We start from the raw sequence: 123,767 nt of genomic DNA, 5'->3' as shown, positions 1-123,767 counted from the left end.
GTGACCTGGAGGGGACTCCTCGCTGTGCGGTTGGACCAGGTAGCCAGACCGTTCCAGGAGCCTTCCCCAGGAGGTGGCCAGGCAAGTGAAATGGATCCAAGGGCAGTAGGGGAGGAAGGCACCTGGGGTAAGCCGTGGTGGTGGCTGCCCATTAGGTCAACCAGACCACCTAGCAAACTGCTCTTACTTTCCTTGAAGTGCCTTGGGAACAGGTCGCCTGGGCAACCACAGCTACAAACCCTACCCCACTCTGGGGCTTCAGAGTTAGCAAATAAAAAATAGAGGATAGTCAGTTAAATCTGAATTTCAGATAAACAATGAATACTTATTTTAGTGTACATATGTCCTACCCAACCCAGGCCCTGACGGGAGGGCATCCAGAGGCCACGGTCTTTTCTATGTCGGCAGCACAGCTTTGGGAACTACTTGCTCCATCTGTCCACCCCCTAGGGCTGCGGACTTTTAGAGCCTGGCTGCTCAAAGAGAGGTCTGGGGGAGCTTGCTGGAAATGCAGATTCTCAGGTTCCCCCCTGCACCACTCAATCCAAATCTGCACTTTAACCAGATCCCTGGGAGATCTGTGTGCACTCGGGACTTGGAGAGGCTTGCTTTACTCAATGACTAGAGAGATTTCAGTTTATTACTATACTACATGTTTATTGTAGACAGATAGTAAAATGCAGAGCAGTGCAAAAACAAAATCACCAAAGGTTATCATTTTGATGTATTTCCTTCCTGTCTTTTTGTAAAAACATTGAGCTAAAATTCACATACAATAAAATTCACCACTTTAACCATTTTGAGTGTACAATTCAGTGACTTTTACTTCATTGAATCATCACCACTAATTCCAGAACATTTTTGTTACCTGAATGGAAACTCAGTACCATCATGCAGAGTCTCCCTATTCACCCCTTTCTCCCATCCCTGCTAACTATCCATCTGCTTTTTCTATCTCCCTGGATTTGCCTTTTCTTGTCATTTCACATAAATAGAATCATATGATACTTGTCCTTCTATATCCTGCTTCTTTCACTTGGCATCACATTTTCAAGGGTCATCCATGTATCAGTGCTTCATTCCTTTCTGGGTTGAGTAATATTCCATTGTATGGATAGACCACAGTTTGTTTACCCATTCCTCAGTTGATGGACATCTGGATTGTTTCCTTCCCTTCTCTTCTCTTCTCTCCTCTCCTCTCCTCTCCTCTCCTCTCCTCTCCTCTTCTCTTCTCTTCTCCTCTTCTCTTTTTCTTTTTCTTTCTTTCTTTTCTTTCTTTTTCTTTCTTTCTTTCTTTCTTTCTTTCTTTCTTTCTTTCTTTCTTTCTTTCTTGTCTACTATGTATATATGGGGCAAGTTTTTCTTTACACATGACTTTGGTACTTTCGGGTATATACCTAGGAGTGGAGTGGCTGGGTCATATGGTCATTCAATGGTTAACTTTCCAAGGAACTACCTGTTTTCCACAGTGGCTGTACAATTTTATACTCCCACCAGCAAAGGAAGGAATTTCAATTTCTCCACCTCCTCACCAATGCTCATTATGCCCCTACCCTGCAAAAAGCCATCCTAGTGAGTGTGCAGTGGTATCTCATTGTGGTTTGCATTTCCCTAACAATAAATGATTGTTGAACCTCTTGTGTGCCTGTTGATTATTTGCATGTCTTTATTGGAGAGATATTTATCCAAATCCTTTGCCCATTTTAATTAGATTATATTCTTATTGTTGAGCCATAAGACTTGTTTATATATTCTGGACAATACTTATAGGATATATATGATTTACAAATATTTTCCCTCATTCTTTAGGTCATTTTTTCACCTTTTTGAGAATATCCTATGATGCACTAAAGTTTTTTTTTTTTTTTTTGAAATTTTGGTGAAATTCGGTTTATTTTTTCTTTTGTTGTTTGTTCTTTGGCGTCCTGTCTAAGAAATCATTACCAAATCCAAGGTCATAAAGATTTATTGTTAATTTTTCTACAGTTTATAGCTCCAGGTCCTACATGTGGGTCTTTGACCTATTTTGAGTTAATTTTTGTATGTGGTGTGAGGTAAAGGTCCAACTTCATTCTTTTGCATGCAGATACTTAGTTTTCCAAGCACTATTATTTGAAAAGATTATTCCTTCCCCATTGAATGATCTTGGTGTTCTTGTTGAAAATCAATTGACAGTGGATGCATGGGTTTATTTTTGGACTCTTAATTTTATTCCATTACTCTATATACCTATCCTTATGCCAGTACCCCACTGTTTTGGTTGTGTAGTTTTTTAGAAGTTTTGAAATTGGGAAGTATGGGTTCTCCAATTTTTTCTTCCCTTTCAAGATTTTTTTTTAAAGATTTTATTTATTTAGGGATCCCTGGGTGGCGCAGCGGTTTGGCGCCTGCCTTTGGCCCAGGGCGCGATCCTGGAGACCTGGGATCGAATCCCACGTCGGGCTCCCTGCATGGAGCCTGCTTCTCCCTCTGCCTGTGTCTCTGCCTCTCTCTCTCTCTCTCTGTGTGACTATCATAAATAAATAAAAATTTAAAAAAATTATTAAAAAAAAGATTTTATTTATTCATAGAAACACACACAGAGAGAAGCAGAGACACAGGCAGAGGGAGAAGAAGCAGGCTCCATGCAGAGAGCCCGACATGGGACTGGATCCAGGGTCTCCAGGATCATGCCCTGGGCTGCAGGCGGCGCTAAACTGCTGTGCCACCGGGGCTGCCCTCAAGATTGTTTTGACTATATATGGTCCCTTATAATTCCCTATGAATTTGAGGATCAACTTGCTCATTTCTGCAAAAAAGGCAGTTGGAATTTTGATAGAAATTACATTGAGTCTGTAGATCATTCTGTTTTCTTTACAATATTGTTTCTTAACAATCCATGAACACAAGGTGTCTTTTCATTTACTCAGGCCTGTTTTAATTTCTTTCAACAATGTTTTGTAGTTTTGGGGGTACAAGTCTTATAACCCTTTTTATTTTTTTTTATTTTATTTTTTTTCTTATAACCCTTTTTAAATTTTATTCCTAAATATTTTATTTTTGGTAATGTAAATGAGATTACTTTTCTAAATTTCATTTTCAGATTATTCATTGCTAGTGTGTAGAAATACAACTGATTTTTGCATATTGATCTTATATTTTGAAACTTTGCTGAATTCATTTATTAGCGATGATGGTTTCTGTGTGGGTTCTTTAGGATTTTCTATACATGATTTCACTGTCTACAAATATAGTTTTTACTAGTTTCCTTCCAATCTGGATGCCTTTTATTTACTTTCCGCTACGGCTAAAACTTCCAGTAAAATGTTGAATACAAGTGGCAAGACCAGAGGAGCCTGAGTGGCTCAGTGGTTGAGCATCTGCCTTTGGCTCAGAGTGTGATCCCGGTGTCCGGGATTGAATCCCGCATCGGGCTCCCTGTGAGGAACCTGCTTTTCCCTCTGCCTATGTTTCTGCCTCTCTCTCTGTGTGAGTCTCTCATGAATAAACAATCTAGAAAGAAAGAAAGAAAGAAAGAAAGAAAGAAAGAAAGAAAGAAAGAGAGAGAAAGAGGCAAGACCAGATATCTTTATATTGTTTCTGATCTTTATATATATATATATATTTTTTTTTTAATTGTTTCTGATCTTAGGAGTAAAGCTTTCAATCTTTCACCATTGAGTATGACATTAACTATGGATTTTCTTTTTTTTTAAGATTTTATTTATTTATTTTTAAAGATTTATTTATTTATTTACTCATGAGAGACACACAGAGAGAGGCAGAGACACAGGTAGAGGGAGAAGCAGGCTCCATGCAGGGAGCCCAGTGTGGAACTCAATCCCAGGATCCAGGACCACACCCTGAGCCAAAGCTAGACCCTCAACTGGTGAGCCATCCAGGCGTCCCAGATTTTATTTATTTTTATTTGAGAGAGTGAGCAAGAGAGAGAATGAGCGTCCGTGGGGGGGAGAGACAGAAGGAGAGAGAGAAGCAAAATACCCTGCTGAGCAGGGAGCCTGATGCAGGACTTGATCCCAGGACCCCAAGATCATGACCTGAGCTGAAGCCAGGTGCTTAACCTACTGAGCCACCCAGGTGCCCCAGCTGTGGATTTTCATATATCTCCCTTATCAAGCTAAGGAAGTTTCCTTCTAGTTCTACTTTTATAAGTGTTTTTATCATGCAAGAGTGTTAGGTGGGCTTTTTCCCAACTTTTTTTATTGTGGTAAAATATACGTAACATAAATTTAACCATTGCTAAGTGTACAGTTCAGTGGTATTAAATGTATTCATGATGTTGTACAACCATCACCACCTCCTATCTCCATAGCACTTTCATCTTCTAAGACTGAAGCTCTATATATGTTAAACAATAACTCCCACCTTCACCTCCTCCAGTCCCTGGTAATCATCATTCTACTTTTTTGTCTGTATGATTTTGGCTACTCTAAGTATCTCATGTAAGTGGAGTCATACAGCATTTGTCTTTTTTTGACTGGCTTATTTCACTTAGCACAATATTTCCAAGGCTCATCAATAAGGTTGTTGGTATAGATAATTTTATAAAATTATTTTTCTGCATCAGTTGGGATGGTGATGTGATTCTTTTCTTCCATTCCATTAATATTGTATATCACATTGGTTAATTTTCATGTGTTGAACCACCTTTGCATTCTTGGGATAAATTCCACTTGCCCATGCAGTATGATCATTTTAATATGTTGTGGGGATTCAAATTTCTCAGTAATCCATTGAGAATGTTTGCATCTATATTCATAAATATTGCTCTATAGATTTCTTTCCTTATGATGTCTCCATCTGGCTTTAATATCAAGGTAATCCTGGCATCATGGAGTGAATTAGGAAGCACACTATTTTTTGGAAGAATTTTTTTCTTTTTTTTTTTTTTAATTTTTTTTTTTTAATTTTTATTTATTTATGATAGTCACAGAGAGAGAGAGAGAGGCAGAGACACAGGCAGAGGGAGAAGCAGGCTCCATGCACCGGAAGCCCGACGTGGGATTCGATCCCGGGTCTCCAGGATCGTGCCCTGGGCCAAAGGCAGGCGCCAAACCGCTGCGCCACCCAGGGATCCCGAAGAATTTTTTTCTTAAAGATTTTATTTATTTATTCATGAGAGAGAGAAAAAGAGAGGCAGAGACACAGGCAATGGGAAAAGCAGGCTCCATGCAGGGAGCCTGATGCGGGACTTGATCCTGAGACTGCAGGATCATGCCCTGGGCCAAGGGCAGGCGCTAAATCAAAAACAGGATCCCCTGTTTTTTGGAAGAATTTGAGAAAAATTGGTATTAATTCTTTAAATGTTTGAGAGAATTTACCAATGAAGCCATCTGGTTCTAGCCTTTTCTTTACTGGGATTTTTTTACTTATTTAATCTCTCTCTCTCTCTCTTTAAAGATTTTATCTATTTATTCATGAGAAATACAGAGAGAGGAGCAGAGGGAGAAGCAGGCTTCCTCCTCGAGGAAGCCCGATGCGGGACTGCATCCCCAGACCCGGATCACATCGTGAGCCAAGAGCAGTCACTCAACCACTGAGCCACCCAGGCATCCTGCTTATATAATCTCTTGTTATGGGTCTATTCAGCTTTCTTTTCTTTCTTTTTAAAAATAATTTTATTTATTTATTCATGAGAGACACTGAGACAGAGAGGCAGAGACAGAGACAGAGACATAGGCAGAGGGAGAAGCAGGCTCCATGCAGAGAGCCTAACATGGGACTTGATCCTGGGACCCAGGATCATACCCTGAGCTGAAGGCAAATGTTCTGTTTCTTCTTGAGTCAGTCTTAGTCATTTGTGTGTTTCTAGGAAATTTTCTTTTCATCTAGGTTATCTGGTGTGTTGATTTACAATTATTCATCATATTCTTTTGTAATCCTTTTTGTATCTTGTAATGTTGATAGTGATGCCCTACTTTCATCCTAATTTTAGTAATTTGAGTCTTTTATCTCTTTCTCTCTCTCTCTTTTTATTGTTCTAACTAAAAATGCATCAATTTTATTACTCTTTTCAGGACACCTGGGTCCTGAAAAGACGCCAGGACCCAGATTTATAATTATTGTAGTTGTCCTTTAAAGCATATAAAAGGGGCACCTGGATGACTCAGTGGTTGAGCATCTGCCTTCGGCTCAGGTCATGATCAGGGTCCTGGGATTGGGTCCTGCATCAGGCTCCCTGCAGGGAGCCTGCTTCTCCCTGTGCCTATGTCTCTATGCCTCTCTTTGTGTGTCTTTTGTGAATAAACAAAAATCTTTAAAAAATAAATAAATCATATAAGAAAAAATATGTTCTAAAAATACATAATTACTGACTTTAATCTACCTATATGCCTGTTATCAATGTTCATTTCTTCATGTGGATTTGAGATACTTATTTAATGCCCTTTCATAGTAGCCTGAAGGACTCTCTTTAACATTTCTTGTCAGGACAGTCTACTAGTGACAAACTGTCCTAGTTTTCACTAATCTGGAAATATCTTGGTTTTTCCTTAACTCTTGAAGGATAGTTTTGTGAGATATAAAATTTCTGTTTGCCTGTTTTTTCCTTTCAGACTTTCCAATATATTATTCCCTTGCATTCTGGCCTCCAAGGTTTCTGATGAGAAATCAGCTGTTAATCATAGTGAGGTTGTCTAGAACATGAGTAGTCACTTTACCTGCTTTAAGGATTCTCTTTTTGTTTTTGGCCTTTTGCAGTTTGATTATGTCTTGGCATGGATCTCTTTGATTTATCTTAGTATATGTGCTGCCGAAGCGAGCACTCTTTGAGTTTATCTTACTTGAAGTTAATTAAGCTTCCTGAATGTGTAGGTTATGTCTTGTACCAAGTGTTTAGCCATTTATCTCCAAATATTCTTCCTTATCTCTCTCCCACCTCTCCTGTTGGACTTCCTATGCATATGTTAGTATGCATGATGGTGTCTTACACATCTCTTAGGTTCTGTTCATTTTCCTTCATCCTTTTATTCTTTCTGCTCCACAGACGGGGTAAGCTCAATTGACTTACCTTCAAGTATGCTGGCCCTTTCTTCTGCTTGCTCAGATCTGCTTTTGAACTGCTCTACTGAAATTTTCATTTCAATGAATTCTCTTCAAATCCAGAAGTTTTGTTTCTGTGTTATAGCTTCTGTCTTCTTATTGACAGTCTCTGTCTGGTGAGATCATGTTTTCCTTTAGTTCTTTGCACATGGTTTCCTTTAGGTCTCTGAGTATATTTTATTTTATTTTATTTTATTTTATTTTATTTTATTTTATTTTATTTTATTTTATTTTTTTTATTTATTTATGATAGTCACAGAGAGAGAGAGAGAGGCAGAGACACAGGCGGAGGGAGAAGCAGGCTCCATGCACCGGGAGCCTGATGTGGGATTCGATCCCGGGTCTCCAGGATCGCGCCCTGGGCCAAAGGCAGGCGCCAAACCGCTGCGCCACCCAGGGATCCCTCTGAGTATATTTTAAATAGTTGATTTATTTTTTTAAAGATTTTATTTATTTATTCATGAGAGACAGAGACAGAGACACAGGTAGAGGGAAAAGCAGGCTCCATGCAGGGAGCCTGATGTGGAACTCGATCCCGGGACTCCAGAATCACGCTCTGGGCCGAAGGCAGACGCTCAACCACTGAGCTACCCAGGTGTCCCTAAAATACTTGATTTTAAGTCCTTGTCTACCATATCCAATATCCAATATCTATGCTCCCTCAAGGACAGTTTTCTCCCATGTATATAGGCCATGCTCCCTTTGCATGCATCATAATTTTTTTTTCTAAACTAGACATTTTTAGTATTAAAATGCAACAACTCTGGGAATAGGATTTCCTACCATGCTAGTACTTGTTGCTGCTGTTGTTGAATTGTTTGTTAGTTTAGTGACTTTTCAGGAACTAATTTTGTAAAGCCTATTTTTTGTAGTGTGTGGCCACTGAAGTCTCTGTTACATTAGCTTGGTGCTCTGCTAGTCATTTGACTGAGATTTCCTTAAATGCCTAGAACAGCAACAACGAAAACCTCCCAGTCTTCGCAGATGAGCTCTGTATGTGTGTTGGGAAATTCCTTCAACGCTTATGCAATTTACAACTCTGCTTTAGCTCTCATTTCCTGCTTGCACAGAGCCTGATCACCAGCTAGAGATAAGATCTTAGGGCCTTCTCAGATCTTTTCTGAGCATGTACCCATCCCTGAGCATGCATGTGGACCTCTACTCCCAGGAGTATGTAGGAAATTTTCAAAGTTCTTTTCCCTAATCCATTTCACCTCCCAGCTTTTCTTCCTAAGGTTTTTTTTTTTTTTTTTTTAATTATTATTCATTTGTTGTTTTCTCCAAATGTCGTCCCTTGTCCTAGATGGTAGCAGCTAATACAATTGCCTTTATGTATTTTCAACAAATGCCCCCTTGGTAGCCACATCAGCCCTGTGAGAGTTCTAAATTAGGCAAAATAAAGGCAAGCCCTTTGAGCTAGACATCAGAGGGCCATTAGACAGGTAAAAACAAACAACTACAATGCTTTCAGTAGCAGGTCTGTCTAGAAACTTATACCATAAACATTGTCTTCAAGGAACTGGGAGATGGAGAAGATAAGTGAAATTATAATGAAGTTTTCTTACTGAGATTCAGTGGTTTCACTTGATTGATGTAAACTTTGAGTTGTTTCCAGAGTTCTGATAAAGCTGATTCTGACAGTTTTTTTTTAAAGATTTTATTTATTTATTCATGAGAGACACCCACACACAGAGGGGAGACATAGGCTGAGGGAGAAATAGGCTCCCTGCAAGGAGCCCAATGTGGGACTCGATCCCAGTTCTTGGGATCACACCCTGGGCCAAAGGCAGACGTCCAAACACTGAGCCACCCAGGCGTCCCTGATTCTGAAAGTTTTGCCAGTTTATTAGCTGTGTTTGTGACAAGATGGACTCTTGAAGTTCCCTACTCCATTTTCACTGACATCCCCAATATTTTTGCATAGTATTTTTCATGTAAAAATAATTATTTGATAATTGAATTTTGCATTTATTTAAAAAAAATTTTTTTAAGTGGGGCTTGATTCACAATCCTAAGATCAAGACCTGAGCTGAGATCAAGAGTTAGATGCTTAACCAACTGAGCCACTCAGGCACCCCCACAATGATTTGATATTAAAAAAATTGTATGTTGTTTTTTTTATCTGTTGTTATACCATAAAATGTTTTATTTATCTGTATTATTCTTCATATAAATATCCATTTTAGTAGTTCATTCAGCAAATATTTATTGGGTACCACTTACCTGGTGGTCACTTTTCCAGGGACTGAGTATACAGCAATGAGTGAAATAAGGCCCTGCTCTCATGGAGCTTGCATTGGAGTAGGGAGAGAAATGAATGGCATATAAATATTCATTGTTACTGCCGTTTAATGTTCCATCATAAGGACGTAACTATGATAGGATGAAAAATGGCCCCCCAAAGATATCAGATCCTAATCCTAGAAACCTAGAAACCTGTAGATGTTACCTTATATGGAAACATGACACTTGTAGCTGCGATTAAGTTAAGGATCTTGAGGTATGTGGATATTATCCTAGATTATCAGAGTGGGCCCCAAGTTCAATCACATGCCTGCATATAAGAGGGAGGAAGAAGGAGATTTGACATGGACAGAAGAAGAAAAGACAATGTGACAATGGAAGCAGAAATCATAGTGAAGCTAAGGCTGCCATAAGCTGCCCCAAACTGGAAGAAGCAAGGAATAGAGTCTCCCCTAGAGCCTCCAGAAGGAACCTGGACCTATGAACATCTTCTTTTTTTTTTTTTAAGATTGTATTTATTTATTTGAGAGAGACAGAGAATGCCGTGATTCTGGAGCATGCACAGCAACGGGGAGGGACACAGAGAGAAGCAGATTCTCCACTGAGCAGGGAGCCCAGTGATGTGGGACTTGATCCCAGGACCCTGAGATCATGACCTGAGCAGAAGGCAGATGCTTAACCCACTGATCCACCCAGGTGCCTTGGACCTATCAACTACTACTACTACTACTTCTTCTTCTTCTTCTTCTTCTTGTTCTTCTTGTTCTTCTTCTTCTTGTTCTTCTTCTTCTTTTTAAATATTTTATTTATTTATTCATGAGAGACACACACACACACAGAGGTAGAGACAGGCAGAGGGAGAAGCAGGCTCCATGCAGGGAGCTGGATGTGGGACTTGATCCCAGGGGCCCCAGGATCACACCCTGAGCCAAAAGCAGATGCTCAACCGCTGAGCCACCCAGGCGTCCCTACTAACTTCTTGGTTTGGGCACGTGATAGTAATTTTGGACTTTGGGCACCCAAAATGGTATGAAATAAGTTTCTGTTGCTTAAAGCCATCTAGTTTGTAGTAATTAGTTACAGTTACCATAGCAAACTAACACAAATTTTGGAACCAAGAGTGATGTGCTGCTGTAACAAACACCTTAAAATATGGATATGGCTTTGGAATTGGATAAAGGGTAGATGCTAGAAGAATTTTGAGAAGCACAAGAGAAGTACTTGTACATGATGAACTTGGATTTTAGCTGAGGTAATTTCCAAGCAAACTGTTAAAGTTGTGCCCTGGTTTCTTCTTGCTGATCATCATAAAATGGGAGAGGAGAAAGATATACCAGGGAAAGAACTGTTACACCAAAAGGAACCAAGATGATGATGGGGGAAATTTGCAGCCTCTCCAGATTGTGAAATATACTAAAATTAGCTGATTTATGTTAGAAAAATGTGCTCTGGAGAGAAGGCCATGGGTGTGGTTGAAATAGCCTTTTGCTGGTGTTGAGGATATTAGGTGTGTGACTCATGGATCCACTCAACCATCTCAGCAGAAGCCAGCAATAGGGATAGAATTATCCAGGGAAGATCTGTGGAGGACTCTCTTGTTTAATGATGTGAATCTATGTGACATACAGAGGAGACCTAACAGGGTTTCCAAAGTTATATCTCTCAGCAGAAACACGGCCATCTTGATTGGAAAGGGACAGAGACAGAATGGAATGAAGGAAAGCTGTTGGACTACCACAATTCTAGAGGCAAGAAATCGGTTTATAAAACAACTCAACTTCAGATACGTGCCTACTGTTAAGGAAAAGGAAGCATGGGATGCCTGGGTGGCTCAGTGGTTGAGTGTCTGCCTTTGGCCCAGGGTGTGATCCTGGAGTCCCGGAATTGAGTCCCACATCAGGCTCCCTGCATGGAGCCTGCTTCTCCCTGGCCTGTGTCTCTGCCTCTCTATGTGTCTTTCATGAATAAATAATTTTTAAAAAAGCAAAAGGAAGCATGACAAAAGGGAATAGCCTCAGGCCCAGAGGGCAGAGCCTTGGACCTGGAAGTCAGAACTACAGATGCAGAGGCTGAAACTGTGGGCGATAGAGGATTAGTCCCAGACCTTGAAAAGTAGAGGAATTTGTCCTGTTGGATTTTGAAATTGGGACTAGCGATCCCTTTCTTTCTTCTATCCTCTCTCTTTTGGAGTAGAAATATCTATAACTGTTACCCTATGCCTATCCCACCATTACGTTTGGGGAACACATAACTTATTAGTTCTACAGTTCCGGAGATGGAAGGAATTTTTTCCCCAGCAAGGATCATATCCACAGTCTTATCATGCTTGGTTTAAATTATGAGATATGGGGTTTTGAGCTGATTATATTTAGGTGAGATTATGGGCTTGAGTTCATATTATAATGGGTTAAGACTTCTGGAGATGTCAGGATGGGGTGAATGTATTTTTTGAGTGTGACAAACTGATGGCCGACTGTAGAAAACTGAAAAAGAAAATGTCCCCCCATATCAAATTCTAATCCCTGATCTTCTATAAATCCTGTGAATCCTGCCTTTTATAAAAACAGGGTCTTTGCAAATGTGATTAAGTATCTTGAGGGCAGCCCTGGTGGCTCAGCAGTTTAGCCTACAGCCCAGGGCCTGATCCTGGAGACCTGGGATCGAGTCCCATGTCAGGCTCCCTGCATGGAGCCTGCTTCTTCCTCTGCCCGTGTCTCTGCCTCTCTCTCTCCTCTCTGTGTATTCTCATGAATAAATAAATAAAATATTAAAAAAAAAGAAGTTAAGTACCTTGACATGTGGAGATTATCCTGGATTTTCAAGTGGGCTGTAAATACAATTACAAGTGTCCTTATTAGAGGGAGTTAGAGGGAGATTTGTCACAAACAAAAGAGGAGAAGGCAATGTGAAGATAATGGAGAAGTGGTATGGCTACAAGCCAAGGAATACCAGCTACCACCAGATACCAGAAGAGGCAAGGAACAAACTCTCCCCTTGAGCCTCCAGAGGGAGCATGGACCAACTGACATCTTCATTTAGGTCCTCGTTTTGGACTTCTGGCCTCCAGAATGGTGGGAAAACAAATTTCTGTTGTTTTAAGACTCCTAGTTTATGGTAATTTGATACGGTTTCCATAGGAAACTAATACAATAATAACAATGCATTTATCCAATCCTTGCTCATTAGACATTTGGATTATTTGGATTGCTATTTTTTTAAGGTTTTATTTATTTATTTATTTATTAGAGAGAGAGAGAGAGCGCATGAGCAGGGGGAGGAAGAGGGAGAATCAGACTCCCTCTGTCATGGGGCTCCATCCCAGGATGGAGCTGGAGGCAGACATTTAACCGACTGAATCACTCAGGTGTTCCTGGATTTCTATTATGAACAGTTTTGTACATGTTCTCTGGTGCAAGTGTGCTAGACTTGCTCTAGCACATATACCTGGAAGTGGAATTGCTTGGTCATAGTATATGCAAATATTTGATTCTACAAGGTAATGCCAAATTGTTTACCAAAGTGGCTACAAATTTACACTTTTACCAACACTATAGTTCCTGGGGATACACATTTTTGTTCATCACTTGGTATTATCAGATTTCTTTCTTCTTTCTTTCTTTCTTTCTTTCTTTCTTTCTTTCTTCTTTCTTTCTTTCTTTTTCTTTCTTTCTTTCTTTTTTTTTTTTTTTTTGTTATCGGCTTTTGCTGTGAGCTACAAACCTTACCTAGCCAGAAACCTTCATATTTAGGATGGTAGGAAAGACATTCCTCATTTAGGCAAGTAGAATGCTATTTCAATTCTTTTCTTCTGAAAATTTTTTAGAATCTTCTACTACCATATCCACCATTTCCACCATCAGATCCATAACCACCACCATAGGGACTGCCCAAGCTTCTTTCACCAAATTGGCCCCTTCAATTTGGTCCATAATTTTATTTCTGTTGTCCACTATAATTTCCAAAATCATTATAGTTTCCACCACCACCATAGTATCACTTCCAAATTTTCCTCCTTCACTGTAACCATCATATCCTCCATCACTACTACCATATCTACTTCCTTGGTTTCTATATCCAGGTCCACCACCGTTATAGCCTCCTCTACTATTCTAACCAGGACCACCACCATAGTTAGCATGGCCACTCCAAATCCATTATATCCACCATCACCTTCTCCATAACTACCTCTGCTGCCACCACTGCCACCACCATAGCCTCCTCTTCCACCAAAGTTTCCACCATGGCCAAAATTACCACCACCTCCAAAGTTTCCTCCATGACCCATGAGGTTACCAGATCCACCTCTATGACCTCTTTGTGATACAACAAACTGCATTTCTTGTTTAGAAAGGGCCTTGGGATCCCTAGGTGGCGCAGCGGTTTAGCGCCTGCCTTTGGCCCAGGGCGCGATCCTGGAGACCCGGGATCGAATCCCACGTCGGGCTCCCGGTGCATGGAGCCTGCTTCTCCCTCTGCCTGTGTCTCTGCCTCTCTCTCTCTCTCTCTCTCTGTGACTATCATAAATAAATAAAAATTAAAAAAAAAAAAAGAAAGGGCCTTTTTCACTTCACAACTATACCCATTAATAGTGTGGTGTTTCTGAACAACAATTTTTATCAACTGTATCATGATTATCAAAAGTTACAAAATTAAATCCTCTCTTTTTTCTACTCTGCCTGTCTTCCATAACTTCTATGGTTTCAATCTTGCCATACTTTTCAAAGTAGTCTCTCAAATTATAATCTTCTATATCTTCTTTAATACCACCAACAGAAATTTTTCTGATAGTGTGAGATAGGGTTCCAATTATTTTATCCACATAGGCTTGATCAGGTATTAAATGGTCCCTTCCTTTCCCCACTGATCAGCAAGACTGTATCTGAATATCAGAGCTCCAGCTATGTGTGGGTCTTTTTCTGGATTCTCTATTTGATTTTGTCAATCTACTTAGGTTCATTCATTAGCTAATATCATACTGTTTTTATTACTACAATTTTATTAGTCCTGATAGCTGAGGAGTAAGCAACTGCCTCATTCCCCTTCAGGGATGTCTTAGATATTTTTACTCTTCTATGTGAATTTTATTTTATTTTTTTAAGATTTTATTTATTTATTCATGAGAGACATACACAGAGAGAGAGCGACACAGGCAGAGGGAGAAGCAGGTCCCATGCAGGGAACCAGATGTGGGACTTGATCCTGGGACTCCAGGATCACTCCCTGAGCTGAAGGCAGATGCTCAACCGCTGGACCACTCAGGTGTCCCTCCATGTAAATTTTAAAATCAGCATGTCAGTCCCTTCAATAAATGGTGCTGGGAAAATTGGACAGCCACACACAGAAGAATGAAACTGGACATTTTCTTACACTGTACACTAAAACTCAAAATGGATGAAGGACCTAAATGTGAGAAAGGAAACCATCAAAATCCTGGAGGAGAACGCAGGCAGCAACCTCTTCAACCTTGGCCACAGCAACTTCTTGCTAGACACATCTCCAAAGGCAAGGGAAACAAAAGCAAACATGAACTACTGGGACTTCATCAAGATAAAAAGTTCCTGCACAGCAAAGGAAACAGTCACAACTAAAAGGCAATATACAGAATGGGAGAAGATATTTGTAAATGACATATCAGATAAAGGGCTAGTATCCAAGATCTATAAAGAACTTACCAAACTCAACACCCAAAGAACAAATAATCTAGTCAAGAAATGGGCAGAAGACATGAACAGACATTTCTCCAAAGAAGACCTACACATGGCCAACAGGCACATGAAAATATGCTCTACAGCACCTGGCATCAAGGGAATACAAATCAAAACCACAATGAGCTACCATCTCACACCAGTCAGAATGGCTAAAATTAACAAGACAGGAAACAACAACTATTGACAGGATTGTGGAGAAAGGGGAACCCTCTTGCACTGTTGGTGGGAATGCAAGCTGGCTCAGCCACTCTGGAGAACAGTGTGGAGGTTCCTCAAGAAGTTAAAGATATAGGGCAGCCCGAATGGCTCAGCGGTTTAAGCGCCGCCTTCAGGCCAGGGCCGGATCCTGGAGACCTGAAATAGAGTCCCATGTCGGGCTCCCTGCGTGAATAAATAAATAAATAAACAAATAAATAAATAAATAAAATCTTAAAAAAAAAAAAAGAAGTTAAAGATATAGCTACCCTATGGCCCAGCAATTGTACTACTGGTATTGACCCCAAAGATACAAATGTAGTGAAATGCTGGGACACTTGCACCCCAATATTCATAGTAACTATGTCCACAATAGCCAAACTGTGGAAATAGCCTCGATGTCCATTGACTGATGAATGGATAAAAAAGATGTGGTCTACATACACAGTGAAATATTACTCAGCCATCAGAAAAGATGAATACTTACCGTTTACATTGACGTGGATGAATCTGGAGGGTGTTATGCCGGGGGAAATAAGTCAACCAGGGAAAGACGCTTGTCATATGGTTTCCCTCATATGTGGAATATAAGAAACAGTGCAGAGGATAATAGGTTAAGGGAGGGAACCCTGAATGGGAAGTCATCAGAGAGGGAGAAAAACCATGAGAGACTCTTGACTATAGGAAACAAACTGAGGGTTGCTGGAAGGGAGTGGGTGAAGGGATGTAATTGGGTGGTAGGCATTAAGGAGGGCATGTGATGTGTTGAGTACTAGGTATTATATACAACTGATGAATTATTGAACACTATATCAGAAACTGTGTACTATCGATTGCCTAATTGAATTTAAATTAAAAAAAATAAAAGCAACACGTCATATTTAAGAAAATCCCTATTAGAATTTTTTTTAAAGATTTTATTTATTTATTCATGAGAGAGAGAGAGAGAGAAAGAGAGAGGCAGAGACACAGGCAGAGGGAGAAGCCGGACGTGGGGCTCGATCCCAGGTCTTCAGGGTCAGGCCCTGGGCTGAAGGCGGCACTAAACCGCTGAGCCACCCGGGCTGCCCCCTATTAGAATTTTGATTGCAATTGCATTGAAGCCATAGATCAAATTGGAGAAAATTTACATTTTTGTGAAATATCTAATTTTATAATTTGCATCATTTTGATATTTTTATTATTTAAATAATTTAGGTTATATAATAATTCTAGATTATATAATAATTGTATAATATACATACTATAGTGATTATAATTTTAAATTTATATCCAAAATTAAAATTTTCTCTATAATAAATATTCCACATATTTTATTAGATTTATTAGGGGATCCCGCTCAGCGGTTTAGTGCCTGCATTTGGCCCAGGGCGCGACTGTGGAGTCCCGGAATCGAGTCCCGCGTCGGGCTACCATGGAGCCTGCTTCTCCCTCCTCCTATGTCTCTGCCTCTCTCTCTCTTATGAATAAAAAAACAATTTTAAAAAAGATTTATTATAGGTGCTATCATTTATTACTATAATAAATAATGTATTTTTAAAAAATTCTAATTTGCTAACTTTTACCAGTGTACAGAACTGCAAATAATTTTTTTTTGCAAATAATTTTATATTGATATTATGGCCAACCTTTTTGCCAAGTTGTCTTATTATAATAATTTATCTGTGGAATCCTTAGGATTTAAAATGTAGATAATCATCTGTGAAAAAGAACAATTCTGGTTTTTCTTTTCCAAATTTTATGTCTTAAATTTCTTTTTCTATTCTTACTGAACTGGCTACAATCATCAATACAGTGTAGGATAGAAGCAAGGATAGCAGCCATGCTGTCTTAGTCCTGATTTCAAAATAATGTTTCTAGGGATCTCTGGGTGGCTCAGCGGTTTGGAGCCTGCCTTTGGCCCAGGGTGCGATCCTGGAGTCCCGGGATCAAGACCTGCGTTGGGCTCCCGGCATGGAGCCTGCTTCTCCCTCCTCTTGTGTCTCTGCCTCTCTCTCTCTCTCTATGTCTACCATAAAATAAATAAATAAATCTTTTAAAAAAATAATGTTTCTAGCATTTCACCATTAAGAATGACATTTGCTGTGGGGTTTTGGTGGGTACTATATCAGTTTAGCGAAATTCCCTTTTATTCTCAGATTTCTAAGTATTTTTTATGTATTTATGTATTTATTTATTTATCTTAAAGAATTTATTTATTTATTCATGAGAGACATAGAGGAATGAATACAGGCAGAGGGAGAAGCAGGCTCCATGCAGGGAACCCGATGTGGGACTCGATCCAGGGACTCCAGGATCACGCCCAGGGCTGAAGGGAGAGCCAAATCGGTGAGCCACCCAGGGATCCCCTCTAAGTATTTTTTAAAAATAAATTATGTCTGGGCAGCCCGGGGGGCTCAGTGGTTTAGCGCCGCCTTCAGCCCAGGGTGTGATTCTGGAGACCCAGGATGGAGTCCAGTGTCGGGCTCCCTGCATGGAGCCTGCTTCTCCTTCTGCCTGTGTCTCTGCCTCTCTCTCTGTGTCTCTCATGAATAAATAAATAAAATCTTAAAATAAAAATTATGTCTTATCCATGAATATCTTCTCAGCACCTGGTCCAGGTGCTCATTACATGTTGCTTGAATAAACGAATGAATGAAGGCACGAACATGTTTATTGCGCTGTTTTTTTTTCTCATTGATTTTTGTGAATTCTTTACATATTAAAGATGTCAACACTTTGCCATTTGCTGGAGATATTTTCCCTAGGCTTTTTGCCTTTTAATTTTGGTTATTTTTTGGTGGAAGGAGGATGATGGAGAAGTTTTGAATTTTAATGTCAACAGATCTATTGATTTTTTCTTTTGAGGTCTCTTCAAATGCATCTAAGTTTAGAAACCCTTTACCTCTCTGGATATTTGATAAGTGTTCATTTCTATTTTCTATGCACACTGTTGTCAATTTAATCTTCTCTTAGCAGGGTTTTGATCACGTCACCCTTCTGCTCAAAAATGTTTAACTGTCTCCTTGGAGCCTTTGGAATAAAGTCCAAACTCTTTAACTAGGCCACTAATTCTCTTCATGATTCATCCCGAGCATGCCTGTCCAATCTTTTCTCTAGTGTTCCCCAAATCAGCTTAAGCTCCAGCCAAAGCGAAGCATTTGCTTCTGTTTCTGTGTCCTGCTCTGTCCCTGCTTTGTTTCTCGTGTCCCTCGGCATAGAATGCCCATCCTCCATTCTATATATTTAAATCCTGCTTAGTCTTCAAGCTCTCTTTTCTAAAAAAACAAAAACAAAAACAAAAACAAAAAAACAGCCTCACCTTACCCTTTGAGAGGGTGAATGGTGAAGGGATAATAACACGAGCTTTTGGGGTCAGACAGTGTGGATTAAAATCCTAATTCCAAAAAAAAAAAAAAATAAAAAAAAAAATAAAATCCTAATTCCTTACTTGTTCCCTGTTGCCAAATCCCTTCCCCTTTTCCTAGTCTTCATTCTTTCATCATTAAAATAGGAACAGAAAGGAATGAAGGACCATCACATCAGGTGGTTTGAGAGTGAACTAAATGGATCAAAGGTAGAGATCCTAGCACAGGAGTGCCTGGCTAGCTCAGTCAGAGGAGCATGTGAGTCTTAGTTATGAGTTTGAGCCCCATGATAGGTGTACAGATTACTAAAAAAAAAAAAAAGTAAACTTATAGATCCTACCTCCATTTTCTGCCTCATCCCGTCATTTTGGAAGGGAGTCACCAGCTGTGAGGTAAGGACAGACCCACCCTCCTCTAGTTCATATCTGACTCTGAAGGTTTGGCTGGCTAAACCTTGGGTGGGTAAAATATCCTCCTCAGGACCTGGGAATGGCCAAACAGGTTCCACCTCAAGGAATCCAGCCCAGGCCCCCAGGCACCTTGATGAGACTCCTACAACCTTCTGGGCTCAAAGGAATCCCCTCCCTCCTTTCTTCACATGAGCTCCAAGGGCTTTATTTCTAGGAAATATTTAAGTCTCCCAAGGGCTCCACTGGAACCTTCCACTCCTTGCCTTCAGCAGCCACAATATAGTGGTGGGTCAAGTAGAGCAAAGACAATCCAATTTTAATGTGGGTAAACTGAGGCTTCAACTCTCTTCCAAATAGTTGGTTCTAGTACTCATGTGTCTTCTCAACTTTAGTCAAGGGGCTCTGGGAGGCCTGAGCGGCTATGTTGGGGAATCTGGGAGAGCTCTAGCCCTAGAGTCAGAGATGGTGCCAGAATCCTGGCTCTTGGGGTCTCCACCTCTTGTCCACAAGTAGGTTAATGCTCTCAGAGGCTGGCAGTGAGCTTAGCGTTTGTGCATTCTCTTTGTGAACATGGACTACTCAACTTACATAGGTTATTTTGTCTATGTCTTCTGCGGAAGAGCAAGGATGGTAATTCACTGGCTGGGGTGCATGTGTCCCTGGGGCTGGAGGTGAGGGTAGGAACAGCCTGAATAATTAGAAAAGTGAGCTTAGGATCTGGAGCCCTGGATTCTAGCCCAGCTCTGCACCCATCATGCTGCTTCACTGAGGGTGATCTCCTACTCCCTCTGGACCCCAAGAGTTCTATCTGTGAAACGGAGATGGTAGGAGATGAACCCATTTCTGTTACAGAATCTTAGCAATCTCAATGACGTTCTCAAAGTGCTGTCCTGGGCCCTGCCCCTCCCTGAGCCCAGACTGTCTACAGAGCCTGACTTCACCAACTTGCCCTCACCAGATCTCTGACACCATTTGTCTGCCTGTACCCTGTCCTGTTCTCCCAGGAGCCTGAGCCTGACTCCAGCTCTCCACCACACTGGGGGCTGGGTGGCCAGTGGCCTCCCTCAGGCCCGGGGTGGGCTGGGAGTCCGGGTGGGGAGTGGGGAGGTGGGCTCCAGACTCACCTTTGACCTCTAGAGTCTCCTTCCCTCCCCCTGGAGCCAGCATCCTCTCTCTCCCCTCTTGAAACCTGAGCTCAGGGATCCTGGGAGGGCTGTAGTTGCAAAACATTCCATCCAGTTGTCCAAACATTCTGCACAGCTGGCAGAGGGAGGGGCGGCCAGAGCCAGCCCCCAGGGAGCCCCTGTGCTGTTGCTTTCAGGGGGCTGTGGAGTCTGCCGAGGGTCCCGCAGGAGTTCAAGGGGCTGAGTTGGTAAAGGCAGAGCCCCCAACGGGCACACTCCTGGGCTCGCCCCCGCCTCGGTCCCCAGTGCACGCCCCGGCGGGAGGATGCTGGTCTGCCTGGCCAGGTACTGCGGCTGCGGCGGCGGCCTCGTGAGCATCCTCGTGACTGAGACCGCCTGGGTGGGGGAAGGGCAGCGGGAATGCCGATGAGGTAGCAAGCCCGGGAAGTGACTTCAGTGACTTCTTCGAGCCGCTTTTACTGGCAAGCAGTCCCAGGCCTGACTGTCTCTTGGCTCTGACTCACAGGTGACCCCGGGAGGACGGGGCTTGGGTCTCTTCTGGCTCTGAGTTTTTTAAGTCACAGCCGCTGCCAAAGCCCTACTAGCTCCCGGTGAAGTTCTGGCTCTGCCTAAATGTCCAGAAAGTAGCATTTTTTTTCTAGACACTCCCCAGGACAACTCTGACTCAGTTTCCTCTCCACTCCACCCCCCAGGGGCGGGCTGGTGCTTGGCAGTGGGGAACTAGCTTTCATATGCTTTGTGAGCAGCTGGGCTGAGCTCCTTCCCCTCCTGCCAGATCGTGGGGTGATGGGGAGACCCTCCCCTCTTTCATACTTCCTGTTTTCCATCAGTTGTTTCCAGGTGGGGTGGTTGCCCTGCAGAGGAAGGTGGGGGCATGGCAAGAGAATTTCGCAGGGTATCAGTGAGGAGCAAAAACAGGAAGGGGGTGGGAGCCGGCCATGAAAAATTCTCTGCCAGGAAAGGCAAGGCCAGCATCTGGTTTGCATTAGGCTGAGAGCTTGGAAGCCCGAAGCCTGAGTAGGAGATATTGTTATCCGCAGGGTAAGGCTGGCGGGGGTGTGACTGCTCTGCAGGAACTGGCAGCTTCTCCCCACTCGGGAGGTCAGAGGCTGACAGGAAAGAAGAGGGAAAGGGAGGGAGAAAGCCAGAGAACACTCATGTCAAGCGTGGCAGACCCTTCCCCGGTACAACTTCACTGAAGACAGTTGGTCCCCTTTTACAGATGAGGAAACTGAGTCCCAGGGAGGTGAAGGGACTTGCCTCAGGTCACACAGCCATAGACCAGCAGAGCTAGGACGAGTTTTCAAGCCAAATGAAGCAGGGTGGAACGTTCAAACCATCCCGGTGGACTGATGCTAACCGTGTCCCAGATAAGGGGGTGCTGAGGATTTGGGGGTCAGTGTGGGCCAGCCTCTGCCCACAGGGTCACTCAGTTCTTGTGGGGGTGTCAAATAGGTCTACTCCATCATGACGCAGGTGGATATGTGCCTGAGGGCTTCACCCCTGTGCTATGGGGGGAAAACAGTCCTCAGGGGAGAAGGCTTCCTGGTGAAGGGGTGGTATAAACAAAAAAGATTTATCTGCAGGGGGTAGGACATGCACAGAGGGCCTTGTGTGAGGAAAGGCGTGGTGTAGGGCATGTCTAGGCAGTGGCAGCTGGCCTGGTGTGCCTCAGAGGGTGAGATTTCCTTATTATAGTTGGGAAACTGAGTCACAGAGAGAGTGACATGCCCGAAGTCTGGAGTGGGGTTGAATCCAGCCCATGTGACACCGGGCCTGTGTTCTTAACTGCTACACTGAATTGTGCCTTTTTATTGGTGGTTACAAGCTTTAAGGGGTTATTGAGGCCAAGGACGGGGCCTGGAGCAGGCAGAGGTGCTCACCCAAAGCCACACAACCAGCTAGTGATAGTGTCTGTGCTGGATCTTTCCAACTGGCCAACCTGGCCAGGCAGGGGACAGGCAGCTCCTCCTTCGGGCCTCGTGGAAGCTGGGGGTCTCGGGCATGTGGAAGAAAGCTCCCACAACCCCTCAGGGAGTCTCACCTTCCCAGGCAGAAGGGCCCCAGCACCTTCTGCTGCCCGCTGAGCCATAGGAGTTAATAATTATGGGGCTTCAGGAGATAGAGGCTTACTGGGAGGGGCCTTTCTCCCAGACTGCTGCTCCTCAGAGATAGCAAAGGTTAGCGTGAGGCTCTGCGCAGGGTCGGGGAGAAGGCTTCTGCCACCTGCCTGCCTGGCGGTCTCCAGAGGGACCCTCGGGCTGACCCCGGCATGGATGACCCCAAGGAGCACAGCAGGTGCCCTGCCCGAGGATCATGCCCCGTGTTCCTGGCACTGAGCTCAGGGGCTGTCCACTACGCCCCATCGGTTCTGGGCCCCGCACCAGAGGGTAACTTGGAAGAGGAGCCCTGGGACACAGACAGGTGAGCCAGTGACCTGGGGCACAGAGGAGGGGTTGGCAGGCGGGAGTCTTGCCACTCTGGAAGCCAGGCTTGGGACAGGGGACAGACAGAGAACTCTGAGGAATTTCATGAGCCTCCTACAAGGTCAGTGTTGAGGAGTGACCCTGATTGTCTAACTTGGTGTGGTACAGACACAGAGTCTGAGGATGAGAGATGGCAAGACAAATACCCTGAGTCATACGGTTAGCTGAGGAGAGACTGAAGTCAGAATTGGGGCCCGGGTCATCCAGGCTGGCAGTTTCCTGTTCCTCATCTGCCTCCAGCCAAGGCTCTGTGGTCAAGGCTGTCAGGTGGGGAGGCGGAATATGGGGAGGGTGGAGTAGGACCATGGTTTGAGGCCTTGACCTTTTACTTCTCCCTCCCCACCTGTTGGCCAGGCCCCTAGGAAGCTTCGCTTTTTGCCTGACAGCATACTGCTGCAGCTTCAAGTGAGTTCTCTAGTTTCTGGGCTATTTAGAAAATTAGTGTAAGGAGGGGTCACAGCCTCACCGCCCCTGGCTGTGTGACATGGGGTGAGTTCCTGAACTTCTCTGAGCCCATCCTTCTCAGCTGAGTAGAGCTCACTGGGCTGTGGGAGGAGCTAGTGAGGCCTGGGAATTGAAGGTCACTGGATGTATAGATGATGTGATATTTTTAGGTAGTAACTGGGATGACAGCATTCCCAGAGTGGTGACCCCACATTTGCCCTTGGAGGTCTCACTTAAGGGCCTCCCACAGCCCACTGGCCCTCCCCTGTCCTGCTAAGGACTCTTCCTCTGGGGCCTTCGCCTGGGCTGACACCCCCTCCATGCCTTATCTCCCACCAGTCTGGGTTACCATGACTTGGACCAATCTTATCTCCTGTCCCGGCTTGTGAAGTCTTGGAGGGTGAGGGCCCTGTCCTGAGCTCCTTTTCTTCTCCCCTTCCCCTAAATAATGAAATGAGCAAGGGCCAGGAAGATAGCTGTTGCTCAAGACTTAGATGGTATAGGATTCAAGTCAAACACAATGACATCTGCTTTGGGCCAGACCCTGGACTAAGCTGGGATAGGTAGAGAGCCCCACTGCACTGAGGAGATGGCCCCTGCCCTTGGGAAACCACAGTCTGAGAAACAATTGCCCTGTGGAGTGAAGGGCATTGGAGGTCTGGGCAGAATGAGTCTGGTAAGTCAGAAGGGATGTCACAGTGGGCTGCTCAGGTTGCTGGCACCTTGTGCAGTGAGTGAGTTAGCAAAGCATGAAATCCATCTAGCCTGTCCTCCACTCACCAAGTCCTACACCTTGGCATGGGCTATGCTCATCTAGGAAGGCAGTACCATCTTACATTTTTGACAAAGACACGTGCACTTAGTAGAGTGTGTCCAGGGTGGCCCTGGAAGTGGAAGCCCTTGTGAGTGTCTCCCACCCCCACCTCCTTAGCACATTGGAACCCCAGGATGACAAGGCATGTGTCTGTGCAGTTTCCCTTTGCGTCCCCAGGCTTTTTATGGTCCATAGTTTGTGCTCCGGAGGGATGGATGAACGGATGACCAAACCAACAAAAAAAGGATGAGTGAAACAAATGTGTGTCCCCAGTGAAGACCTGACAAATTCAAGCCTGGGGTCCCAGCTCTGTGGACCTGGAAGAGTCATGTCCTGAGTTCTGGTAGCATCTGGAAGGGGCGCACCTTCTTTCTCCTGGCCTCCTAGGCCTCTCTAGACACAGAGGGTGGGAGCCACGCTCCCTGGCAGAAGATAAAAGGAGCTATACTCATTGGATCCAGCCCCCCGCTGAAGATGAGGCCAGTAGTCCAGGCTCAGGACCGGTGACAGAAGGATGGAGGGACAGGAAGACAAGTGGTCTGGGATGCAGGGAAAGGTCTTGCAGAGGACCTAAGGCCAGACCGCTGTGCGCTGTGCCTGGTGGGGGTGCATCCCCCCCACCCCCAGATGCTGGGCAAAGGCAGGAAAGGGATGGGCAGGGAGTGTTCAGAATGGGAGGGGTGGGGGTGAGGAAGGGCTGGGCTTGAGGCTGAAGACTTCCGCCAGAGGTGCGTCCATCCCCGGGGCGATAAGCACAGGGGGCCCAGGAAAACCGCTCTGGGGATGGCCCGTTCCCCGCCGTTCCGGAGCCAGCGCACGGGAGGGCAGCGCGGTGGCACGGAGGGTGGCGGCCCGCTGCCGAAGGCCGTGGCCGAGGTCTCGAGCAGCCGGGCGCGGGGGCGGCGGGGGCCGGGGCGACCCCGGGCGGGGCCGCAGGACGCGCCGCCGCGGGCTCCTCCCCGCTCCGGCCGCCACCCGTCCCGGGGCGCGCGGCCGGCGGAGGGCGGGGCCGGGCACGTGTCCTCGGGCCGCCCCCCCGGCCACGTGACCCGCCGGTCGGGGACAGGGCGCCGGGGGCCGCGGGCGGGCCTGACGGGCGGCGGGCTGGGGTCCGGCCGGGGCGGCGGCGCCGGGAGCTGCGGCGGCGCCGGGATGTGGAGCGGGTAGGAACGCGGGCTCGCGGCTCCGGGCTCGGGCTGCGGCGGCCTCGGGGGCGTGCGGCGCGGGCACGCGCGGGCCAACTGGCGTGGAGGTGGGGGACGCCCCGGGAGCGGGGGACCGGAGCGGGGGACCGGGCGGCGGGCGGCGCGGCTCCCCGCGCATCTGGAGCGCAAGCGAGAGGCAGACGCGGAGGGAGAGTGGCAAGGCGGAGTGAGTCTGGGGTACGCACCTGGAGGAGGGGCCTGCGAGCGCGGAGGAACCCCTGGGAAGCCGTGCAATTGGGGAAGGGAGCGGACCCTGTCCAGGGCTCTGGCAAGCTGCTGAACTTCCATCTGGGGCTCCTGGCTCCGGCCTGGCACCGAGCTGGGGGGCAGTACTTCGCTGCGGTCTGAAGGAGGGCACAGCCCTGGGTCCCAGCGCAGCGGCCCCGGTCCCCATGACTGTTTGATTGGCCCTCAGGGGTCATCCCAGTACCCGGCCAACCTGGTGTGGGCCCCCTGCCCTGTACATGCAGAAGGTTGTGGTCTTCTCTGGGACTCCAGCAAGCACTTCCTCTTCCCCAGTGGCCTGGAAAGGCCAGGTCCTGGAAGATGTGGCCAGAGTGGGGTGGGTGGTATTCCTGTGAGTTACTGGGTCAGCTGGGTGAGTAGGGGGTCCCAGGACAGGGCTATTTCCCAACCAGAGCTGGGGAGTCTGGAGGGGGGGGCAGATGCACTGGCAGGCTGGAGAGGCTTCTGATGCAGGTGAGGCCCACATGACTCCATGGCCCCTGGCAAAGCCTCCGCTGAGATGCTAGGGAGTAGTGGGGCTTTGTCCCCAGCAGGGGGTGCCCAGAGAAAGGGCCCCTAGTAGGGGTGAGGTGTGGAGAGGCCTTAAAGGGTGAAAGGTGAAGCAGAGCCTGTGTTGTTTGGAGAAGTTCTACACCCCCCCCCCCTTGCACCCCCTTCCCCTCAAGAAGACTGAGTTCAGGGAGAAAGTGGTTGTGTGGGACCTGGTGGGGTTAGCACAATCCTGTGTGGGGCTAACTGTGCTTGAGGGGCAGTGCCATCTGGAAGAAACTTCTGACTCCATGTGCTGGAGGCACCCAAGCAAAACAGTCACTGAGTTGCTACGTGATCTTGAGAGTATGGCTTCACTTCTCTGGGTCTCTAGGTGAAATGAGAGGGTTGTGGGGTGTGGGGCAGGGGCTGACCCATGCCCAGAGTGCCCCTCCCTGGAGGTACCCAGGTCAGGGCCAGACAGACAGGACTGGGAGTCATCAGTAGATAGATGCTCTCTTTAAGGACAATGTCAAAAAGACTTGAGGTCCTGGAGAAGTTCCCCCCCCTCCCCAGTCCAACCTCCCTGTCCTATTCCCAAGAGCCTTCTGGATAAACCAGGCTGCCAAGCTGACCCCTACGTGATCCTCAGTATAACTCATTTAATTTTTTAAAAAAAGACTTATTTGAGAGACACAGATAAGGAGATAGCACAAGTGGGGGGAGGGGCAGAGGGAGAGGGAGAAGCAGGCTCCCTGCTGAACAGGGAGCCTGATGTGGGGCTCAGTCCCAGGTCCCTGGGATCATGACCTGAGCCAAAGGCAGGCGCTTAACTGACTGAGCCACCCAGGCGCCCTATAACTCACTTCTTGCCTATATGTTTAGACCTCCAGGGCCTAGTCAGGTACAGAGCACCTAGTAGGTGATTTATAAATGCAGATGGAAAGCATGAGGGGTGGAGGAGGAGCTGGACACCTGAGAGTGAGAGGTAGAGTTTGGGGGTTACCTTGAGCACTGCATTTTAATGGACCCCCGCTCAGGTATTGGAGGCAGGGACTGAAGGATCAGAGGCCAAGCTGCCAGGATCCACTGGGGGCCTAGTGTCCTAGGAGCTCATCTAGACCCCAGCAAGAGCCAGAAAGGACCCTGCTTGGGTTCACACTTGTCCATGTAGGTCTAACTGAGCTGCTTGGGCTTGCAGCCCCTACAGGCTCAGGATAGTCTGGTAGGTGTATATCTGGACCTTTCGTTCTAGACTATGAGGAATCTGGCATCAGGGGTCGTTGGCCCTGGCTGAGCTATATCAGTGTCTCTAGGGCTTCTTTCCTCATCTGTAGGTGAGGGATGGTTGCTGTTAATGGCTGGGTCCTGGTGCAGTGGACCCAGGGCTGCTCCCCTAGAGTGAGTGACAGTGACAGGACTCTGTAGGAGCCCAGGTGGGCCCTCTTTTCTCAGGACTTCTTGAGCAGGAGCCCTGAATTCTGAACCCACAGGCAGCTCCCCCAAAAGTGGGATGCTCCCCACCCCATTGTTTCCTGTGTCCATAGTCTTGGGTACTAAGCCTGCCCCGGGTAGACAGAGGGGAGAGCAGCCTTGGGTGTCTGCAGCTGACAGTGCTGGGCACTTGGGGCTTGACCAGCAAAGGCCAGAAATTGAGTTCTGCCACTAAGTGGCCACATGACACTGGTGCAAGCCCCCTGGTCTCAGTTTCCCTGTCTGACAGACGGGACTAATCGTACCAATCTCTAGGGAGGGCCAGGCTCTGATGGCCTGCTCAGGAATGAAATGAGATTCCCCACCCTCCCAGAGATGGAGCACTGTGTCTTTGTAGCAGGCAGGATGTTGGGGGAACTCCAAGGCTGCCGACAGGCTGGGTCATCTTGAGGAGGTCAGTTAACTGCTCTGGGTTGTGATTACCCTAAAGGGCTTGGATTTGTGAGCTCCTGCCTGTTGGGCCTAAGTCACAGGGGTCTGTTGGCTCAGACTTTGTCCCAAGTATGGCCTGGGGGCTTCAGGGGCAAGAAGGTGGACCTGCCTGGGGAGCAGCTGTGCACCTTTCCCAGCTGTGTCCTTCTGGAAACCCTCCTTGATCTAACTACCTACCTTGCCCCCTCAGCAGGTGGAGATATATCTCCTGCTGCGCCTTAATCTGTACAGGTGTGGAGCTCAGACCCTCATTAGGATCCTGCCTATCCTAGACTCTCCCCATGTCTGCCCAGGATTTGTGCCCAATAGCGCTGGGGGGGAGGGGTTGGAAGGGGGGAGCAAAAAGATTTAGAATGTGATCAGAAGGGGGCTCGGTGATGTTGCTGCTAGCATCTGTGCAGTCATGCAGATGCGGCAGATTGGGGTTGATGGGGTGCCTAGCATATCATAGGTGCTCACTCTGAGGTGTGAGACTCTTCTAGGGCTGAGCAGGTGGGTGTGAGGCACGTGCTGGATGCCCTGCTCCGCACCAGCACAGAGTGAGCCCCCACCCTCCCAGGCCTTGTGCTGGCTCCCTGTGGAGATGCTGGGCTGGCAGCCCTGAGGTTGTGGTGAGGAGAGTCTGGCTTGGCCTGGTCCACCTGATTTCAGGTGTTCCAGCCTCCCTGCCTTCCCTCCTGAGGCTGTTCCTGACCTCTGCCCTCCTGTTTCATGTTCTACAAGGCACACACCTGTGTCCCCCTTGCTGGAGTTGTCTGGATGCACCTGCCGCCACCCCCTCCCAACCCCTGGGGGTCCTGCTCTGCTTCTGTGTGTGACATATATGACACTGTTGTCCCATACTGGAACCCTCCCTTCCAACCCTGGTGATGGCTGCTCCAGGCTGGCTCTCTGGCCCTAGGCTCCTCTGTTATTCCTCTTCTGGTGCAGGCTCAGACTGCAGCTGCTCCCTCTGGCTGGGTGCCTCCCCTCAACCACCTATAGGACATGCCATTCCCCAGATGCCTCAGCCACCCCTTTTCCTTTCCCTGAAAGCTTCCCTTCCAGTTCCTATTCCCATCCTTGGCACCATCTCATTATGTTAGTTAATTACTGTAGTTTTGTTACCTCCCCCCACCCCGTCACCCTCTCCAGCTCCTGGTCCTGCCACAATACCCCCCTCAGTGTCCCCTCTGCATGCCCCTTCCTAGCCTGGGGCCTGCCTGGCTTATGCAGTAGCCTTGAATGGAACCCCCCGTCCCCACCACCACCGCCACTGTCTCAGGCACTATCTCAAACTTCTCAAATCCCATCTGCATCCTGCCTCACTTCTTCAAAACCACCATTCATCCCCTTTCCCTCCCATCTGGATCCTTCTCTGGGTGATAGGTCACATGATACAAGAAAACTGCGATTCTGGGTTCCGTTCCTACCCTGCCACTCTTTGCTGTGTGTTCCGGTCAGGTCGTCATACCTCTCTGAGCATCAGGTGCCTCACTGTCTAGACCAGGGCTGGGGAGAGCATCTGCCTGCCGTGGCATCATGAGGTTGGGGCACTGGAGTACTTGAGGGTTTGGAGCTGAAGACTTAGCCCCTCTCTGCCCTGTGGCCCCTGGACAGGACAAATCACTTGGCTGTCAGCTTCAGTACCCTCGGGGCTTACTGGAATGCCTGTGGGTGCAGGGGTGTGAGTCTGAACGGGACCCCTGCGCCATGGCACTGCCCTGTAGACCAGCTCACCTTCAGCCATGCTGTCAGCCCCGGGCGGAGGGTGAGTGGTCCTAGGTGCCCTCCCAGCCTCTGTCCCCCAGCTTCAGAGCTGCCCTAACTAGTTCCTTCCTTTTTCTTTATTTTTTTTTAAAGATTTTATTTATTTATTCATGAGAGACACCGAGAGAGGCTGAGACATAGGCAGAGGGAGAAGCAGGCTCCCTGCAGGGAGCCCGATGTGGGACTCCATCCCAGAAGCCCGGGGTCATGACCTGAGCCAAAGGTAGACGCTCAAACATTGAGCCACCCAGGCTCCCATTCTTCCTTTTTCTTTAATGAACCCATTGTGCGCATTAGCACAGGGATCTTTGATTCCAAGAAGTGACCTGGGCCCTGGTCAGAGGGGCAGAAAGACTTCATGGCAGGCAGGTCAGGCTAGATATGGGAAGAGGTAGGTCCGACCTAGTAGCCTCTGGTCAGGCCCTCCTGGCCCAGTGGGGGTTGTTGGGTGACTGGGGACCATAGAATCTGCGGGTCCTCATTCTCATTTGTGCCATTTTTGTGTGCTGGGCCTCCCAGGGCAGGACTGGGGGGGTGAGCATTGCTGCATCCACCCCCCCTTGTGTGTTTCCTGGGGAAGTGACCCACTGGGGCCTTTCCTGTGTAGACTGCTGTGGGCTCTAGGCAGCAGAGCCAGCTTCAAGGTGGGGGATGTTGGATGCTCCCACTTTCCTCTGACCTTGACTCTTATAGTCTCCTGCCCCTAACCTCTCCCAGTGGCCCTGGGTCCTGCTACAGGCCTTCCCTGTAGCGTATCTGAACTCTGGACTCTGTTTGTGTAGGAAGTGGGGGCTGAGAAGGTCCGAGCAGAGGGCCGTGGACCTGGCCTGAGGGGCAGGGAGGGGATGTGGTGCAGAAGAACTTAAGTGGAAGCCCATGCTTGTCTGAGGAGTGAGTTCCCCAGCACCACGGGCATTCCATTCGAGGTTTTCCAGCCCCTGGTCCAGGATGCTGAAGTGTGTGAAGACAGAGGATACTGGCTTGGCTGGACCTATGGGGCTTGGGGTCCCTCGTTCCTCTGAAATTTCTGAGTTGCCTCATGGCCCAGAAGTGCGAGGTGGGGTCCTGCAGATTCCCACTTCCCTCCCAGTACAGGGCAAGCCCATCTTTCCTGAACCCCCAGCCCAGGCATTGAGCAGTTGGTGACTGCCAGGTGGTCCTACTCTACCCACGCTTTCTGCCATTAGGATTTTCAGGTTGGGCTTTTATGCTAGGGATGGGGGCAGAGCCTGTTGTCTCTGGCTGCAAAACTGGGCCCTATCTTTCCCAGAAGTGGGCTGAAGTGAGAGCCTGTTGGGAAAATGATGGGGGACAGTCCAGCCATGACCCCAGCCCCTACCCTCGGGACCAGCAGGAGACTTAGTGTCTTTCACTCTAGTGGGAGGCCCAGACCACACTGGTGGCCCTAGTGGGAGGCACTGAAGGTCTTTTTCTCCTAGGCAGGGGCGTGGGTGATGTCTGGGATGATGTCCTTACAGAGGAAAAGACACCAGGGCTGGGTGTCTAGAACCTGGGATCCTGCCCTGTGTCCCATGCTGTCCCTGCTGGTTACCCCTATCCTTGGCCCACGTTTCTGGCTCATCCTGTTGAAGCATTCAGCTCCTGAGTTGGAGTCTGCTGTCCCTATCAAACCTGCGCAACTAGGGCCATCTATCCTCTCTCACCTGAGGGATTGGTCCTGGTCCCCTGCTGAGCTGGGAGCCTGATGTGATGCAGTGCTGGATCCCAGGACTTGGAGATCATAACCTGAGCCCAAGGCAGACTCTCAGCCATCTGAGCCACACAGGAGGAGCTCCTCCTCCAGATTTTTACTCACGTCCCACAGGTGGGAAGCATCTTCAGAGAACTACAGTGCCATTCATAGAGCTGGTGTGTAAGTACCCAGCTCAGAGCCCAGTGTGGACCTGGCCTTGTCTGCCTCTGGCCTCTGCTCTCAGCCACAGCTCCCCCAGTCTGGCCTGCCCTCCTGGGAGGCAGTTTCTGGGCCTGAGCAGAAGCTGAGAAGTCAGTCGGGCCAGAATTGGGTCAGATTTCCCTGCTGCAGCCAAGAAAGAGTCTCCCGAGTCTGCCTGGGACCAGCAACTCTTGATCTGGAGACAGATGTGCTGATTCCATCCTCAGCCCCCACCTACCAGGCTGGGGATGCTTTGGGTCTAGACCGAAGCCCTGGCTGCCTAGACAAGTTTTGCACCTCTCAGACACTCTGTCCCTCATCTGTAGGACGGGGACAGTCCCATGAATGACATCAAGAGCTATAAATGAAGGACATGAGCAGAGCAGCCAGGTGGCACCTGGCACAGTGTGAGTCCACTGGGTGTAGACCCCAGTCCAGGGCCAGTGTAGCACTACCGCAGCCCCTCCTCGAGCCTCAGGCGCCCCTTGCCAAGGGAGGATCCTCTCCCCCTCCCACCACACACACACGAAGGTGTTAGGAAGCATCCCTGTCTGGATAGACACTGTAGATGGAGAAATAGATGTGTTTCCCCACGTCATCTGTCAGAGCTCTGGGTCCCTGCCGGTCAGGACCCAGCCAAGGAACCATGAGGCCACAGTCTGGGCCCGTTCCAGAGCAGAGGGCAGGCTGGGCTGGGTGTAGGGACAGAGCTACATGAAAGGTTGGAAATGGACTCATTGCTGAGGTCCCTGGGTACCCAGTCCCTTTGTGTTCCCTGGGGGGGAGACTGAGGCTTAGGGGCAGCTTGGTGACTGTCTCAGGGTCCTGCTGACAGGAGGGACTGCTCTCTGGTCTTGCTTTTCACACTTTTCCCTGAGAAAGCCTGAGTCCTGTGACCCCTTGGCCTTGTCTTTCCTTCCCACTATATGGGCCCCCCCGAGCCTCCTCCACTCCCCCCCACCCCCCACCCAGCCCCTCACCCTCACCCTCAGCATAGCCACAATGGCTCCAAAGCTGCTGGCTCAGGAGCCACCAGCTTTTGCTGAGTGAGCAAGTCCAGAGGTGCTGTCTTGGCACAAACCACTGTTGGCTGAGCCCTCTCCCTTCCTGCCTCCCTCCCTCGGCAGGGTCTGTTGCAGAGAGGGAGGGTGGGTGTGGGTGTGTGTGGATGGACAGTGTGGGGGGGGAGGCGGGGACAGAGGCTGCTGGCCGGGGCACCACCCTTAGGGTCTTCCGCTTCAGGGAGAGGAGGGTCCTGAGGCCCAGAGTGGGGTGTTTGAGGTCATGAGGCCAACCGGCGAGCGCCACCTGTGGAGGGCCAGGACCGCGCCCTGTCAGGTTCAGGGCACAGGAAGGCAGTGGGCCCCGTCCGGGCTGTTTGACAGAATCTTCCTGCCCCATCTCCTGGCCCTGGCTACGTCCTCCCTCCCCTCCTGCCCATCCTGAGTGGGGTAGGATTTGCATCAAATCTGCATTAACAATAGCCTAGAAGGCAGTTCCTTTAAGAGCCTTGTGTGTGCCAGGGTTTTGTGCACGTCAGATCTGCTTGGTGACCCTCGAGGTAGAGCCGTGGCAATGGTCCCCCGCCTTGTAGAAATGGAGACCCAACGCATTTCATCATCTGCTGGACGAACACAGACTGAGCACTGGCTGTGTGCCGATCCCAGCCTTAGGCCCTGGGCTGGAGAGGGGGTTGGCACAGATGAAGGAGTCCTGTCCCTGCCCCAAGGAGACCCTGTGTTGGGTCATCCTGCCCTGGTGACAAGCCAGTGGCAGCCTCGCGGGTAGGGTTGCTGTTTTACAGAGGGGCCCGGGGCAGGCTCAGAGTGGCAGGCGTGTTACTCAGGGCTGGTCCTTGGCTCAACGCTGGGGCTCTGAACCCCACCCTGTGTTTGCTCTTTGCCTCACAGCCAGCCCCACCCAGACGAGGGCCACCCGCCGCCCCTTGAAACTGTCCCGGTCTCCTGGAAAGGCTGCAGGGAGTCCCCAAGAGGCCTGGCAGAGAACCCTGTTGGGGAGGAAGCCCAAGGTGAGGAGAGCCCCACGGCTGCCCAGCTGGACGTGTTGCGCCTGCGAAGCTCTTCCATGGAGATCCGTGAGAAGGGCTCAGAGTTCCTGAAGGAGGAGCTGCACAAAGCCCAGAAGGTGGGGCTCTGGGGGTGGTAGGGCACGGGGCCTACCTGGAGGCTCCCTGAGCACCCAGGGAGCCCAGCCTCCCTGTCAGAGCCACCTGCCTGCAAGGACGCTGGGGCTGGGCCTGAGGGAGGCACAGAGGAGAAACCAGTGCTTGTGACTTCTGGAGGATTTTTTAGGAGTCTTGACTTCTCCGAAAGCCCATTCTAGGCAGTTGGGGTTTCAACATCATGCCGCAAGCTAAGTGGGAACTGCGTCGTCAACTGCAGGGCGACAGAGGAAGGGGGGTTGGGGCCCAGGGCCAAGGAAGAGGACCCCCTGGTGGAGCCTGATCAGTGGGCCTGGAGCCCCAGGGGGCTGACAGCCACTCTCCCCAAACCCCCCAGGAGCTGCAGCTGAAGGACGAGGAGTGTGAGCGGCTGTCCAAGGTGCGGGAGCAGCTGGAACAGGAGCTGGAGGAGCTGACGGCCAGCCTGTTTGAGGTACTGTGGCCTGCTGGCTGGGGGACAGGTTGGGGAGCAGGTCTGTGGGGGTGCGCTGGCCCCTCATCACTCACGCAGAGCCTCCCTTCTTCCCAGGAAGCCCACAGAATGGTGCGGGAAGCCAACATGAAGCAGGCAGCGTCAGAAAAGCAGCTGAAGGAGGCGCGGGGCAAGGTGAGGTCCCCACCACTCAGGCCCAGCCAGAGCCCCCATCTGGCCTTCCAGCCCCTCGAGTCAGCTTTAGCTACCTGATCGGACCCTCGCACCCTCGCATGTCCCAGGGTTGTGGGGCAGTGGGGATGGGCAGACCCTGCAGCCTAGGAAAGTGAAGTGGGGGTCTGAGATGCTACAGCTGAAATCCAACTCCCCAGCACTCGGGCAGTATTTCCAGTGCACCAGAGACCTTTCTGGAGCTTACAAGGGCGGGGAGGATCCTGTAGTCCTTACAATCTCTTTCCTGCCTGCCATACTCTCCTTACAAAGCAAAAACTTTGTCTGGACATGTGAGCCAGGGCAGGGAAGTTCTTCCTCTTTTCGGAGTCTGTTTGCACGTCTGTCAAATGTGAGGGCTGGGTAGTTCCTGGCTCCTGGGCCCCTTGGTGGGAGGCCCAGCCACCTCCTGGACAGGTGCCTCCAACAGAGCCCTGGCATACTATGTGACCTCGGGCAGGCCACAGTTCCTCTCCGAGCCTCCTTGCCCTCTCTAAAGTGGAGGTCTCATGCTGTTCCAAGGATGACAGGCCGGGTTACATGCCAGTCACTGCTGGGACAGGTTATCCTGAGCTGGGGTGGCTGGCGGTTGGCAGCCAGGCCCACATTAGGCCTTGACAGCCATCTCATCCTGGCCAGATCGACATGCTGCAGGCGGAGGTGACCGCCTTGAAGACCCTGGTCCTCACATCCACACCAGCCTCTCCCAATCGCGAGCTGCACCCACAGCTGCTGAGCCCCACCAAGGCTGGACCCCGCAAGGGCCACTTGCGACATAAGAGCACCAGCAGCGCCCTTTGCCCCGCCATGTGCCCCACTGCCGGACATCCCCTCACCCCGGACAAGGAGGGCAAAGAGGTGAGGGGTGGCAGGAAAGGGAGACATGGTGTCAGTGTCAGCCAGGCAGGGGGGCCCAGTGGGGAGTCCTGACCCCTCGCTGTGTGACCTGGAGCCTGGCCTGCCATCTCTGGGTCTCTGTGTCCCCTGTCTGGGAAGGCTGGGCAGGTTTTTTGTGATAGGAGGTTTGGCCCTCAGCCTATGAATGTACCGTGTGTACCCCTCCTCCTGTGTACCATGAGGGCCTGGTAACCCCTCCACAACCCTCCAGTAGTAGGTGGTATTCTGTGCACCTGAGACTGGCCTGGGGCCTGGGGACCTGGCCTAGGTGAGGGGGATGGGGAGAGTTCTTCAGGAAGACATATTCCCTGAGCCTAAAGAGGCCACTGCTGGGCCTCTGGGGACAAGCTGCTTGGGCCCTGCATGCCCATAGCCCTGAGGTCCAGGACCGGCTTGTGACATCCCTGGATTTGAAGGTCCTCAGTGCCTCTGGCTGTGGTACCTGGAAAAGCACAGACTTTTGGGGCTGCCTCCCTCCCTGCCTCTGAGCTGGGTACATGGGGTACTTGGTCCAGGCGGGCAGTGGGCTCTGATGTCCTTGGCCGTAGGTCTTTGGGCAAGCAAAGGCACCTGCCAGAGCCTCAGCTTCCTCACATAAGTAGCGCCTCCTGGGGCCATGCAGACCCACAAGACCGGGGTGCTGGTTGCTCAGCTCAGGGCTGCACCCAGTGAACCCCACCAGGGCTGCAGGGGGACCCAGGCTCCTGTGAAGCAAGGCGGCCCCCATCTCTATGCTGCCCCGTGTCTCTGGGGCTTCCAGGGAGAAAGCGCGGGCTAGGCCTCTCCCCCACTTCTGAGTCCTCGGCTTCTAACTGGACACTAACATCTCCTCCCTACTGTCTGTTCTGTCTCTGTGCATCTGTCCGTCTCTCTTTGTCTGCCCCTCCCCCCAGCCTGGGCTGCCCCCCTTCCTCTCCCTGCTCCTCTGCGTGGTCCCCAGCAAAGCTGTTCAACTCACCTATGAGCCGGCCTGGCAGCTCCTGCCTGGGGAGCCACCTACGGCCCCCTCCTCTGCTACCTCTCTCTCCTTTTCCCAACAGGTAATAGCTCTGGAGAGGGGCCGCCCCTCTGCCCCCGCCCAGCCTCATTCTCGCTGCACATGCCCCAGGGCAACCAGCTAGTCATCTGTCCCCAAGGAGGCAGCCTGTGTGTGTTCCTTCTATGTGCGTGGGTCTGTGTGTGCCATGGTACCTGCGTGTGGGGGGTACCTGCAGGGCCGGTCTTCAGCTTTTCCTCCTCCAGGAGGCAGAGAGGTTGTTAGGGACGAGGCCCTGGACCAAAGTCTGTAACCTCATAGAGCCAAGAAGCTAAAAGCACACCTAGATATGAAAGCTTCAGTTCTGAGGCCTTCAGTGCAGAGGGAAGGAAATAGTTCTTCTTCGGAACTCTGCCCCCCTGCTTAGCCACTGGGGACAGACCTGCTGGCAGGCTGGGGCCTGCCCTGCAACCCTCCTGGCCCCTCACCTCATTCAGTTCTGCCTATCCCTGCCATGCTGCCCCCCTGCCCCCCGACCCGGCATCTGACTGCCCCATCAGGCTCACCCTCCCCCACAGGTGGACACAACCCTATTCGCAGAGTTCCAGGCCTGGAGGGAGTCACCCACCCTGGACAAGACCTGCCCCTTCCTCGAGAGGGTGTACCGGGAGGATGTGGGCCCCTGCCTGGACTTCACGATGCAGGAGGTGAGGCAGAGGGCAGCTGGCCCCAGGCCCAGCCCCTCACGGAGGCCAGCCCCTCACTGACCCACCTGCTGCCCTGCTCTGCCGCAGCTCTCAGCACTGGTACGGGCCGCCGTGGAGGACAACACGCTCACCATCGAGCCCGTGGCCTCGCAGACACTGCCTGCAGTGAAGGTGGCTGCAGTCGAGTGTAGCAGCACCAAGTGAGCTTGGCGTCCTTCCTCCTTTCCTGCCCGCCACACCTAGCCTGGTGCTCTGCCAGCTGGGGACTGAGCCTCAGGCCTGCCTCCTGGGGTCCTGGTGTGGGTCCTGCAGGGGGTGTGGCTGGGGACTGAACCTCAGGCCTGCCTCCTGGGGTCCTGATCTTGCAGGGAGTGTGGCTGAGGACTGAGCCTCCTGGTGTGGGTCACCCGTGGGTGAGGGGGCGCACAGGCCTGGCTGGGGAGGATTGCAGAGGCATGCAGGGTGGGGAGGCATCTCTGGCAGAAATTCCTGCCTCTAGTCATAGATCCTCAGGCCTTCCGGGGAGCCCGGGAACTGGAGCCTCCCTCTTCTTGGCTGGCCTGACAGGCATCTCTCTCCTACAGTGGGTTCTGGGCTCCGACTGATGTGTAAGTGATGTCAGCTGCCAGCTCCCCTTGTGCTAATAAATAACCAAACAGCCCTGGCATCTTGTGCTTCCTGCCATTCAGCTGCCATCGAGCAGGACTCACAGCAGAACAAAATAGCCAGGGTGGAGCAAGGGGCAGAGATGGGGAGCACTTTCCTTCGGCAGCCCAGGATTTGACCTGCCAGGGATGCCCCACTGGGGGAGACTTGTCACAGAGGGGAACATTTGAGCTGGGTTTTGAAGGATGGATAGGAGTTTGCCAAGTAGGGAAGGGCCTTTCAGGCAGAGGGAAAAAAATGAATGAAGGTTTGAGAAGCCGGGGTATTAATGGAAACATCACTGGATTTGTGGGCAGAGCAGTAGGGTGGGTAGGGAGATAGGGCTAAGGCTGCAGAGGCTGTTTAGGGCCAGAGTGTAAAGGGCCTTGAATGGGCTTTGGGCTTTGACCCATTAGGCCAGCATTTCACAAAATCATCAATAGATGTTTCCTGAAAAGAGGGCTGCTGAATCCAATCAGAGTCCCAGTGAACCTGGAGACAGCAAGGCACTGATAAGTCCTGCAGCCAGGAGCCTCCTTAACCTTCCTCTGCTCCAGAGTCTCCATAATGGTTTCCTGGGCAGTAGGAAAATGGCAGGGAAAGATGATGGGCTAGATGGGAGCTTTTGAAGGAGCCCCTGGCTGTAATGCAGAGAAGGGGAGAGGCAAGGCAAAGGGCTGGTTGGAGGATCCGAAGGGATTCAAGCAAAAGCCCGTGCTAGCATGACCTTGCCTGAGGACTTGCTAGCCAAGTGGAGGAGAGAGTGGACTCGTTCAGTTGGGGAAGGAGTGACGAAGTCCAAGGGCCCCAGTAAAGTAGGGAGTGTGTTTGGAGGGCCTGCAGAGAGTGGAGCTTTGGTATACCTGGCATGAGGTTGACGGAGCTCTCCTGTCCTCCAGGGGCAGGGTAGGGGGTTGAGGGGTGGGATCCAGCTTAGGTCAGAGGCCTGTCCCAGGGCCCTCCTTGGCCTGGCCCTGGGGTCCTGGGGAAGGTGGGGTCGAGGGAGAGGATGCCAGACTGCACACCTCAGTCTGTTGGCCTCTCCCTCCCTCTGTGCATGCTTGGTGCATGAGCCGGGCAGGCAAGCCGCCCCCCGCCCAGCCTCCATGGCCCCCTCTGCTTTCTTCTAGCACCTGTGCCCTGAGCGGACTGGCTCGTGCCTGTCGCCACCGAATCCGGCTTGGGGACTCTGAGAGCCACTACTACATCTCGCCATCCTCCCGGGCCAGGGTGAGTTATCCAGAAGGAGTGTCACCTGGCTTTTTAGGGGCAACTGGGGCTGGGACGCTGGGCCCTAGGCCTGAGAGCGCAACCTTGACTGCAGAGTAGGGCCTGGGCTCAGAGAGATCTGGAGACTGGCTCAGACCATGTAGCCAAGCCTGGTGAATTAGTTAGTTGGTGCGTAACCAGTTACCATAAACTGAGTGGCTTAGAACAACTCCCATTTATAACTGTGGTCTCCCCAGGGCAGAAGTCAGCCTCGTTTCGCGGGTTCTTCTGCTCAGGGCCTCATGGGCTTGCGGTCAAGGAGCAGGTTGGCCGCGTCCTTCCTTGGAGACGGTGGTCCTCTTCTGAGCTCACACGGCTGTTGGCAGGATTCAGTCCCTGTTGGCTTGCCGAAACCTAATCGTGGGAGTGACATTAGAATTCAGGTTAGGGCAGCCCCGGGGGCTCAGTGGTTTAGTGCCACCTTCAGCCCAGGGCGTGATCCTGGAGTCCCGGGATCTAGTCCCACGTTGGGCTCCCTGCATGGAGACTGCTTCTCCCTCTGCCTGTGTCTCTGCCTCTCTCTCTCTCTCTCTTTCCCCCTCTCTGTCTCTCGTGAATAAATAAATAAATCTTAAAAAAAATAATTCAGGTTAAAGTTCCAGGCTCCTGACTCCCAGCTCAGGCTCTGGCCCCAGGCTTTTGGGAAGGTTCTGGGGCATGTGTGTTAACTCGAACCTGACAGCCAATGGTGGGTGCCACAAGGCTTCCAGGAATCCCAGAGTCCGCCCTCACCTGCCAAGTGGCACAGGTGGGGTCAGTGGCCCTCACTGAGCTGGGGGGTGAGGGGTGATAAGGTGGGGTGGTCTCCGTTCCTCTGTCCCCTGACAAACTGTGAACAGGATTGTGAAGAACCAAAGAGAATGTGTTAGAAGATTGTGAAGCTTGGTGCAAAGGTGACACTGCATGGGGCCCTGTTTGAGGAACCATCTCCCATCCTTGACCTACTAGAATGTTCATTGAAGGGACAGATGGCCCCATTGTTGGGCAGCTTGTATGGTCCTGACAGCTTCTGCAGGGCGTCTGGAATGTTGTCCTGACACATCCCACAGCAGTGAGCCAAGCTCCTGTTTGCAGGTGGGGAGTCTGTGCCTTAGAAAGGAGGGTGTGAGGGATGCTTGGGTGGCTCAGCGGTTGAGCATCTGCCTTCAGCTCAGGTCGTGATCCCGGAGTCCCAGGATCGAGTCCCACATCAGGCTCCCTACATGGAGCCTGCTTCTCCCTCTGCCTCTCTCTCTCTCCATGTCTCTCATGAATAAATAAATAAAATCTTAAAAAAAAAAAAAAAAAAGGAGGGTGTGTGTGGCCTAGACCTGGGGCCTCCCCATTCTGAACTCAGTCTGCCTTCCCTTGCAGCCTCTGCCCCGCACTTCTGTGCCCTGAGCCCTTTCCAATGGTCTCTCTCTGATCCCTACCAGGGCTCAACAGAAGGAGCCGTGCCATTCGGTCCCTGGCAAAATTATATCTAGAACTGTGTTTCTTCCAGGCCTGCTTGTCTCTGCTGGGCAGAGCTGTGATGGGAGATGAGGATGGTGTGAAGTTTTAGAATGTAGTCTCCACCCTAAAGAGACTAAGGAACGTGGCATCCTTAGGGAGAAGAGGTTTCTTTTTAATATTTTTTTCAAAGATTTTATTTATTCATGAGAGACAGAGAGAGAGGCAGAGACACAGGCAGATGGAGAAGCAGGCTCCATGCAGGGAGCCCGATGTGGGACTCGATCCTGGGTCTCCAGGATCATGCCCTGGGCTGACAGCTCCAAACCGCTGAGCCACCCAGGGATCTCTCTGTTTAATATTTTTTTAAAAAGATTTTATTAAAAATAATATAATAAAAAGATTTTATTTATTCATGAGAGAGAGAGACACAGGCAGAGGGAGAAGCAGGCTCCTTGCAGGGAGCCCGGTGTGGAACTCAATCCCAGGACTCCAGGATCACTTCCTGGGCCGAAGGCAGATGCTCAACCCCTGAGCCACCCAGGCGTCCCTAATCTTTTTTTTTTTTTTAAGATTTTTATTTATTTATTCATGAGAGACACAGAGGGGCAGAGACACAGGCAGAGGGAGAAGCAGGCTTCCCATGGGGAACAGTACAGCCCTGGGGAAAGAACTCAACTGCTCGCTGCCACTGCTTGCTCACCAGCCTCCTCTCATGGGGGCCCATGGGCCCTTGGGAAACACCACAGCCTGACACACAAGCTTCTCCTGCCCCACCCTTTGCCCCCCACCCCAGCCCGCTGCAGCCCCTCCTGAGCCACACTGGGTTAGTCCCTTGACTTGGGCACCCCCTCCCCCATGCTTCCCTGCTTTTGTCAGGGCCACCAATGCCCCTGCACCCACTTCATTCTCCTGGCAAGGATTCCTATGTGTTGAGGGCCTCCAGGACTGTTGCCCCCTCACTGTAACTCTGGACCCCGTGGGCTCCCACACACTTGAAGTCTCTCCCCAGAGTGCTGATGTTCAGTCAGTGCTGTCGTGGGCACAGCTGCCAGCTGCCTTCTGCCCTGTCTTACATGGGGTTCCCTAGAAGCTGAGCCGAAGATGAAGATCTCATGCCATTCTTAGGAGGAGGGAGGGAAACAGAATAGGGGGTCGGGTGGGTAAAGGAGGCTGTGGCCTCAGCTGGAGTCTGGCTGCAACCCGCTCCATGGGGGCTCTGGAGCCCAGGGTGGGTTCCACCCTGAGACAAGGGAGCTGGCCTCTTACATGCTGCGTGCCAGCCAATAGGCGGTACGGAGGGATACTGATGAGCCGCCAGTGGCCGGCAGGCTTCTTCAGCAGTGGGAAGAGGCCTGGGCAAGGTACCAGCAGCACCCTCTTTGCAGTAGGAGAGTCTTCATGGAAGGGCCCACATCTGAGCCAATGTGGGGTCCATGGTGCCCAGCACAGGGCCTGGCATGGAGCGGGCCTCCGGCCAGGTTGAGGGCTTCAGGCCTGGGGATCCAGGGCAACCCCAGGGAGCAGCTTCTGATCTCCCTGCCTGTCCTGGCATTCCAGGGAGGCCAGGGCCTTGGGCACCCAGAGCAGGCAGGGCCCTCAGGGCAGGCTGCTTGGTTTCATTTTCCAGCTCAGCCACTTAACCATCTCTGTGGCCCCTGTAATTGTCATCTGGTAGCTCTGTTTCTGGAGTCTGTTTTCCTAATGTGTAAAATGGGAATGATATGCGTGTCTGCCTCCCTGGGTGCATGTGCTGGATCAAATGTTAGTTGTTAGTTGCTATTGTTTTTATTGGGAGTGGTAATAACAGCATTGTCAGTAATTAAATTATTTTAAAGCTTTTTTGTTTTGTTTTCTTAAGATTTTTTATTCATTTGAGGGAGAGAGAAAGAGAGAGCACAAGCGGGGGAGGGGGGCAAGAGGAGAAGCAGACCCCCAACTGAGCAGGCTCTGTCCTGGGACCCTGGCATCATGACCTGAACCATCCAGGTGCCCAATAATCAAATTTTAAAGCCCAGCCCCGTTCAACTCAGGGAGCATTATCTAGCTCTGATGCAACGTGAGGTCTCCCGATCTGCCCTGGCTCTTGGGGGGGACCCTGAGCGTGAGAGCCTGCGGGTCACAGTCTCCCGGCTTCTGCTCACAGATCACCGCAGTGTGCAACTTCTTCACTTATATCCGCTACATCCAGCAGGGCCTGGTGCGGCAGGAAGGTGAGCGCCCCCTGGTGGCCCCTGGGAGGGAGCGGGAGGGCCGTGGCGGTGGGGTCAACTTGGGGCGGGCTGGGGAGGACTCTGCTAGGACTCAGTCCCACTGCCTTCTCCACCCAGAAACTTCTCCAAGACCCCAGGGCCTGTGGGGATTGCTCCCTATGAGTGGCCTGGCCTTGGAAGCCTGCACGATGGGGTGTCCCTTGTGGATCTCCCCACTGGGGGCAGGCTCTTCATGCTGCCACCTCCCACTTCACCCTTGACTAGCAGGCCCTCCATCTACTTGTTGTCCCCTCTACCCCTGTTCTGCAAGGCTCAGCATCCCGCTCCTTTCCCAAACTTGGTTTCCTGCTGAGTCTTCTCCCGATTCAGTTTTGGAGTCAGAGCCTCTCTTTCCTGGCTTGGGGGATCAAGGCCCCAGAGAGGAACTTGGACGCATCCCATGGCTCTGCTGACTGCTTAGGGTCTCTGAGACCCCAGGGAGACAGGGTTGGAAGGCGTTTGTAGCCTGCCAGATGGGTGTCAATGTGCTTGTGCATGTTGGTATTGGGCTGTAGGGGCGATGCCACCTCGGCCACCAGTGTGGGGGTGCATAGTGTGCTCAGCACTCCACAGTTTTGCAAGGCCTCAGTGTGGAGCCTCAGAGAGGTCCAACCATTCGCAAGGTCACCTGTCCTGGGGGACTGGGAAGCCCTGGGTGCCTGCCAACTGCCCTGTCCGAAGCCAGGGGAGAGGTGCCAGGCCATCGGCCTGAGTCCACCATTACTAAGCTATCCGCCTTCTGTCTACCTGCAGTGGAGCCGATGTTTTGGGAGATCACGAGGCTGCGGAAGGAGATGTCACTGGCCAAGCTCGGCTTCTTCCCCCAGGAGGCGTAGGGCATGGCCCAGGCCTGGAGGGGAGCTCTGATCCGTAGCCAACACCTGCCCTAAGCACAGACAGACAGGAAGACAGGGTCCCAGAGCCAGCCCTGAGCCAGAAGCTGAGCAGATGGACAAATGGCCAGGCCACAGAAGCCTTGCTGAGCTGGTACCAAACCTTCAACCCAGGACAGACGACAGGAGCTCATGAACTGACCCTTCTCTCTTCACCAGTGGCCCTGCAGCCACTGGGAGACCTGCAGGGAAGCACTGAAGACCAAGGAGCTTGGGCCCGTACTCGGGCTCAGCCCTCGGGAAGGGAAATGTGCATCTGCACCCCCTTTGCAGGCCTGGGAGCTGCTGCTCACAGGTGCTTTGTTGCTGCCTCATCCTCAGAAGGGGACCACTGAGGACCACGCTGGGTGGCCTGACCTCCAGGGTATCGCCCCCCACCTCAGTTCCCGAGCCCTGGGGCACCAGCACCCCCTGGTGGCCATCCCTCATCCATTCCCGTGGCCTCCCTGTTGGACTGCCTCAATGGGCCCCCCGCTGTGTCCAGTGTCGTCGGGAAATGGGGCTGTCAGAGACTCTCACACCAACCTATATCTGCTTGAGAACCGTCCCCAAACTGTTCTTCAGATGGATCAGGCACTGATCCTTGCACTTGACCCCATCCCCCACCTGAGCCCATGCCCCAGGAAGCTCTGCCCCCACCACCGTTGGAAGGATTAGGATGGGTTTCCCCCAAAGTAAAACTCAGGGCCTCAGGACACCCATGTCTATGTTCAGCTGTGAGTGGCCATTCAGACAATGGGGGTTGAGGCTGCCTTGCCCTGCACACAGGACTGGGGTAGGGTGGGCACGCCCCAGGCCCGCTCCTCACCCCGCACAGCCCATTTAGGACTCAGGTCCAACCTGGACACATCCCTCACCACAGCTGATTTCCTTTGAATGGAATGTAATACGATCTCTATTTAATAAAGGAAGGCTTTGTTAGTAGAGGCTGGGCAGCCACGCGCCTTCACTCCTGCACCCCGGGGCTCGGGCCAAGGCTTGGGCATCTGAGGGAATGAAACCAAATCCTTCCCTAGCCTGACCTCGTGCTTGGGATTAGGCCCAAATCCTGAAGGGATTGCTGGAGGGAGTACCACTTGAGTCGTCCCCAGCCATCTGTGGGGCTGTGGGTTATCGAGGCTGAGCCCGGCTTCCTCTCCGCCACGGGGTGGCCTGCTGTGGGGAAAGCATTGGTGCTGAGGCTGGCTCTCACGCTGTCTCGGGAAAACCTTGAGCACGTCTCCCCTCTGGTCCCCTTGTCTTTAACAAAGAGTTGGAATTCAGAGGCAAATTCTTGAGGCTGCTTGGCGAGTGTAGGACTGAGTGTAGGACAGTGGCAGGATCGGTTGGTGATGTCTGCTGGCAGCAGGGGCAGGGATGTGGGGACTCTGGCTTTCCCAGGCCTGCTCCTAGATGGATTCCTAGCAAGAGCCAATAATCACCAGGTGGACCTGGGGAGGTAGCTTGTGGTTCCAGGTCCCCCCTCCACCTGTAGGGGTATGGGTCCAGGCCCAGGGGTGTCCCGGGAGAAGGGGAGCATAGCAGCTTCTACGTCAGCCTGTGCTGGGACTGGCGAGGAGGTCCCCACTGGCCTGAGGCCTAAGGGCCACCCAGCTGGGAGTCCATCAAGGTCACCCAGCCCAGCCCTCTCGCCCTCTCCAGCCTTTCAGCTCATGGTCTCCTACCTCGCAGATTTCCCTGTCTTTCCCTCCCCAACACTGCCTCTCCTCCTCCTCCCTCTTCATCTGTGACTTGAATCCCCTCCCCCTCCTGGCCCCTCAGATACCCATGGGGCAGGTCCCCTGTTACAGACATCCCCTCATCCCCTTGGGGCAGCTCCTCTGCCCCTGATGCTTGTGCAGGAGCTGGGCAACTCAGCGGGGGGGGGGTGGGGGTGGTGCAGGGTAGAGGGGTACACTACGTGGCAGGTTGTGTCTCCAAGCCGTCTTTGGGTGGGGCCCGGAAGCGCATGAGGGGTGTCAGGGAAGGACAGGTGCAGCTGTGTTACCCGGGGTGATCCTGGCATCCTTGTCTGCATACCTGCCTCTTTCTTACTCTCAGTCTGTCCTGGGTCTGCTGGGGGAGAAAGACAATGAGGGTCTGGGCCTGGAGCTGCCCAGCCCTGCCCCCAGCTCCTGTGGCCCTGGACAAGCCACACCAGGGCCTCAGAGAACCAGGCCAGGGTTCAGAGCCCCGGTAGAGAGTCCCACACCCCAGACTCACTGTGCCTGCCCCTGGGGGTAGGGGGTGGGGATTTCCTGTCAGGACGAGTGGGCCGTGGTGGGAAAATAAGAGTGGAGATACTGGGGTGGGGTGCTTGTGAGGGACCCAGGGCCACACAGTCTGGCCTCAGGACCTCCCAACAGTGGCTAATATCTGAGCACTAATATCTGCCCCAGGGCTGGCTCCATGTCCTTTAAGGGACCCAGTGCACTTAACCCTCAGAGCCATCCGGGGAGGTACTACTATTATCCCACTTTGCAGAGGAATCCCCTGAGGCTGCAAGAAGTCACACAGACAAGGGTGCCCCCAGGATAGGAATGTGTGGGCCCAGCTCCAGAGCCAGCATCCAGGACTCCTTTTACTAAACACCTGTCTTGTGCCTGGTGCTAGATGAGTCCCCTCCCTGTTTTTCAGAGTCTCAGGCAGTAGCAGAATGGGATGTTCATTAGGTTTGTTTCCCCCATTTTTATCTGGTTTCAGCTGCCCCCACGCCCCCGCTCTTCAGGCTGCTGGGGTTGGGGTTGGGGGTGAGGCTTGGGGGAGGGGCTCAGGGCTATGGCTCTTGGAGAGGAGGGTCAGCCATCAGCCAGACAGGAGTTTTTCCCGTAAGTGCATTTTCTAGAGAACTCAGGCCTCTCTTAAGTGCACCTGGCACATGTGGCCACATCTTAAAAGCTAGCTCCAACAATGGCCATTGAGCCTGAGCCTAGCTGCACAGCGGCCTTCCGTGTTCTCCTACTGGGTCACGTTTTACAGCCTTCCACACCTGCCCTGATTTGATGCTGCCCAGACTGTGGAGCTGGGCGACGGGCTCCTCTCTGGGCTTCAGTTTGCTCCTCTGTGAGTTGGGAAGACGACCACATGACCTTGCAGCAGCTCCCCACCCCTTCTTCACTTATTGTGGTAAAAAGAACATACGATTTACCTTCTCCATCCATCCATCCCTTGCTGGGCATTTGGGTTGCTTCCACCTATCTGCTGCTGTGAACAATGCTGCGATGAACACAGGGGTGCAGTTATTTGTTTGAGGCCTTGCTTTCAGTTCCCTTGGATATTAACTGAGAGGTGGGAACGCCAGATGATCTGTGGTCGTTCCATCTTCAATTTTCTGAGGAACCTCCACACCGTCTTCCATAGAAGTGGCACCATTTTATGATCCCACCAACAGGGTACAGGGGTTCCGGTTTCTCCACATCCTCACCAAAGTTTGTTATGTTGGCAGTTTTTAAATAATTTCCATCCTACGAAATACCATATTGGATGCCTGAAACTAATATAACACTATGTTAACTACTTGGAAATTAAATAAAAAAATTTTAAAAGCCAAACAAAAAGTTTCCATCCTAATGGCTGTGAGGTGATACCTCACTGTGGTTTCAATGTGCATTTCTCTCATAATTGGTGGCATTGAGCATCTTTTCAAATGCTCATTGGCTACTTCCAAGCAGCTGGTTCTCACTAAGGGGCATCGGGAGGAGCCCTGTGTACCACAGCGATGCCTTCAGGGAGAGACTTGCGTGGCTGCTTGGGGCACAGCCCCTGTGCAATTCTGTGGCTCCCGGCCCCCCTCAGACGCACCCTTTACAGAAAAGTCATGTCCAGGGCCTAATAACCAAGCCCACAGTGTGTGGTGAGCTTTAAGTCAAAATCGAGTTGCAAAGCTCTGACTTCAGCCCACTTTTTGTCTGCTGTGGAACACATGCCTAGATTATGTGACTGTTCTTTCTGGTTGGCTATAAAGCACCCCGTACCCCCACCCCCCGCCCACCTCCAGACACACAACAGGGCTCCTGCTGCACCTCTTGTCTGAGCCCTGCTGGCCTGCACAAATATTGTTTGGCTCCTTGGCAGTGGCTAGTGGTTCCGTGGGGGTGGAGGGGGGGTGGAGACTTGAGCGCGTCCAACAGGAGGCCTGTGTGCCAGCCAGCTCATGGCCAGGAGAAGCTCTGCAGGGGCTGGGCCAGGGGCCAGCCACTGGTTTGAGGGGCTCCCCTTAAACCTCCAGCACATGATGCCCGCCCTCCCTTGCCTTCTGGTTAGTTCTCCCCTCCCCCTGCCTCAACCCGATGCCTGGCTGGCCCAATGGCAGCTCAGGAATGTCAAGTGGAGCCTCTCCCTTTCAAGTGGTCTGAGAGGCCTGATGCCCTGACAGGGAGGGTGCAGGGATGGGGATAACAGAGTCTCAACTTCTCCCAGACCCCCTGATTTTAGGAGAATTGCACGGTCCACTGGGTTGAAGCCTGGAGTGGTAAAGTCCCCTATGGAAAGCCCCTAGGCCTGCAAAGAAACCCTGTGGGAAGCTGCTGGTTCAGCTCTGAGAAAGAGGGAGTTCAGGCCTTAGAGGAACACAACTGCAGGCAGCCAGGAGAGCTCGACCACCTCTCCCTCCTTGCTGGGATCAAGTGACTGGAGGGGTGGCAACTCCCCAGGCCCTGCCCTTGCTTTACCTCCTGGGGGACCCCGTGCAGGCTTTCATCTGCCTCATCTGTCAGGAGCAGCTGGGGTAAGTGGAGGTTCTAACCTACTCCAGTCCCCCAGCTGCCTTGCACGGGGCTGAGACCAGGTCAGGGTCCAGGGAAGGTGTTAGAGGTCAGCATCTGGATATCCGGGACGGCGGAAGTGAGGGCTGCCCCCTTGTGTGGGGGCAGATCAGTCCAGGAGGTTCAGTTCCTGTAAGAGCCTGCCCCCTCTTATCTTTGTGCTCTCAGAGGCGAACATGGTGGGGGCCCGGGTATCCGCAGTCACCTCCCACCCTCAGCCACCAGCCACACACCTCTGCCTGCCACCACTGCCCACCTCCACCCCCCGCCTCCCAACACACTCTCAGGGAGGGGGTTCAAGGACACAGTGCTCAGGCAGCCCAGGGCCATGGTGACAGCAAGGCCTTATTGTTGTCTTGGCAACTGAATAGAGGTCTCCTGGTACCAAGGAGAACCCAGAGGCCCCTTCAGCGTTTCTTGGCGCCCTGGCCCTGCTGCCCCAGAAATAATGATTTCCTATACACTGTTAACCAAGGTAAAAGGTTAGCATGTCAGAGAAATATACTTAGTGTTTTCAAAGTGCATTCCCTGAAACAGCACATCAGCATCACCTCTCTGCCAACTTGTTCCAAATGCCATTCTCTGCCCCCAGACCAGCTCTCCCGGATCCCACCCTGGAGGGGGTTGGGGGTGAGCGCGACGACGGTCCTGCCTGAACAGGCTTCCAGGGGGTTCCGCGGTGCTCAGGTTTGATACCTGCTGCCCTGCAGCGGAGCCTTGGCCTGATCTCACTGCATGTTGAGTGCCGACGCTGCGCTTTCGGGAACAGGTGTCTTTATCTCGAAAACACACAAAAAGTAGTTTGGGGAACACCTTACGCTCTCAAAAGGACTTGAGTTTATTTAAGGAAAACCGGGGGAGGTCCTGATCCAGCGGAGCAGCCAGCGAATGCGGGCGCCCGGCTCCCGGTTGCAGGGCCCCCACGCCCCGTGCCCCCAGCGGCCGCCCCAGCCCCGAGGGCACAGCCGCCTCGGCCGGGGGCGCCACGGCCCCTCCCCCCGCCCGCCGGGAGCCCGGGCCCCCCGCGTCGCCGCAGCGCCGGGCGGGGAGGGTCCGCGTGGACCCCGCCCCCGCGGGCCCGGAGCGCGGCGCAGCCAATGGAGGCCGAGGCGCGGCGCGGGGAGCGGGGCGGGGCGGGGCGGGGAGCGGGGCGGGGAGCGGGGCGGGCGCGGGGCGGGGCGGGGCGGGGCGGGGCGGCGAGGCGGACCCCGTCAGCGCGGCTCTGCGGGAGGAAAAGTTCCTGCGCCGAGTCGGGCGGGCGCGCGCTCTACGGCGGCCGCGGCGGCAGGGCGGGGCCGCGCCTCGCTCCCGGTGTCTGCGGGGCCTCGCGGACTCGCCGGCCCGGGGTTGCGGCGCTCGCGGCCATGGGCGGCGTCGGGGAGCCCGGCGAGGGGTCCGCACGGCCCGCGGCGCCGCTGCCCACCCTCCGCTGGGAGCAGATCCGCCAGCACAACCTGCCGGGCGACAAGTGGCTGGTCATCGAGCGGCGCGTCTACGACATCAGCCGCTGGGCTCAGCGGCACCCGGGGGGCAGCCGCCTCATTGGCCACCACGGCGCCGAGGACGCCACGGTAAGGGAGCCCCCGGCCGCTGCAGCGCGCTCGCCGGGCCCGACGTGGGCGCTGGGACCCGCAGTCCTTGCCAGGTCTCGCATCCTTGCGACCCTTCGCTGACCTTCGGTCTCCTGGTGCAGGATCCAGAACTGGGATGGACAAGCCAGGGCCGGATACCGGGAAGGAGGCCCCGACCCTGCGTGGAGAACCTGCGCACCAGGCCTGGAGCACTGGGGCCGGGCCGGGCCGGAGCGGGCGCCCGGGAGTGAGGGGCTCCGGGAGGTGGGCGTGCCAGGGCCGGCCAGCCTGCCCCAGGAGCACTCCCTGCGGCCCGGAGCCGCTGCCCTTTGTTCTGGGTCCACCCGACCAGGTTCTTTCGGCTGAGTGTCAGGGGTAGGGCGGGGTCCCCCTGGGGGACAGGCCAGGATGTGCCACCAGAGGCTGCGGGCTGGGCAGCAGAGCTTGGGCAGGGCCCAGACGTCTGTGGCCTTCCCAAGAGCTGCTGTAAACTGCTCTGAGGGGCAGTGACTCACCTCTCCTGGGCTGGCAGCCGGCAGCCGCACGTGGGAGAACTTTGTGAGCCAGGCTGGGTGGGCCTCCTTGGGAAGCACAGCCACCCCAGGAATAGGCTGGCCCTTGGGGACCCTGGCTTCCCCTTCCCAGCCCATGTCTAGGCAGGTCGTGCCAAGAAGGGATATGGCCTGCTCCGCGGGGACTGTCTGGCCATTGTCCAGTGGTAGAGCAGGCTGTCGTGGGGGAGACTCCTTTCTCACCATAGTCCAGCGGTGCCCTATCCCAAGACCAGGAGTTGTGATGCTCTGATCTAAAATTCTAGGTTGACCATGCTGGGTACTAGGAATCTTAAAGGCTCCAGGAGCTGAATCCCTAATTGGCAGAACTTTAAGGAGCAGAAGAATGTGTCCTGCCCCATGAGGCCCAGTGTCCCTGTTTACCAGGGCTGCCGGGTTGGGCAAGCTCCATGGACTCTTTAAGGGGAAAGGTTTCCCTTCCCCACTTGCATCCTAAGAAGCTGAGAGTTTAGTCAGAAGCCTCCTGAGAGGAGCCACGGAGCTGAAGATGACTGTGGGTCACCAATTGTGTGGCCACGCACAGGCCCATATGTGTGTGAGCGCTGTACGCATTTGCGTGCACGGTCGTCCGTGTGTGCGTTTCTGCCGGGGCATGGGGGGTGGCGGTGGTATGAGATCCCACGGCCCTGGCCACTCCTCAAGGATCCTGTGGGTGTGTGCTCCAGCCTCACTGAACTTGAACCTTGGGGCTGAAGGGTGGGATGGATGCAGGAGAGAGGAAGGATGATGCAAGGCATTCTCAATTAGTGGTTCTTTCTCAGTGCCCAGGCCACTGCTGGGGGGGGCCTCCGATGTGGGAACCTCATCGTACAGTTAGCTCTTGACCCTGACACCTCCATCTGACAGTTTTCTCACTGGTTCGTCACCAGTGAGGTCTTTTGCCCATCTCCAAAAAGCAATCTGTCTGCTCCCTGGCTGGGTCCTGGCTCTGCCACCTGAGACTCTGAGTGACCTTGAACAGGTGTTCCTCCCCTGAACCTCAGTTTCTTCATCTGTAAAGTGGAGACAGCTGGGCCGGCTACAGGCAGGACCATGCCTTCGCAGCTCTGTGGCCCCAGGGCTGCCATGTATTCGTTCCTGGCTGGTGTCTGTTGCTGGTTGGGAAGCATGAGTGCACCCTGCAAACCACACAGTGTAGTGGAACAGCCATGGTGTAGCCACCCCCTTGGCTGGATGGCCTTGTCTGTCCATGTCTGTAATGGGCAGGAGTTGCATGCATTACGGCCATGTTAGCTTCCTCAGGGCTCCAAACATTGGGCTGGATGGAGTTGCCAGAAATACCTGTTCCGTTCAGGCTAAATGGGCTATGAGGTGGTTGGGGGGTGAGGGACCCCAACCTTTGTCTCTGATGGGCCCACAGCACAGATGACAGATCAGACCAGCCCAGGGCTCTGTGTGTGTGTATGTGTGTGTGGTTGAGCCTAGGCCCCAGGTACCCCATTCCATGCCCTGGAGTGCAGGTAGGGGTGGGGCAGCTGTCATGCCAGGGCTGTGTTCCTCGGGCCACCTCTCACTAGCCCCAGCCACCCATCAGCTGTTCTCATGTCCAGGCAACAGAAGCCTTCCTGCCAGGAAATTCCCAGAGTTCCTGTGCCATGAAGTCAGCCTGTGGCGATCCTGGGATACAAAGCTGGGTACCCTGGGGAGAGTGCTCTGGGCACTGATCCAAGTTTGCCTAAGAGTCAGAGGCAGCTTGAGACTAGCTAAGGCAGCCAGGGAGGGGCAAGGCCTGGCTGCTGCCGATCAAAAGCATACGGGCACTAGGCCCTGAGAGCCTACTATGTGCCACGCTCCAAATGCAGCAAAGAATTTATGGACGCTCTCTTAATCCTCAGGTTACTCCTATGAGGCAGGTGCTATTAAGTGATTTTCCCACTTTACAGATGGGAAAACTGAGGCTCAAAGAGGTAAGTGACTTGAAATTAAGTGGCCGGTCCAGAGATTTGAACCCATAGGCCATCCTCTTAAGCACATGCTGCCCTGTGACTTAACTGTTTTTTTTTTCCCCATTCATCCATCCTTCAATACTGAACCATTAAACCCATCAGCAGGTATTCAGTGAGCATATCCTATCCACCAAACTCTGTTCTAACCTCTGAAGACATAGCTGTGAACAAAACATGGCAAGGATGAAATTCCTTGGCAAAGAGGGGGATGAGCTGGAACAGAGGCTCCAAGGTGGGAAGGTACTCAAGAGACACCAAGGCTGTCAGTATGGCTGGAGCACACAGTGGGGAGGGGGCAAGCAGTGAGGTCCAGAGGTGACAGGAGCTGGCTCCTGCTGGGCTTCTGTGTCCCTTCTGTGTCCCTTCCAGGGGTCCCTGGAAGCAGGACTTTGGTTTTATTCTAAGGGGATCTTGGAGGGCAGAGCTGGGAAGGAAGCCGGGGGAATCTGATATACATTTAAAGGGACCCCTAATATAGGGGGGAATGCACAGCCCTCCAGGAGAAGGCAGGAGGCCAAGGGGAGAGATGGTGGGGACCCACCGTCTCCCAGGGGAGGTCACTCTGAAGAGCCAGGGCAGAAGGCAGGAGCTGGTGGGGCACAGGTGCACCAGGGGGGAGCATTAGGAGATAGCTTTGGCACAATAACCCATTGAAGGCAGGTATGAGTGCTAGCCCATTTGCAGATGAGGAGACAGGCCGAATGTGGGTGATGTGAAAGAACCTTCTTGGGGCCTTCAGAGGGCAGGCAGGGCCTTCACCCTTGGGCTTGGAGGGTGGGGTTTGTGTTTGGGTAGGAGTTGGGGGAAGGCGGGGCAGATCGGAGGCCCTGGAGGGAGGGTGAGGCCTCAGACAGGGCCCAGCCAGGAACACAGGCCGCAGGGCTCTGGAGCCCACGCTGCTTCCACCCACCACTGGCTGCCTGGAAAGCCCTGCTGCCTAGTGGCACTTCCCATGAGTGTGACCTCCCTGGGCTCTATAGGTGGTTTCCCACCCACTCAGGCCCCTTCCCGGGGTAGTTGCTGTGCAGGCTCCTGCCCTGGGAGAGTGCTGGGCAAGAACACAGTGCAGAGGAGGGATGCTATCACCCCGGCACCTGGCTCCCGGCAGCCCTCTGCTTTTCTTCCTGAGGGCGCCCAAGCCTTGTGGTTTCACATGTAACAGCAGGGAAGAGCCAGAGCTCATGGGGTGAGCCAGAGAGTGATAGTAGAGAAAGGACCCAGCGTCAGAGAACCTGGCTGCTTGGGGTGGGTGGGGAGACTGACATTTGTGAAGCTAAGGGCCCTGAGTGGAGCCCTAATGTGGCTGCCAGCCTGTCCTCAGGTTCACCAGGAGCAGCTTTCCAGCAGGGTCTGTCCTTGTGCTGGCTCGGCTGGTCTGCATGGGGACTTGGATGTGCTGTGGGCAGAGCTGTGTGTCCTTTGACCTTTGTGTCCTTGTGTCCCCATCTATAAAATGGGGACATGCTAGCACTTCCCCACTGGCTCTGATGAGGAATGCAGGCAAGGGATGGGAAGGAGCAGGAGTGCTGGGCATGAGGGCCTGGGAGAAGTGGGGATGGAGGGATTCCTGGGGTGGCTCCTGAAGCTTACCTCTCTGCCTCCTGTTGTCACAGCCCACTGCTGCCTCCTCAACAGAGGCTTATGCAGCACGGACAGACCCAGACCGCCTGAGCCCCCAACAGCCCTGCTCCATTCCCTTCCTGATCTGGAACACTCCCAATTCTTTGGGGAGTGACCAGAAGTTGTCCCCATTCCCCACTGTGTCTCAGTTCCCCAGCCTCAGGCTGGCCAGGGCTTGACCGGCCACTCTCCTGCCTCACACCTGCAGCCTGCACCCCCCCCCCCCCTTCAAGACCACTGTATGTGAGTGAACTCAGGAGAAGAGTGAGTCAGGCCAGCGGGGGCTCTGCCAGAGCTGGATGCCAGCCCCTTCTAAGTGCACTTTTACCTGCACTGACTCAGTCCTCCCCGCAGCCCCAGGAGATGGGCAGCGGTGATTTCTGCTATACTGATGAGGAAATCCAGAATGGAGGGGCATGCGATCGTGTCTGTGGCTCCGCAGTTTGGCTCAGATTCCATCCCCAGCCAGCTGGCTGTAGAGCGCCCCAATCCTGCCCCTTAACTGGCTGCTACTCAGGGCTCACGAGGGGCTGTGGAGCAGGCCAGGAGCCACTCTGGGGGTCGAAGCAGGGCTGGAAGGGCATGGACATCACAGATTTACTTGGGTTTAAATCCCAGCCCTGCCATGACAAACTCCAACTTGGGCCAGTATCTCTACCACTCTGAGGCTTTGTTCCAGTAAAATGGTTTTTAGCCCTTCCTTGTGGGCTGTGGAGGGTTGGCTCTTTTCCACTTATACACACCTGCTGTCCAGCCCCTGCTCTGCCAGATTCGGGACAGCCCTGTGGACACAGCCTGTCACTGCCACCAACAGCTTATGTTTAGGGATACCAGCAGTCTCCCCCAGCTCTGTTCCAAGACCTCAGGAGGGACCTGGAGAGCCACCCTTGATATGTTAGGTGGGGGAGGATCATAGGATGTTTCCAGGTGTGCCCGGTGTAGGTAAGGGTGGAGTCTCCTGCAGGGCCCTGAAACCCTAGCAGCCCAAGAAATGCCAGGACCACCTTTCTGTTCCTCACAGTCCAGTCTCCAAGCAGCCAGGTCCTTGGCTGTGTGGGATGGTGGTCAGGGCCACCCTGCACACCCCCTCCTGCCCCCTGCCTGGAAGACCCACTGCACAGTTTTACAGTCAGAGTGGATTCTGATCCGATCTCCATCAAATGGAGCTGTGTGACCTTTATAATGTGGCTTAACCTCTCTGGATCTTCTTAAACGTGGCCCAGAGAGGATCTGGTCACATGGCCCCAGCAAGTGTTCCAGCAAAGGCTGTCTCCTGGTACATTAGGTTTGGGTGTGAGGCCAGCAGCCCACCTTGTTGGTACTGAGAGCATAAGAAGAACAGGCTGGGGGCATCTGCATGGCTCAGTCAGTTGGGCATCTGACTCTTGGTTTCGGCTCGGGTCATGCCCTTATGGTCATGGCATTGACCCCCGGGTCGGGCTCCACACTCAGTGTGGAGGATGCTTCACATTCTTTCTCCCTCCTCCTCTGCCCTTCCCAGCTTGTGCTTGCGCTCTCTCTCTCTCTCTCTCTCTCTCTCTCTCTCTCTCTCTCTCGGTCTCAAATAAATAAATACAATCTTAAGAAGAACAGACCCAGCAGTGCCCACCTGCTTTCCAAGGCCCTGCCACAGCCCTGCCCATCTCCTCCCATCAGCCAGAGGAGCCTTGTCTTCGAGCTTTGAGATTGTCTCACCGGCCCTTCTGGGACTCCCACTTCCCCTTGTCACACCAGGGGATAGACATGGCTGGAGGTCCCTCAGTGGCCCTCTCCCTCAGTGCATCTCCAGGCCTGACCTGGGTGCATCAGGACCCAGGGAAAGAGTCCGGGCGGCTGGCCTGCTCCTGCTGCTCCTGCAGCTCCTCAGATCAAGGGCATGGCCTTGGAGCATTTGGGGGGGTCTGCTGGGTGCCAGGGTGGCCCCAGAACACACAGAGGATGGGGGAGAAGAAGGACTGGAAGGGGGGGGGGAGGAAATCCTGGTGTTGCAGTCATGTACGCACGTCGGGGGCCTCATGTGCTGCCAGGGGAATTTCAGAGGAAGCCAAATAGAATCAGAGTCCGTGCTCATCAGCCTTCAAAAGGAAGGAAATTTTGCCACTTGCTACCACATGGATGAAGCTTGAGGACATGATGCCGAGTGACAAGTTAGTCACCAAAGGATGAATATGTTTGATTCCTTTTATTAGAGGTCCCTAGAGTAGTTGAATGCATAGAGACAGCAAAGTGGGGAGCTGCGAGGGAGTTGGGGGGAGGAAGTGTTTCACGGGGACAGAGATGAAAAAGTTGTGGAGGTGGATGGTGGTGGTGGTCGCCCAGAAGTGTCAGTACACTTAGTGCTACTTAACTGTCTGCTTGAAAATGGTTAAAAGGGTAAACTAAGAAGAAAAAAAAGTTAATGCTCTGAGTCCATGGAGAGCCAGCAAGGCGCTGGAGGCTTGCCCTCTGCTGCCTGGTCCCAGCAGGAGGACAGGCTTGCTCAAGGTCACAGTGAGTAGGGGCAGCCACCCCAGAGCAGACGGCCCTGCTAGCTCCCCAGGAGGACAGGGCCATGCGTGTCCTCCCTGCCCCCCATGGGGCCAGCCCTCCCTCCACCTCCTCTCCCAAGTCAGGGTCAGCCCAGAGAAGGGGAGATCTGATCAGTGCTCTCCCCTCTTAGGAGCTCAGGGAAGGCCCCAAGTCTCCTTCTCCAGAGCCTAAGGTACTCTGGGGGCCAGAGGGGCTCGCAGTGCTTCCTCCCCACAGGACCACACGGGATGTCCAGTAGCAAGTGTAGGGGCCCAGCTGTCTGTCTGAACGCCCACCAGAAGCTGGAAGGCTCGTTAGCAAGAGAATAATAGGAGCCCCCCTGTTCTCACAGCCTTCTTCAAAGCTGTTTCCTTTGGCAGCCGGCAGCCCCTTCCCCAGGCCCAGGGCACAGCATCACCCACCCCAGTCACTGCTTATTTCTGTACTTCAGGCAGCTGGGTGGCTAGGTAGGGCTCATTCCTTCAGAGAGAGCCTCTGGAAGTTCAGGGATAAAGATCCAGGGAAGAGCTGGGAGCAGTAGCAAGCCCGTGTCCCTAGGATGAGATCAGCACACCCGAGGGAACCCGGTGGCACAGGTCAAGTTTGTTCACATTTCCAAGCTGCGGGGCAGTTTCCCAGCTGGTCCCTGTCCCTAGCGCTTTGTCTGTGGCCCTCTAACCCCTGTGGCCTAGCACCCCACCCCCACCCCCAGCTGTTACAGAGAATCCTGAGAATGTTCGATATTTAATTTGCTTTAAAAAAAAGTGATATTTTCCACTTCTGCCTTTAAAATTAAATGAGTTTAACTGTTTGTGAGTGTCCTCTCAAACCTAAGAACTCAAGTTTCTGTGGCCTTTGATTTTTGGAGAAGGGGCTTTCTGTGCTGGGGAAGGCAGCTGGAGCCCGGCAGGCAAGGCGGCTCCAGGCAGGGCACTCGAGGCCTAGGGAGGACCCAGCTGGGCCACTGGGCAAGGCTGACCCGTGCGGCCCCACGTATGTGACCACTGAATAGTCAGCTGAGTCTCCGCCCACCTGCTCCCTGCCCTTGCGTCAGCGCTCCTCCTGCCTTGTCTCTGCCTGCCGCCTCTGGGTGCTGCTACTGCCGCCTGCCTGTCCACCTGACTGTTGGCTCTCCCTCAGGATGCCTTCCGCGCCTTCCATCAAGACCTCAATTTTGTACGCAAGTTCCTGCAGCCACTGCTGATTGGAGAGCTGGCCCCAGAGGAGCCCAGCCAGGATGGACCCCAGGACGTGAGTGGGGTTCCAGGGTGGAGGCCAAGCCCCCAGTGGAGGGCTGATGGGGTGGGAGGACATTGGCAGCAACAACTCTGTCCCCATTACCCCCAGGGGACCCGGGGCTGGGTCATCCCTTTGCCATCCCTTCCTGGGTAGGCAAAGCAGAGCTGGAGGGAGGGAGACCTGCAGGAGCCCAGGGCCCCCGGGGCTGGCTGGGTCAGCATTTGCTGTGGCAAATGCTGGGCCCAGTCTCCCCATCCACACGGAGGGTTTTGACACACGAGGCTCTAAAAGTTTTCCCTGCTCTGGCTTTTCTGCTTCTCATGTACCACAACACCTTTTGTGGGATGAACCTTTGCCACCAGCCAGCTCCCCAGCTCAGACCCATGTCTGGTATTCTCACCCCTCCATCCTCTGACCGTACCCCTGGGGCCTGGCACAGGGACTGGCTGAGGCATGGGTCACTGTCAGGGGCTCCTGGGGGATCACTGGGGCCTCGATCCTGTAGCCGACCAGCCGTTCCACCGTGGCAGGCACAGCTTGTCAAGGACTTCCGAGCCCTGCGCCAGGCAGCTGAGGACATGGAGCTGTTTGAGGCCAAGCCAGCCTTCTTCGCTCTCCTGCTGGGCCATATCCTGGCCATGGAGGTGCTCGCCTGGCTTATCATCTACCTCTTCGGTCCGGGCTGGGTGCCCAGCACCCTTGCTGCCCTTGTCCTGGCCACCTCGCAGGTAACTCCAGCACTGTTCTGCCACCACCTAAACTGTCCAGTAGACACTGGGGCCTGGCAAATGAGGACACTCTGGACATATTTGCTGAATGAATGAATAAATGAATGAATGAATGAGTAGCAAAGGCCCCATAAGGCATGTAACTCTAGGTCAAGTTGCATTTTATTGTATTGTATTGTATTGTATTATGTTGTATTTTTTTAAAGGTTTTATTCATTCATGAGATACAGAGAGAGGCAGAGATATAGGCAGAGGGAGAAGCAGGTTCCCTGTGGGACTGATGTGGGACTTTGATCCCAGGACCCCAGGATCACGCCCTGAGCCGGAGGCAGACACTCAACCCCTGAGCCACCCAGATGTCCCTTATTTTATTTTTTTTAAATATTTTATTTATTTATTTGAGGAAGAGTGAGAGAGAGAGTATGAGTGCACAAACAGGGGAGGAGCAGAGGGAGAGGGAGAAGCAGGTTCCTGGCTGAGCAGGGAGCCTGACTCGGAGCTTGATCCCAGGACCCTGAGATCATGACCTGAGCTGAAACCAAGAATAGGTCGCTTAACCAACTGAACCACCCAGGTCTCCTGGTCTAGCTGCATTTTAAATGAGCTCCATGACACACTTGCAAGCCCGTAGGCCTCCCAAGACGCAGTTTCCTTATCTGTTAAGGTCCTCAAATGCAGCATTAGCTGTGGGTGAGCCTCGTGTGCTGGGAGGACACCCTGGGGCTCCAGGGCTGGGGCCCCCATGGTTCCCTCCTGCCAGCTCCTGACCCTGCTTCTGTCCACAGGCCCAGTGCTGGTGTCTGCAGCACGACCTAGGCCATACCTCAGTCTTCAGGAAGTCCCAGTGGAACCATGTGGCCCAGCAGTTTGTGATGGGGCAGCTGAAGGTGAGGGTCGTGTGGGCAGTGGGGAGCCAGGGACTGAGTTGGGGGTGTCTCGTTGGGTCTGCCCGTGTCCAGATGCGGAGTCGTTGACCCCGCCTGGTCCCTGCCCTGAGAGCCCCTTGCATCCCCTACAGGGCTTCTCTGCCCACTGGTGGAACTTCCGCCATTTTCAGCACCACGCCAAGCCCAACATCTTCCACAAAGACCCAGATGTGACCGTGGCGCCCGTCTTCCTCCTGGGGGAATCATCCGTTGAGGTGTGTGGGGAGAACATGGACTCTACCCAGCTGGGCCTGAAGCTCCAGGGGGACCTACCTGGCTGGGCCTGCAGCTCCAGGGGGACCATGGCCACTGAGTCCCTCACTGTGGCCCAGGCCTAGGCCCTGACAACGCCCCCTACTCTAACTCCAGACTGAGTCCCTGCCCAAGGGGCGCGCGCCCCTTCCACACTTGCCAGCCTGCTGGAGATGATGGGCCCAATTGCCAGAACTTGGGGTTGCTTTTGCCCCTTGGCTCCTTGGCCCCAGCCAGTCCCCTGACCCTAGCTGGGAGGAAGAGGGCCCGGAGGGCTGCTCTCCTCAGCCCCGGCTGTCTCCACAGTACGGCAAGAAGAAGCGCAGATATTTACCCTATAACCACCAGCACCTGTACTTCTTCCTGAGTGAGTGTCTGTTTGTCCTCCTGGAGGTGGGGGCACAGCTGGACCCCAGACCGTGCCTGAGCCTGTACTGCCTGCCCACCCTAGACAACTTCTAGCACCGGGTAGGGGCAAACTTGTCATACCTCCCTCAGTATGGCATCCCTATATGCCTCTCCCAGCCCCTGCCCTGGTCACCCCACTCGGCAGACTGGGCTGACTCTCCCATGGCCAGAGACAGCCTCAGCCCTGCCGGGGGGGTCTTCAGAATTCCTTCCTATACTCCCATCAGAGCAGTCCCAAGGCCTGGAGCACCCGGGGTAGTCGTTGGGATGGCTCAGGTGAGGATTTAAGGGTGGGGATGTGTGAAGCTGGCTCCAGCCTGCAGAAGGAACACAGAGATGGTCGGGTGAGGGCCAGCCTGGGGAGGCTCAGACACTAAAGGAAGATTGTGGACCAGGCCTTGTGGGTAATGTGGGGTCACCCAACTGGATGGGACCGGCACCGGGTCCCACAGGCATTCCTGGGACACCTGCGCCTGGCTCCCCAATTTCCTGGGCCTCTCCTGCTCGGCACCCCAGCCCCGCTTCTGAGCTCTCTGGTGCCCCCTTGCAGTCGGCCCACCACTGCTCACCCTGGTGAACTTTGAAGTGGAAAATCTGGCATACATGCTGGTGTGCATGCGGTGGACGGTGAGTGGGGGCCCTGCACATGTCTCCCAGGGAATACCGCCATGCTGGCAAGAGGTGGGGCCCAAGGGGACAGCCCTGCCCACGAATGCAAACAGGTGCACATGTGTGAGTGTGCACAGGGTATGCTGGGGGGATCTCTCTGGGAGTGGGGATCCTCTGGGCCAAATCTGCCAGGCATTTGTCTCCCAGGGAGGGGCTCCCGCTTTGCACACTTCTCCAGGACACCTTCACTCCAGAGTCAGCCCCATGAGGCCGGCAGGGCAAGGACCCCATCCCTTTACCTAGTGGAGAAAACTGAGGCCCAGAGAGGTGCAGCAAGCAGAAGGGGTGAATGACCCCGCTCCACCTCCTGGCTCCTCGGGGCCTCTGTCCTCTACCGTCCTCTGCAGGACTTGCTGTGGGCCACCAGCTTCTATTCCCGCTTCTTCTTGTGCTATGTCCCCTTCTACGGTGTTCCTGGGGCACTGCTCCTGTTTGTTGCTGTCAGGTATGGCCAGATTCAGAATGGTGGGGAGTTGGAGGGGTCACACACAGGCAGCAGGGGGCCCCCGACCAGGACCCTCCATCCTCAGGGCCTCCGTGTTCCCATTTGCGGTATGGGGATGGCAGGGCTGCCTCCCTGGGTTGTTGAGGAACACTAGCGGCAGGATCCCAGGGACAGTGGGTCTGGAGGAAGTGGCTTGGTGTACAGGCAGCCCCATGGGCAGCCAGCCTCCTGAGCAGGGCTGCTCTGGGCTCAGCTGGGCAATGGGCCCTGCTTTGCTCAGATTCTTTAAACACCAGTCAGAGGGATCCCTGGGTGGCGCAGCGGTTTAGCGCCTGCCTTTGGCCCAGGGCGCGATCCTGGAGACCCGGGATCGAATCCCACGTCGGGCTCCCGGTGCATGGAGCCTGCTTCTCCCTCTGCCTATGTCTCTGCCTCTCTCTCTCTCTCTCTGTGACTATCATAAATAAATAAAAGTTAACAAAAAAATTAAAAAAAAAAAAAAAACACCAGTCAGGGAGAGGTTACCACATTCCCATGGTGTGGACGAAGAAGCTGAGGCCCAGGTCTGGTCCAGGTGGTGAGCTGGACATGGCAGGGACTGAACCTCTCCTCACAGGGTCCTGGAGAGCCACTGGTTCGTGTGGATCACACAGATGAACCACATCCCCAAGGAGATCGGCCATGAGAAGCACCGGGACTGGGCCAGCTCGCAGGTGAGCAGCAGGGGTGCAGCTGGGCAGGCTCCCAGCTAGAGGGGTTGGGGGCCCTGTAGGGCTAGCAGGCTCAGGGGATGCCATGGGGTCAGGGCCTCCTGGCCGCCTCTCTCACCCGTGCCCCACCCATTCCCGGCAGCTGGCAGCCACCTGCAACGTGGAGCCCTCACTCTTCATTGACTGGTTCAGCGGGCACCTCAACTTCCAGATCGAGCACCAGTGAGTGTGGGCCCTGGAGGCCCGGGGAGGTGATGGGAGGGCGGGGGCTCCCCCAACACCCCCTCCCCTCAGGTGCCAGCACACGCTCTCCCCACCAGCCTCTTCCCCACGATGCCAAGGCACAACTACCGCAGGGTGGCTCCGCTGGTCAAGGCACTGTGCGCCAAGCATGGCCTCAACTACGAAGTGAAGCCCTTCCTCACTGCGTTGGTGGACATCATCGGGTAAGGACCCTCTGCTCATGAGAGCTCCCATCCTGGGCACCTGGCTCTTTGAGCCCACATGGGTCCCTGTCCAAGAGCTGGCATTCAAGGCCTTTTTAATCAACCTTTCTGCCCTCAGCCTATTCCCTCACTCCCTCCCTTCCCAGTGCTCTTCCTGGGCCTGGGCCCTGGCCTGGGAGCTATAGATGCAGCTGTGCCCAAGAGCAAAGCAGGTTGAGATCCCTGTCTTCCTGGAGCCAACATTCTAGGAGGAGAAACAGAAAACAGTTAAAATAAGCAAATTACAAAAAATGTGGGAAGAGAAGATGTGGGAGCAGGCAAAGGGATGGGAGTGCTAGGCAGGACTTGTGATTTTTAATAGGGTGGCAGGGTAGGTGGTATTGAGAAGGTGCCATGTGAGCAGAGACAGGGAGGAGGGGAGAGGACTGGTGATGGAGAGACATGGTGGGGGAGGGGAGAGACTGTCTGGGGCAGGGGAGCAGCAGTGCAAAGGCCATGGGGCAAGCATGTGCTGATGTGAGTGGAGAAGGGACATGCAGGACTCAATTGGATTTGGGAAAGATGTCCTAAGTGAGAATGCACCGACGGGGCTCAGTTTGAAGCAGAAAGAAGCAGAGCAGAGGTTCCTGCAGCTGTGCAGGTGAGGGATGGTGGGGGTGGCCGGGGCCCTAGAGTTCACCTTGGACATGGGGAACTGAGGTCAGATTCTCTTCGCTACCTCTGCGCTTTGCCACATGCTGTTCCCTCTACGGGAGGCCCTTCCTGTACTGGTGTTAGAAGCCCTGCTGCTTCTCCTGCATGGCCCTTCCCAGCCCCATGCTCTGAGCCCCTGTTGGAACACTCGGCACAGAGTTCTTGTGAGTTGTTGATGCTTCTGGATCCTCTGCCTGTCACCTGGCTCTTGGTAGGCTGGCTCCAGGCCTTACAAATGGGTCCCAGGGTCACAGGGCCCAGCAGAAGACGACAGAGGAGAGAGCTGGGTGACAGAGGGACAGGTGCATGCTGACTGCTGTCAGGACTTGGCCTTGGTGTCCCTGACTGCCCCCATGCAAAGTCTAAACTCTATTCCAGTTGATAACGAGAGTGTCCCTCCTCCCGGTTACCCTTCTGCCCACCACTCCCACCCCAGCTGCCTGCCCCAGAGGGAAAGGATACCTAGAGGAATGGGGAAAGTCCACTACATTCACTGTCTTGGGGGGAGGGGGTTACTATTTTGCAGTCAAGACACCCACCCCATTTCTGCCTCCTAGGTCCCTGAAGAAGTCTGGCGACGTCTGGCTGGAAGCCTATCTCCACCAGTGAGGGCAGCACCCAGGGCCTCAGCAGCCACCAAGCTGGCCCAGGCAGGCTTGACACCTCTGCTCTCCCTCTCCTCCCTCTCCTTTGCCTAGGGGCCCTGCCCACCCTTCTGGATCTGCTGTCTTCACCCTCACCTGTCTGCTTGGCAGCCCTAAGGCCATAGCTTTTGGCCAAACAGGAACAGGGCTAGGGGGATGGTACATAAAGCCACACAGCATGGCATGTTTTCCTAGAGCAAAAATTTAGGGAAAACTGTTATTTTTATATAAAAAACAAACCTAAATATATTATGGAGTATAGTACTGAATGTGCAAGAACCTTGGAGCTGGAGTCTGCCCCAGACTTCCTGAGAGGAGTTCAGGTCTGTGGGCCATCAGGGTGCTGGGAGATGGGGTTGGGGGTTGAGTGGTGGCTTTCAGAGGTCCCTCTGTGCCCTGGGTTGGGGAGTTGGCAGCTGCCCTAGGCTCAGATCTCTCTGTGGGCCTGGTTCCTCCCTTCCTGTTCTTTACCCGCTCACCAGCAACCTTGGGCAGTCATGTTGGACTCACCTCACTTTATTCCTCTGCACAGCTGTATAGGGGCTGCTGGTCCAGCAGACCGGGGCTCCAGGTGGAGGGTCACGTCCATAAGTTCCCCTGAGCAGAGGAGGGGAAGCCAGTATGTCCCAGGCCTACACTGGCCTCCTTCAGCAGCTTTGTGATGAGGGGCCTCCTAGGGTCACCTGCCAGCATCATGCTGGTGGGAGTGCAGCTGGACTGTGCTTAGCAGCCCACAAGAGGTGACACCGGGTTTCTCCTACACCTGCTGGGACCAGGTGCTTGCGTGGTTTCAGCAGCTTAAAGAAAATGAAACACAGAGCTAGGATTCCTCTGAAGGCCTCTCTAGAGAAGGAACTGGAGTCTCCCTATCAGCTGCCCGACTGCCCCTCACTTTGTCAGGGGTTTCCTGGGCTGGGTTCTCTTCAGAATCTGGAAGGAGCACAAGTCCCAGAGGCCTTACTCAGTCCTTTCCTGGGACCGCCGGGCCCCACTCTGGCCCCCTCCATGCAGCTTCTATCTGCTCTTCTCTGGTTAGGGAAATGGGGGTGAGGGTCCCACTGCTGCCAGGACTCTAGCTGTGTAACCTTGTGGGAAGTTCAACTTCTCTGAGCGGCAGTATGACCTCCTGGGATGATGGAAGGTAAAAGGGATGCTGTGTGGAAGAGTCTTTGCATAGGGCTTGCCAGTAGGGCTCAAATTAAAAAAAAAATCACGCACAGTCCAACACCCTGGAGCCCCACCTGCTCTGACCTGGGACAAGCCCGTGGCGGTCTCTGACCCTGTTTGCTCTTTGAAAGGTCCTTCTACCTTGAAAGCAAACTCCCTATGTCCAGAGCGGATCTCACATTCAGGGTCCCTCACCTGCTGTTCACTCTGCAGGGAGACCTCTTTCCTGTGGCCCCCTCTGGGAACCCTGCTGAATCTGGGTGCCATGTGGGTTCTGGATGGCATTCCCTCCACCCTGTGCCATCCGTGCATGTCCTGCAGTGGCTCCGACGCACAGGTGCTCATGGGAAATGTTAGCGCCGGCACTTGGGGGTGGCGGGGCCCCCACCGTAGGGAACAATGCGGAGCCTGCGTGGCCACCTCGGGGCCTCCAGAGTATCTGCACCGCTGTGGGCGGGCCACGCTCATGCTGCCCCTGGTGGTGGCCGCGGGCAGTGCGCCCTCCCTCTGTGAATTGGTAGTTGACTAGCCACCTGCTCAGAGGACCCTTGAGGAAGCCCCCTGGCCTCTCAGGTGGCCACCCGATCTCTGCTTAGTGCCTGAAATCCCTCATTGGCGGGTCGTCTTTGCCCTTGTCCCACTCTGTCCCCCATGCTAGAGCCCCTGCGGACAGGTCATCACCCCTCTCCTGAGCTGAGGTCCCCTTCTCAGGAGGTCTTTTACACAGTACAGGAACAAAAACTTAGGGAGTCTGGGCCAGGTTTGTAAAAAGAACGAAAGATCTTGGCGGAGCCTCAAGAAACCCCGTATCCCTTCTTTATGATCTGCACAGTCTTGGGTGCAGAGGAAAAGCAGAACGGGTGGGGTCAGCCAGGACTTGCTGATTTGTCTTTTGGTCAACCAGCATTTACTCTCTGGTGGGCAGCCTGGGCAGATGGAGGGAAAGGAGATTTCCAAGAACCCTGCCTGCAGTGTTGTGGCGGGTCTGGGTGATGAATGAACGAATGTGACAGGATGGGTCCCGGATCTCTCGCAAGTCTTTCCCATGCACCCCTCCCCATGACAGGTGTGGAGCACCTGGCTGCCTCTTCTGCTTGGCCCTTCCCAAGCTCTCGGACCTGTCACTAGTTCTCCTGAATACTTGCTCTCAAAACAGGTGGTTTGGAAGGAAGAACTAAATGCCTTCAAAATTAAAAGAAACATAATTCTGATGGCAGAGGGCAAGTAGGGATGCGGTCTTCAAATGCTACCATGCTTGGTGGTCACTTGTGTATGCTTGGGTGGCCAGTCTGATTAGAAATGTCAAATGTAGCCAAGAGAGCCCCAGAGTTCTGGACCTGGGGCCCTACTTCCCTGCCAGGCCTGTTTCTTCAGAAGTGGTTGTAGGATCCACAGTTTATCATTTCCACGTCAGGTGTCAAGCCAGGGGCTCTTTGAGAAGCTGTATCCTTTCCAGAAGGACACACCTCTCCAGGGACTGTGTGGCTGGGACAGCTGAGAAGTCCCAATAGGCCGGAGGCACTATCTATCTCATGAGCAGTGACTGGTGACTCCCAAGGGCAGCTGGAGCCCAGGGCTGCCACCTCCACCCCTTGTCACCAATGGCCTTTCTCCTCCCAGTGGACCAAGAGGATTTCTGAGTGTCCCACCCGATGCCTAAGGAACTTGCCAGGGCACTGACCACCTCTGGGGCTCCAGGTCCACGCACAGCCCAGACTGCTCTGCCAACCCCTCCTCTGGGCCTGGCACATGTGCATGCCTCCCCCCACCCCAACTGATACTCTTCCATCAGGGCAGCCCCCTCACTATGTGCAGGCTCACGTCTCCTCAAGGACCACCTCCACCATCTCTGCCCCCTCTGCCCAGCTGCTGGGCCTCTCAGGAATGTGGTCTGACATTTGGCATGGTGTGGGGGGATGCCCTGTTCTGGGAAACAGCCCCTCCCTTGAGAGAGTGAAGGAGATGGCCGGGCGGAGTGCTGGGTGAGGAGCAGGGGTCCAGTTGCTGCCACCGAGCGGCCTCTGGCCAGTCCTTTCCCTTCTGGTCCCAGCCTCACCCAGGAATGGAATCTTTGGGTCTTGTGAGCACACAGGACCTCACACTTCAGGGCCTCATGACTTTGGGAGGGGGTGGGGAAACCCAGGATTCCGTATTGGGCAAGAGCCTCCATGGAGTATGGGGAGAGGAGGAACAACAGAGAGCAGGTATGGGTGTCCCCAGCTTCTTGCTGCAAGGGTGATACTTGAGCTTTGCAAAGACAGTGTGGTGGGAAGAAGTCACAAAATTGATCCAAGTGCCCACTAACCTGAGCCAAGATTTAGTGAGTGTCCTCAGCCACAGCATCCACCTAGCTCATTGGGAAACCCCCTAACTCTCCCCCACCCCCCAGGAGTGACTGTCACAGGGAATGAACCCTGGACATACAGCTGGTGGGGTGGTGGGGCCTGTACAGTCCCATCCTGGGGGATGGGGTGCCACACCCAGCCCAGGTAGGAGGTGACAGGCACAAGTCAGAAGGTGGAAGGTGTGTTCTTCACAGTCTTTTAGCCTCGAAGGCCTCTAGTGGGTCTATGGGAAGGACCAGGCCAAGGGCTCTCAGTTGTGGTGACTGACAGCATTACTGCAGTGCCCCCCACCAACCCCACTGTGACTTCGCTCTACAAATGGTGGGGCTGGCCCAGAGAGCCAGGGCAAAGGACTCACCCAAGGCCACTCAGTGGGCCTCTGCCTCCTGGCTCAGGGCACCTTCTGCAGAAGCCGTGCACCCCCTGGGGAGCCACCCACACCATACCTGGGACAGCTGGCTGTCCCTGACGGCTATACTGCGGTCACAGGGAAAGCCAAGAGGGGCCTGAAGATCTGTTGTGGAGCTCTGTCCAGCCCTGCTGGGAGGAGATCCAAGGCCAGATGCTGGCTCTCCTGAGCCTCTTGGCCCTTCCCTGCCTTCCCTGGCATGCCTAGCTTGACCTGCCAGCTGAGCCCGCCCAGAAGCTGGGGAGCGGAGCGGTGTGCAGGCTGCTTGTACAGTGGGAGGCAAACTGTACAAGTGCCCCTTGCACAGCCCTTGGGACTTTTCCCAGGCTTGGATGCCATGGTGTCTCCGCAGGTTGTGGGGGCCACATAAGCCACGGAGCAGGGCACAAGGGCCACACGATGGAAGTGTAGGTCTCCAGGATTTTCCAAAACCCCTCCTGAGGCTCTCTTTGCCCCCAGCACTCTGTGCACAGACCAGAAAATGGGAGGACCAGGAGTCTGGCAGAAGCCAGTTGACTGGTGAGGTTGTGAGCAGACTACTGGTCCCAGGATGAACTGGGGACAGAGATAGCGGGTGTCAGGAAAGTGGCCTGTGCCAGCTCCTTGCTGCCCTCTAGAGACCTGCAAGAAAGCCTCCTGTGGCTCTGGCGGCCATGTCTGGGGGTGGGTTTGTGGGAATGCACTCAGGGAAGTGGAGAGAAGTTCTTTCCTGAGCAGAGGCAGTGGAGGACAGGGGCAGGATGACTGCAGTTGGGGAGAGGACAGCGAAAAGCTTGCTCTACCAACACGGGTCTCCTCCCTGGTGCCCAGGCCTTGGGTGCAAAGCCCCTTCCCTCCATCCCAACACCTGGCCCAGCATTAACAGGCAGGAGGACAAGGTCACCCGCTGATCAAGGAAGTGAGAATAAAATTACTTTTATTTCCAAAAAATGTGGGGGTGGGGAAGCGACATGGTAAAAATTAACATCAGTGCCCTATGGATCCATCTTGTCTCTAGGGAAGGACAGCTCCTGGGGCCTGGGTTCTCAGTGGGAGGGCCTTGGGAACCCATGTTGCCGTGGCAACCCACAGGTGCATCACACTGGATGAGTCCCTCCTGGCTGGCCAGAGCTGGGGGACCACAGCCCTTCCTCCAAAGGCACCCCCCCCTTGAGTTTGTTTCTGCTCCCCTCCCCTGAAGCTAAATACTGGTTAGTGGGTTAGATTTCCGAATGCAGCCCTGGATCCCTCCCTCCCTCTCACTCCCCAGCCCCTGGCCTCCAGCGCCCAACTCCCTGTTGGCAGTTTTCACTTGGCCCTCATCAGATCTCCCTCCTGATCCCCCAGATCCTCAGGGTCACCTCCTCTGGGACTGCCTCCCCTTGTGCCCCCACTGCCCTCCTGACAGCAGTGGCCCCAGTGGGCCCCCCTGCCGACAGTCGGGGCCACTGTGGCCTCAGTGAGTGAGCCCGGCTCAGCCCACCTCAGGTCCCAGAGGGGCAGGTGGTAAGAGGTTGTCACAAGGCCCAGCCCTGCCTCACCACCCCCCCACCCCCCCACCCCCGGTCAGAATGTATCCCTATAACAAAAGGTTAAAAAACCAGAAGACACAAGAGAGCAGAAGATAGTGTGAGCAGGTCCACATTAGCCACCCCACCACGGGGAGGGGCTGTGGGAAGTGCTCCTGCAGCTTGAAGGGCCCAAGGCCACTCGGCCACTTGGCCGCTCAGCCAAGCACCTAGAGATGGTTGGTACTGCCTGGCAGGTAACGGAGCACTTTGGAGAAGGGTCTGATCTCTCCAGAATCTTAGGTCTCCCAGCCCCAACAAACATCTGAATGGGGTTGGGGGTGGGGGGCGGGCAGGGCTGAGCCCTTAGGCCAGCTGAGCCTCTGACCTGGCCATGGCCTCGGCTGAGTCCACCTGCAGGACTGCCCCCTTGGCTCTGAGGTCACAGGCTGTGAAGTGGAGTAGGGAAACGTGGAAGATGATAGGATGGAACAGCACGAGCCCTGGTCAGAGCGTGCTGGGAGGGCGAGGACACTTCCCCTAGGCCCCCAGGGTCTGAGCTGGATGCGCTGCAGCAGAGGGAGCTGGGATCGGGGCCAGGCCCCTGGACACCCGATAAGAAGTGCCAGCAGAGAGGCCCAGAGCCCCAGTCCCGGTGTGGACTGGGAAGGAGACAGGTACATCCTGCACACAGGCTCCCTAAGCCTGGGGACCCAGTGGTGGGGCCTTGTGTGTGGGGGGGGCAGGGGGGGCGGGCTGGCCTCCAGGCCAGGGAGCCTCTCTGCCCAACGAGGACCCCACCCCACCCACGGCCCGCAAGAGCGTCGGAGACCGGGGGGTGTGAGGCCTACAGGCCGGGCACCAGGGGGGCATCACGGGCCATATCTGTGGACCTCTGGTCTGGCAGAAGCTTAGGGGCAGAGGCTGGGAGAAGGCGAGGAAGGGTGTCAGGGAGAGAAGCAAAGGGCAAGCAGAAGGGAAAACGGGAGAAAGACCAAAGATGGGATCTGTACCCCAGCCGCGTGGGCAGCCCACAGAACTACAGCCCACCCCTCCCTGTGACCAGCACTCCCACCTGCTCCCCCTTCCCCGTGGGTGCCCCAGGGGCTACAGCTTCATTTGTGGAGGTAGGCGTCCAGCCACAGCTCCCCAGACTTCTTCAGGGACCTGAGAAGAGGAGGGGACTGTCAGGGCTCAGGCAGGATGAGTGGGGCCGTGGAGGCTGTGCTGCGGTGCTGCAGGGGACCCCGTGAGGAGGGAGGGACTTCACCCAGCCCAGAGCAAAGCCAGGTCATTCCTAATAAGGGAGGTGGCCTGGTGGGGACGCTTGTGCCACAGGGCTGCCCCCTCATGCGGCTGTTGCCCCCTACTGCGGCTGTGGGTCTCCAACACGGGTCGTCCAGCTACAGGCCTCTCAAGGATGTCAAGGGGGCCCCTGGCACTCACGGACCACCCCCCCTTACCTGATGATGTCCTGTAGGGCCCTCAGCAGCGGCTTCTCCTGGTACTTGATGCCATGCTTGGCGCATAGAGACTTCACCAACGGCGCGACCTTGTGCAAGTTGTGCCGGGGCATGGTGGGGAAGAGGCTGGGGACGGCAGGGATACGGTGAGGACACTCCTACCTCCACTTGCAGCCCGCACACACAGCAGTCAGGGCCAGGGAGATCCTGTCCATGGCTCTCCCCGTGTGACCCTCCCCCCACTGCCCCAGGAGGCTGCCACACGGGGGCAGGGGGATGTGTGTGTGGGGAAAGCTGGGCCTCAGTTTCCCTGCCAATAAAAGGATCAATCATCCTACCCTATTAGGCATCCAGGATCAAGGGAGACTGGTGGTGTGAGCTCTTGGTAACTACAAAGCATGGGCCGCACATGAGGGGTGCTTGCCATCAGGGCCATGTGAGCCCCTCCCCGACTGCAGCGGGCTGGCAGCAGAGCCATGCTCTAGGCCTGGGAGAGGTAGCCACATGTGCTGCCCACGCCCAGATGGGGCTGGTGACCTCTTCCCTCCCCCTGTGCCACCCGCCTTTCCAGCCAGCCTTTGCTCACTGGTGCTCGATCTGGAAGTTGAGGTGCCCGCTGAACCAGTCGTTGAAAAAGGACTGCTCCACATTGCAGGTGGCCGCCAGCTGTAGAAGGGAGGGGTGAGAGGCCAGGAGTGGGGGGCGGGGATGAAGAGCTTGGTCTTCCTGTGAGGCCCACCCTCCCTATCATACAGCCCTGCCTCAAGACCTCAGCCTGCCTGGGTTCCCCACCAGTCCCTCCCAGCAGAAGGCTACAGACAGCCCCAAGAAGTCAGTGTGGAACCGGGTCTACCAAGCAGCCAAGAGCTGGAGGCCAGGGAAATCGACCCCCAGGCTCTGTGGGACCCTGGTGACAGCTCTTGCTACCCTCACCTGGCTGCTGAACCAGTCACGGTAGGGCTCACGGTCAATCTCCATGACGATGTGGTTCATCTGTGTGACCCACACAAACCAGTGGCTCTCCAGGAACCTGGAAGAGAACACAGCTCAGCTCGGGAGCCTTGCTCTCCACTGGGCCTGGCCACAGCGGGAACAGATCCTCTCCCCTAGCCCCAAACGGCCTGGGCAGGTGCAGCCCCGACCAAGGTGCCAGGTCGTGAGGCCTAGGGCAGGAAGTGGGGAGCTTGGAGCCCTTCTGCATGGGGCCCTTGTGTCAAAGCCCCATCAAGGCCAAGCTCAGGTACCTGATGAAGTTGAGGAAAAGGAGGGCCCCCAGGATGCCATAGAAAGGGATGTAGGTGATGAAGAACCGAACATAGTAGCTCATGGCCCAGGCCAAGTCCTGCAGAGAGAACGAGGTTAGATATGGGACCACCACCTGCCCCACAGGTGTGCACACAACCCCTCACATGCCCCGCTGGGCCAAGGTGTCCAAGAACCCCCAACAGACCTGGAGGAAGTTGGGCACTGGGCCCACAGGGGCGATGTGATGCTTATGTGCACAGGGCTGATGGGACCAACTTTGTTCCCAGGGGAATGCTGAGTGTTTGAGTGGCAGGAGGGGGCTGGGTGCCTTGCTTCAGGGAAACAGGTCAGGGGCCAGGAGATGTCAGCAAGGAGCAGCCCTTTCTTTCTTTGTTTGTTTAAAAAACTTTTTTAAAAAAAATTTATTTGTTCATGACAAAGAGAGAGGCAGAGACACAGGCAGAGGAAGAAGCAGGCTCCCTGCCAGGAGCCCGATGCGGGACTCCATCCGAGGATCCTGGGATAATGACCTCAGCCAGAGGCAGATGCTTGACTGCTGAGCCAGCCAGGTGCCCCAAGGAGCATCCCTTTCATGGTCCCAGGGATTCTGAAGGTGCATAGACCCCTGAAAACTGCCCTTCAGCCATGTCTTGCCCATCAACACCTGGGATTTCCTTTGTCACAGAGCCGAGGCCAGTGACACCGTCCATCCTCTCCCTAAGGCCCTTGCAGCCACCTCAGACACGCTGATCTTCCTCCCACACTTGGTTCTCCTCCCATCATCCCCTCTCCCTTCCTGCCCCTCACTGGGGTGGCACCAGTATCCCATGCTTGCGGGTCTTCCCTCAGCTGGGCAAGTGCTTCCCTCAGCCACTCCAGCTACTCACACCCTCCACGGCAGCCCCACAAGCAGGCACTCCAGGCAGCAGGTCCCACTCCCTCCACCATCTCACCGCCACCCGAGTCCACATGCCTCCACTGGGCCATAGCAGTGGCCTCCCACTGGTCTCCCGCTTCTCCTCGTGTACCAAGGCCACCTTAGCTCCAGGCAGAACCTGTCTCTGCCATAGAGCTCAGCCGATCGTCACCCAGGGCCTTTGCACTGATTCCTCTCCCCCATCGCTCCTCCTCTCCAGAGTCTCAGCAGGGTAGTGGTCAGAGCACAGGCTCCAGGTTGGCTGTGTTAGTCTCAGCTCCACCACTAGCTCTGTGGCGCTATGGGTGACTTCCTCGGCTATGCCCCCATGGCCTCATCTGTGGGACAGGGAAAGGACCTCCTGCTGAGGCTGTTCATGGGTCAACCATGTATTGCAATGGTGATCACAGCCCCAAAGGATAAGCTCTAAACGACTCTAATCCAGTTCCTTTATACTTTGTCACCGTGGGGATCTTCCTGACCTGGATCATGACACTGCCGTGCTTAAAGCCACCACTCGCTGCCTCCTCCTCTGGGGGATAAAGGAGACAATCCAGCCCCGGGGTAGGGCACATGGGCCCTTCCCAGGCCTGCCCACCGACCTTGCCTCCTCACGCAGCCAGCCAGACCAGGTTCTGTCACTGTAGTGTCATTTCCACCTGGAGGCTCCTTCTCCCCTTGTCTGCTCTGCTTGGCAAACTCCTGCTTAAGTCTATATTCAGTTAAGCTCCCCAAACTCTGTGACTGCTTCCTCTCTAGCCGGGGCTGAGTTGGGTGCTGGGAGCAAAAGGAGGTCCTTCCCTACATCTGGAAGGACAGGCTAATAAAGAGGTCCCTTCAATATCGTATGGAAAGTGACAGAAGCAAGGGGAGTACGGGGGCGGTCCTGACATGATGTTTGGATTTAGGAAGGGCATCCGTCAGGAGCGGGTGTCTGAGCCAGGCTGGGATACCACAGAGGTCAGCCGAGCAAAGAACAGTAGGAGACATTTGCAGAATGACAACAATAATGAAAAAAAAAGGTGGGGCAAGGGAAGACAGTGGCGTGCATTATGGGAGTCAAGTGCAGACCCTGTGTCCCACGCACTCCAGCTCAAGTGCTTGCTGTGGGGGTGGGAGATGTGGCCAGGTCCCATCTGCCTCAGGATGCTGACCCGAGCCTCTTGGGTGGGCAATGGAAAACCAAGGGCTTTACATGTTGGAAGAACACAGTCACATTGGAATATTAAAATAGATCTCTGCCAACTGGAGATGAAGGCATGAGGTAGCCTAGACAGGAAATGATGGAGACCCAAAGCAGAGCCCACGGCCCCAAGGAGGAGATACAGATTCCAGAATGATTTAGGAGGCTGGAGTACTTGCATCTGGGGATTGCTTAGTGGTGAGAAATCCAGGCTGCTCCCCACATGGGTGCCATGAGCTGAGGCAGAGGGGAGTGTTAAGAGGTCTAGGGGAAGGCAGAGGCTGGAGGGTTGGCAGCAGGCCCAAGGCATGACCTGGGATCCAACGAGGGGTCTTTCAGGGGGTGAGAGAAGCAAGCCTTATAAGTTCTGCTCCTACTCTTCATCACGTCCACATTCATTTTTTTGTGTGTGTGTATGGAGTGCAGTAGAAAATGCATGTCGATTAATGGGGTGGGTGCTTTTTTTTTTTTTTTTTTTGTGCAGAGTGACACACGACCACAGGACCACTGGTTTCAGGGGTCGGGTATGAAGCAGAAGCAGGGGAATTGAGAAGCGGAGGAGAACCAGCAGATGTGGGACTTGAAAGATGATGGGGAGAATTCCAGGAGAGAGTGGTTATTGGTGTTGGATGTAGAGAACTTCCAGGGAGGGAAGCTGAGAAGCATCTCCAGGATATATGGTCACTGCCAGTACCACCACCGCGGTAAAAACCTCCCTCCTCAAAGCTCTTACAGTGTATCACCCCCTTTCCTCCACATGACTGGCATCTGGAGCTGGACAAGTCCTCGCCATGGGGGGCCGTGCCATGCATGACAGGATGTTCGGCAGCTTCCCTGGGTGCCCACCAGGTGCCAGATGCCAGGAGCACTCAATCTCCCCTGCGTTGTGATAATCGAAAATGTCTCCAGATATTGCCAACTGGCTCAATAGAAGCTCCTGTTGGCGACGACTGCCCCAAGCCACAGGTGCACTTGGCACTGAAGCTCACTATTACCATAAATCAGAAAAGCACAGTACAGGATGCACCTCTGTGCCACGCAGCTGGGGACCCCTGGGGGTAGGGGCACTGAATCTTGCCTGCCCTGAGTCCCCAGCACCAAGTACTGATTGCAGTCAGCGGTTTCATAAGAGGAGCCCAAGGCTGGAAGACTGTCCTTCCTGCCCAACTTGAAACCTACTGCCCAGCAGGGCAACGGCAGGGCTGCCCAGGATCCCTGCCACCGAGCGGGCCCTGGAAGACCTGAGGGGTCCTATCAAATTTCCCTGGGCCTGCCATCTGATCCCATCCAGGTACATAGTCTTATTCCCTTCCCTACCATCCTTGAGTGCTTGGTCCCTTGGGGAAGCATAGGAAAAAAAAAAAAAAAGGTAAATATTCAGGCAGGAGTCATCTGCCATAAAAGCTGATTAAAATACCCTGGGAGGTACCAGGAAACCCCACGCAGCAGGGCTCAAGTTCCTTTTCAACTGTGGGACTCCTCCCAAGGCCCAGGGAACCCAATGGAAACAGTAATTACCATAGGCAGGAGATCCGGGTTCAAATCCCCACCGCTTAACTGACCCAGAAACTCCGTCCCTCCAGCCCATGTCATTTAACTCATAAACCTACAGGTGGCCGCGCTAGAACACAGTGAGTACTTATGAAATGCTCACTTCTGGAAAAATACTGTGCGGGTGGTACAGGTTCTAACAAGACATGACTGGCAGAGACTTCCAGAGTCCCACTGCCCACTAACCATGCCACTGGCTCCCGAGTCTCAGTCCTGGACATTAGCAGCACTAACAGATACGGCCATTATGCCCACAATTTCAGTGTGCAAGGACAAGGCAAGGCACTTTGAAGCCCTTCCGAGACGATAGAAATATGAGGTATTTGTGGTTGAAGTTGGGGGACAGAACAGGATATGGCTTGGGTTCTTATGCTGGATCCACCCCCTGACGTCACCCTGGGCAAGTCTCAAACTCTCAGAGGCTCGATATTTTCATTTATGAAACTGGGTTGTGAAAAGAAAAGAAAAAAAAAAAAGACCAGCGATACCTAAGTGACCTTCCACTTGGTCTCCAGGGCAGGGGCCCTGTCCCTGTCCCAGTGAACCCTGCTCTGCCACAAGCATACTCTGCCTGCGGTGATGGGTCCCTCCAGGTCATTCTATCAACCTTTTATGCAGAATGACCCGCGCAGATCTATATAAAGCCGGGGACCAGAGAGTGCACCAAAGCCGTATGGCCCCTGTGCACAGTTTGCTTCTCTCTCTCTGGATACAGAATCTGGAGAATTGGTGTGACTGGCTGGACTGTGTCCCCTAAGATGCATATGTTGAAGCCCTAATCCCAGGGCCACATGTGACCTTATTTAGAGATAGGTGTAATTCGCTAAACTGGGGTCAAGAGGGTGGGCCCTAGTTCCCTGCCACTGGCATTCTTAAAGAAAAGGGGAATTTGGACACAGATACAGAGACACAGGCAGGAGACCCAGCCGTCCACTAGCCAAGGCCACTGGCCCAGACCAGGTCCTCCCCTAACAGTCCTCAGAAGGACTTATGCTGAGGGCAACTGGGTGGCTCTGTGGTTGAGTGTCTGCCTTCAGCTCAGAGCGTGATCCTGGGGTCCTGGGATCGGGCTTCCCACAGGGAGCCTGCTTCTCCCTCTGCCTCTCTCCGTGTCTCTCATGAATAAATAAATAAAGTCTTAAAAAAAAAAAAGAAGGACCCATGCCGACAGCATCTCGTCTAGGACTTGTAGCTTCCAGAACTGTGAGCACTGACATCCCTGTTGTGGAACAGAGCAGCTACTCTGTGCTTTGTTGTATGGCCTGAGCAAACAAATACACATGTCCTCTCACCCAGTGCCTGGCTGCTCTCCATTTACCATGTGGAGCGAGGTGTGCGCTGGTTCATGGGGTCTCAGGGCTCCACAGGAGGCAATGGCCAGGGTGGAAGACAGGTGGGCCCAAGGTGGCTCTCATCACATCACCTTCAGGGGCTTTCTGAGGGGGCTCTGCGAAGGCGGTGGCTGCCTACTGACCCCACTGTATGTGTGGTGGTGGGGGATATGTAGGGCTGTGGCCTCCCTGGCTCCTGGCAGCCCCAGAGGAAGTCCTTTCCTGAGTGTGATGAGGCAGCCCCTCTGGGAGGCAGCCGGGCCCACCCACCCCTGCCCCCAAGGGTTCCCAATGGCCCAGGCTAGCTGGACCCCTTGACTCACCACCCAGTCTCTGCGTACGATCATGGTCATGATGATCTGGTACTGGAAGTACACAGGGATGAGCAGCGGTGGCCCGACTGTGGAGAGAGCAGAGGCGCTTAGAGATGTGGGGGGCCCAGCTCTGTAGCTCACAGGCAGAGGCAGCGACCTGTGCCTGAGGAGGGGCTGGAAGCAGATGCCCCCCATCTCCCCACCCAGGGACCCCTGAGTGTGGGGCCCCAGGCCTCTGTGTCCCCTCTGTCCCATGAGCCAGGGGCAGTTTGCTTGGATGACTGCTGCAACCCTTCCTGCTCTACCAAGCTTAGGGGTGATCGTGGGGTCCGAAGGGGTGGCAGGTGTTCCAGGCTGTGGTTGGAGAGTGGCCCCCAGCACTCACTCAGGAAGAAGTATTCATGCTGGTGGTTGTAAGGCAGGTATTTGAGTTTCTTCTTGCCGTACTGAGGAGAGAGAAGAGAGGGTGAGCACCTGGCACCCCTGAGGCTCCAGCCGTCCGCACCCCCTGTCCATTCTGCAATCATTGCTCCTGTCTTGTCAGCCCACACCCTGGTGCCCTGAAGCCTGGGATCTTGTGACTCAGAGCCCACATGAGGGACACTAAATGAATGTTTGTGGAGTGCACGCCAACCAAACGACTCAGATGGGTGTCCACCGAGGAGCTCCTTGGCCAGTCTCCACCCATTTGAGAGTGAGAAAAGCTCCTGGGGCAAGCTGGGGAGCTGCCCAGAGCTTGCAGTAGCCTGAGGAACCCAGATAAGCACCTGGGGAATAGTTAACAGTCACCAGGCTGGGAATATCTACCTCCTGAGGGCCTCTTGCAACTTTCAAAAGTTAATCCTTCTCCCGGGCAGTTATTTTTCAGTCGAGGATGCTGGCAGGCTGCTCCCCCCACCCCCCCACACACAGGGTACCCTGATACCCAAGACAGTCACAGAGTATGGAGCGTAGTGCCGGGGCCTAGACATCCTACTGCACAAAGCTGCTCAGGCCACGCTGAGCACAAGCTGGTGCGGGAAGCCCCTGCCCCACGGGGTCCCTGGATCCCTTTGATGCTAGGTCTCAGCCCTCTGCAGACCAGTCCATCTTGCTCCTTGGGGCCTGAGACCAGAAGATGTTGCTCAGAGAGTGGCTCCTGCTCTTATTCTGTACTGAAAGGCCATGGCGGGGGGGACGGGGGGAGCTTGGAATCTGCCAAGATCACCTGCACAGATCACTCAGCCCTCGTACCCCCAACCCCATTTCGGTACCCAAATCACCAGTTGTTAAGAGGAGCCAATGAGAACACAGGCAGAAATGCCAGGGGCTGGCTGCTGGGACGCAGCCCCTCACTCGCCCTTCCCCGGATCCAGCCCTGTCTGTTCCCACTTATCACACTCAGGAGATGAAAGCACATTATGGATAGAGAGACCCTGGATGTTGACTAAGCCAGTACCCATCTCCAGGGTAACACAGAGAGGGAAAGGACTGCCAGAAATGCAGGGAGGGCCCACGATTCCTGAAAGGAGGAGCCCTGGGTGGGAAGGAAGGCCAGCCTGTCTCTAGGCCTGGCATCTTGGCGCCAGCAGCCACGGTCACAGCACATCTGGCTGAAACACCACTAGAATTGAGCCCTTTGTTCTGCATGGCCTCCTGTGCCTTGGCAGGGGTCTCACTCATCCCCAGAAAGTGTGGCCATTTGCACAAGGACAGTCACCAAGGCCAGGGCTGAGGCTGGCCTTAGAGATGTCCCGGCCAAGGCGGCTTCAGAGGCAGCTATGGAAGATTTCTCAGAGGAGGGAGTGGGGGGGCAGGACTACAGGTGCACCCCTCAGTGGCCAGTTGGGCTGGGCAATGCTGTGGTCCAGGATTCCAGGGAACATGTGGCCTGTAGAACGGGTTCCTGGATCCTGCTCTAACCTCCTCCCAGAAGCCAGGAAACAGGCCCACAGGCCCAACCTCTGTCTGCAGGCTTCTGGGCCCCAAACAGGAGCCCTCCCTGCTGCAGCTCTGTCCACTGATCATCCTAGGAGGTGGCCGTGGGCCCTAAGGGTTAGACTCTTGGGAGGTGAACACTTGGGGTGGCCCAGGCAGGTGGGCAGACCAGACAGTCTTCATAGAAGGACCTAGGGTACTACGGGGTTGGGGAAGGGGGGCACACCAGGTAATTCATTTGAAGTCATATTTCCATAGTAAGCATGCTGTTTTCCTTGATTTATGGTGACCTCTGGGGAGTGACAGATTACATAGGCGACACTCCCCCAGCTGCCCCTAAGCCAACAGGCAGTCCAGGCTCCCATGTGTGCTCCTTTGTTGCTGTAGACTATCATGCAGAAGCTGCTGGGTCCCTGGCCTTTCTCTATCAGACCCTGGGTGTTCCAAGGTTCAAAGGAGGCAGGGCCTCAGGATTCAGAAACAATTCAGTATTTGAGCGAATTTCTTCCCACACACCCTCCTCTGCCTTGCTATGAGCTGAGGATTCCCTCCTTGTCAAGTGGGGGTCTGATGGGCACTTGCCAGGGCGGCTGAGGGACCGGCAGCCGAGGTGGGTAAAATGTTACTTCGGGACTGTGGACAGAACCAGGAACTGTAGTCACAATTCCACGTGTGACTGTGTGTGCTGGCACACATAATCATCACTGCACATCTGTTCCCATCTTGATGACCTTAGATGAAGCAACTGCAAAGCCCTCTCTCAGGGTATGGTTGGCCCACAGTACCAGTTTTCCTCGGAAACCAGAAAGCACACGCACAGTGTAACAATGTGGCTGACTTGTTGGCTCGGCTCTTTGCCAGCATCCAACCACAGAAGTCACAGGTGCGGAGAGGATCAGGGTTCTAGAACATACCAAGCTGGGAGGAGCTACTCCTGGCATCTCAATTCATCAGGAACCTGAAGTGATCCAATAAGCCCAACTCCCGAGGGTCCAGCAGGTGGTGGCCCTGGGCAGTTTCTTGCAGAACCCAGAAGCCCTAGCTTGGACCTGGATGGCCTGGGAGTGGAGCTACCTTTTCCTCAAGCAAGTTATCTCCTGTCCCTTGCCGTGAGCCTTTCCATCTATGAAACGGGCATGAAGATAGCTCCTGCCTCATGGTTAGGCCAAGATTAAGTAATGTGCTGCACGCTGTGCCTGGCACAGCGCTCGATGTGCAGATTCAGTCAGGGTCTGCCCTGTTCGCCACTGGGGGCCACTGGGCCTGGAGGACCCCCTGCATCTCTTCTCCTCCAGGAGAGTCCTCATCATACCCAGGGAAGAGGCTTGGGTGGCAGGGCAGCCATAGAAAGAGAGGGTGCTTTTACTCAGGCCAGGGGGCTTCTTGTGATCTAGAGATGAACATGGAAGCACACGGAGGGCTCCCTTTGATTCATGCCCAAGCAGAGGCTTGGGGGGGGGGGGGGACGGGACGCAAACCAGGGTAGAGAGAGTGGGAGCCCTGCTGGCCCTGGTGGCCTGGTTTCTTGGAGGTCTCTACCCCTTTGGCCAGACTGGGCTGACCCTCCTGTGCTCAGCCTCTTCCCAGACCGCAGGCCAAGCTTGGATTGTAGCACATGCCAGGGCCATGTGCAGGGGACTTTGCAGCTTTGGAACAAAATGTCTGAGGAATGACAAGGGCCTTCCTTGTCTGTTCAGGGTTGGGGGAGGGGAGCTGTCGCCAAGCCCAGTCCCCGCCTCTGGGAACCTGCAAACTCAGAGAGAAATGAACTCCATGGCCAGGCTGGGCATATGCAGAATGGCAAGGCCCCAGTCCGTGGGCCCTGAAAGGACAACCTGAAGCAGGAAGCCTGGAGGCTTGGTGGCAGATAGGCAGTGGGAAAGGGAGAGCATCCTAGATGAGGGGGAAGGCAGGACCTCACGTGGGGAGGCATAAACACTCCTGGCTTCTGAAAAGCCTGCTTCTAGGGCCACAGGGATAATGGCCTCACTGTTCCCCTCTGGGATGTGGCAGGTGACTAAAAGGGAGGGGTAAAGACTGCCCCTGACCTCTATTTAATTCTATACCAGAGGCTCCGGGAACCTCTTCTAACCCAAATCAGAAATAAGAAGGTGGAGTTATGAGAAAAAAAAGTACATTTTCATCACTTTCAAGGGTACAACAGTCTACCCAGGAAATTCAAAAGAATCAACTGAAGGACAACTAGAATCACAGGCCTGAGTGGACACCAGCTGGACATAAGCTAACCATCAAGTATCAACAGCTTCTGGAACACTGGAGAAGCGCCGATCCCAACAACACAAGTAGGAAAGATCCATGCTTGAATTGGAAAGGAAACACCCACAAAACGTGTAAAGAAGATTATAAAGCTTTCCTAAGAGAAAGAAAAAGAAGTTTGAGGAACTGGAGAAAGAGGCCTTACTTCAAGCTGGAAACACAGAGTATGAAGATGGGAACCGTTGCTGCCAGCCAGCGATGGAGGGCAAGGGGTGGATGGAGAGCAGATGGCATCCTGCAGGAGGCTGACCACCCCACCCAGTATATGGCTCAGGGGCACACTCCCCCACCCCAATGGGGGTGCTGGGGAACCTGGCTGCCTCCAGACAAAGGTGAAGGGCAGCCACCAGCCTACCCACACCCCATCTGGCCAAAGTTAAATAATTCAAAAGTGAAGCCACAAAACACTGAGCCCCACACTGGGTGTAAAGATTACTTAAAAATAAAATCTTAAAAAAAAAAAAAGAACTTTTTAAGCATGAAAGAAATTAAAGGAATTTGCAGGAGGAAAAAAAAATGAATACCTTTTGCTACATAAAACAAACAAAATCCTCCCAGAAGTCATAAATAAGACCAAAAGGCAGAGAACTAACTAGGAAAGGGGCTTCAACTGCTAAGATCTGTCTACTTAATTTCTGCATAGCTGTTTGGAGCCAGTTTGTTTATCCTGGCCTGGAGATAAGAGCCTCTGGCCTCCTTGCTCTGGAAGCCAGAGGATGGCCAACACCCCAAGGTGTGGCCATTTGGGGCCAGGGCAGTGTGGGGTGTGGTATGTGGGTCTGGCATGAGCCAATCCTATCAGACCCAAAGTCACCACAGTCCCTTCCAGGGCAGCATGGTCTTGTGGACACCAGGACACAGCTTCACCCAGTAAGCATCTGGCCTTTAACCTGCCATGTGTGTAGGAGAAGAGGATTTCTACAGAGCACTGTGGCCCTGGCTGTGGTCTTTCAAAAGCTATTAGCAACCACACAACCAGATTTCCAAAACCTCCCACCCTAGCACCTGCCCAGCAGCCAACATTCAAGAAGTATTTAGGGAGAGGAGGTGTTAGAATAGACTTCGCTGACCACCAAGCAGAGAGGAAAGAAAGCCTTCCTGCCAGCAGAGCTGGCGAGACTATATTTCTGTTGTTAGGGACGCAGAGAACATCTGGCAGGACAGCCAACACTCTATGACACGAAGCCTCACGGAGAAAAGGAAGCCTTTGTCTTCACTTATCAGAAAACCCAGAGTTAATCAGCTCCGTTATCTGGACACCACTAATCAAAGCTAGCAAACTGCTTCCAAGAAGAAGCAGGCCAGCAGCATGTACTTTGGAAAAGGATATAATCCCTGCCTGGCTAGGGAGGCTCCTCACTTCCAAAGTGCCGAATTTGGGCTACTTTCCTCTGCGTTGACAAGGTCTCAGAAAACCCATGTTTCTGCTCAGATGTTCCCTTGGGTGGAGCTGAGATGGCAAAGACAGGATACAGGCTAAGACTGAAGGAAGAGACTCTCTCGTCATCTTGTTCCAAGCCATGGATGCCAACATTGTCGGGAGCGTAAGAACACTGCTGGTCATCCAAGACTCTGCTCCTTCCTCAGTGTGCTTGCTTGACAAATGCTTACTGAGCCCCTACTCTGTGCCCAGCACTGTGATGCTTAAGAGCTCATAAAAGCAGCAAGGATCTTCTAAACTTTGGTTTCCCTCATCACCATATTTTCAGAAAGCAAAGCACCTGTAGATTTCTTGGTAAATTAAGCATAGAGACTGTCCCATAGGGGCTCTACTTTCTTAAAAAAAAAAAAAAAAAGTGTTAAATGAGCATATCCTTTAAATGCATTGGGGGTGCTTTCATTAAAAAGAAATTGAGAATTAGCAACAATTTTTCCTATCTTATAAAACAGCATGGCTTACATTACAGTATAGAAATACAACAGAGTACTGGACAGACTCAGGCAAAGGCCGATAATGCACTTGGACTCCCAGAAAGAGGTCCATGTTTGGCAAAGTGGCAAGTTGCAGAATAGAATGTCTCTAGGTTTTCATTCTGGCTTTTAAAATGCATATGTGTGTGGGAATAGGCACATAAAAGAAATCTGGAAGGATTTATGTACCATGTTGTCATCAGTGGTCACCTTCAGGGGTGTGATATTGGGCCAAAGGGGGATGATGGAGGTAACAGGAGATTCATTTTGTAATGTTGTATATTTCTGTAATATTTACATGCTTGCAATAGGTAAACTTTATATCGATAATGAAAACTGAGATAACAAAAATAAGGCAGTATGCTAGAGTAGAAGGAAATGACCTAGCTTTCAGATCTGGCGCCTCATCCTAGACTAGCCACTAAAACTCTAGGATCCTGAATATATCCCCTTCTTCTACTGAGCCTCCCTTTGTCACCTCTGGTGAAGCAGGTTGGACCAGACCACACCAAGGTCCCTCTCAGGATCAAGGACTGTGACTCTCCCAATAAGACTTCCTTGAGCTGGTCTTTGGGAATTATGCCTGCCTGCTAAACTGGGACTAGAGTGCCCTGGCCCCCAGGAAGAAACAAGCCAGGAAATGTTCTTCCTCAGCCCATGGGAGAGAGAGAGGCATCGAACGCTGATAAGCAGCTGGTCCATTATTTATATGGGAGGCCATTCCACAGAAATTCCAGCTTGAATAATTCAGAGCATCCAGGAAGGGTTTTCATGCAAACATCAGATGCAGATGTGTTCAGATGACTATCCAACCTATAGAGTTCCTTCCCTGGTTCCTGCTCAAGCCAAACACTTCCCGCGTCAACACTGACCCCTCATCGTACCTCAATGGGCTGCCATTCACCCAGAACGAACACATGCAGCATGTTCACATCTGGATCCTTGTGGAAGATGTTGGGCTTGGCATGATGCTGGAAGTGGCGGTGATTCCACCAGTTGGCAGAGGCACCCTGTGGGGGGAAACAGGGTGAGCAGCATGATTCTCTGGGGGATTGGTTCCTAGCACCACCAATACTCAGAACGAACGTCACCATCACATACGAGGCCTTGGGCCCCCCAGCATCAGAATGAGGACCTGCCAATACTGAGTCTGGAGCGCTGCCAGCCCCTGAGGCCAGGACTCAGGAATGGAGCCAAACCATGCCATCCCTCCAGTCCTGCTTCCCCATCCCCCACAGCAATGGCAGGTGCTTGAGTGCATGGCGGGTGCCTTGGTGGCCCCCCATGCTCTGCAGCACCAGGTGTGAGTCTCCACACCCCTCATTCTCCACCCATCCCCCATGTGCTGTGTTCTTCTCCTCATACAGTAAGAAGAGGTCTCTACTACATGGCTCAGGATTCCACTCCTAGGTGTGTACCCAAGAGAAATGAAACCATGCCACACAAAACTATACACCGATGTTCCCATTATCCAAAATAGCCAATAAGTGGAAACGACCCAACGTCCTTCAGCCAATAAATGGATAAATAAAATGCACTAGATCCAGAGGATGGGATGTTGTCTGGCCATGCCATAGAAATGTATGAAGCATCTGCTACAATGTGGACAAATCTTGAAAAATCATGCTGAATGAACAAAGCCAGACATAAAGGACCGCATATGTGATTCCATTTACATGAAATGTCTGGAATAGAGAATCTAGAGCCAGAAAGATTAGTGGTTGCCTAAGGCTAGGGCTGGGGATGGGTGAGAGGGATGAGGGGGTTGGGAGGTGGTAGCTAGGAGGTGTGAGGTTTATTTTGGGGATGATGAAGATGTTCCCACGTTGATTGTGATGATGGTTGCATAAATCTGTGAACATCCTATAAGCAATTATCAAGAGACAACCCAACAGCCAGACAGGTTTGCTGCATGGAAAGGTGAGGACTCAGTGAGGTCATACCCCGAAGGCCACAGGGAGGGCTTAATAAGCAATGGCTAACGGGAACAGGCATGAGTTTCCAGTGAAAGTTTTCTAACATGAAAATCTAAAAACATGATCCTAGAAGATAAGAGACATTAACTGAGTATTTTTTTCAAGGTCACAAAGTTCTGCCTCACCAACTTAAGCTCTTGACACATGCTGGAGGCATGCCCGTTTCCAAAGATGCCCTGTGGTCCGTAGAAGGAAATGGGACCTTTCTGCTCTTCACTCTCTACTAGTGAACTGGATCAATCAACGTTTTGGCCAAGGGTCTGGCCATCTACAAAAAGGTCTAATTGCTAAAACAAACATTTTACTTGGAAGATACTTTTGGCAAAAACACGGTCTCTGGACACGAAGAGGCATGGGTGGGCACAGCTGCAAGAGACCTAGGAGCAGGTGGGTCTCAAAACCCAACAGAGCAAAAAAAAAAAAAAAAGAAGAAAAAGAAAGAAAGAAAGAAAGAAAGAAAGAAAGAAAGATAAAAGAAAAAAAATTCAGTAAGCGAGGGCTCAGAGGTTGAGGAATTACACGACACATTCATCTTTCCAGCCAGAAGGGACCCCACTCCTAGGAAAGGTCACATGGGAAGTCCTGGGCACAGAGAAAGAAATTGAGGAGAAAGGCATGTCAGAGATAAGCAGATGTTTCAAATACCCCGACCCAGAGTTGGTTGTGGGATGAATAAATGAAGGAAAAAAAAGATGAGCTGTAAATACCTCGGAGATGAGTCGCTGTCTCTGTCTCTCTCTGGACAGATTAGCAACAATATGTTGTTTGATCTTGCTAGTCCTCTGCTGGGATTCTCTTCCATTCTTTGCTAGGCAGAGCCCTACTTACTCTTTTTTTTTTTTTTTTTTAAGATTTTATTTATTTATTCATGAGAGAGAGAGAGAGAGAGGCAGAGACACAGGCAGAGGGAGAAGCAGGCTCCATGCAGGGAGCCCAATGTGGGACTTGATCCTGGGTCTCCAGGATCAGCCCTGGGCTGAGGCGGTGCTAAACCGCTGAGCCACCCGGGCTGCCCCCCACTTACTCTTCACACCCAGAAGCTCTGCCTGCCCCAAGATGATGACCAGCCCTGGGGATGATGAAGCAGTGATCCAGAGGCAAGCCCTTGCCTGGTGAGGGAGAGTAGGGCACCCCAACACGCTGAGATGGGGCCGGGAAAGACAAGCAAACCCGGTGGGGGGCAGGCAGAATGAGCATGAGGGTTGCCTTCATGACAGAGGGAAGGGGCCAGGTGAGGGCCTTGGGGGCCAAGGAAGGGGCAGTGTGGATTGCTTCAGAAGCCAAAGCCCTCTTGGTTAGGCTGGAGACCCAGGATGGGGGTCAATAGTCCTGGGCTGACCCCTATCACCACCTGAGGGAATGGGAAAAACGTGTACCCATCGCTTGAATGGTCACAAAGGCACCAACAAGTTTCCGAATCTACTTTTTGGTTTGTCTCATTTTCAAATGAGAGGATTGCCAAGGTGGATGATTTCTCTCCACTAAGTGACAATCTTAAATAATTGAAAAAAAAAAATTTAATTTCTTTGCCGGGGAGGGGCAGAGGGAGAGAGAGAAAATCTCAAGCAGACTCCTCACCCAACACGGAACCCGAAGTGGGGCTCCATCTCCCGACCCTGAGGTCATGACCTGAGCCGAAACCAAGAATCGGACGCTTAACCGACTAAGCCACTCAGGTGGCCCTTAAATAACTTTGATTAACTTAATCCGAAGTAAAATAATAATAAAATTCTGGTTTGGTGCAAAAAATATACTTTCCCTTAATGTTGGGCCCTTTAATATACCCAACTTTCCAACTTTTATTTTATTTATTTATTTATGATAGTCACAGAGAGAGAGAGAGAGAGAGAGAGGCAGAGACACAGGCAGAGAGAGAAGCAGGCTCCATGCACCGGGAGCCCGACGTGGGATTTTACCCCGGGTCTCCAGGAAGGTGCCCTGGGCCAAAGGCAGGCGCCAAACCGCTGAGCCACCCAGGGATCCCCCAACTTTTAAATACTTCTCAACTGCTTTAATGTTCTGAGGAAAAAGACCAACCATTAAAAAATGAATACATACAAACATGTATATTAGGTCACAAATTCTTCCTTTTGCCTTAGGTTCTTTTTTATTTTTTTATTTATTTTATTTTATTTTTTTTGCCTTAGGTTCTAATATGGCCCAACACAGTTCTGACCTTCGCTCAAAGTTGCTATTTTGTTCACTGTAGTTTTTTTTTTTTTTTTTTTTTTTGGCATGAATTTTGCTTACGAAAAAGAATAGTAAGGGTACCTGGGTATCTTAGTTGGCTAAGCATTTGCCTTTGGCTCAGGTCATGATTTCAGTGTCCTGGGATCAAGCCCTGCATCAGGCTCCCTGCTAAGCCTGCTTCTCTCTCTCCCTCTGTCCACCAACCCCCACTTATGCTTACTCTCTCTCAAATAAATAAATAACATCTTTAAAAAATATATATAAATATTATTCATCGGATTACTGACTCTTTGGTGTCCCCTTAAATTTTGTGCCCTCGGTGAGTGTCTCACTTGCCTCACCCTAGTCCTGGCCCTGGTGCCCTGAGATGACATAACGAAAAGGCTGTCTGTGTCCTGCTTTCCATGTCCAGATGCAGAGTCTAGATGGCACCGGCCCTGCAGTGTACATTTTATCCTAAGTGCAATGCCGAACAATTAAAGGATTTGAAACAGAGGTATGATGGCTCAGAGCTCTTTGTACAAGACTGTCTTCTGGAAGAAATGCCTACTAGAAGTGACGGAAATGAAGGAGAAGGGAAGTCGGAAGGCGGAGAGCCCATGCTGGAATCCTGCAGCAGCTCAGGCTGCCTGTAAGAAGCAGGTCCCAGCATCTCAGGCTTCCAGCACCCTGTTCTCTGCCCCTACCAGCTTGTGCTAACACACTCGAGTTGGCCAGGACACTTGGGGACCTCCCTGCAGCCAGCCCCCTCTTTTTTTCTAGCAAAGGGACCAGAAGAACAGATGGACCTACAAGACTTGTCTGCAGCTGTGTGACTATGGAGTGCCAGGGCAATTTCAGACAAGCTGGGATCCTCCTGGCTCTAGGGCACCCTGAGGTGAGCTGCATGGCCATGCCTCTGGGCTGGACACAGCAAGAAGGATACCACTACACTGAGGGGCTGGCGAGCCATGAGTGCAACCCACGTCCCTGACTTCTTTTTTTAAGATTTTATTTATTTATTCATGAAAGACAGAGAGAGAGGCAGAGACATAGGCAGAGGGAGAAGCAGGCTCCATGCAGGGAGCCCAACGTGGGACTAGATCCTGGGTCTTCAGGATCATATCCTGAGGCGAAGGCAGACGCTCAACCACTGAGCCATCCAGGTGTCCCACATCTCTGACTTCTAATCCCCAAGCCCAAGTATCCTGTCTTCCCATTGTCCCAGAATCCTGACTTCATATACCCACATCCTGCATGGAGACCAGTCCTCTGTCCTGGCATGTCTTCCATGCACTCCAAGGCCTTTAAAACCTAAGGGACATCAGGCAGGATAGGCCCTCGCGGCTCCCACCCAGGATCTGAGAACAGGACACAGCCCACCTTTGTTAAGTGTGTGGTGATAACATGGGTCGGGAGTGAAATGTTACTTTCCATTACTGAGGAGGGTTTTATCCCCCAGAAAAGAGTATATAATGAAACAAAGCGCTCTACTATGTACACCCTCTCCCTTCACCCCTGAATTTCTGGAAAGAAACCAGGTTCTCAGGCCACTTCAGGCTCAGGGCCAGGCAGACCACTATGGAAATGGTTACTAGTTCGGTGCCAGTCCATGCCCAAGCAGATTTGCAGCCGGCAGGCCAAGCGCTCCCCTTGGTCTGGGTCGTGGGGCGATACACTGAACCCAGACAGGTAGCTCTTCCCGAGCCAGGGTGAGGAGGGATGGGATTCCTTAGGACACAGCCTTTCTCAGGAAGCAGCTGGGTGCTGCTGAGAAGGGCTGAGTGGGGGCTAATCTGTTTCAGAATGAGTCCTTGCCGGCAAGGACTCATTTCCAAAACCAAGGAGATAAGCCTATCGGATGAGCACGAGGTCACTGGCAAGTCCAGCCTGTCTTCTCACAAACTTGCCTTTGTGGTACTGCCTCCTGATCTGCAGGGGAGTGAGAGGGGAATTGCTGATTTATCCATGAGCTTTAAACAACTCTGGTCCTTTGGTTCAGCTATTCATTGTGCTACTTGATTAATGTCCTTTCTTTTTAAAAAAGGTTTTATTTATTCATGAGAGACACACAGGGAGAGGCAGAGACATAGGCAGAGGGAGACGCAGGCTCCATGCGGTTACCCCGATGTGGGACTAGATCCAAGGACCCTGGGATCACGACCTCAGCCAAAGGCAGATGCTCAACACTGAGCCCCCCAGGCATCCCAGGATTGATGTCCCTTATCTACAGAGTTCCATGACAATATCTCCCTTTCAGACTAAAAGTAACTTATTATATAAGTATTTAGATAAAGAGTAAACAATGTAATCCACTGAGTCAATACACAAAAGCAGCGCATGCCTGTCCTCATAACTAGTAACGCTGCTTTTGCAGGTCTAATATATATATGGAGACAGGGCTTGGAAGGTCAGAAGAGGGAAGGATTCACCAAGTCCCAGAGCCCAGCGCAGCCCAGGAGGAAGGCGTGGCTCAAGAGTGGACCTGCCTGCCGTTTTGCCCGCGGCCACAGACACTGACCCGAGAGGAGACCTGGCCCTGGGAAAGTGAGACTGTGCTGTGCCAACCGCTAACTGATGGGCAGATGCCCAGGACTATTGGTATTTACCTTTAAGTGGCCAATGATGAACTTGTGGACAACGTGGTTCCACATGGACTTCTTGTAGACAGAGAGGTGGCCATAATCGTGTTGCAGCCATCCAGCTTGGGCCTGGGGAATAAAGATGCTTTCACAGAGCTGGCTTTCCCATGTCCCTGGCCCCTGTGGGCCCAAGGTACTGGGGAGGCGGGGGGGCTGGGGGCTTCAGGTGTCCAGTGAGAACATGACACCTCACCTGAGAGGTAGCAAGGACAAAGGCCGTGATGACGGTTGAAATCCAGCCATTGCCAAAGTAAAAGATGATGAACCAGGCGATGCTCTCCATGACGATGATGTGGGCCAGGAGGAGGAGAAAGAACAGGTGGTCACTCTTGAACAGGTTCATGTCCTCGGCAGTCTTCCTCAGGGCCCGGAAGTCCTCGGTGATCTGGGACTGTTGAGAAGAGTGCAGGGAAGGCGTTGGACCCCTGGTCATTTTGGAGGGGCTGTCGTCTTCTAGCCAGGAGAAGCACCACATCTGTGGTACTGGCCAGGGACTTCATGGCCACGGGGACCACATGTTTGGTCCCAGTTAGGTGGCAAGGAAAGGATTCGACTCAAAAGCTCGTCTTGCATACCATGTTCACACAGCATTATTTGCAAGGCAAAAGGCAGAAACAACCTAAGTATCCACCAATGGATAACTGGCTAAACAGAGTGGGGTCTCTCCACACCATGGAAGACTATTCAGTCTCAAAAGGGAAGGAGATGGTGACATAGAGATAGAGGCAGAGACACAGACAGAGGGACAAGTAGGCTCCTTGCGGGGAGCCCAATGCAGGACTCGACTCCAGGACCCTAGGATCACAACCTGAGGTACCAGGGGATGAACCCTGAAGATGTCACACTCCGTGAAATGAAGCCAGACACAGCAGGACTAATAGTGTGTCATCCCACATAACTGAGCTACCGAGAGCAGGCAAATCACAGACAGAAAGCAGAATAGTGCTTTCCTGGGGCTTCAGGGAGGGGAGAACCTTTAATGGGGAGTTAGGTGTTCAATGGGGACAATTATGACTTGGGGTGATGAAAAAATTCTGGAAGTGGATGGTGGTCAAGATCACCTAACAATGTGAATGTGCTCCAAAGCCATTGAATTGTACATTTAAAACTGGTTAAAATGGTAAAATTTATGGTATGGATATGTGTATATTACTGCACACACACACACACACAAGCTTGCACTTTTCCACTACCTGACCCTGCCCCCACTTGCTCTGGGCACTCTGTCGAGTCTTGAGGGGTTGTGGTGGGGGAGACAAAACTGCAGGCAGACGCCCCTGCCCCTAGAGAGCTCAAGGAGGCAGGACAACTGGATGGGTCCTGGGGATGTGGGGTCCAGGATGCCAAGGTGGAGTGAGCGGCGGTGGCTCTGGAGAAATGAGCATGTCTGGGAGACAGAGCAGGGAGGTGGGGGTAGGGCAGGTGTGGGTAACAGGGTGCTCTGAAAGGGTAGATGGGGTGCCGTGGGGGTGGAGGAAGCCAGGTTTGGGAGCATGGGTGATAAGTGGCAAAGGATGTGAAGAGTGGCTAATGCCCATGTAAGCAGCAGGGCAAGAGGGGAAACCAGGTAGGAGCCAGAGAAGCACAGTCAGGAAGGAGGGAGCCCACAGGACACCCAAGAGAAGAGAGAAGGTGCCTGCCTGCAGGGGGGCTGGTGAGAGCAGAGGATGGAGTGAAGGAAGCAGGATGGAACCCCAGGTCAGCTCCGGGATGGGGTGAAGACAATCTCCTCCCTCAGCCCTGGGGAGAAAAGGGAGGGGCAGAGATGAGAGATCCAGGGATGGGGGGAGGTTGGCCTCTGGAGGACACATGGAATGGGCTGTATTTCCCAGGGGTGGAGAAAGAAAACAGTGGGAAGACTGGACCAGAAGTGAAGACCCTGTGCCCAGCCGAACTCTACTGAGACCATGGAGGTGAATAGGCTGGGGACGAATCACTCCAAGGTGGGAAGCCAGCCCAGGCTGGCAGCAAGAGGAGGGTGCTTGCTGCAGAGTCTGGGAATCCTCCTCAACCCCAGGTATCATGCAGTGGCTCCCCAGTACTGACACAAAGCTCCCTCGGCTGACATCTGGCACTCTCTGTCTTTGGGCGGGCATCCCTTCTCCCCTCAAACCCTCCTCTCCTTCCTTGGTCTGGGCACACTCACGTTCTTGCCATGGTCCTGGCTGGGCTCCTCCGGGGCCAGCTCTCCGATCAGCAGAGGCTTCATGAACTTTCGCACGAAATCAAGGTCACGGTGGAAGGCGTGGAAGGCATCCTGGGGAGCAGGAAGGCAGGCGGCAAGTGAGGAGACCTTCATCCAGGAAGAACAGGGCTCACCAGCAGCAGCTCTCCAGTGTTCCCACTTGGACACTGAATGGGGCCTCCCAGGACCTGGCCCCAAATGCTCTCTCCAGCCTCACCTTGGCACATCTCTCAGTGGGCAGCCACACTAGCACTGCCCCTGGGTCTCCACCCTGGGCTCACCAAGGGTGTCTGTAGATTCGGGATGCCTCTGGGTGAGCTGGAAAAATGCACCCCTCCCGGTAGCTGCACAGGCTGGGCCAGGCCCAAGGAGGATGAGTGCCTCCTCTGGCACCCAGGGAATCACACCACCCGCCACCCCATGCACATGGCTTATAGTGAAAAGCATGAGGCTGGATCCTGCTACAGCATGGAAAATGTACTTAGGAAATCATGTCAAACCAAAAACAAATACAGAACTAGGTAAAAAAAAAAATGCCTAAAAAAAGCTTTTTCATAATTTGACAAAGTATGAAAATAATTACAAAAACAATCATAAAGAACTTTGGAGAAACCCTAAATTATTATATGTTAAGGTGGTAGCATTATGTCTTGCTTTATTTCATTACTTTTCAAACTTTCTCTAACACTGACATACCATTGCTTTTAAATTTTTTAAATGTTATATAATAATATTATTGTAATTCCAATTATAAAATTATAACATGCATGATTTGAGCAAATTCAGAGACTGTACAGAAGAATAAAGAGGAAAATAAATGCCACCCAGAGTGACCACCATTGCTAATATTTTAGCTTATTGCCCTCAGGGTTTTTTCCTATATGCATTATGTATATTATTACATAAATCATCTCATAACAAATATGGCATTTCCATTAGAGATGAGCTGGCATCAGGTCCCCTTCATGGACTACAGTATAATGTCCCAGTAGCAAACAACATTTACTCTGCGGTGAGCCAAATTTTGAGACATTGCAGGATAAGAGGACAAAGTCAATGACACTGTGAGAAACCAGGAGAAAAATAAATATAGTGGGGGGGAAAGTGTGTGCGTGCATGTATGTGAGTGTGTGTTGGGAGGGGGTATTCAGATTTTTAAAAAATGAAAAAGATAAAACAAAAAGATTATATAAACAGTAATGCTTGGGGCACCTGAGTGACCCAGTCAGTTAAGTAGCTGCCTGCCTTCGGCTCGGGTCACGATCTCAGGGTCCTGGGATTGGACTCCCTGCTCAGCGGGGAGCCTGCTTCTCCCTCTCCCTCTGCCCATCACCCCCTACTTGTGCTCTCTCTCTGTCAAATAAATAAATAAAATCTTTTTTAAAAAAATGGCAATGCTTGATTTGAAAGGTTCCTATTTGGAGGGGGGTGGGGAAGATCCAGCTGTTACATAAGACACTTCTGGAGTTGAATGAGAAAATTGGAATATGGACTGGATATCTGTCCACATTAAAGAGTTACTATTTATTTTCTTAATCGCAACAAAGGTATTGTGATTATGTTAAAGAATGTCCCTATTGTTAGGAGCAAGCGATGAAGAATTTAGGGATGAGGTGGAATTGTTGACACTTATTTTCATATGATTTGGCTAAAGAAAATCTCATACAAAAAAACGTTAGATATATGCACAGAGGCAGAATGCAAACATGGCAAAATGTGAAGATTAGTGAATCTTGGTTGAGGAAATGCAGGTGTTCACTTCCTCTTTCAACAGTTCTGCATGCTTAGAAATTTGCAAAATGTTTTTAAAGGAAAGAAAAACCGGGAAAGTACCCACAACTCATAAGCATGTTTTCAACTGCCCACCAAAATATCTCAGGACAGCGACTGCCAGGCCTCTCCTGATTCCTTACTGTATCCCTGGCATCAAGTCTTTTTGTTTGGGCTTTATTTGAGTCTAGAACAGACTTACAAAGCAACATTTTGTGCAGTTTAAAAAAAATGTCTGTGCCCCCTACTTGAACAGAAAGACGGTAGCAGAGGATCAAATCAAGTCTCTTTTCAGAGAAGAGATGCGAGGCTCTTCTAGGGCCCTGGGTGGGTGGTAGGGACACCCGGGGGCCAGTGCTGACCAGCTCTGCCACTCTGGGCCACAGGCTCTGACCCTGGCCTCAGCGTCCTCTGCAAAGCCAAGTCCCTCCCACACCAAGTTTGAAGGCCCTGGGGAAAGGCCTGCCAGGAGCTTCCACGGCAGGGCCTGGGTGTCAGTGGTGCAGCGCCTTCCAAAGTCAGAGCCTACAGAAGCTCTTTCATTGGTCGTCCTCACATCAGACCACAGCTTTCGAGAAATGGTGGGAAGTCTTTGGTAAGGCAGTTTCCTGAGGGCCAAATGCTGTGTCTGATAACTAAGCCACCACTCTCCCAGTGAGAAGATAAAATTCAAGTCTGCAAGTGACTTTTTTCTCACCCAGCACCTACCGCCCCCTCCCTGCCTTCCCCTCCCCCTCCATCCACCAGGTCCCGGTCAGGCCCTCAAGCCTTTGCCTGGGCCAGGGAACTTGGTGGAGTAGAGTCCCATCCTGACCCAGGCCATTCCTTGGCCATTTCCAGATGGCTCTCAGGTGGCTTCTAACCTCCATGAGTCCGGGGGAGGGAAGGGCCACATGACAGGGAGGGAGACAGGAGCCTTGTTTCTGTCACCTCCCAGAAGCCTGAGTGCCCTACAGGACAGATAAGACACCAGAGTGCAAGAAGCACACATCCTCTGCTCCAAGTGACAGAGCCAGGATCAGATGTAAGTTCGCCTGACTCGGGGGCTGCTTCCCTACCTGCCACATTCCACAGGCCTCACGCCTCCTACCAGTTTAGAAAGCCGAGTGCTGTTAGATCATCTTATTGTCCGTGGTACGTCGGACAACTTTCTGTGCAGGCCAGGTGAGGACCACCAGTGAACCACCAAGCTCGTGCCCACGCCAGGGCCTTTGCATGGCTCTTCCTTCTGCCTGGGAGCCCTGCTCCCAGTAGGGTCCCATACCTGGCTTTTCCCATTCTCCAGTCCCATGTTCTCTCTTGGACATTGACCTGTTTTGCCTTCTTCCTGACAGTTACCGAATTCACAGGTTATATTACATACTCACTTCCTTATTGTCATTCTCCACAAGAATGTGAGCTCCCACAGGGAAGGGCCACAGCTGTCTCATTCGCTGCAACCCCAGGGCTGACAACAATGCTGGAGAGGCGCTCACAAGTGCATGTGAGGGCCCAGGATGCCATAGCCATGCCCCCTCTCATCCCAGGAAACTTACCCATCCTGCAATCGTGTTCAGACCCTTCTTGCACCATTTAGTGCAACCCAGCTTATGCTTCTAAGGCCCCAGAACTCTTCATCTTCTCCAGCACCCATGCTGGTGTTTGTCAAGTTGCCACAAGCTGAGACAGGGAGGCTAGCCACTGAACCATGGGCTTTGTGTACATAAGCCACTCATCTTTACCACACTTTTAGGCAGGTCTTATTTTAGAGACAAGGAAGAAGACTGAGGGAGGCGAAGCTGCTAGCCCACAGTCACCTTCCAGTGCCTACATCTAGAGTTCCAATGCTAACACACAGGCCTCAATCAAAACAAGCTTCCTCCCCACCAGGAGTCAAGCACCTTTTGTGCCTTCCCCTTCAAAATGTCATGGATGGACCTCACATATCCACAGAAGGTTCCCCGTAACTTCGGTTATAGAAGTGTCTGGCTGATGCTAGGTAGGTCACCAGGCAGGGAAAGACAGGGCCAATCCAAACATTGACTTTGGAACAAGAGTTGGAACCAGGGTCTATCCTCGTTTGACAGGGAGAGAGGCCAAAGGTTTATCAGGAAGGTCTGAGACAAGGGTAAAGAAAAAGAAGTAGCAACAGCTTGGGAGCAGACTGGAACTGTCCTCAGGAGGCCAGGTGTATGGGCTGTGGGAGAAAGGGCCAAAGATTCCAAAATGGAAGACACGTATGCTGCATTTCCTGTTTCTGCCACCATCCAGCACCAATGCCAGACAACTTCTGCATGAAGACACCTTCCCCGGTCCGTGCCCACTCAGGGTAGAGCTGGCAACTCCTCCTACCACACCGACGGGTAGATGCCACGATTTGTTTCTGGCTATGCCCACCTTCTCTGCAGAACAAAGTTAGTCTCCAGTCCAGCTTTTATACATCTGGGCACTTAGCCTGGGACCTGGGAAGTACAGGAGGAGCAAACAAAGGGCATTCCACATTGCAGGTAGTGGTCCTGGGAACCAGGACTCTGCAGAACAAGGGGTTAAGGAGGAAGAAGCAGACAAGGTGTCCTGAGTTCTCAGCTAGAGACAGGGTCACCGACTTCCTTTCTATTGCAGAGCCCCTGGACCACGCCCCATCCCCCCGGGAAAGAAGCAATGGAGGCTGTGGGCGGGGTTCAGGGACCAGAGTGCCCTTGGGTGAGAGAGGGCACGTTGGCTGATGGCTGGCACACATAGCGTCCCAGGGGAGGGAAGGGCTCCACAGCACAGGGAGTAGATGCCAACAGAGGCAAGCTGACAAACTTGTCATTCTCACAAATGATGAGAGATGAAGGATGGGAAGATGCTGGGCTGGGTCCTTCCCTGAGGCTGCAGCTGGTGGGGCTGAGACTGTCTTGTCCACATCTAGCTCAGGAGGTACAGCTCCCCTCCAGGCACAGAGGACAGGTGTCCTGCAGTCGATGCCTTTTCCTTTGGTAAATATGGGGTCACTGAACTTTCTCTTCTTCACCTGCTATTTCCTATTTACTGAACTCCCTGCTCTGTGTGCTGGGAACATGCACACACATGCACACACATGCTAAGGGACGCCCAGTAATGATCCATCACACCTGTAGTGTGTCCTGAAGTTTAAAGAGTGAACTCAGGACACCTTGGTGGCTCAGGGGTTGAGCATCTGCCTTCTGCTCAGGTCGTGCTCCTGGGATCAATCCCACATCAGGCTCCCCACAGGGAGCTTGCTTCTCACACTGCCTTTGTCTCTGCCTCTCACGAATGAATGAATGAATGAATGAATGAATGAATGAATGAATAAATAAATAAATAAATAGAATAGAATAGAATAAAACTTTTTTTTAAAATAGTGAACTCATGCATAGCCCATTTGAGCCACAGTCCATTTGAGCCACAGCCCATTTGAGCCTGGCAACAACAGATCTGTGAAAGCAAAGTTCATGGTAATGCCTCGCCTAGGAATTCATAAAGCTGATGCAAACCTAGGTCCTCTGCCTCTGAACACCATGACCCTCTGGCCCTGTCTAAAGGAGGTCAGAGGGGTTCCTGGGTGGCTCAGTTGGTTCAGTGTCTGCCTTCAGCTCAAGTCATGATCCTGGGGTCCCACAGTCAACCGATGATCAATGATCTGATCCAGATCGAGTCTGCATCAGATTCCCTGCTCTGTGGGGAGTCTGCTCCTCCCTCTCCCTCAGTCCCTCTCTCTGCGTGTGCTCTCTCACTCTCTCTCTTTCTCTGTCTCTCTTTGTCAAAGAAATAAATAAAATTTTTAAAGATGTGACTTAATGCGGATAGGGCAGGAAAAGCTGGAGACAAAGGTAGGTGTGGTGCCCAGAAGGAGAGGACCCAGCACCATGCCTCAGCTTAAGAGGGAGGGAAGCAAACCCACCAGATGCGGTTACTGTCTGAACTGTTCATCTTACAGCTTACTGCCCGGGGGGCCCAGTTCAGAACCGTGGAGACACTGAATAAATGTGTGATAAATCACAGCTGAAGATGAAAACCACAAGTAGGGAAAGTTCCGCAGTGGTGGGCCTTGGTCTTGAAGAGCAGGCATCCTTGGGACTCCCAGGGTTCCTTTTGCCCTCAGCAAGGCAAAAGGCAGAAAGTACTGGAGGGCCAGAGGTAGAATAGGAAGTCAGGGGAGCGAGGCAGGGGGAAAGGGTGGGTGGGCTCTGTAATGGGGCATGGAGGACTCCGTAATGGTAGATCCTGGGCTTAGGGCTGAGCACTGCCACTTGAGCAAAGTTTTGAAACCTAAGAGCAATGAGAGATACCTCCATGGCTTTTCTGAGGGCCAACTGCACTAGCATGCCTGAATGTGCTCTGTGAGTTGCAAAATTTAGGCGCCTGTATTCTTATAGACAAGGCCAAACTCTAACTTCTGCAGAAGTACCAAAGGATAACTGCCCTTGGCTAGGTCACTCTTCTGTGGAAGAGGTGGTCCTAAGTTCTGCGGCCTTTTCTTCAGAAACAGGAAAATCCCTTATGGAGGCCCTGAATTGTCCCAAGAAAAGCTTCCTTGATTTTCAGCCTCATAAGGAGGATATTACTGCATTGTGATCGGCTCAAAACCTGTGATCGGTGCATGCACTGAGTGCTCCAGGGCATCTGAACTCTATGGACTAGTCCCTCCCCAACTTGCACGACCCAAATACTCTGTCTCTCCCCAAGCTCCAGGGAAGAAGTCAGTGCTCTGAGGGCCAATGCCACCTGCTGCTCAACAACCTAAGGCCAAGGGTCTCTTGCTAGACTACTCCAGCCTCCGCAAGTCTGCATCCCACACACCCTGTGCTGCCCATGGTCCCACCCTGGTGGGGATCTGGTCCAGACAGCGAAGAGAGGAGAATCCAGTTGCCCACTCCATGTTACTGTACTATATCCCCAGTTAGCACATACAATGCCCTGAAAATCTCATCTTAGGAGGTAGTAAGCCTTTGGAAATAAAGGTTATGTAATGCGTTGCTCCAACACATAAAGCTGGCATAGATTTAAACTTTTTTCCTTGTTTATATAATCCTCACCTTCTTACTTGCTGGACAAGAAGCAATCTTTCCAGTGCTCACTTACAGCTTATGAAGTGCTTTGCCGCACAATACATCTTTATCCACATAAGAAAACCATATTTCATAGTGAGAAGACCTCAACCAGGAGTCAGGTATTTTGAGAACTGCCCTTACCCAGCTTCCTATGGACAACTGTGGGAAGGGCCCTGTCACATAACAGATGGGCTGGAAACCTTATGCCCACTAAGTTACCGTTAGCAGTCCAGCCCCCAGGGCGGAGCAGTGTTCGCAAGCAGGTAAAACCGGATGGGCCCCAGAGTGGTAGGCACCATCTATGGTTGACCACCTTCGGGATCTTGCATGTTGCCTGGATCCTGCTTCCCAAAGCTGTAAGCTCCCCAAAGCTGTAAGCCATTTATGGTTTAGATTATAGCTGCCTGGGTCTGGCCTGCCTGGGTAAACCTGGTCCAAAGAGACTTAGAAGGAGCAGGGAGATGAAAAGTTCTACTGACTCACAGGGGCTGTACAGCTAGAACAGCAAGAGCCGCCAAGCATGCAAAAGATCCAGGGGCCACGATCTAGGTGTCCACCCATGGCCTCTCCCCTGTTCACCCTGCCCAAGTGGCTTCCAGGTCACTACCCCCGAGGGGCCCCTTTCTTCCCTTTTAGACCCTCTTAGGCTCCCTCTCTCCCATTCGAGTCCTTTGGGCTCCAGCAGCACCTTAAAAAACTGCAAGGATTTCAGACTGGGGGTCGGGAGGTGCCAAAGGGACACAACCAACCTTTAGTGTGGGTAAGATAGGGCAGCTCTGACTCGGCCGGAGGCCCCGCCGCCCCGATACGTTCAGGGGTGCAAGATGAGGGAAGGGCATTCCCGGCAAGATTTCGAAACAGAGGACCACTGAGTACCGGGGAGTCCGAGAGTAACGGGCCCAGCTGGACCTGTTGCCGAGCCAGCCTAAGGCTGCTGAATGCGCTGCTGCGGGCTCCTCTCGGCCTGGCCTTTGCGGACCCTCCGTCCCGTTGCCGCCCCGGTGCCCGGAGCCTGCCCTCGGCGGGCCGTGGCCGTCCTTGAGCGCGGGCACAGGGGCTCCCGGGCGGGCCTCCTCGGACCAGGCGCGGCGCGGGAGCCGGCCCGGCGGGCCGGACGAGCTCTCCCCCGTCCCCGCCCCTCCTCGGGCGAGCCCCTCCAGGCTCGTCTCCCGCTCGGATCCGCGGCGCCCGGGCGGGGCCATCTTCCGGCCTGCGGGTCCGGGCCGCGGGGCCTGCGAGCCCCTCGGGGCCTCCCTGGCTCGGTGCGGGGCCGGCGGAAGGATGCGGCGCGCCCCGGCTCCCGGGAGGGGATCGCCGCCGCCGAGCTGCCTCCGGGCTCCGAGCCCCGACACCCTCCCCGCCCGGCCCCGCGGCCCCGCGGTCCAGACGCGGGAGGCTCCGGGGCGGGGATCGGGCGGGCGAGCCCCACGGCCTTACCGTAGCGTCTTCCCCCGCGTAGTGCCCGATGACCCGGTGGCCCCCCGGATGCCGGCTGGACCACTTGGTGATGTTGTAGACCTTGCGGTCGATGACCAGCCACTTGTCGGTGCGCAGGTTGTGCTTCTGAATCTCCTCCCAGCAGAAGGTCTGCATGGGCGCCTCGCGCTCCGTGGCCCCCTCGCCCTGGTTGCCCCCCTTCCCCATGCTGCCCGCCGCCCGCGATGCCCGTGCCCCGCGGCCCCGCGCCCGCCGCCCGAGTGTGCGCCCGGGCGCTCCTGGCTTTCGGCTTTTGTCTTCTCCTCCTCCTCCTCCTCCTCCTCCTCCTCCTCCTCCTCCTCCTCCCGCCGCGCCCCCTCCCCCAGCCTCGTCGCCCGCGCGCAGGAGTCCCCCGGCCTTCCCTCCCGCTCTCCCCGGCTTCCCGGGGCCCCCAGGCGGCCCCTGTCCCCCGCCCGCCAGCCCGCGGTGGACTTTTGCCTCCAGCAGAAACTCCGGGTGGTTGAGGACCGCGCAGCCTCCTCCGCCCGCCCCCCGCCCCGGCCGCGGCCCCGGCCCCGGCCCCCGCCCCCGCCCCCGCCCCCGCCCCGCGGCCTCCCGCGTCCCCGCCGCCGGGTTTCCACAGTGATCAGCAGAGCGCCTGCACCAATCCGGGCGCGTCGCCCCGCCTGCCATTGGCCCAGGAGGATCTTTCGAAGGCCAGCGGGCTGCAGTGGCGGTCCCCGGCTCCCCCGCCCGCGCGCCCGCCGAGCCGGCCGCGGGGCCGCTACGTGTCCGGCCTCCTCCCCGCCCCCAACCCCGCCCCGGCCCCGCGCGCCGAGGACAGCCCCGGGCCCGGCGGCCGAGCCAAGCCCCGCGCCCCCCGCCTGCACCTGACGCGGGCGCGCCCCCCCCGCCCGCCGGACTCGGCCCCGCGGCGGCCCCGCACGGTCCGCGCCCTCCACGTGGGCGCAGTCCTGCAGCCTCCCGGGAGAGCCCCCGGCCCCGGATTCGTCCGGGCTGCGACCCCGTCCTCAGACCCTCCCAGGAAAGAACTGGGGGACCCCTGCTCTGCCGCTCTGCGCGAGGCCCCGCCGCGGGGCGGGAGCGCGGGGGGCGCGTGCTGGCCCCTACTCGGGCGGCGCACAGGGCAGCGAGTCCCTGGACGGGAGCGCCCCAGAGACTCCAGGAAAGAAAAGACGGAGGAGTCCAAAGGGAGGCGGGAGACGCAGGCCCCCGGACTCGAGCGGATGCAGATTGCTTAGGGTCGGTGCCCTGGGCCCTGGATCCCGAAGTGGACTGAGGATAGGTGGGATGTAAGGATGAACAGAAGGAAGTGGGGGGTGAGGACAGCCTTGGGAACCAGGAGTTCATCAGCCGCCCTCACATTTCCAGGGGGTGATTTCTAGGTTCCTGGTTGCTGGCACACTCCCCTCGTTAGCTTCTCAGCCAACCCGGTGAGGTGACCGTGTAGCAGGACTAGCTCCATCTTGAAGCCAGTTCGCCTCGAACACTTCTCCCTCCCCTGTTACTCCACCGTAGACCTGTTTGCACGCTGTAAGCCCTCTGGGGAACTAGCTAACCTTTAGGTTCTCATAGGAACACTGAATTAAGACAGAACACCCGGCACAAAATAAACTAACTGGCGTATTCTTGCAGATCACCCCATAAGCACATGATAAGCTTATATGATTCTGTTTAAAGTTTCCTAGGGAGCTTGAACCTGATGCGTGTTCACTGAAGACCTCTGATGGATTGCTCAAGCCCCTGTGGCACCTTAGCCAGTTTCTGCTTCCTGTTTCCCTCCCCCTTTCAAAGCCCCTCTTTGTGCCCATAGGAAGATGGTTTCTTGGGACATCAGTCCATCATCTTTTTTGTTAGATGGCTTTCTGGAATAAAGTTGCTTTCATTGCTGCAACACCTGTGTCTTAACTTACTGGCCTGTGTTTGGTGGCAAACAGGACCCACATTGTTATATCAAACTACAACGTGGAGACACTGAAGTTTAAGAAAGATGAAATAGGCAGGTGCTCGCCACTAGCAACTAGCACTGCCAGGCAGTCTCCAGACATCACCCTGCCTCTCCCCTAATGAGGTCAGTGGAAAGGATTCATTGTAGAAACTTGGCTGGGGAGCAACCTGATGCCTGGCGGGTAGGAAGATCATGCTAGCCAACTGGTGGGGGGCAGGGCAGGGGAGGCCCCACAGGGTCCCCTTCATGCCATGGCCACAGTGGTCGGCCTCCCCCATGTCACGCTGGTATCAGTCCCGAGCAGGCTTCATTCATGTCTCAAACTTTGACAGGAGGAGAAACAAGGCCTCTCTCTGGCTTTAAAGAGTAGCAATAGGCATCTGAACCAAAGCCCTTGCTCACAGGATGAGAAAGGATGAAGCAAGCTCCCCAGGAGGATACACTGATTTTTATGCGTGTTAAAGGTATACTGAAACAGTAAGCAAAACTGATTTTCTTTTCAGAAGGGGGATTATCACAAATACATAAATTAATGAAAAAATTCAAAAGGCCAGGAGCTCAGGAAAAGTGATAGTCTAAAAGGGGGAACCAGGACTCTGTCATGGAGGAGTCCCGTGGGCTCAGAACAGCACCAGAAGGCACCAAGGTGTAAAAGGTAGAGAGTGCAGCTGAGGATGGGCACATAGTGGAAACCCACCAGGGTGTGGGGTGCCCAACAGGTCCCAGCTTACTGCCACCCAGAGTAGTCTCAGAAAGACGGTTGCTGCAGATGTGAATGAGTGTGTGAAGAATGCAAAAGAACAGAGAGGAATGGCTCCAGGGACAGTGCTGGTAAGACCTGCCACAGCCAGGGTTCAAATGGGGAAAGCCTCGAGAGCTTTGCCAAGGATGGAGGACTTTATTCTGGAGGAGGTGAGGAGATTCTTAAAGTGGGAGTGTTGGCTATGACCAGATCCACAAGAGACCTTGGGAGGGATCCAGGGCTGGGACTGGATGTGGAACGCAGGCGGTACCCTGCAGCGCTCCAGAAGAGAATGGAGAAGGGCTGAAGTGGGAGGGAACTTCAGAAGGCTGGAGCCCAGGGCAGCAGACACTGCCTTGCCCCCATCTGCCCTGCTCCTGCTCCATTATTTATTGTTGTCACTACTCGGAGGGGCTGATAAGACTGTTCTCTTAGAGAAAACCCCACAGCACCCAGATGACCCCAGAGTCGCTTAGGAAAAGGGGTGATCTCAGAGAGGGTCGAGGTTCCCATGGTTTCCCCCTGGCCCACAGAATCCCTCCTCCCAAGAACAGCAGCTTCCTGGGGATCTTGCCAGGACCTCACAAGTGTGATCACTGCACTTTATCAGGAACAAAAGAAAAGAGCCTGGGTGGCATGGTGCCCAGGTCCTCCCAGCCAGCCAAGTGAGTGAAAGGCTGGGCAGAGTGGGGGAGTGCCCGTGCAGCCAGGCCCCACAGAATGGCTGAGGAGGGCCTTTGGGTCTGTGCTCACAGAAGGGGTCTCTCAGGTATGCTGGTGGATGGGGCAAGGTCACACGAGTGAAGAGACAGGTTAATCAGAGGGAAGGTGAATGTGGAAAACACCTTTGGGAAACAGCAGGGGTTTGGGGTAGGGAATGCGGGGGAACACAGTTCTGACACAGAGCCCCTCAGAGGCAGAGGGCCAGTAGCTGAAGCAGCATGCTCCTCCTGGCTCCTTCTGGCTCTTCCTTTCATTGGTTGATAAAGATGGTCAAGACACCACTAATCTGTAAGAGACTGTCACTGGTGACTTTCTGTCAAGCCATGGCTCCTGGCTTTCACAGTTCATGCGTTGTCAGGTTTTGTGAATGAACAGTCAACCGTCTCTGGGTATCCTTCCTGTCTCCCATTCATTCCTCTGATCGTTACCAGCTTCTCCAATTTTAATAATGGTGGTAATGATCCCTCGAGTTGACCTATTGCATTAGGGTATCCAAAGGACTCTCAGAGGGTAGACAAAAGCTTTTGGCACAATGCCCAGGACAAAGGAGGCATCAAAGTGGCTCTTGTCCTTCCTCCTCTGGATCTCATTTCTCACAGCAAGGCTGAGAATAGGTACTCTTACTCTGTCTTTGCAGATGTGAACATGAACACTCAGTGTAACGACAGGTCTGGCCCCTCAACCAGCAGATAGTAGACTGAGTCCTAGAATGCAAACCCTAGATTCCATCAAATCTTCTAGAATCCTCTCTGAAAGGTCATCAGCAAATCTGACTGCCTTTCTCAGACCTCTCAGAGACTTCTGGCAGGCTGACATCCTTTCCTCTTGCCATGTGATCCTCTCTTGGTTCCTTGGCAATCCACGATCCCAATTCTACCACTGAACCACCCCCTTTGTGGTCTCCATTTGCTTGTCTTCCTCCTCCTTCCCTCTAAATGTTCTTGGCTCTTGGCTCACCCAGTATTTCCTTCTTCAGGGGCCACATCTGGGATGTGACCGCCTCAGAGATGACTCTGGATCTCAAATCTACATCCACTTCCTACACAGGCAAAGCTGGATGTCCCACTAGCACTGCAGACTCAACATAACCTCCCAGAGTCAAGAATTAGGTCTCAGCAGATGTGTCCTTTGGACCTAGTCAGGTCTCACCTTCACTGTTTTTGATGCAAAGAATGAATTTGATGCTTCCCTTCCAGAAGACAGCCCTTCCTTTTAACTTCCTCATTTCTATTAATGACACCACTTTGCTTCCTGTCACTTGGGTTCAGAATCTCAGAATGCCTTTTACTTCTCTTCTCTTGCCTCTGACCTTTGTAAAGAAAAGTCGTTGTGCTCAACAGATTCTACCTTTCCCAGTGGTTCCCATATGCCCCTTTTATTCCGTTGCCACTGCCACTGTTAAGGCAGAGGGTGTCTGACACTCAGCCATCGCTGCACACACTATGGCAGTGTCATTCTGTTGAGTAGGACTCCTGCCCATGGGTTCTCGCTGCCTAGGGAGTTAAGCAGGGGTGAGGTAAGGAAGGAATGCGTGTAAATACTGATAATGTTCCCTGAAGGCATTGGCTTTGTCTGCAGCTCCAACCCAAATGGCTAAAAAAGTATAGGAGAGAAAGGAGGATGGGGTAAGTGGGTGATGGGCATTAAGGAGGGCATGTGATGTCATGAGCACTGGGTGTTATGTAAGACTGATGAGTTACTGACTTCTACCTCTGAAATCAGTAAGACATTATATGTTGATTAATTGAATTTAAATAATTTTTTTTAAGTATAGGAGAGGATGCTAGGAGAATGTTACCTTATTTTTGTACAAAATCATAGTAGGAATGCTCCGCATCATTCTGATCATGAAGCCAACCAATGACTAAGGAGATGGATGTTGTAAGTGCAAAAGGACGCTCCCCTGTTGGTCTGCAGATTGAACAAAGTGAGAAAGGATAAACTGGGGGAAATCAGACTTGTTCACTAAGTCCTAGAATACCAGAATAAGAGGTGCCTCCTTGAGATCTGAGAAGAGCTAACACAATGATGCATCTCACAAGAAGGCTTACTTTATATAGTTGGAAACCAGGGTAAGAATGAACAGGTAGGTAATGCCTGCTGTGGAATACTTGAGTAACCCAGGCTGGGTGCAGTGTGTCTACTCTGTGATTCTCACCACAGATAAGATCATCATGCACTTTTATGGCGTGTCTCTCTTTGTCCCTGTCAGGGAAGGAGAGTAGCCTGATGGACCATGAGCCAGATCCTGGAGAATCCAGGTATTAGAAGGGCCTGGAAAAAAAAAAAAAAAAAGAAGAAGGGCCTGGATTCAGGGCACCCAGCCAGCTCAGTTGGTGGAGCGTAAGACTCTTGATCTTGGGATCATGAGTTCAAGCCCCATGTCGGGCATAAAGATGACTTTAGAAAAAAAAAGAAGAAAAAAAAAAAAAAAAAAGAGGGAGGCTTGGATTCTAGTCCAAGCTCTGGCCCCTACTGGCTATGTGACCTTCCTTGACCAAGTTACTATTTCTCTGAGCCTCAGTCTCCTCATCTGTCAAATGAAATTAATACCTACCTCACAGGATGATAAAGATGAAAATCAGGCAAATATAATAAAAACTAAAAACACTTGACGGGTTATGAAGTGACATACCTGATATAAGGGATTTATTCTTATTATTTTATCAGAAGTGGCAGGTTTTTGGTATCATTGTCCGTATCTGTTTCTCTGGCTACCAATACTGATAATTAACATTTCTTGAGCATTTGCTATGCACTAAGCACTATGTTAAATCCCTTAAATCCTTATCTATTTTAATTCTCATAGCAATCCTGCAAGCACCACCAAAGACATGCAGGCTCAGAGAGGTTAAGTAACTTGCCCAAGGTCCCACAGCTTATAAGCAGAGATGGAATTTGTCTTATTTTGTGGCTCTTGCTCTTTGCACCAAAGTGCACTACCTTGATGAGAGTAGTGTCCAAATGGTAAATGGTAAAACACAAAACCATTGATTCCTTCATGCAACAGCTATTTTTTGAGTGCCCCCTCCTGCTGGGCTCAGAGTAAGCAAGCAAATAGTGTCGGCGAGCCAAACAGTCCTCCTCCAGGAGGAAAAGTGGCACCTGAGCCCTTAGGTTCTGCTTTCAAGTTAGTAAGTTCAAGTGCATTTGTTCATTTTGTAACCTCATAGTCTTTAGAGCTACAAGGACCTCATTACACCCATAAAATGGCTAAGGCCTAGAAAGGATGAGGGGCTTGGCCAAGGCCACGTAGCAAATTAGTGGCTGAACAAGGACTGGAAATTCAGATTTTCTAGGGCACCTGGGTGGCTTAGTGGTTGAGTGTCTGCCTTTGGCTCAGGTGGTGATCCCGGAGTCTTGGGACCAAGTTCCCCATCAGGCTCCCTGCAGGGAGCCTGTCTCCCTCTGCCTATGTCTGTCTCTGCCTCTCTCCGTGTCTCTCATGAATAAATAAACAAAATCTTAAAAAAAGAAAAATGAAATTCAGGTTTTCTAACTCAACAGTCAGTGTCTTTCATATATGATCTTGTTGTCAGCACTACCCATGACAAATTCGTACAGTAAGACGTGATATGCCGCCACAAATCATGCACACACATTTGAGCATGATGCTCATGGAATCCAGGAGCTCCGAAGTGTCCGAGCCTGGACCCTGAGGGTTCCTCCTGCCCATTGCTGCATCTGGTCTCTATCCCCTCACCCTGCAGAGACCCAGGGTTGGAGGCGCCAATGTGCTTGGTGCTAGGGCTTGTGGAGCCTCAGCAGACTAGCGCCCAGGCCCCATCCCCAGCTTCCAGCTTGCCCCACAGCTGGCTCTTACTGCCGGCTCACAAACATGAGGTGACTTCAAAGAGGGAACACTCAGAGAGTGGGTGTGACCTTACTGTCCCTATTTTATGGTTGAAGAAATCGATAATCAGTGAAGTTTAGTAACTGGCAAAACTAGGATTTGATTTTTAGGTTTAATTCCAAAGTACAAACTCTTTGCAAACTAGTATCACTTCACGCAACTCGTTTAACTGCCGTTGTGACAGTTGCTCAATATAATGGATAGAAAAGTACTTCGAAATTGTTTTAAATAGCGGTTAAATAATGCAGGTGCACATCTATATATAGGTATAACATTTACATACATCTATGTAACGTTGGAGCTGGAGGCAACTTAGCATCTAAGCTAGTCATGTGATGTCACCATGGGTGGTTGCAGAGCCCTGGGACTGGAGTTTTTGTCTTTGGGTTTCTATTTCAGGGCTCTTGTACCAGGGGCTGTCAGGAGTCAATAGAGCTGGGCAGAAACGTTGTCATTGTGTTTCGGTGGCTTTCCACCCACATTCATTGTCAGGCAGGTCAGAGTTTGGCCCGTGTATGAGTGGCAGAGGAAGCGGTGTCAGGAGAAAGGGCAGAGGGGGAGGCCCAGGAGCTGAAACTCTGGAGGAGCGCAGTCACAGGGGTCTCAGGCAGAGTGTCACCAGGGTACACAGCTCGAGACGTAGGCCAAGATGGGACAGGGTGGCAGGAATGCCGTAACTTGGGGTGGAGAGGAACCTTGCAATGATCCGTTCTCACCTTTGAGACAGAGGCACGGAGGCCCAGAGATTGGCTTATCCAAAATCATCTGGAAGTTAGGAAATCTGAGGGGTTCCCATTTCTAATATGAGTTGTTTAGGCACCTGGATCCACCCTCAAGGACGTGCAACAAAAATCTTGGATCAAATGCAGTAGCCAATGATTGCCCTCTGCCCTACAAAGGCTTGTCAGTCCTTGGGGGACCTGTCCCTGTGCTGACAGAGCAGCATCCCTCACGCTGAGGCCAGCTCCAGGAAAATGACATCCTGCTCTGGCATCACCTTTTAAGGTCCTCAGCATCTCTATTGGGAGGCCAAACGAGGCAGTGGACTACCAGATTGGTAGGTGTGCTATACAGGTGTGCTGTACAGATGTGCTGTAGTGAGAACACCAAATGGGGGCACAACAGACCCATGTTCATGGCCCTTACTCAGCACCTCTTGGCTCTCTCCTTTCTCATAAAGGAAATAGTTCCTTAAGTCACAGAACTTGTGATTCAATTTTTCTCCAAGAGCAGTAGGTGGCTTCAAAGTCAAAGCCCCACATTCCCTCATTTTAAGGTGGAATTGGGACAGTATGAGCAGGGGCCAGCCCATCCCTGGAGCTGGCTTATGGGAGGAATGGTCTTGCCAGGTTTCTGAGTCATCTGTGGGCCTTGTCTAGACTGGTTCTGGTAGACTAGGAAGTGTTCTTTAAAAAAAAAAAAAGATTTTACTTATTTATTCATGAGAGATGCTGGCTCAGAGCTGAACCCTGGGCACAGGGCACATACTGGGTGTGTTCATGGTGCATTTGTACCAGCTCCAGGTAGAGCTTCGAGGAGAGACGTCTGAGCAGTGCAGTGGGGTGTTCTGCCCTGTGGCCCCATCACAGAGCTAAGCAGCCAGGACCTCTCCACAAGTAACTGTAGCACGGTGGAAAGTCGTGCTTTGTGCTAGAAGGCCACCATTCACATTCCAGCTTCACATCTCAGTTGCTTTCTCTGTGCCCTTGGGCAATCACTTCAACCTTTCATTAAGCATTTATAGGCATGGTGGTGGCTGAACTGCATTTCTCGGAATTCCCTTCTTTCTAGAGTCCTGGCCATATTGGCATTGGCCACAGGAGAAATGTGTGCAAGCACAGCTGTGGTGTTACACTCTGAAAGTGATGTGGACCAGTCCCACCAGCACGGGAGCTCTGACCCCTTATTCTCTATGGCTTACAGAGCTTCTGCTTCTCTGATCAGACCTTGCCAGATACTCTGTGGCAGGCATCCTTCCGAGGCATGGGAGACAGAAAAATAAACAAATTATCCTTCTTCTGGTCTTGGATTCCCCACCTATATGATGGGGAGGAGGGACGATAAAATGAAATAAGACTCCCAATGGCTCTGTCAAATGTCTGACTGGACGAGCCCCCAGTGAAAGGCACATGGAACCACCCATTGCAAAGCCTGCAGGTTTAGGGAGGCATTCCCGTGGAATGGGCTCTGTGAGACCAGGAGCCCCCAGGGGCCAGGCTTCTGTGACCCTGAGATGTGTCTGCTCAGGGCTGAAAGAGGGACCTTTGGGCTCAGTCCACCAGTTAGTCCAGACAAACAGCCATATGTTACTTCTCTCTCTATAATCCTGAGGTCAAAGACCTTCCACGCTGTGTGTGGGAGGCAGGAGGCACACAGCCTCTATACCGTGCTTGTGCTTCTCCAACTATTGGTGGTGAAGGACCAGCTTTAAAAAAAAAAAAAAAATCCCACCCATTACAGATGGACATTTTTGTAAAATCCGATAAAAATAAATCATTAGAAAAAAATGAAAGAACAAAACAGATTATGCAATATCCAAGGCTAGACTTCTTTTTATTAGCAGAGTTAGTAGGTATAAAACCTCTCCGCAGGGGATCCCTGGGTGGCGCAGCAGTTTAGCGCCTGCCTTTGGCCCAGGGCGCGATCCTGGAGACCCGAGATCGAATCCCACATCGGGCTCCCGGTGCATGGAGCCTGCTTCTCCCTCTGCCTGTGTCTCTGCCTCTCTCTCTCTCTCTCTCTCTGTGACTATCATACATAAATAAATAAAAATTAAAAAAATAAAATAAAATAAAACCTCTCCGCAGAAGTACTATAAACATCTCCAAAAGCTTATTCTCAGTTTCTGTACTTACTTCAGCACCACTGGATAATGATTTGCAGGCAGGTGCTGACATGGGAAGAGCACTTTGGGGAGGTCTGTGGCCCTCGAGAGACCAGAGGCGCAGCACCAGTGCCCTGATGCGTCTGCCATGCTGCTGAGGCTCCTCGCTCTTCTGATGTAGAACGAAGAAAACAGGCCTTGGAACCACTCACTCTGTGACCTTGCTTCTAGCCTTATCCTCTCTAGATGCTGGTTTCTCATCCGTAAAACGGGGTGCTGTCGGAACGATACAATGACGCCTGTGGGGGCACAGTAGAAACTCTCCAGTGTGTGGGGAAGACGGCGGCTGCTGATCAGCAGGTGGGGAAAGGGCTCTAGAAGGAGCATGCTTCGGGAGTCCTGGGGCAGACACGGAGATGCTGAGAGTGGTGCCTCCACTGAAGGATTGTCTTCTTTTTCTTTTTTAAGATTTATTTATTTATTTGAGAGAGAGGGATGGAGAGCACAGAGGAAGAGGGAGAAGCAGGCTCCCCACTGAGCAGGAAGTCCCACGCAGGGCTCGATCCCAGAACCCTGAGATCATGACCTGAGCCAAAGGCAGATACCTAACTGACTGAGCCACCCAGGAGCCCCTGAAGGATTGTTTTCATGAGCTCTCTCTGAAACTAAGGGTCCATGGGCCGCCAGGCCCAGAAACACAGCAAGGTATGGATAGAAGGTCACATACCATCTTTCTGAGACACCAGCAGAGTGTGTGATGGTGAAGTCTGCAGGGAACCCTGTGGTTTTAGCTCTTAAGGCTTCTTAAGAGCTTCTCTTCCTAGAGAGTCTGGGAAGGTGATCCTGGGAAGCACAAGGTTTCCTGCAGTACTTGTTTAGCTGGGGCAGCGGCAGATTCTTCGAGGAAAAAAAAGTGGACACATGTGGGTAAGTCGCATGAAACACCCTATGTGGACCCCGTAAGAACTGGAGGAGATTGATTTATGGCTCACTTTCTCAATGAGGCAGGATCACACCCAGGGGGGGAAATGCTTCTTGGAGGGCAAAAAAAATCTCGCTCTTCTTATATATAAGCACAAATGTACATACAGTAGGTACACAGCTACCTGTGGCATTCCACTTTTAAGAGGGGTTATGATTAGGGTGGGGGGATGTCTAAACTGGCTCTTAAGGGGTACAGTGATGAAGAAAGGATTTGAGTCCAACATCCTGCTCTTATGTAGAAAGATGCAATAAGACCATGAAATCCACTCACCGAGGTTGTGTTATTGGTAACAACAAACCCCAAAGTCCTGAGCACCCTGCAGAAGGGACATCACAGACCCATGCAGCCCTTCTAATGCTCGCCATGCTTCAGCATCAGGCTACTCTCTTCCAAAGCCCTGATCTGTCCACGTCACCCCCAGCTGTCTCTTGCCAGCTTCAGAGGTCTGGTGCAGGCTGGTTAGCGCTAACAACCCAAGTGCCTGCTTCTATACGAGTTTCTGAAATGGTGCACAAGCCCGTGGCTGCTCCAGATGCATTAGCTAAATGGTGATCTCTTCCCTCTTCATCCCGTGTCCCGCCCCACACAGAGCTCATCTGCATGGCATCATTTCCAAACTGCCTCTCCCTCCTGGCACAGAGCCTCCTGACTCTCCTGACCCATTCTGACTGAGCAATCTTAAAATATTCATTGGATCTTGGCACTCCCCTGCTTACAACCTTTCCCATGGTACTTAGAATAGCCTGAATGCCTCACTGCTTTCTGGTTTTACAAAGTCAAGTTCTTTCTCATGTCATGGCCTTGGTCCACAGTGATGGACCAAGGAAAATTGGCCTTCCCTAAAAATGTTCCTCCTCTCCCCCTGCCCTTGTCTGGCTCAAAGGTCATCCCTCAGAGAAATTTTCCATGACCACCCATGTCCTCCTTGTTCTCTAGCACTTGGTTTTCTTTTCTTCAGATCTGTTGTCACACTTTGTTGACTGGTTTATTGTCTTTCTTCCCATTAGACTGGAAACTTCCTGATGGCAGGGACCAGGGGTCCATTTGCCCACTGCTGGATGCTCAAGCCCTAGCAGAGTGTCCGGCACACAGCAGACTTCTGTGATTGCTTATTGAGGGTGAGGGTGCATGTGTGAGCAAACACCCTGCTGTTAAAGGAGCCAGCTGGTATGAATGCATATGGAAATGACAGGGACCTGGACAATTGTTTCCCAGTGGGCCTCCTACCCCACACTCAAGCCTCAGCAGTGCTATTAAGGATTCACTGGGGCAAGTGACAAGAAGGGGCTGAGGCCAGAAAGATTGCTGCCCAATATTGCCCAGGGCATAAGCCCTGAATGACCCTAGAAGATGTCTCATTCTTGATCATCCCCAGAGTCTATTGGTAATTAACTCAGCAGATAAGTTTCAAAGTCTTACCTCCTCCCTGGGATGCCCGCTTAGTGAGCTGGTAGGAAGGGTAATTGCTTTTTGACCTGCTGTAGTGACTCTGTCCCCAAGGTTGGACAGGAAGGAAAAGGAGGCTTGGTCACCACTCCTACACAAACTCACATTTGTTTATGATTTATGGTGGTGGAAAATTTCTTCCCAGTTAAATGGCATTTTATAATACTATGTGTGTAGTGTTTTACAGTGTTAAAAATACTCCCATACCATCTTCCATTTGATCCCATCAGAAAGAAAGTGTACTTCAGCCAGTACTCTGGCTGCAATAAACCATGCTTGTGAAGTGTCCCAGTGCCCGCACGTGCAGTGTTTCTGTGGAATGTTAAGGGTATGCACTTGTACTTTATGTAAAGTGGTCCTTGTTCTCCATAAATGTGACATGAAATAATTGTGCTGTTACTGCACACCGGGAGTTAACGGGTGGGGAAGAGATGAGTTTGGCTCCTGTGAGGTCCCACTAGTGGTATTACAAGTGGTTATAACTGAGCTGTTGGTGCCCACTCAACAGTATGTAAACTTGGTTTGTAATTAAAATTTTTTTCCTTTTAAAAAAAAAAATGTACCTCAGTACATTAGCAACACGCATGCCTGCAAGCACGCTCTTTCCTTTTCAAGGCACTGTCATGACTTCTACCCCATTTCCAAGAAAAGCATCCCTCCCCCCATTGCCACCCACCAACACGATCCAGCCATGCTAATTCATTGTGCTGTTAGTTACACCAGGGAGTTTCCATTTTTAAGGAATTTTCAGGTCTTTGATCTCTCTGATCCAGCCAACTAACTGCTGTGATTAGCCAACCTGGTCATCTATGCCACGCTCTGGAGAAGGGACGAGAGCAGCAGATATCTGGCATATACTAGAACCATGCTTGGTGCTTGCCATCCATTATCTCACAGAGAAGTCACTACCTGAGAGGGAGCTTGTATCATACCCACTTTACAGAAGGGGAAATGTAAACTAAAGGACAACAAACCGTGTATCCAGAAACACCGAGGTTATCATCAACCGAAAAGCCATTAAAAAAGTTGTCTTCAGCAGAACAGGTTTTTAAGTCCCAAGGAACTGTGATAAAAGATTGATGCTTGGCTTATATTTAGACACCCAGTAGATGATCCTTGACCAGGCAAGTGTTCATTCGACAGGATTTGATATGACTAAAGGGAAGTAACATCTATTTCTCAGCCAGCATACGTGCATTGTGGGGGTCCTGGCTGGGGTGAAGTGAGATTAGGGAGGTTTCAGTGGCATGGAATCAAAACCTTGCTGGACCAAATCCTGGCTCCAGTCTCATTTTGCACACACCATGCACCTGTAAGCCTGTCCCTTCACCTTTCTGGGCCTCAGTGAAACCGAGAGGGAGAACTGTATGTCACCTACCGAGCCCATTCTAGCTCCGATATCCTATAAGTGAATCACTCATTGTGTCTAAGACTCACCTTGCCTTCCTGGATACACCAGCTCCTTTCCTGAATTCTTTCTTGGCAGGTGTTACCCTATTTTCTCGCTCCAAGTCACAAAAGTTCAAGATCCCCATTGCCTTCTCTATCTCCCTCACCCCAATATTCTTTTTCTCGTGTCATTCAGATTTCACTGATTCTTGTCCCTGCCACCCCCATCCTGCTGCAGGTTATGGTGGCTTTCCACCTGCTACCTTCCTCAGCCTCCATCTCTCTGGTCCAGCTCCCAGATGCTACCTCGTGGGTCTCAAGAGGCCACAACTCTGGTCTCAACCCTTCAGTGACACCCCCAAAGCTTTGGCCCTGACTTCCAAGCCCTCCAAGGCTTAGTCCCAGCCTCTTTTTTTTTTTTTAAGATTTTATTTATTCATTCATGAGAGGCATAGAGAGAGAGGCAGAGACATAAGCAGAAGAACAGGCTCCTTGCGGGGAGCCCGATGTGGGATTTGATCTCAGGACCCTGGGATCACAACCTGACCCAAAAACCCTCAACCACTGAGCCACCCACGTCCCCAGACTTTCTGCTTCTTAATGAATCCCGTGGGCACATCCCTTCTTGTGGCCTCTCTCCTCATCTATAAAATGCAGAGATTGGGTAAGGTCCCACTCAGAGCCCTTTTCAGATCAAAAATACCCATTCTCCTCTAGAGCCAGACTGCTGTATTTGCTGCCTTCTGGGTTCTCCCGGCCCCGGGCTGCCCACTCTTATTCTGTCCAGATGCCTCAGGAGTCCCTGAAAGTCTGACTGGTGGAGGGAAGGGGAGGCTGCAGCATGTTGTTTCACTCTCTGAGCCCGTTCAGCTGCACAATCAGAAAAGTCATTCTGTTCCTGCCTCCCTTATAGCTTTTTTTTTGAGAATATCAAGTAAAGATATGACTCTGAAAACAATCCTTCCTCCCTCCCTCCCTCAAAAATAACCCTACAGGCCATGCACTTACCTAGGCATTGGGTACATTGTGGTAAACCAGATGGATTTGGTCCTTCCGCAGGGGAGATCGCACAGGGTAGATAAGCACTGTCTAATGGCACCGTCTGGATTGATGGAACTTTGGTAGCCACTAAACATGTGTAGCTACTGACTACTTGAAACATAGCTAGTGTGACCAAAGATCTCAATCTTGAACTTTATTTAATATTAACCAATTTTTAAAAATTCTTTAAAAAGATTTTATTTATTTATTCATGAGAGACACAGAGAGATAGAGAGAGAGGCAGAGACACAGGCAGAGGGAGAAGCAGGCTCCATGCAGAGAGCCTGACGTGGGACTCGATCCCTGGTCTCTAGGATCCCACCCTGGGCTGAAGGCGGCACCAAACCACTGAGCCACCTGGGCTGCCCAAGATTAACCAATTTAAATTTAAACAACCACACATAGGACCCGTGGCTACTGTTGGATGGCACAGCTATCGACAGCTAGGGGTAAGGGGAAAGAAGACATCAAAAACAAATCAACAGTTCCTCAGGAAATTAACCATAGACCACAGATCATAACTGTAGATCATAACATGATCCGGCAATTCACTCCTGGGTATATGCCCAAAAAAATTGAAAATAAGTATTCAAACAAATAGTTGCACGTGAATGTTCATAGCAGTGAAAGGTGGAAGCAACCCAAATGTTTGTGAATGGATGACAGAACACAGTATGTCCACACAATGGGATATTATCCAGTGAGAAAGGAAAATTCACAGAGGCAGAAAGCAGAGTCCTGGTTGCCTGAGGCTAAAGAGAAGCAGGGGTAGCAGGGATGGGGGGTGACTACTTATTTGGGGACAGGGTTTCCTTTTGGGAAGATGAAAATGTTTTGGAAATAGAGAGGTAATGATAGCACAATATTGTAAATGTACTAAATGACACGAAATTGTACACTTTACAGTGGTTAGTAGCATGTCTTGTGAATGAGACCTGACGGTGAGGAAGGGCCTCCATGGGAGGAACAGGGAGCAAGGTACTCTAGAGAAAGGCACCAGCTAAACAAGCCAGTCCGGAGTGGGGGGCACAGCCCACTGCACGTGGCGCTGGCCAGGCAAGGTATAACCTGCAGGGATATGCAGTCTGAGGGAGAACGTGGCTAGTGCCCCTGGGCCTATAAGTGCCCTGGAGAAAGGTGTGTTGGCCATTTCTCTACCAGTTCCAGATATTGGCCCTTTGCTCTCCCCAAACCAAATCCTGAAGGTTTTAGCAGGTCTTGCTGTAGGTTGAAGTTGGATGAGGGGCTGTGCCTCCCATCTGCTCTCCTTTGTTCCTTAGTCTCTAGACTTCAGAGCATGTCTCCTGGGGCCTCCACCCCCTCCTCTTCTTTCTCTCCCTTCCCCAAACAAGTCTCTGTCCCCCACCACCCAAATACCCCCATTGGGTGGCCCTGTCCACTTCCTCTCCAAGCTCCAAGCTTTGACCTGAGATATCCCTAAAGAGCACCGAAGTCCCAGTCACTAGGATTCGTTCTCCTGAGGGGGCGGTGGGGGGCGTCCTCTGGAAATCAGTGACTCTGCTCAGCTCACTTCCAGCATGCCCAGTGCAGGGAAAAGTAAGCCATGGCTTCACAATCTACTAGCATGAATGTCCAGGTTGCTGGTTCCTGTGGCTGCCTTGATGGGAGACTCCATTCCTCGGTGGAGAAGACTTGAGCAACAGAATTAGGAGGAATGCATGAGCTCAGTTTTGACATATTAGAGTTGAGAGCCCCATACCCCTGTCTTATTTTCTCAGTGTTGTCCAGTGCTCCATGCAGAGGGTCAACAGGAGCTAAGGCCTGGGAGGCCTGGCAGAGGTGCCAGGGCAGGGAGGGGTAGACTATGATTGGCAGAAGCCAGAAATGAGGGCAGAGGGGTTTCCTGCCATGAGAAGAGTGCTTCACATCTTATAACACATTTGCACTGAGTTCACAACCACCTGTGGGTTAGCCAGGCCAGCTGGCTTCCTCCTTGTTTTATAGGATGAGCCCGAGACTGACTTGTTTCAAGGTCATCTAGCGAGGGTTGAGACCCAGGTCTCTGGACTCCCTAGTTTCAAGATCTTTCTCTGTTCTCCAATGTCTCCTGGTTACCCCCTAACCAGAAAGGCCCTTCTCTTTCAGAGTGTTTTCCATGAATGATAGGGTGGTGGTGCACAGGCAGGAGGAATGACCATCTTCAGTTCTGGGAGTTTCCTACATGAACAAGACTATCCTTGGCCTTGGAAGGACAAGATGTCAAAGTCCTCTGGGCACAGATGCGTCCTAAACTGTTCTTTCTGAGTCATCAGCCAGGCAGTGACCAGGCCTGCCTCATGGCCCCCAGCTAACACAGTCCTGTCACCAACGTGCCCACCAAGGATCTTGACAAGGCCAGAGATGCTTGATTCTGCTGAAAGGTCTAGGGGCTGCTGCAGAGACCCAAACTATCCACTGTCGCTCCTACTGTAGAGCTGCATACAGAGGAAGCAAGGGGTTCTGCTAAGGTCCCTGGGGTCCCAGGAGGCAGTGCAGAGGGCAGCAAAATGGTGCCCTGGAAACAAACACAGTCTTTGACCTGAGATATCCCAGGCTTAGCCAGGATCCCTTGGAGCAAACCCAAAGCTGGGCCTTCCTCCCTGGCCTTACCTGGCACAGAAAATGCCAATCTGGAAAGAGTGTCACCCATCCCCAGTGTTTGCCTGTCTGAATGTTCATTAAATTTACCTTGTGGAGTGAAAGGGATCAGAGATGAAAGGTCATGGCTTCATTTGGTGAGAGGGTACAAAGCCCTCAAATATTGGGTCCATTTCCCCGCTGCTGTGGGGCCTCCAAGGGAGAATGTTCACCTCTCCCAAGCCCTAACTTGTCTGACCCTCAGCCAGACTTGAGTTCACTGTGGAGGTGGTTTCCTGCAACCAGGCTCTGACATTAATTTGCCATATGGCCTCCAGCAAGCCTTTCCTTCTGAGAACCTCCAGGTCCTATCTGAGTAATGAGGCCCCTAAAACCCTCCTCACCGCTAGAATCCTGCAGCTCAGTGTTTCAGGAAGAGTCAGCATCAGGCCATCTGCCAGGCTTACAGGCCTAGGAAGTATGTCAGCATCCTGCACCCTGAAGGAATGTTGTGCCTATGCCTGGGCATTCATACTGCTGCCTTTTTCTAGGCAGGACCACCATGGTAGGGAGTAGACATGTTACTGGCCAGGTCTTGGTCCCAGATGCCCATGCCCTCTCCGATGACATTGGCACAGTCCACCTGGTTTGGACCACCAAGCCACTCTTACCCCACCATGCCCCCTATAAATCATAAATACATGCAGATCTCCCCTGAGGCTTCATGATTAGCACAGGCAAGGGCTCTCTAGCTCCTACTTCGACCCAGGAGGTTTGGGCCACCAAGCCACTCTTACCCCACCATGCCCCCTATGAATCATAAATACAGACAGATCTCCCCTGAAGCTTCATTATTAGCGCAGGCAAGGGCTCTCTAGCTCCTGGGTCCAACTACCAGGGAAAGTAGGGCCAATAAATCCTTCCACCTACATGATCCCATTTAATCCCTCCATCAAAGCAGTTGGAGGAGGTGTTACAGTCTTAATTTGAACAAGTAAAGACCTCCTGGTGATATATAGGCAGGTTTGGGAAAAGACTGACGTCTGCTCTACTCCCCCAGCCTGTGTCTTGTGGCATAGCTCCGATTGCCATTTATCTGCCCCTCCAATGTGTCTTCATTGGAGACACATTGCCCCAGCCCCCTCTGTATACCCATTCCTGAAGCCTGGGACCTTTCTGGGGTGGACGGCTTCATTTCCTCTGTTTTCCCATATGTCTAGTTGCACAGCACAATCCTTCAGGCTGATGGCCCTGGTCTCCCCTGCCCCCAGCAGGAAGAAGGAGGCCGTGCTGGGTCAAAAAGCCTTTCTCAAGTAGGGGGATTAATCCTGGTATTAGCTCACTCCTTGAAGCTCCATTGGCAGGTCTCTTCCCCTCACCTCCCAGATCTGCTTAGTCATCCTTCCCAAGAGCCTGAGTGCTGGCAGGAGCAGCTGGATGCAGCCACCACACTCATCTGGAACCCCCAGGGTGTGGCTGAGAAGGGGCTCTTGGAGCGCTATGGCCCCATCCAAGAGAACAAAGAGAGAAGACCCAGGGAGATAAGAGTTAGGGTCAGAGGACCCAGGGAGATAAGCTTTAGGGTGATCCTGCTGCTACTGGCACTAGGCCTGGGCTCTGTGAGGCTACATCCTGGGACGCTGTGCAGCCAGAAGGGAAGCAGAATATCTTGAAATCCCTTGGACACAATGCTTCCTTTGTATTGGATCCCACTGACCTCACCTCCTCCTGTCTGCAAACAGCCAGCAGGTGCACTTGGGGGATCAGCGATGAGGAAGAGGTGACTGTGCTCCTCAGGATCCACAGTCTAGTGGAAAAGATAAAGTGCTTTCGATTTTGGTAAGTGAGAGAGTGCCCCAAAGCCGCAGGGGCTCAGGAGAAGCCCAGGTCCCAGAGGAGGGTGAGAGAGGCGTCAGAGGAGATGGCATTGGAGTTGGCTCTCTGAGAAGGATTTGTCAGCTAGATAGGTGGAAGAAAAGAGTGCATTCCAGATAGTGGGCATGTCATGAGTGAGGTGCAGAAAACATCGTGGGGCCCCAAAGCTGCCCATGTACAGGAGCCTGATGGAAGGAAAACATGAAATCCATCTGAAATTATTTTGCTCATCCAAGAATCATATCCTGAGCTTCTCTGCATGGACAGCTGTACAGTGGGTCCTGGGGGCAAAAAAGAACAAATTAGTCTCCACCCTAAAGGACATCCAGTCTGGCAGGGAAACAAGGAAAATAAAATAATTGAGGATTATAGAATTTCAGCTGTTGGTGGAAACTTCCAGAGGACCCCGTACCCATTTCCTTTTCCTAAAGATGCAGGAACAATATGAGGCTTGACTCACCCAGGACAAAAAGCCAGCTGGAGAGAAAGCCTGGATCAGACTCGGATCCTTAGATTCCATTCCATGTTTTTTTCCCTGCACCAGGCAAGACACACACCACTGCAGGAAGCTTTGGATGGGCCAGGGAACCAGGAGGAGAGTGTGAGGACTTCTGGCTGGGATGGGGTGCTGGTGAGGTGCCCCAGGTGAGCCTTAATAGCCAGGATGGCACAGAGTGTGTGCTTAGGAAACAGGAGCGTCCAGAGGTCCTGACAGAGTGGGGACAGACGGGGCTCCCCAGAGCCAAGGCTGGGAAGGAAGGGTGGATCAGACCTTGCACTGACCTAAGAAGTCTATACTTTATTTCTGAGCATGAGGAAATGAAGAGGCAATGAAAGTGCTGTGATATCTGGGCTGAGAGGGTGCCAGATGATGGAGAGAGGGCAGAGGCCAGAAGGAGGGAGCCTACTCTGGCCACTCCCTGCTGCAGCTCTAAGGTATTCCCAGCCATGCCCAGCATGGTCTTTTGGGCATTTCTAAATTGTTTACTTCCCCCACACACAGAGGGTAAGCTCCCAGAAACCAGGGATTATTCAAGATGACAAGTGTGCTGGTCACTGAAGGGGATACAGAAATGATTGTCTCTGCTCAGAGGATGTGACTATCTCGCCCTGAGGACACAAGTGACTCGGGAGGCAAAGCACCAGGGGTAGGGGAAGCATGTGGTAGGCCCATACACCTAGGAGATTAGGATGACTATTACTATAAAAAAAACCCAATCCCACCCCAAAACCCCCAAAATAAACCAAAACAGAAAATCACAAATGTTGGCAAGGATGTGGAGAAATGGAAACCCTTGGTGGGAACGTTAAATGGTGTCATTACTGTAGAAGATAATAGAGCAGTTTCTCAAAAAACTAAAAATAGGGAACTTTCTAGAACGCTCAGTGAGACATGGAGGAGCGGAGGCTCCCGGAGCTGCGCCCAGCAATGCAGTCCTTCCCCTCCCCCGCACTGGCCTTGGCCCTCTCACCAGCTGTAGAAAATGGTGAAAGAAACCACTTACTATGATGTTTTGGGGGTCAAACCCAATGCCACCCAGGAGGAATTGAAAAAGGCTTACAGGAAACTGGCCTTGAAGTACCACCCTGATAAGAATCCAAATGAAGGAAGGAAGTTTAAACAGATTTCTCAAGCTCATGAAGTACTCTCTGATGCTAAGAAAAGGGAATTATATGACAAAGGAGGAGAACAGGCAATTAAAGAAGGTGGAGCTGATGGTGGTTTTGGCTCCTCCACTGATATGTTTTTTGGAGGAGGAGGCAGGATGCAGAGAGAACGGAGAGGTAAAAATGTTGTACATCAGCTCTCAGTAACCTTAGGAGATTTATATAATGGCGCAACAAGAAAACAAGCTCTGCAAAAGAATGTGATTTGCGATAAATGTGAAGGCTGAGGTGGTAAGAAAGGAGCAGTCGAATGTTGTCCCAATTGCCAAGGTACTGGAATGCAAATAAGAATTCATCAGATAGGGATCCCTGGGTGGCGCAGCGGTTTGGCGCCTGCCTTTGGCCCAGGGCGCGATCCTGGAAACCCGAATCGAATCCCACGTCGGGCTCCCGGTGCATGGAGCCTGCTTCTCCCTCTGCCTATGTCTCTGCCTCTCTCTCTCTCTGTGACTATCATAAAAAAAAAAAAAAAAAAAAAAAAAAAAGAATTCATCAGATAGGACCTGGAATTGCTCAGCAAATTCAATCTGTGTGCATGGAGTGCCAGGGCCATGGGGAACGGATTAGTCCTAAAGATAGATGTAAAAGCTGCAACAGAAGGAAGATAGTTCGAGAGAAGTAGATTCTAGAAGTGCATATTGACAAAGGCATGAAAGATGGCCAGAAGATAACATTCCATGGTGAGGGAGATCAGGACTGGAACCAGGAGATATTATCATTGTTTTAGATGAGAAGGACCATGCTGTTTTTACTCGACGAGGAGAAGATCTTTTCATGTGTATGGATATACAGCTGGTTGAAGCTCCGTGTGGCTTTCAAAAGCCAATATCTTTCGTTCCCGGGTTTCGGCACCAAAAAAAAAAAAAAAAAAAAAAAAAAAGCCAATATCTACTCTTGACAACCGAACCATCGTCATCACCTCTCATCCAGGTCAGATTGTCAAGCATGGGGATATCAAGCGTGTGCTAAATGAAGGCATGCCAATTTATCGTAGACCATATGAGAAGGGTCGCCTAATCATCAAATCTGAGGTAAACTTCCCCGAGAATGGCTCTCTCTCTCCTGATAAACCTTCTTTGCTGGAAAAACTCCTATCTGAGAGGAAGGAAATAGAAGAGACAGATGAAATAGACCAGGTAGAACTGGTAGACTTTGATCCCAATTAGAAAAGCTGGTGCAATTACAGTGGGGAAGCATATGAGGATGATGAACATCATCCTAGGGGTGGTGTTCAGTGTCAGACCTCTTAACGGGGCCGGTGAATAACACTGCTGCTGGCATTTTATATGCAGTAGTGGATGAGTGACGGACTATAATCATAGCTCACTACGTGCTATTGTTTTTGTTTTAATATTCAACTATAGTAGTGTTTTAAAAGTTAAATGAAGAATAAACTCAAATATAAAAGCTCTGACTTTGCCCTGTATGTATGATGACTTCAGTGTGCAAGATAAGTTTAATACTGTAAAAACTACTTTTAAAAAATCTCCCCTAGCGTTTGTTAGGCCATACCTTGTAATTGTTTGCAGCTCTATGTATATGGAACAGTTCAGACTGAAATGCTACTAGGTGTATGTATTGACTTCAGTGTATGACCCTCAATTGTTAAACTATGAAGTTAAAACTTGTATTTAATTGGCAATCAGACAGAGAATTTATTAATTTGTAGAGAAGTGTTGGTCTGTAGTTACGTTAAGTGGGATTCATTGTGATGCCTCTGCATTTTATTGTCTCAACTGTTACTTGAAGATGGCATGCTATGTAATTTGGCCTGTGGTATCAGTGATAGAAAGGATACCTCTCTAAAGAAGGGGTTTATCATATGCTGCTGCTTGAGGGCTTGCACTTATAGAATTGCATTCCCTTCTGCTGTGCCATCTTTTAAAAAAAAAAATATATATATATATATATATTTATATATATCAGTCCTGGTTACACTTTTTTTCCTTCTCTTTGGACCATGGTAAACTTCAGAGTAGTGACTTCGGGAGCAGGCTAACTTAGAGTGAAGAGACATTTACATGGAGAAGTTAATTTGCATGTATGAGACAGGAAGGTGTCTTCTAGGTATGTGACAGGCTTACTTTAAACCTTTTAACTTATGCTCTGAAGTAACTGTAATTTCATGTTGGTAGTATAGCAAATTATGATGAATAGCTTTAATTGTATGTTTAAAAGGCATGTTCACAAGCTTAAATCTGGAATCAGAATTAAGCAATAGAAATGTATGAATGTCTCCTTAATATACTGATTACAAAGCATTTCCAATGTGTCACTACAGGCTCCCCACCACCCCCGTAGGTTAAAAGCACTGGTTTTTCACTAAGGTTAAAAAATAAAACAAAACACTAAACTAAAAATAGAATACCATATGATCCAGCAAATGCACTTCTGGGTTAACGCAAAAGAACTGAAAGCAGGATCTCAAAAATATATTTTATAGCCATGTTTATAGCGGCATTATTCATGATGCTAAAACATGGAAACTACGCAAGCATCCACTGATAGATGAATAGAAAACAAACTGTAGTCTGTCCACGCAATGGAATATTATTCAACCTTTTACAGGGACACCTGGGTGACTAATGGTTAAGCATCCACCTTCGGCTCAGGGTGTGATCCCGGAGTT

General features: G+C 52.3%; 4 protein-coding genes across 14 annotated transcripts; 3 read left to right on the top strand and 1 right to left on the bottom strand.

The window, feature by feature from the left end:
- The first annotated feature begins 22,237 nt into the window (after window positions 1-22,237).
- Window positions 22,238-44,141, top strand: RAB3IL1 (RAB3A interacting protein like 1). 8 transcript variants are annotated; one of them, XM_025987408.2, is made up of 11 exons: window positions 22,243-22,514; window positions 33,233-33,467; window positions 33,842-33,937; window positions 34,034-34,111; window positions 34,787-35,005; window positions 35,938-36,084; window positions 36,599-36,727; window positions 36,815-36,927; window positions 38,503-38,602; window positions 42,219-42,285; window positions 43,078-44,141. In XM_025987408.2, the coding sequence occupies exons 1-11, from the start codon at window positions 22,363-22,365 to the stop codon at window positions 43,158-43,160; spliced, it is 1,419 nt and encodes a 472-aa protein (XP_025843193.1). In that variant the 5' UTR covers window positions 22,243-22,362; the 3' UTR covers window positions 43,161-44,141. The 8 variants fall into 8 exon arrangements, with proteins under 8 accessions (XP_025843195.1, XP_025843193.1, XP_025843194.1 ...); XM_025987410.2 differs by lacking the exon at window positions 35,938-36,084 and having other exon boundaries at window positions 22,238-22,514; XM_025987409.2 differs by lacking the exon at window positions 35,938-36,084 and having other exon boundaries at window positions 36,581-36,727.
- A 5,013-nt stretch (window positions 44,142-49,154) lies between these two features.
- Window positions 49,155-63,585, top strand: FADS3 (fatty acid desaturase 3). Of its 4 annotated transcripts, XR_012001862.1 has the most exons (13): window positions 49,155-49,530; window positions 57,317-57,427; window positions 57,946-58,143; window positions 58,929-59,030; window positions 59,162-59,284; window positions 59,628-59,688; window positions 60,280-60,356; window positions 60,746-60,843; window positions 61,460-61,556; window positions 61,696-61,775; window positions 61,874-61,999; window positions 62,755-62,856; window positions 63,250-63,585. XR_012001862.1 is itself a non-coding variant. In XM_025987462.2 (12 exons), exons 1-12 carry the CDS (start codon window positions 49,324-49,326, stop codon window positions 63,299-63,301), a joined length of 1,332 nt encoding a protein of 443 aa, XP_025843247.2. In that variant the 5' UTR covers window positions 49,155-49,323; the 3' UTR covers window positions 63,302-63,585. The 4 variants fall into 4 exon arrangements, 3 of the variants coding, with proteins under 3 accessions (XP_025843247.2, XP_072616346.1, XP_072616347.1); XM_025987462.2 differs by lacking the exon at window positions 62,755-62,856; XM_072760245.1 differs by lacking the exon at window positions 62,755-62,856 and having other exon boundaries at window positions 61,848-61,999.
- A 4,562-nt stretch (window positions 63,586-68,147) lies between these two features.
- On the bottom strand, window positions 68,148-100,539 carry FADS2 (fatty acid desaturase 2). The gene is made up of 12 exons (XM_025987459.2): window positions 100,068-100,539; window positions 91,786-91,896; window positions 89,833-90,030; window positions 89,607-89,708; window positions 83,737-83,862; window positions 77,133-77,193; window positions 76,757-76,833; window positions 71,452-71,549; window positions 71,141-71,237; window positions 70,794-70,873; window positions 70,208-70,333; window positions 68,148-69,911 (listed from the first exon to the last, which is right to left on the bottom strand). Exons 1-12 carry the CDS (start codon window positions 100,272-100,274, stop codon window positions 69,860-69,862), a joined length of 1,335 nt encoding a protein of 444 aa, XP_025843244.1. The 5' UTR covers window positions 100,275-100,539; the 3' UTR covers window positions 68,148-69,859.
- A 20,408-nt stretch (window positions 100,540-120,947) lies between these two features.
- On the top strand, window positions 120,948-122,323 carry LOC112911089 (dnaJ homolog subfamily A member 1-like). The gene is made up of 2 exons (XM_072757324.1): window positions 120,948-121,255; window positions 122,069-122,323. Exons 1-2 carry the CDS (start codon window positions 120,955-120,957, stop codon window positions 122,302-122,304), a joined length of 537 nt encoding a protein of 178 aa, XP_072613425.1. The 5' UTR covers window positions 120,948-120,954; the 3' UTR covers window positions 122,305-122,323.
- The last annotated feature ends 1,444 nt before the right edge of the window (window positions 122,324-123,767 follow it).

This window comes from Vulpes vulpes, chromosome 5, assembly GCF_048418805.1.
Source record: "Vulpes vulpes isolate BD-2025 chromosome 5, VulVul3, whole genome shotgun sequence".
NCBI classification, from domain to species: domain Eukaryota; kingdom Metazoa; phylum Chordata; class Mammalia; order Carnivora; family Canidae; genus Vulpes; species Vulpes vulpes.
The sequence above is the reverse complement of the archived record's forward strand: the minus strand, read 5'-3'. Positions and strand labels throughout refer to the sequence as shown.

Coding starts and splice junctions, on each gene's coding strand:
- RAB3IL1 (XM_025987408.2), top strand. CDS start 22,363: ATGGATGACCCCAAGGAGCACAGCAGGTGCCCTGCCCGAGGATCATGC. Junction 33,468..33,841: donor AGCTGCACAAAGCCCAGAAG/GTGGGGCTCTGG, acceptor CAAACCCCCCAG/GAGCTGCAGCTGAAGGACGA. Junction 33,938..34,033: donor TGACGGCCAGCCTGTTTGAG/GTACTGTGGCCT, acceptor CCTTCTTCCCAG/GAAGCCCACAGAATGGTGCG.
- FADS3 (XM_025987462.2), top strand. CDS start 49,324: ATGGGCGGCGTCGGGGAGCCCGGCGAGGGGTCCGCACGGCCCGCGGCG. Junction 60,357..60,745: donor TGGTGTGCATGCGGTGGACG/GTGAGTGGGGGC, acceptor CGTCCTCTGCAG/GACTTGCTGTGGGCCACCAG. Junction 61,557..61,695: donor GGGACTGGGCCAGCTCGCAG/GTGAGCAGCAGG, acceptor CATTCCCGGCAG/CTGGCAGCCACCTGCAACGT.
- FADS2 (XM_025987459.2), bottom strand. CDS start 100,274: ATGGGGAAGGGGGGCAACCAGGGCGAGGGGGCCACGGAGCGCGAGGCG. Junction 70,874..71,140: donor GTGACTGGTTCAGCAGCCAG/GTGAGGGTAGCA, acceptor TCCCTTCTACAG/CTGGCGGCCACCTGCAATGT. Junction 69,912..70,207: donor GCCCTACAGGACATCATCAG/GTAAGGGGGGGT, acceptor TCCTCTTCTCAG/GTCCCTGAAGAAGTCTGGGG.
- LOC112911089 (XM_072757324.1), top strand. CDS start 120,955: ATGGTGAAAGAAACCACTTACTATGATGTTTTGGGGGTCAAACCCAAT. Junction 121,256..122,068: donor GATGCAGAGAGAACGGAGAG/GTAAAAATGTTG, acceptor CCTCTCATCCAG/GTCAGATTGTCAAGCATGGG.